We start from the raw sequence: 121,896 nt of genomic DNA on the forward strand, positions 1-121,896 counted from the left end.
AAGAATACCAAGCTCTGCACCCACCCACCCCTGCTGCCCCCTGCCCGCAAATACAGACACGGCACGGGGGAGGTCCTTCGATAAACGCAGAACAAACGCCTGGGGCTGGAGGGCCTGTGGGGAAAACTGCGGCAGAGAAACGTTTCCCTCTGAGAAGCATCCTTGTTGTGACCTCACAGAGCAGCTAGGAAAAGCCTCTCCTGCGGGTGAATGCTCAGCTCGCCCCAGTCCAACCTCCACACTCTCTCTCCCTCTTGTCTCCTAGTTTGCTGAGCACCGCCTCCCCTGCTTTCCCTCCTCAGGCAAAAAAGCTGGAGTCTCGGGAGCTGGGACCCAGACCAGACCGGAGAGAGCTGGGGAGAGCTGCCAACTCCAGTGAGGTGAGAGCAGGGAGGTGGTGATGGTCCTGGGAGGATGCAGGGAGGTAGGAAAGGATGGGGGGAAGGGGAGAAATGGGGGCAAGTGGTGACGGGGCACAGGCGAGGGCAGGTACAAGGACAGGAGGTCTGGGAAGGGGGTGGAGGACGGAGTGAGAATGAGGCATTTCAGGGCTTGGTGATGGGCCAAAGGGAATGGGTAGGGGGGGAGTGGTGATGCCTCTGTGGTTCTTAAACTTGGGTCACTCATGCATTGTGGGGTTTGGTGGGGTATATTATGTATCAGACACCCTCTTCCTTCCTTCCTTTGGCTTTCTCCCTTGTTTTACTTAAATAAAACTTAAGTAAAACAGCTCTCTTGTTTTACTTAAATAAGTGTGCTCCACAAAAACTTCAAAAAATTCGGAAATGTTCGTTTTAACTTTCTATTATATATTTAAGACAAAAAGTCGTAGGGATGAAACTTCAGTTAACAATAGGGTATTCTGCACTTTATAATATGTTAAAAGTCAGACAGAGAAAGACAAATACTGTATGATCTCACTTTTTTTGTTGTTTTTGGCTGTGTTGGGTCTTCGTTTCTGCACACGGGCTTTCTCTAGTTGCGGCGAGCGGGGGCTACTCTTCGTCGCAGTGCGCAGACTTCTCATTGTGGTGGCTTCTCTTGTTGCAGAGCACGGGTTCTAGGCATGCGGGCTTTAGTAGTCGTGGCATGTGGGCTCAGTAGTTGTGGTTCACGGGCCCTAGCGCACAGGCTCAGTAGTTGTAGTGCACAGGCTTAGTTGCTCTGCAGCATGTGGGATCTTCGCAGACCAGGACTCGAACCCAGCTCCCCTGCATTGGCAGGCATATTCTCAACCACTACACCACCAGGGAAGTTCCTGTATGATGTCACTTTTATGTGGCATCTTAAAAAAACAAAACAAACCCATAGAAAAAGAGATCGGATTGGTGGTTACCAAAGGCCGGGGTTGGTGGGGGCATGGAGGAATTGGATGAAGATGGTCAAAAGGTACAAACCTTCAGTTAGTTACAAGATAAATAAATACTGGGGATGTAAAGTAGAGTGTGGTGACAATCATTACCAATACCACCGTATTATATGTTTGAAAGTTGCTGAAAGAATAAATCCTAAAAGTTCTCATCACAGAGAAAAAATTTTTTTGCAATTATATGAGGTGATGCATGTTCACTAAACTTATTGTAATAATTTCACAATATATACCTATGTCAAGCCCCGCTGTACACCTTAATCTGTGTGTGTGTGTGTGTGTGTGTGTGTGTGTGTGTAACAGTAGTATTACATTTGTATAAAGTTCAAAAACAAGCTAAGCTAATTTACAAGGTTCAAAATCAGTTTAACCCTGAAGGGAATAGTAATAGTGATTGCAAGGGAAATTCTGTGGTGTGGTTAATGTTCTACTTCTTTTTCCTTTTTTCTTTGTAAAATTTTATTGGAGTATAGTTGATTTACAATGTTGTGTTAGTTTCAGGTTGTATACCTTAATCTTTCTTTTTTAAACTTAGTTTTAATTTTTTTTTTCTAACGGTATGCGGGCCTCTCACTATTGAGGCCTCTCCCGTTGCGGAGCACAGGCTCCGGACGCGCAGGCTCAGCGGCCATGGCTCACGGGCCCAGCCACTCCGCGGCATGTGGGATCATCCCGGACCGGGGCACGAACCCGTGTCCCCTGCATCGGCAGGCGGACTCTCAACCACTGCGCCACCAGGGAAGCCCTATGTTTAATTTTTTATCAAAGTAATCACTCAGAAAAATCATACATAGTTTTACAAGTCAAATATACTGCAAGGTTTATAACAAAAGCAGCCCTCCTCTGCCTACTCCATCCCATCTGAGTCCCATACCTGAAAAGTGTTCCTTTTAGCTGTTCCTCTTCCCCTTCCCCTTGTATTCTGCTTCTTTTTTAAAATTTATTTATTTTTAATTTTTGAATTTTATTTTATTTATTTTTTTATACAGCAGGTCCTTATTAGTCATCAGTTTTATACACATCACTGTATATATGTCAATCCCAATTGCCCAATTCATCACACCACCACCCCCATCCCCCCTTGGTGTCCATACATTTGTTCCCTCCATCTGTGGCTCAATTTCTGCCCTGGAAGCTGGTTCATCTGTACCATTTTTCTAGGTTCCACATATATGTGTTAATATACGATATTTGTTTTTCTCTTTCTGACTTACTTCACTCTGTATGACAGTCTCTAGATCCATCCACATCTCAACAAATGACCTAATTTTGTTCCTTTTTATGGCTGAGTAATATTCCATTGTATATATGTACCAGATCTTCTTTATCCATTTGTCTGTTGATGGGCATTTAGGTTACTTCCATGTCCTGGCTATTGTAAATAGTGCTGCAGTGAACATTGGGGTGCATGTGTCTTTTTGAATTATGGTTTTCTCTGGGAATATGCCCATTAGTGGGATTGCTGGATCATATGGTAATTCTATTTTTAGTTTTTTAAGGAACCTCCATACTGTTCTCCATAGGGGCTGTATCAATTTACATTCCCACCAAGGTTCCCCAAGGGTTCCCTCTTCTCCACACCCTCTCCAGCATTTGTTGTTTGTAGATTTTCTGATGATGCTCATTCTAACTGGTGTGAGGTGATACCTCATAGTAGTTTTGATTTGCATTTCTCTAATAATTATTGATGCTGAGCAGCTTTTCATGTGCTTCTTGGCCATCTGTATGTCTCCTTTGGAGAAATGTCTATTTAGGTCTTCTGCCCATTTTTGGATAGGGTTGTTTGTTTTTTAAATATTGAGCTGCATGAGCTGTTTGTATATTTTCGAGATTAATCCTTTGTCTGTTGATTCATTTGCAAATATTTTCTCCTATTCTGAGGGTTGTCTTTTTGTCTTGTTTATGGTTTCCTTTACTGTGCAAAAGCTTTGAAGTTTCATTAGGTCCCATTTGTTTATTTTTGTTTTTATTTCCATTACTCTAGGAGGTGGATCAAAAAAGATCTTGCTGTGATTTATTTCAGAGAGTGTTCTTCCTATGTTTTCCTCTAAGAGTTTTATAGTGTCCGGTCTTACATTTAGGTCTCTAATCCATTTTGAGTTTATTTTTATGTATGGTGTTAAGAAGTGTTCTAATTTCATTCTTTTACATGTAGCTGTCTAGCTTTCACAGCACCACTTGCTGAAGAGACTGTCTTTTCTCCATTGTATATCCTTGCCTCCTTTGTCATAGATTAGTTGACCATAGATGCATGGGTTTATCTCGGGGCTTTCTATCTTGTTCCATTGATCTATGTTTCTGTTTTTGTGCCAGTACCATATTGTCTTGATTACTGTAGCTTTGTAGTATAGTCTGAAGTCAGGGAGTCTGAGTCCTCCAACTCCTTTTTTTTTCCCTCAAGACTTCTCTGGCTATTCAGGGTCTTTTGTGTCTCTATACAAATTTTAAGATTTTTTGTTCTAGTTCTGTAAAAAATGCCATTGGTAAGTTGATAGGGATTGCATTGAATCTGTAGATTGCTTTGGGTAGTATAGTCATTTTCACAGTATTGATTCTTCCAATCCAAGAACATGGTATATCTCTCCATCTGTTGGTATCATCTTTAATTTCTTCATCAGTGTCTTATAGTTTTCTGCATATAGGTCTTTTGTCTCCCTAGGTAGGTTTATTCCTAGGTATTTTATTCTTTTTGTTGCAGTGGTAAATGGGAGTGTTTCCTTAATTTCTCTTCCAGGTTTTTCATCCTTAGTGTATAGGAATGCAAGAGATTTCTGTGCATTAATTTTGTATCCTGCAACTTTACCAAATTCACTGATTAGGTCTAGTAGTTTGCTGGTGGCATCTTTAGGATTCTCTATGTATAGTATCATGTCATCTGCAAACAGTGACAGTTACACCTTAATCTAATACAGTGTTGCATGTCAATTATTTCTCAGTAAAACTGGAAGGAAAAAATACATTAAGGGGATAGATCTTATGTGACAAAATAAACAAAAAACTAAAAAAAAAAAACCACGGAAATTTTTGAAGGTGGTGGATGTGTCTATTGCTTTGATGGCATCACAGGTGAAAGCATATGTCCAAACTTACAAAGAGGTACACTTTAAATGTCTGTCATTTTTTGCTTATCAATTATACCTCTGTAAAGCTACAGAATAAGTAAACAAACTCACTACCCTTTCTCTGCAGTACTCTGCAGCCCTAAGCGCCCATCCCTCCAACCCTCAGATGGCTCTGTCTGTCCTACTTGTCCTTCCTGGCATCCTGCTTAGCCTGGCGGAGACTCCAGCCTCTGCTCCTGTCCACCGGGTGAGACCTCCCTGTGCTCCTGCACACCTGTAGCATCCCCTGTCACTGCCCTCCTAGGAAGAGAGTTCTAATTTTCCTGGCTGAGCTGGGGCCAGGGAACAAGTTGTGAAAATATGAGAAGAGGGACTTCCCTGGCAGTCCAGTGGTTAAGATTCTGCGCTTCCAATGCAGGGGGATAGGTTTGATCCCTGGTTGGGGAACTAAGATCCCATATGCCACGGGGCACGACCAAAAAAATAAATAGAAAAAAGAAGAAAGATGAGGAGTTGATTTCACCTCCTCGGTCCCAGGAGGGTAGAGCAGAACACGGGTGGAATACAGGGGGTGAGGGCTCAGCTTATCCAAAGCAAAAACTTCCTAATGATTAGTGTTTGCCCAGAGATGCCCAAAGATGCCTTCCAAGGTAAAGCTTCCCATCATTGTAAATTTTCAAGGCTGTAACAAGCAGGATAATCCCCTGGAGGGCGTGTTAACGTACAAGGCACCGAGTGCCATCCCCAGAGTTTGTGGTTGACTGAGTCTGCATTTCTAACCAGTTCCCAGGCAATGCTGGTGCTGGTGGTCCTGAGACCACATTTTGAGAGCCCCTGATTCAGAGCCTGGGCCGTGGAGACGGGGCTAAGTTGGAAGTCCCGTTCTGTCACTTTCTAGCTGTATGACCTCTGGCACGTTGCCTATTATCTCTCTCTGTTGATGATCCTCTGCGGGGAGCAGGGGTGGCAGGCTCTTAGAATGACCTTCAGCAGGTAGTCAGTGTGGCAGCCGCATGTTGGGGTACCAGCTATGCTCCATGGTGGCTGGGGGTAAGCCACTTCAGTTTCTTTGAGTTTCTCTCTTTCTATATAATGAGAGGATAATGATCCCCATCTGATGGGATGTTCAGGGGATTTTGACATGCGCTAATGGGTGTGGGGTGCTTTCTTGGCCCCAGGACCAGTGCTAAACCCTGAACATGCACTGGCCAGTTCTATCCGGCAAATTCTAATGTAGACTTTATCGTGTTACTTCCCTTTGACAGAATGGAAAACCGAGGCTTATCAGCAAGACAGGAATTGACAAGTGTACATCATGATCTAGACAGACAAAAGTGCAAGGTGAATGGATGTGTTTCCTAGGCCATAATCCTTTGGAGTATAGGTACATAATAATTACTCAATAAATGTACGTTATTCCTATTATGCTAAAAAAAAGAAAAAAAAGGAAAAAGAAAACCAAGGCTTAAATATTCAGGACACATAACTGTTAAGACTCTCATATCTGCCTGGGTCTGAATTGTAGCTCTGCTATGAAACGTGTTCATTCAGGCTATTAGCCCAACCTTTCTGAGCCTCAGTTTCTTCTTCTGTTAAACAAGGCTACTAATAATTGTTACCTGCCAGGGTTGTTGGGAGGATTAGGTGAGTAAATATGTCAAGGACTAGACCCAGAGCCGGCTTCATGGGCAAGCAGCCTGCAGAGCCACACAGGACCCCATGCCAGGAGGGGTCCCACATGATGATGCCCTGCTGTCATCTTGAAATCCTTAATCGTGTTCATCGAGGGGCCTCATATTTTCATTTTGCGCTGGGCCCCCTAGATTTGGTAGCCAGTCCTTGGAACCGACGCTGGCATGTAGTAAAACCCACAGTAAATGTTAGCCATTATAATTATCAAAGGAACTCAGCACCTTACCTGCAGTCATCCAGTGATGCAGCCTGGATTTGATCCTGGATGTGTGTGTGTGTGTGTGTGTGTGTGTGTGTGTGAGAGAGAGAGAGAGAGAGAGAGAGAGAGAGAGATTTGTGACAATACACTACACACGTCAAGGACTTACAGCAGTCGTTTTTAAAGCTTTCTTTTCATTCCCAGTTGCTGGTCTTAGGAAGTCTTCAATTTCCACATTGGTGAAATGTGGATTAAGAGAACCCACTTCACAGACTAGTGGTTAAGCGGCGTGCTGACCCACGTCTCCCCAGACCTGTGGGATGCTGGCTGCCCTTTCTGTCTCTGAGTCTTCTCTCTCCATCTCTCTCCAGGGGCAAGGAGGCTGGACCCTCAACAGCGCTGGCTGTCTCCCGGGTTCCAGTGACTGAGCCTGCTCTGAGCGCTCCATCCCTGGCTCGTGCCTGTGAGCAGTGCATTGGCAACCCTGTAACAACCCTAAACTCACATTCCCTCAAGGCCATGGGCTTTATTTCCTGACCTGTCTTGAGGGTTAGTCTAGCGGAGTGATGGGCTGCATGGATCCTGGAGCCAGAGCGCTGGCTTCAAGTCCCGGCTCTGCCCCTGGCTTGGTGTGCCGCCTTCATCTCTCAACGCCAGAGTTTCCTCATCTGTGACAATGGGTATAACGATGTCCCCCTGCTGCATGGAGATGCTGTGAGGATTAGATAAACTACAGCAATTCCTGGGAGGATCCTCCACCCTCTCTCCCCATTCCCCCAAGCACATCATCATTGGATACTTGCTGTGTACTTGGGATGTGCTGATTCATGACAGTTAAATCAGTCACATGCCAACATTCCAGTGACACAACAGTGTGGCAGAGCAGAGAGGATGTGACGTCTGGATCCAGATGCAGTTGGGCTCAAACCCCAGTTCTGCCACTTAGTGGTGGGATAACGTTGAGCAAGCGTCTACTTGTCAAAGCCACAGTCCGCTCCCTGGCAAGTAGGGATGGTGAGCACGTAGCCTGTTCCCCCGGATTCGGTGGAGGTGCCCCATCCGATGAGCCGTGCTCTGGGTCTGCTGGATTCTGTGTTCTCCCTGCCTTTAACGACCACCTGGTCGTGCCGCCCCCAATCCCCGGCCAGGACTGATGGAGGCCGGAAGGAGAAGATAGCCCTCGGGATCCTAGACCTGTGGAAGGCCACTGGTGAGCGAATGGGTAGTTAGACTGCCCTGCCTTCCATCCCCAGCACTCTACTCCACCTGCCTGTTGCTGGCTTTGGAAACGGTTTTTTTTTTTTTTCAACAGTAAAATAAATTTACTGCTGATAACTTTATAGAATTTACTCGCTGTTTTTTTTTTAAACATCTTTATTGGAGTATAATTGCTTTACAATGGTGTGTTAGTTTCTGCTTTATAACAAAGTGAATCAGCTACACATATACATATATCCCCATATCTCCTCCCTCTTGCGTCTCCTTCGCTCCCACCCTCCCTATCCCACCCCTCTAGGTGAAAAATATGGAACGCTTCACGAATTTGCGTGTCATCCTTGCGCAGGGGCCATGCTAACCTTCTCTGTGTCGTTCCAATTTTAGTATATGTGCTGCCGAAGAGAGCACATACTCCCTGTTTTTGATGTTACAAACTTTAGGGTCTTTGAGATATGCAGGATCCTTGTATTTAACTGGTGTAAACCCCATTATTTGAGCTCTCTCTCTCTCTCTCTTTTTTCGTTTGGCTGCGTTGGGTCTTTGTTGCTGCGCGCGGACTTTCTCTAGTTGGCGAGCGGGGGCTGCTCTTTGTTGCGGTGTGCGGGCTTCTCTTTGCGGTGGCTTCTGTTGTTGCGGAGCACGGGCTCTAGGTGCACGGGCTTCAGTAGTTGTGGCGCAAGGGCTTAGTTGCTCCGCGGCATGTGGGATCTTCCCATACCAGGACTCGAACCCCTGTCTCCTGCATTGGCAGGCGGATTCTTACCCACTGCACCACCAAGGAAGTCCCAAGCGTATGTTTTTTAAAATAAAGTTTTTGCTTTGTGTTCTTCTTTCAACAATGCATGTCTTGGGCTTCGCTGGTGGCGCAGTGGTTGAGAATCTGCCTGCCAATGCAGGGGACACGGGTTCGAGCCCTGGTCTGGGAAAATCCCACATGCCGCACAGCGACTGGGCCCGTGAGCCACAACTACTGAGCCTGCGCGTCTGGAGCCTGTGCTCTGCAACAAGAGAGGCCGCGATAGTGAGAGGCCCGCGCACCGTGATGAAGAGTGGCCCCCGCTCGCCACAACTAGAGAAAGCCTTCGCACAGAAATGAAGACCCAACACAGCCAAAAATAAATAAATAAATAAATAAAACCCCCCAAAGACAAAAAAACAATGCATGTTTCATTGGTTTTCGGTACTTCATTATGAAACTGAAACTGCTGCTGATTGCCTTTCTGTTAGGAGTGATTTCGTTGTAAAATAGGATGCTCCTGGCACAGCAGCCAGGTAAAATAGAGGAAAACCAGTGAAATTTAAATTTCAAATAAACACATTTTTGTCAAGAGTGTTCTGTGTGTTTCCTCTTCTAAGTCTTTTTTGCATTGAGTAGATGACAGCTGTGGTTTTGTCTACCTGGCCTTTATTATGTTGAGATATGTTCCCTCTATACTTGTTGAGATAAAGTCCTCCTATTTGGATAGGGTGTCATTCTTTTTCCCCATTGGTGCACACCCTCTAGCTTTCTAAATGCCTACTCAGAAATAGCTTCTTCTCCTTGGATGGATCTAGAGACTGTCATACGGAATGAAGTAAGTCAGAAAGTGAAAAACAAATATCGTATATTAACGCATATATGTGGAACCTAGAAAAATGGTATAGAGGAACCAGTTTGCAGGGCAGAAATAGAGACACAGATGTAGAGAACAAACGTATGGACACCAAGGGGGCAAAGTGGCAGGGGGAGGGGTGCTGGTGGGATGAATTGGGAGATTGGGATTGACATATATACACTAATATGTATAAAATAGATAACAAATAAGAACCTGCTGTATAAAAAAATAAATAAAATAGGGCTTCCCCAGTGGCGCAGTGGTTAAGAATCCGCCTGCCAATGCAGGGGACATGCGTTCGAGCCCTGGTCCGGGAAGATCACACATTCCGTGGAGCAACTAAGCCCGTGGGCCACAACTACTGGGCCTGTGCTCTAGAGCCCGCGAGCCACAACTACTGAAGTCCACGTGCCACAACTACTGAAGCCCGCGCACCTAGAGCCCGTGCTCTGCAACAAGAGAAGCCACCGCGATGAGAAGCCTGTGCACGGCAACAAAGAGTAGCCTCCGCTCGCCACAACTAGAGAAAACCCGCGCGCAGCAACAAAGATCCAACATAGCCAAAAATAAATAAATAAATAATAACTTTAAAAAATAAATAAATAAAATAAAATTTAAAAATTCAAAACATAAAAAAAAGAAATAGGTTCTTCACACACTTCAGCTCATCGGCTGCTTTTAAACAAGTCTTTTACGACTTATTTCATGAGAAAAGAAAAAAGACTAGGTAACCCAATTTGGTTACAACCATCAGATCTCAATTCTCTAACTCCCTCAAACTCTCCAGGCAGTGAGAGTAAATTCACTAGATCAGGAAAACCAATCTGTTTCCCCCCAAAATGCAAACCATAAAGTCTAACATAAATAAAATATGATAAAGATAATCTACAAAAAACCAACATGGTGTCCTCTTTAACAAATCATGATTTCTCCTGGTGGAGTTTCCATGGAAAATTGAATCTACCCAGATTATCTAAAATGGTTCCATCCAAGACCTTTATCCAATCACTGGGATGATGAGGTTATAGGAAGCGACCCCTGGAATTTCCCCTGGCTCTTATATAAATAGACACATTTCAGCTCCAGACACACTTTGAGAGCCAGTCCCGGACTTGAGGAGGCTGAAGGCAAGAGGGCTCCAAGAGGTAAATGACATGTGGGAATGTCTAAAGAGAATGCTTAGAAATCAGGAGAGATGGAGGTGGGTTTCAGAAAGGTTTGGTTTTCTATTCATCTTGCATTCGCTCGGAGACCTTGGGAAAGCAGCAGTTCTCCCTCAAACCCCACACTAACTATGGTTGATTGTTGAACTCTTCTGTGAGATGAGAAGAACGTTTCCATAGTCCGTGGTGTGGTGTGCTGTGGTTCATTTTTTCAACTAGGGTTTCTGAACCATGGCGCTATGGATATTTTGACCAGACATTTTTTTGTTTTCTTATAAAGGTGGATGTCAGAATTATAATAGAATGGATTATTGTCTGTGGTATGAAATATTGAACCAGTGGGGTGGTGATGTCCAGTATTTGGATGTGGGATGTATGGGAGAGGGAAGGGTGGAATAAAATGAAACTCATCTTGTTCATTCTTTTCCTTTTCTTTTCTTTTTTTTTTTTATCCCAGCGTTCTGAACAGTGACTCTATTGCTGAGAAGAAGCAGAGGAAATCCCTTTCCACAGAGTTCAATTGGCACCAGCTCTACAAGTGTTTCCTCAGACTCCTATTGGAAAATTTCTCCATCAACATGGCTGAGGACCAGATATTTTTCTGGAGTCGAGGAAAACTCCCCTACGGCCCTGGATCAGAGTCACCAGTGTCTGTGCCACACCAAGATACACTTGTGGAAAAGCCAGACTGTGACCAGGAAACGTGGCATGTTCACTTCAGAACGTTTATCAGCTCAGAGGAATCCGACCCCGTCCAGGATCTGAGGAGACTCCGTGAGCTCTGCCATCTGTGGTTGAGGCCAGATCTTCACACCAAGGAGCAGATGATGGACAAGCTTGTGCTGGAGCAGTTTATGATCTGCATGCCGCTGGAGTGTCAGGTCTTAGTCAAGGAAACGGGGGTGCAGAGTTGCAAAGCCTTGGAGGACATGCTAAGAAATAAGCAGAAACCCAAGAAGTGTGTGAGTAGGAACCTTGGGATTGGTATGGGAAAGGGAGAGATGGGATGGGACCTGCAAGCTGGAGGTTGAACAAGATAGGATCTGAGTGGTTGACTCTAAATCACTGATATTCAAATGGGTGAGAGGTTTCTTTGGGCATCGTTGAGAGTTATTTTTGGCTGTCCCAACTTGAGGGATGTAGATCTTTTAAACAAAAAAAAGTGCGCTTGTACGGTACGATGCCATTGGATGCCTTGAGAGCTGCTTTCCAGGTCCTATAGGAGACTGATCTCGATTGAGTTTTTTCCCTCACAGACCATAGTCCGCATACAAGGACAGGAATTTCTTGTGCGAAGCTCAGAAGCTGAGATGGTTGAATCCGAGGCCAGTGACATGAACGATGAGAGAGACCAATGCAGGGAGCCCCGATCCCCTGTGAGTGAGATACCTCCAGAGAACGGCCAGCAGAAAAAACGAGAGCTGCATATTCCGACAGGAGCCAAGGGCCTGTCAAGGAGGCAGGTGAGTGTGTGATGCCCTGGTCTCTGGAGAGAGTCTGGGAGAACTTAGAAGAGGTTCAGGTGGACATTGCTGCTAGAGTAATTGGGAGTTTTGGCAAAGGACAGGAATGGACCCATTGGCTTCAGGGATTTTCATGGATGCCTTCAGTTCCTAGACATTTTCCAGCTGGTGTGAGAATGAAGACTCATCCGTCTTTGTCCCTTTGCCATGAATACGTGTAGTTTTAAGAGTGGGGAGAAAGGAATCCTGCCTCAGTGGAATGGTGCTAGGTCAGTTTGCCGCGGGTAAATGCACTGACAGCTGATTTCCACATGGTTGCTTTCCTCAGAGGCACTTCATAGTTCACAAGATGGTCAACCCTTGGAGTTGAAGGAGTGGTTCCCAATTCGACTCATTTTTCCTCCTAGAGGACACTGGAGAATGTCTGGAGACAGCTGATTTGTCCAAATGGGGTTGGGTGGGGGGGAGGGGATGCTCCTGATTTCTAGTGAGTAGAGACTAGGGATGCTGCTCATCATCTTACCATGTACTGCGTAACCACCATCAGAAGGACGAACTCAAACCAAGTAGGAAAAAGTGATGGACTTGGGAGAATGTACCCAGGGTCCTTTGCTTCCAGAGTCAGGGGCAGGGAGTATTGAGATGACACAGAGAGATGTATGCATTGAGAATTCAGAGTGCCAACTGTGGTATCAAGACTTGATTGCACGATGTGGCCAGTAGAGATCAAGGACAGACTTAGGTATCAGGAGATGATTATCAATTGGGGTGATGGGGGTGGCCCAGAAGAAGTCAGGGCATATCCCCCAAACTGATATTAGGAAAGTTGGAGTCTTAGATCATGATATGACAGGGATGGGGAAAGAGGAAACAGCTTTCCATGGACTAAGGTAGATGGGTTATTGACTCTGCTTGGTTGCTCCTTGTCAGGACCAGAAAGATCTCCTGCCAGAGACCTTTCCTGAAACAGGTGAAATGGAGGGTCTGACATCCAAGGAGAACTTGGAGAAAGACCTGATGGAACACACGGAAGAGACAAGAACCCATCAATCTCAAGAGCCGGAACATCTGAAAGGTCCTGGTGAGTCTGGAAACTTGGAATTCAGAGGAGTTAGTGACTCCCTTCCTATGGTGGCTTGGGGCTGGGTACCCAGCATTACCATCCCTTGGGTGGGTGGGCGGGGGGAGTTGGTTCTCCAAACCAACCTTCTCCATCATCCCCTTTCCAGAGTGTGTCATAATCTAGACTCTTAGGTAGTTTAGTTGATGGGAAGTTCTCTGCCACATCAGCTCTGGGTTTCAATGAGGTTGGCACCATGGAAAATGCTCCTTGTTAAATGCTGTGTGCTGAATCTCTTTTTTCAGAACATTCTGAGAGGGCAGAGGGTGGGAAGAATCCCCAAGAAGGAATTCATATTTCAAATGTGGATGCTGAACGTTTTCCTCTTGTGTTCCAGAGGGAGAAGTTTCTACAAAGAGCGGATACAGAAAAGGTTCTCTGAGAGGTCTAAGAAGTTTCAAAAGCAAACAGGCCAACAGTCCCAGTTTCCAGGAAGTACATCAAGAAGAAACCACATCTTTGGACAAAGGAGAATTCTCAGGACAACTTGGGTCCCTTTTCATTGGTTCACCTAGCACGGTGGGACCCAAAATTCTTCTTGAGGGAAAAGAAGCCCAGGCATGGGCACCCTATGAATGTAGGGAATGCAAGAAGAGATTTCCTTATCCATCTCAGCTTACCCTTCACCAGAGGACACACACAGGAGAGAGACCTTTTCGATGCAACACGTGTGACAAAGGGTTCATACAGTCTTCGGACCTGCGAGCTCATGAGCGGATCCACACAGGCAAGAAGCCATACTGCTGTGATCTCTGCCCCAAGAAGTTCACCCACGACTCCACGCTGCGTGCTCACAAAAGGACCCACACCAAGGAGAAGCCTTTCCGATGTGAGCACTGTGACAAAGCCTTCAGCCACAGAGGGAACCTCAATGTTCACCGACGCACCCACTCTGGGCTCAAACCCTACGTGTGTCCCGAGTGTCACAGTGCCTTCTGTCAGCTGGGGACTTTCAGACGCCACCAGAAAACACATTCCAAATGACTCGCCCCAGTCCCTGCCCTCAGATGCCAGTCCCTTCTGATCCAAGAAGGAAATTCAGGACAATTTGTTACTTATGTAATATCAAGAAAGGATGACATTTGAAGAATTTAGGATTATACTGGAACCTAATGGGGTTCCATTCACGTGAATTAGGAGGATCCTTGAGTGCTAACTTATAGTTCCCTTTGGATTTTGTTTTCTACTTTAGTGTAGGCTATGCTTTTCTGATAAGCTTTTGCTCTGTGTTCTTCTTCCAATGAAGTCATGTTTCATTGGTTTTCAGTACTTCATCATGAAACTGAGGCTGCTGTCGATTGTCTTCCTGTTAGGCATGATTTCATTGTAAAATAGGAAGCTCCGTGTAGGGTGGCCAGATTAAATACAGGATAACCAACCAATGACATTTAAATTTCAAATAAACAAACACTTTTCTGTCAAAGAGTGTTCTGTGTATTTCCTCCTCCAAGACTTCTACGTGGAGTAGATAATAGCTGTGTTCTTGTCTATGTGGCCTTTATTATGTTGAAATATGTCGCCTCTGTACTTGTTCAGATATCGCTTCCTTAGGTGATTACAAAACGGAAGGCTTCCTAAATTGATAGACATCATTCTTTTTCCCTACTGGTGTTCAACCTCTGGTTTTCTAAATGCCTACTCAGAAATAGGTTCTTATAGTTGAGCTCATCAGCTGATATTAGGAAAAAAAAAGTCTTTAAAAATTTTTTTAAACTTTTGATTAATTTTATTTATTTATTTTGGCTGCATTGGGCCTTTGTTTCTGCATGTGGGCTTCCTCTCATTGCGTCGAGCGGGGGCTACTCTTCATTGCAGTGCGAGGGCTTCTCATTGCAGTGGCTTCTCTTGTTGCGGAGCACAGTCTCTAGGCACGCCGGCTTCAGTAGTTGTGGCTTGCTGGCTCTAGAGCGCAGGCTCCGTCATTGTGGCTCATGGGCTTAGTTGCTCCGCAGCATGTGGGATCTCCCTGGATTAGGGACCAAATCCTTGTCCCCTGCCTTGGCAGGAGGATTCTTAACCACTGTGCCATAAGGGAAGTCCTAGAAAAAAGTCTTTTAAGCCTTATTTACATGAGAAAAAATAGGTAACCCACCAACTATCAGATCTCTATTCTCTTTCTCCCTAGAACACTTTACACAAATGAGAAAATAATTCACTAAACCAGGAATACCAATCCACTTCCCACCCACCGACCCCCCCCCAAAAAAAGCAATCCAGGGCTTCCCTGGTGGCGCAGTGGTTGAGAGTCCGCCTGCCGATGCAGGGGACACGGGTTCGTGCCCCGGTCCGGGAAGATCCCACATGCCGCGGAGCGGCTGGGCCCGTGAGCCATGGCCGCTGAGCCTGCGCGTCGGGAGCCTGTGCTCCACAACGGGAGAGGCCACAACAGTGAGAGGCCCGCGTACCGCAAAAAAAAAAAAAAAAAAAAAGTAATCCATAAAAGTCTAGAATAAATAAAGTACAATAAAGAAGTCTCCCACAAAACAAATATGGAAGCTTCTTGAATAAATCATGGTTTCTCCTGGTGAAGTTTCCATGGAAAATTGAATCCACCTGGATTATGCAAAATGGTTCGTTCCACAACATTAACCCAATCACTCTGCTTACTGGGTAACAGTCAGGGACCCCTGGAATTTCCCCCAGCTCCATATAAATAGAGACATTTCATCTCCTGGCACAGTTTGAGAGCAAGTCTGTGACTTGAGGACACTGAAGTCAAGAGGGCTCTGTGGGGTAAGTCCCAAGTGGGAATGTCTAAAGAGAATACTTAGAAATCAGGACAGATAGAAGTGGGTTTCAGAAAGGTTTGGCTTTCTATTCAACTTTCTATTCTCCGAGGTAACTCGGAGACCTTGGGAAAACAACTGACCTCCCTGGATCCTCATATTAACTATGGTTGACTTTTGAACTCTTCTGTGAGATGAGAAGAACTTGTCACCCAAGTGAACCCAAAAACACTAATTCGGAAATATACATGCACCCCAAAGTTCATAGCAACATTATTTACAATAGCCAAGACATGGATGCAACCCATGTCCATCAAGAGACAAATGGATAAAGAGGGTGTGGTATGTATATACAATGGAATATTAGCCATAAAAAGAATGAAATAATGCCATTTGTGGCAACATGGATGGACCTAGAGGTTGTCATACTGAGTGAAGTAAGTCAGACAGAGAAAGACAAATGTCATATGATGTCACTTATATGTGGAATCTAAAAAATACAACAAACTAGTATAACAAAAAGGAAGCAGACTCACAGATATAGAGAACAAACTGGTGGCTACCAGTCGGGAGAGGGCAGGGATGGGCAATATATGGGTGGGGGAGTAGGAGGTACAAACTTTTGGGTGTAAATTAGGCTGCAAGGATGTAGTGTACAACACTGGGAATATAGCATATATATAATATATATATATATATTATATATTATATATATTTTTATTTTTTTTAAAGATAGGGAATATTTAGCCATTGTCATTAATTTAATGTAACAATAAATGACAATTAACTCTTCTTAGCAAGTTTGGAACATTTCCCTGATGTCGATAATTGTAAATCGTTGGGTCAAGACACATACACATTCATACAACATTTAGTATATGTTACCAGATACAATACCTGCCGGGAAACTAACACTTCACAATCCAGCCAGCAGAGAGCAGGGTGATCATTTTCCTACATTCTTGCCAAACTGGATGTTGTACTTTTCGCCTCCAGTGGCACAAATAGAAGGCCATCATTTTGAAGTGTACCTCTTTGCTGGTTAGAATCTCAATATTGTTGCCTATGGTTGCTTTTTTTTTAATTGAAGTATAGTTTATTTACAATGTTGTGTTAATTTCTGCTGGACAGCACAGTGATTCAGTCATACATTCTTTTTCATAACCTTTTCATTATGGTTTGTCACAGGATGTTGAATATAGTTCCCTGTGCTATATTGTAAGACCTTGTTGTTTACCCATCCTATCGATAATAGTTTGCATCTGCTAATCCCAAACTCTCAATCCATCCCTACCCCACCTCCTTCCCCCTTGGCAAACCATAAGTCTGATCTCTATGTCCGTGAGTCTGTTTCCATTTCATAGATGTGTTCATTTGTGTCTTATTTTAGATTCCACATATAAGTGATATCATATGGTATTTGTCTTTCTCTTTCTGTCTTATTTCACTCAGTATGACAATCTCTAGGTCCATCCATGTAGTGGCAAATGGCATTATTTTATTCTTTTTAATGGCTGAGTAGTATTCCATTGTATATATGTACCACATCTTCTTTATCCATTCATCTGTCGATGGACATTTAGGTTGTTTCCATGTGTTGGCTATTGTGAATAGTGCTGAATATAACCAATATTTTTTAATAACTGTAAATGGAGTGTAACCTTTAAAAATTGTATTAAAAATAATTTAAAGTGTCCAAAAAATTAAAATAAAATAAAATACAATAACCAGGACTTCCCTGGTGGCCCAGTGGTTAAGACACCATGCTCCCAATGCAGGGGACACAGGTTTGGTTCCTGGTCGGGGAGCTAATATCCCACATGCTGCATGGCATGGCCAATAATAATAATAATAATAAAATAAAATAACCAATGGAATCTAAAAAGTTAAAAAAGGGACAATATAACAAAAGAGTCTCACAGAATCAGAACAAACTAGTGATACCAGTGGGGAGAAAGAAGAGGGAGGGGCAAGATAGGTGAAGGGATTAATTGGTACAAACTAGTAGGTATAAACTAAGTTACAAGGATGTAATATACAGCACAGGGAGTACAGTTAATATTTTATAATAAAGTATGTAGTATATTCTATAAAAATATCGAATTACTACTTTGTACATCTGAAACTAATGTAATATTGTAAGTCAACTATACTTCAATAAAAAATAAAATGAAAAAATAAAGTAAAATAACCAGTTCTTCAAATAAGGAAATGTTTTGCTAACTGATGTTTCAAGGAATGAGTATCTGTTTTAAAAAAAATAAATCTTTCTGCTGTTAGTGTGGGAATTAATTTGATCCTTCATTTGGTAATTCACATGACCTGCCATTTTTTTCTTTTACTAGAATGGTATATTTAAATTTTATTGTGGGACTTCCCTGGTGGTGCAGTGGTTAAGAATCCGCCTGCCAATGCAGGGGACATAGGTTCAAGCCCTGGTCTGGGAAGATCCCTCATGCCTCGGAGCCGCTAAGCCCATGTGCCACAGCTACTGAGCCCGCATGCCATAACTACTGAAGCCCGTGCACCTAGAGCCCGTGCTCTGCAACAACAGAAGCCACTGCAAAGAGAAACCCGCACACCGCAACGAAGAGTAGACCCCGCTCTCCAACTAGATAAAGTCCGTGAGCAGCAAAGAAGACCCAACACAGCCCCCGAAAAAAAAAATAAAGAAATTTATAAAGAAATATTATATTATATTGAAATATATTATTATTTTTATTATATTATTTATTATTTTATATTTATTATTATTTATTTTAATTTTATTACTATTTACAATATATAAATATATTATAAATAATAAAATGAAATATTTTATAATCTATTATTGTTATTTAAAATATATTATTATATATTAATATTTATAATAAATATATAACATATTATATATATAACATGTAACATATTATTATATATTATTATATATATTAATAATATATTATTATATAGTTTATATATATTATATATATATTATTATATAGTTTATATATATTATATATATTATACATATTAGTATTATATATTATATATATTTATTATATTATTATTATTTATAATATTTATTATTATTTATAATATATAAATATATTATAAATAATAAAATGAAATATTTTATTATACAGATCATTATTATTGACCCCAAAGTATTATATAGAGATCAAATTGTGCTTACTATATGATAATCTTCCAATTAGATTATAACCTGTTTTATTTATTATGCTATTTTATGAGACTAAATTATGATTTTACATATTTTTATAATTTGTATTGAGGTATAGTTGATTAATATTACATTAGTTTCAAGTGTATGACATAATGATTCCAAATTTTTATAGAGCTTACTCCATTTAAAGTTATAAAATAATGTCTATACTCCCTCTGCTGTACAATATATCCTTGTAGCTTATTTATTTTACACATGGTCATTTGTAACTCTTAATCCCTTACCCCTATTTACCCTTCTCCCCAGTGGTAACCACTCGTTTCTTTTTTATATCTGTGAGTCTGTTTCCGTTTTGTTACATACATTCATTTGTTTTATTTTTTAGATTCCACATATGAGTGATAACACACAGTATTTGTCTTTCTCTGTCTGACTTATTTCACTATCATACCCTCCAGATCCATCCATGTTGTTGCACATGGCAAAATTTCATACTTTTTATGGTTGAATAATATTCTCTCTCTCTCTCTCTCTCTCTCTCTCTCTCTCTCTATATATATATATATATATATATCACATCTTCTTTATCCGTTCATCTGTTGATGGGCACTTAAGTTGCTTTCATGACTTGGCGATTCTAAATAGCGCTGCTATGAACACTGAGGTGCCTGTATCTTTTTTTTTTTTTTAGGTACCTGTATCTTTTTGAATTAGTGTTTTCATTGTCTATGTATATAGACCCAGGAGTGGGATTGCTGGATCATATGGTAGTTCTATTTTTAGCTTTTAAAGGAATTTCCATACTGTTTTCCACAGTGGCTGCACCAATTTACAATCCCACCAACAGTGTAGGAGGGTTTCCTTTTCACCAACATTTGTCATTTGTAGACTTTTTATTTTTTAATAAATAAATTTATTTATCTATTTGACTGCGTTGGGTCTTCGTTGCTGCGCGTGGGCCCTCTCCAGTTGCCCCAGAGCGAGGGTTACTCCTCGTTGTGGTGCGCGGGCTTCTCATTGCAGTGGCTTCTCTTGTTGCGGAGCACGGGCTCTAGGCACACGGGCTTCAGTAGTTGTGGCATGCGGGCTTAGTTGCTCCGCGGCATGTGTGATTTTCCTGCACCAGGGATCGAACCCGTGTCCCCTTCATTGGCAGGTGGATTCTTAACCACTGCGCCACCAGGCAAGTCCCTGTTTTTGCTTTAAAGTGATGGTTATTACAATGGGGTTTCCAGATGGCAGTGGGATTGGTTAAAAGGGGACTATCTTATACCATTTTGTGGAAGATGACTTAAGTTCCTCTTATGGTTATCAGAGGCATTTAAAAGAAATAATTTAAATTTTGCTTATGTTCCTGAAAGAAGCTAATTTAGTTTAACTTCCATGACTCACATGGGTTCCTCACTCAGGGAATTTTCAAGTCCCGTCTCCATTTTGTATTTAATTTTATTTGTATTAGTTTTTTTGTATGTGATAGTTTCATTAAAATTTAAAATGGAAAAAGAAGAGGGAAAAAGTGTTGGGCAGGTAAAACAGGACTTGTGCACTAGATGAGGTCTGCAATGAGGAGGTGACATGGTCAGATCTGGGTGTTAGATCCTTGCGGCCCCGGTGGGAGCTGGTTTGAGGGAGAGGAGAGTTCAGTAGAAGGCTGGGGCAACGGTAGTCAGGAGGAGAGGTGAGGCTGGCACCTTGGGGATGGAGAGGAGAGGTGAGGGAACCCGGCAGCAGTGGACCACATTTCAATCTGGGAGCCAGGTGGATTGTGGGTGTGGGGTTCAGAGGAACATCTGTGCGGACAGAGATTCGGGAAGGGCAGGATGTCCACACAGGGAAGGCAGGTCTTCACATCGTCGGTTGTGTCCACTCGGTTCTCCCCAGTGAAGTTTCACCCAACTACTACCACCCTGAAGAAGCCTCCGAAGAAAGAACACCAGATGGAACGCGTTGAGATGCGCCTACATGATGGTCACCTTCTTGTTCGTGTCCTACAATAAAGAAGGCTGGGTAGGAAGAGCCAGGTACCTAATGAGGGAGGGGGAGGGGGAATGGATGGAGGGAGGGGGAGAGAGGGGAGCTTGAAGGAAGGGAAGGAGGAGCCGGGTACCCAAGGCCCAGGCAGGATGTTGGTGATGATAGTGAAGATGAGGAGGACCTTGCAGCACTTGTAGAGGGAGAAGTGCTAACGGATTTGGTGTGAGGGATGGGGAAGACTGAGGGGCCGAGGAGATGAGTCCCAGACTTGGCATGGGCCCTTGGTTAGATGAGTGGTTCTCAGATGGGGGTGACTTTGCCACTCAGGGGACACTCAGCAGCATCTGGAGACCTTTTGGGTTGTCACTGCTGGAGGAGGGGTTGCTACTGGCACTTAGTGGATAGAGGTCAGGGATGCCTCTCCACATCCTATGTGGCATAGGACAGTGCCCACAGCAAAGACTGACCCAGGTCAAAATGTCAGTGGTGATGAGGTTGAGAAACCCCAGGTTAGAGGATCCTGTCACTTATGGGGACGGAGTGAACTGGCTGGAAGATGAAGCAGTAAGAGGGGAGACCTCAGGATGTCGCCACCAGAGGGAAGGAGAAGGAGTCGGGCAGGAAAGAAGGAAGGAGGACTGGGGAGAAAGGGAGGGAAGGTGGTAGACTTGCCTCACCCCTGCCATCTCTTTCTCTGTTTCTGGTTCACCCCTTCTTCAGCCTCCCAAGTGTTACTGCCATTACTGTAACCCAGAAGTGGACACCAAGTATGTTCTCGCAGGGAAGGGGGTTTTGTCCACTGCTGGGGTGGGAGGGCTTGGTCCCAATTGCCTGGTGTTTGAGTAGGGAACCCCAGGGGGGTTTCAAAACTCCAACTGTAGGATCACAGAATTGAATGAAAAGTTTCAAGTTCATCTCCCTAATCTCAAGCCACCGCTCACAAATGATAAGGATATGGAGAACTGAAAGAATTCATTTATGAATTCCCTCAAGAAATGTTATGTGGTATTTTTTTTAAAGTTGTGGCAGGATACACATAATATAAAAAATTTAAAATACATTTATTTATTTATTTTTGCCTGCATTGGGTGTTTGTTGCTGCGCACGGGCTTTCTCTAGTTGTGGTGAGCAGGGGCTACTCTTTGTTGCGGTGCGAGGGCTTCTCACTGGGGTGGCTTCTCTTGTTGAGGAGCATGTGCTCTAGGCACGTGGGCTTCAGCAGTTGTGGCACATGGGCTCAGTAGTTCTGGCACATGGCCTTAGTTGCTCCGCGGCCTGGGGGATCTTCCCAGACCAGGGCTCGAACCCGTGTCCCCTGCATTGGCAGGCCGATTCTTAACCACTGCGCCACTAGGGAAGTCCCTATAAAACTTACCAAAAAAAAAAGAATGTATTTAAAATATTAAGCCTAACTCTTTCATAGTCTATGAATAACTCCAGTATCTAAAGTCGTTGCTGATATGATTTTTCTGGCAGTTGTTCTTGTTTTCTCTTGCTCATGGTTTAGGTGCCTTGTTTATTTGCCATGTCAAATAAAATTCAAAGAATTTTTTGAAAAAAATAAAAAATAAAACTTACCATTAGTGACGTTTAGGACATTCACAATGTTGTGCAACCCTCACCACTATCTAGCTCCAAAAATTTTTCATCATCCCCAGAGGAAACTCTGTACCCATAAGCAGTCTCTCCTTCCAGCCCCTGGCAACCACTAATCAACTCTCTCTCTCTCTCTCTCTCTCTCTCTCTCTCTCTCTCTCTGGATTTAGCTATTCTGGACATTTAATATGAGTGGAATCATATACTGTGTGGCCTTTTGTGTCTGGCTTCATTCACGTAACATAATGTTTTCAAAGTCCATCCAAGTTGTAGCATGTAACAACACTTCATTCTTTTCCATGGTTGAATAGTATTCCTTTGCATGGATATGCCACATTTTGTTTATCCATTCTTCAGTTGAAGGACATTTGAGTTGTTTCCACCTTTTGACTATTGTTACTAGTGTTGCTATGAACATCTGTGTACAAATTTTTGTTTGAACACCTGTTTCCAGTTCTTTGGGGTACACACACCTAGGAGTAGAAAGTCTGTGTCGTATGATAATTCTATGCTGCACTTATTGAGAAATGCAGTCAATACATTTTTATTGAGTAACTGCTCTATGATGGATTCTGGATTCATTAAAATGGTTAAACGGTGAATTTTATGTCATGTAGATTTTACCTCAGTTTTTTAAAACTATAAAAAGGGGTGGAGGCTGGAGTCACCCTCAGGCTGTAGGTTTCAGACCAATGCAGCAGACAGGGAGCCCCTCTGGGAGCAAGAAGACGCTTGATCTCTCCCTGGGACTCCAGTGCCCAGATCAAGCCTTATATATTCACACCCTGCACCAACTCTACATGACCCCAGGGTGACAGGCTGGGGGTGCAGCAGGGCTGCAGCAGGGGAGCTCCCTGTGCTCTTGGAGCATGCCCTCTAGTGGGAGTGCAGGGGATAAACGAGCAATCATCTGAGTTTCCTAGAAGGTGCTGTGACAGAGAGGAACTGGAGGGGGAAGATTTGTCCCACTGGGTGGTCAGAAGAACCCCTCTCTGAGGAGAAGACATTTGCACTGAGTGATGGGGAGGAGCCAGCCGGCTGAGATCTAGGGAAGCATGTTCCAGGTAGTGGGTCAGCTCGGGGAGTTGGAGGGGCAGGGTGAGCAGAGCCCAGTGAGCAAGGAAAGTGGTCTAGGATATAAATTGATGCACAGATACATTTCCCTCCTTTCTTGCCTTCCTTAGAAACGATCCCTGCTGTGATTCCTAGTGGCCCTGCTCCATCTCGGCTCAACCTTCATGAGTCCTCCATCTCCCAGGTAGTCAGTCTCAACTCCCTGTTCCCTGGACTGCCGATTTGGAGGGTAATGAGTTGGGTCCTTTGAGGAATAGTGCCTATCTGCCCTGAGGCATGGCAGGAAGGTGTCTCTGAGAAGATGGGCCCAGAGTGTAGCTGAGTGAGCATCTGCAGGGGCCTCCCCCACAACTTCTCTTCAGCCTTTATCAACTCTTTCCCGCTGTTTCTGTAATAAAGTGTACACTTGTTGAAATTGCTGAGTGCCTGGTTCTTCCACTGAGACTTTGCATGTGGGGTGGCAGGTGTGTGAAGAGTCCTATCTATCACGTAATTCTGGCAGCAACCCTATAAGGAGGTTCTATTATGCTGCCTGCTTTGTAAGTGGAGAATACAGAAGACTTGAGTCCAGATCCCAGCTCCACCCCTTACTGGATTGCCATTCTGGGGAAATTATTGTTCCTCAGTGCCGTGTTTTACTATCTATAAAGTGGGGATATTAAGAGTGTATAAGACTTCTAATCATCACAATCAGGACCAGTCGTTTGGTTCATCAAAAAGTTGGTTAAAAGGGGCAATGAAAAATACTTTAAAATCTGTAATTGTCCACATATTTGCCAATGCTTTGATATAGGACCAGAGGTTGGTTTTGCTTTGTTTTTAGTTTGGGTATATGGACCTACAACTTCCAGTTTGTCCTTAAGTGGGGAGCAAAAACTCTTATACAGCAATTTGGGCATAGGGGGAGGCCAGGGATGCTGCTCTACACGCTAGAGTGCACAGGACGGCCCCCAGACCCAAATGTCAATAACGCTGAGGCTGAAAAACATGGGTTCACTTTCTGCGTCTCCCCGCTCAAAACGTCCATCCCCTTCTTTGTTCCCTGCTGTCTCCATGGCAACGGGCACTTATCGGGCATTTAATAACGACCCGCTGGATGAATAAATGAAGGCCCAGGGTGGGCAGGGGGAGGCGGGCGTGCTCCTGAGACTCACTAGTGGCCCATTTGTCATGGAGACAGGCCTGAAATGGAAAGTCTGGGTTTCCAACCAAATTGGGAGCAAAAAAATAATAAACAAAAACGAGCGAGTGAATCCAGCGAAGTCTCTTAGCACTTACTAGAAAGCAGGTACGATCATTTACCAGTGATTATTTCGATAATAAAGCTTCCCCGACCCCAAGCGGACAGCTCACAAGCGGCCCCGCCCTCACCGGGCTCCTCCCAGGACCCGCCCCATCACCGCCCTCCCCAGGCGCACGAGCTCAACGCCTCATCACAGGGCCCGGCGCGTGACGTCACCGCGCAAGGGGCGGGGAGCGAGCGTGCGGTGTTACCATGGTTACCGCGATAGGCTCAGAAACTTCCACAAGTGATGGTCGAGCCCCCCACAGCTGACCCCGAGGCCAGCGAACGGGCCAGGCCACCTAGCAGGAAGGACCTGGCAAGCAGGGCCAGGGATAGAAAACGGGAACGCTGGGTCAGGGACATTTCTCATTCCCATCGGCGGCCCGATTGCTCGGCGGCCACTTCCGGATCCGGGTGCTATTTTTCCCCAGAAAATAACAGTTTGAGAACCATTTACAAGCGTTCTCTATCCACGAAGTCATCCTTGAATACAGCCATTGCTATCACAGTCTCCTTTTTACGAACAAGTGTGCCTCCCGTTTCTCTGCCCCTTTGAGACTACAATATCCAGAAGTCTCCGGGACTCTCTTCCCCAGGCCCTCAGTCCGAAGGTTGCCTTGGAGACAGCGAGACGCCGAAAGCCAGAAAAATGAGGCGGGGCCAGGTTGGAAGAGGGATCCTGATTGGCGGAGCGACCACGTCACCAGCTTTGAAGGACAGGTCAGGGGTGCGCGTGCGTACTGCGTTGGCCCCACGCGCATTCTCGGTTAGTGGAGGTCGGGGGTCCGCAAACCTCCGGCTGCTGGGTGGGGTCGTAGGTCGCGTTGGGGCATGGCCATATTTGCGCACGCGAGGCGCTCCGGGCTGCTTTCCCGGGGCCAGAACTGCGGGCTCCGTAGAAGTGCCCCGGGGAGGTGAGTGAGATCCCCGGATACCCTACCCGGGTTTCCCACTGGGATTCCCAGTCTCCGTGGTAACAGCCACTCCTAGCTCGCATGTGACGTCATAGCTCCCCCTGGGAGGAGAAGGAGCAAATTTGAAGGGGGTGCGTGTTCTGAGCCTCGCCCGCTCCCTCCTCTGGGCTGATATAAGGCATCCTGGTTAGGAGTTTGCACCACACCCACAGCTCTTAAGAATGTTTTCTAACAAGAGTTCAGTAGTCATTGATGATTGTTTTAGAATTATTTTTTAATGATGATAAATGCAAAATGGCTGGCACAAAATCGCTTTCGAAAAATGATAGACATTACAGGTTTAATAGAATTCGTATCAGCTCATGCCAGCTATCACGTATCAAATACTCATCGTGTGCCAAAGCGTTATAAAACGCTTCTATTACTCAACCTTCACTGCAATCCCATGAATGTAGTTCCTCTCAAAAATCCGCAATTCACCAAGAAGAAAGTCAAGCCTGAAGCAGGCTGCCTCACTTGAACAGGGACACAGAGCAAGTAACTAGACCCAGCACACCTCCTTAATGTCAAAAGATCTGCCCTTAGCCACGCGTTTTGCCATCTCTGATATAGCGATTTCATAGCAATATCCAAGGGTGGTTTATAATAAGAAACATATATTTGGTCTTTGTTCCCATTCTTTAGGGCATAGAGCTCCTAAAACCCTTGGAATTTCATAAGTAATGAGAGTTGATAAAGGTGCTTTTGATACGTTAGTGAGATGGCTTTTGGCAAGCACGTAGGGACTCTGGACTGGTTGCCAGGGGCGCCAGCCTAGCGACTGGCGATTGTCAGCGGTCAGGGATTTAATCAAGCATGGCGAGGTAATGAAGCCTTTATAAAAGCCCAGGAGGGTGGGGTTCTGAGAGCTTCCAGGTGGGTGGACACATGGAGATTTGGGAGAGCGGAGCACCGCAGAGGGCATGGAAGCCCCAAGCCCTTTCTTCACACCTTGCCCTATACATCTGGTCCATCTGGCTATTCCTGAGTTACATTATTTTATCATAAACTGGTCATGTGGTGGGAGTTCCCTGGTGGTCAAGTGGTCAGGACTCCACGCTTCCACTGCAGGGGGCCCAGGTTCAATCCCTGGTCGGGGAACTAAGATCCTGTATGCCATGTGGTGCGTCCAAAAATAAATAAATAAAATAAGATAAAATAAAAAATTGGTCATCTGGTAAGTAAGATGTTTCTCTGAGTTCTGTGAGCCACTCTCACCAGTTAATTGAGCCCAAGGAGGGGGTCGTTGTAGCCTCAAATCCATAGCCAGTGGGTCAGAAGCACAGGTGACAACCTGGATATGTGTTTGGTGTCTGACATGGAGGGGACAGGGCAGTCTTGTGGGACTGAGCCCTTAACCTGTGGGATCTGAAGCTGTCTCTGGGTAGATATTGTTAGAATTGAGTTGAATTGTTGGACGCCCAGCTGGTGTCAGAGAATTGCTTGGTGTTGTGTAAAAAAAACACGCGTTGTAATTGGTGTCAGAATTGGAACATGTAACCCTTTTCTGGATTCCTCGGTCCTCTGTGCCCCTAGGAAAGGCCCCCCCCTTTCTTTTTTTTTTTTTTTTTTTTGTGGTACGCGGTCCTCTCACTGTTGTGGCATCTCTCGTTGCGGACCACAGGCTCCGGACGCGCAGGCTCAGCGGCCATGGCTCACAGGCTCAGCGGCCATGGCTCACGAGACCAGCCGCTCTGCGACATGTGGGATCTTCCCGAACCGGGGCACGAACCCGTGTCCTCTGCATCGGCAGGCGGACTCTCAACCACTGCGCCACCAGTGAAGCCCCCCCCCCCACCTTTCTTTTTGACTCTGAGCAAGACCAGGACAGCCCACGCACCTCCGAGTGATCCTCCGAGCCTTGGGGGAGTCTGGTGGTGATACAGGGCCTGCCTCACCTGCCTTCCCAATGCCTTTCCACGCCTGCATCATGGTGCCCACCCCACAGGGCAGGGGAAGTCTCAGATGCATCTACCTCATGTAGATGAGAGCCAGTCTGAGTACGAGCTCATTACTATTTCATGAAAATTAAAATCTAAAAAGTCCTCAGGCTGGGAATTCCCCGGCAGTCCAGTGGTTAGGACTCAGCGCTTTCAATGCCGAGGGCGAGGGTTCCATCCCTGGTCGGGGATCTAAGATCCTGCAAGCCGTGTAGCACGGCCAAAAAAAAAAAAAGTACTCAGGCTAATGGTTCTCAAATTGCGGGTCCCCTGACTAGCAACACTTGCACTTTCTGGGAGATTGTTAGAAACGCAAATTCCTTGGGGCCCACTCCAGACCAGAAACACAGGGAGTGTGGCCAGCACGCCGTGTTTTAACTGGCCTTCAGCTGGTTCTGATGTGCGATGTGCTCGAGTTTGAAAATGATGTGGAGAAGGGATAAACTTAGGGGGATTAGGAAACCCGGCTGATACGGTCATCCTGTGTTGGGGGTGGTGGGAGGAGGGAAACACTCCAAGACTTTTCTTTGTGGCTTCTTGTTATCGAATCACTCCTGCTGCTTGCCGCCTGCCCAATCAATACTCACAAATGTCGGTGGAATGGAAAGCTGCCTTTTATCAGGATGCCAGCAGTCTGGGGAGATGGTGGACTCAGCGTCTCCCCAAAACCACCTCTAAAGATTCTGCTCTGTCATGAAAACTTTTAAAGGGAAACAGGGAGGTCATCTCGGTTAATCACTGAGATGGGGGGTCAGAGTCATCACCATCCTCCACTGTGTGCAGGCTGTGTGCAGTCTTGTTGACTTCTTGTGATTTTTCTCTAGATGCTATCTTGTTCACACAGTTTGTTTGAAGGATTACTGAAGGGGAAGCTAGGGAAGAGATCTGGTCTGGTCATCAGTTAATTACTTATTCTTCATTTCTACATCTTTTTTTTTTTTTTTTTTTTTTTGCGGTACGCGGGCCTCTCACTGTTGTGGCCTCTCCCGTTGTGAAGCACAGGCTCCGGACGCGCAGGCTCAGCGGCCATGGCTCACGGGCCCAGCCGCTCCGCAGCATGTGGGATCTTCCCGGACCGGGGCACGAACCCGTGTCCCCTGCATCGGCAGGCAGACTCCCAACCACTGTGCCACCAGGGAAGCCCCTCTACATCTTTGATCTACGGAAAAACCAACAGGTTAGGCAAGGTATTGTGTGATCAAAAGATTTGAAAGGTGTGTTAGGGCCGGAGATAAGTAGAGCATGGGGGCACCTGGTTTAAGATTAGTGACAAGACAAAGGGATGCCTTCTGAAGAGAGCTCTTTCCTGCAAAGAGCTTTTTCCCGCCCAAAGCTGCTTATATTCTGACCACTTGAAGGGTCAGTTAAGGAGCGCTAGGCTCCTTACAGACACTTGAGAAAGTTAAGATTCTTACTCAGTACTTTAAGGGTCATAGAAACCTGATAACCGCTAAATTATGGCAAGGTCTGGTCCTTCGTAGTTGCAAAGCTTCACAGCAACCTATAGCATTTACTTAATCTCTTGCCCCTTGGAATCACCATGGCGGGGCCCCATCGCAGACACTGGGCTTCACTTGGCTCCAGGTGGTGCTGGGATGGTTTTTTTTTAAAGAAATTGTAATTATGTCATAGGATGGACGCATTAGCTAATGCTATGGTGGTAATCATTGCGATATATAAATATATCAAATCAACACATTTTATATCTTAAACTTACACAGTGTTATATGTCTGTTATAGCTCAATGAAGCTGGGGCCAAAAAAAAAAAAAAAAAACTCCCCAGGAGGCGCAGCCCAGGTTGAGAGCCTGGCATTTTAGTCCAGAAGCACGTCCGCATTCGTTCCTGCCGCTCAAGAGTGCCTGCCCTGCCACGAGGCTGTCAGCTGCACCTTGCAGACACCTTTGGGATGGGGTGGTGTTGGCAGGGGTCGGGAAGACAAATGAATAGGTAACCATAAGAATGTGAAAAGTGCTATGAGGAGGAAAAGTACAGGCTCCCAGGGGATCATGAGCAAGTAAGTACTTCCTTCACCCGAGCTGGGGGAGGGGAGGCGGGGCAGGGGGTACCCCAGGGACAATTTCTGGGAAGAAGCTCAGGGAAATGTAAAGGAGGAGAGATGAGGTGAAGGCGGGTGAGGAGGGTACACCACTTATGCCACGTCCCATGGCCCAGAACACCGGCTGCAAGGGAGGCCAAGAAGTGTAGCCTTGATCAGGCTGCCCTCGGACCAGCTGAAAGTCAGGGTTCCACCCCGGAGCTGGAAAGACCCTGACTACGAAGCAGAAGTTCTGCCAACAACGTGACACACCATCTCATGGAATCCTTGCTGCAACGCCTGTCTTATAAATGGAGACACTGAGTCACAGCCTCTGTCTCTGAGCCTCCGCTGCCACGTAGGAAGCATGACTCCCTCTGTGTACGCGTGAGGATTGATTTAAGAAACACGTGAGGCTGCTGGTACATAGTAGGGCCTCTGGTAGGTGTGAGATGCTCTTCTGAGAGACCCTGGCCCGTGGGAATGACTCGCGCGCCACCTGGTGGTTGAACAGCACGCAGCCGTGGTGCCACCTGGTGGCCGCATCCCGCAATTGCTCCACGGAACTAGGGGTGCTGCTTCTACCGGGGATCTCAATCTCGGCTCCCTCGGGGGAGCCAGGCGAATGGGGCAAGTGAGGGAAGCTGTCTGGCTGTGAGACGCAGGGAGCGATGGGAATTGTTGCATGCTGCGAAGCCATCCCAAATCTCCAGCAAAGCGTCGCCACGTGGAATGCAGACCTAGAATTAATTCTCTTAAATTGTGATACCCCCCCCAAGAAATTCCAATGCATGTGGAGAGCATCTCCATTTTCAGAAATGGGAACTAATCAAAATTTTTTTGCTAACACTATATTGGCCAAACACACGTGGAGGCTGGCTATAGCCCGTGGCTCACCACTTTGTGATGTCTTATAATATGGTCTTATGGTATTTTCAAAATAAATCTTCCCTCACCTTCTTTTTGGGGGACTGTGATGGTTAATTTTATGTGCCAACCTGACTGGCTCACAGGGTTCCCAGATGTTTATTTCTGGGTGTGTCTGTGAGGATGTTTCTGGAAGAGTTAGTGTCTGAATCGGTAGACTGAGTGAAGCAGATGGTCCTCCCCAATGGGTAGGGGTCACTCTCTCTGCCTGACTATTGAGCTGGGACATTGGTCTTCTCTTGCCCTTGGACTGGAACCACTGGCATTCCTGGTTCTCCCCGATTGTGGGACTTCTCTGCCAATCGTGAACCAATTATTATAAGACAATTTTTCATAATAAATATACAGTATATATCTGTATCGATATATCTCCTATTGGTTCTGTTTCTCTGGAGAACCTTGACTAATACAGTGACTTTTTATTAAGTGTCTCTTACGTGCTTATGCTTTACCTGCATTATTCTCATGTCATTGTCCCTGAAACTTAAAGGGTAGTTTCTTATTATTTCAATTTTAAAATCATTAATAATAGTACTGGCTAACTTTTGTCAAGTTCTAGTCTCCTGCTAGATATTTTGCTAAATGCAGTATGCAAATGACTTCCGTGGGTTTCTACACCAAGCCTTTGAAGTGGATTCTGCTGTCATCTTCATTTTGCATATGAGGAGACAGGCACAGAGAAGCTGAGTGCCCTCCCCAAGGTCACACAGCTTTTTTTTCTAATTTTTTGAAGTAAAGTTGATTTATAATGTGTTAATTTCTGCTGTATATCAGAGTGACTCAGTTATATACATATATATATATATTCTTTTTCAAATTCTTTTCCATTATGGTTTATCACAGGATATTGAATATAGTTTCCTGTGCTATATAGTAGGACCTTGTTGTTTATCCATACTATATAAACTAGTTGGCCTCTGCTAATCCCAAATTCCCAATGCCTCCCCCTCCACCTCCCTCCCCTTGGCAACCACCAGTCTGTTCTCTCCAAGTCTGTTTCTTTTTCGTAGGTATGTTGATTTGTGTTGTATTTTAGATTCCGCATGTAAGTGATATCATGTGATATTTGTCTTTCTCTGTCTGACTTACTTCACTTAGTATGACCATCTCCAGGTCCATCCATGTTGCTGCAAATGGCATTATTTCATTCCTCTTTATGGCTGAGTAATAGTCCATTGTATATATGTACAACATCTTCTTTATCCATTCATCTGTCGATGGACATTTAGGTTGCTTCCATGTCTTGGCTATTGTAAATAGAGCTGCAATTGAACACTGGGATGCAAGTATCCATTCGGATTATGGTTTTCTCTGGATATATGCCCAGAACTGGGATTGCTGGATCATATGGTAGTTCTATTTTTACTTTTGTGAGGAACTTCCATACTGTTTTCCGTAGTGGCTGCACCAATTTACATTCCCATCAACAGTGTAAGAGGGTTCCCTTTTCTCCACACCCTCTCCAGCATTTGTTATTTGTAGACTTTTTGATGATGGCCATTCTGACTGGTGTGAGGTGGTAGCTCATTGTAGTTTTGATTTGCATTTCTCTAATAATTAGTGATGTTGAGCATCTTTTCATGTGCCTGTTGGCCATCTGTATGTCTTCTTTGGAGAAATGTCTATTTAGGTCTCTGCCCATTTTTTTATTGAGTTGTTTGGGGTTTTTTTTGTTATTGAGTTGTATGAGCTGTTTGTATATTTTGGAGTTTAAACCCTTGTCAGTCTCATCGTTTGCAAATATTTTCTCCCAGGTGGTAGGTTGTCTTGGTTACACAGCTTTGGATGGTCTTTTGTTGCCTGGTTCACTGTCAGCCATAGTTACCACACTTCACTCATTGATCCTGTGTGTCTAACACCTCCAAACATTTGAGTTTTCCACCTCATATATAGGCTTTAAAAATTGACATGCCGGGGGCTTCCCTGGTGGCACAGTGGTTGAGAGTACGCCTGCCGATGCAGGGGCCGCGGGTTTGTGTCCCAGTGCGGGAAGATCCCACATGACATGGCGTGGCTGGGCCTGTGAGCCATAGCCGCTGAGCCTGCGCGTCCGGAGCCTGTGCTCCGCAGTGGGAAGGGCCACAACAGTGAGAGGCCCGCGTACCGCCAAAAAAAAAAAAAAAATTGACACGCGGTCATACAATATTTTTGAATTTGAGGCCTGAGGGGGACCATGAATAAGACTAGACCAATCCCCTAATTTGCCAGATAAAGAAACTGAATCCCATAATAGTTATTCAGGCAAAATCACATAGCTGGTTGTTTCAAAAAAAAGATGTAAAATACTGGAAGAAAATATAAAAAGTATGTATGGAATCTAGATGAGCTTGAAAAAGTATATCCATACACCTGGATATCGGTGGCAAGTACCGGGAAGGAGGGTGCATCAAGGCAAACCCAGCCTGGGGGGCAACAGATGTGGGGTCGACTTGGCAGGGTGAGGAGGCAGACAGGGCTGAATGTGGGTGTGTTGGGGGCCTCCAAGCCCACCCCCGGGTTGGATGATTCCCTAGGAAGCCTCACAGGTCTCAGCGTAGAGTTGTACTCCTAGCTATGGTTCATTGCAGCTAAGGATACATGACAAAATCAGCAGAGGTAAAGGCACATGGGGTGGGATCTGCAGAAAACCAGGCCCAAGCTTTCAAGTCCTGTCCTTGTCAGTCACACTGATCACACTTATATATATATATATATATATATATATATATATATATATATTAATTTATTTGGCTGGACCGGGTCTTCTTTTTTTTTTTAACATCTTTATTGGAGTATAATTGTTTTACAGTGTTGTGTTACTTTCTGCTGTATGACAAAGTGAATCAGCTATATGTATACATATATCCCCATATCCCCTCCCTCTTGTGTCTCCTTCCCACCCTCCCTATCCCGCCCCTGGGCTATGTGGCTGCTTCCCGCTAGCCATCTATTTTACCTTTGGTAGTGTATATATGTCCATGCCACCCTCTCACTTTGTCCCACCTTACCCTTCCCCCTCCCCGTGTCCTCAAGTCCATTCTCTACGTCTGCGTCTTTATTCCTCGGACCGGGTCTTAGTTGCGGCATGTAGGATCTTCTTTGTGGCATGCATGTGGGATCTAGTTCTCTGACCAGGATCGAACCCGGGCCCCCTGTATTGGGAGCTCGGAGTCTTAGCCACTGGACCACCCAGGAAGTCCCTACGCTGATCACAGTGAATTCCTCCAGTGATGTGACAACACCTGTGATGAAATCCAATTCATATTTTATGTCAAGACAAGAAAATTTAAATGTAAGAATTTTCTCTGCCTGTTTGGGCCTCCTCCCTCCCCTTCAATGTGTATTGTGCACCTGCCTTAACCAGACCTCCTCAGGAGATAAACTTCTTTCTTAATCTTGTGAGGGGCGACAATGACCCATGACCCACTGTTACCCAAAAACTGGATACCCCTCTTGGTGGGCATCGAACCAAAAGACACGACCAAGCCAAAGATTGGGATTAAGAAGGATGTATTACGGGCTTCCCAGGTGGCGCAGTGGTTGAGAGTCCGCCTGCCGATGCAGGGGACACGGGTTCTTGCCCCGGTCTGGGAGGATCCCACATGCCGCGGAGCGGCTGGGCCCGTGAGCCATGGCCGCTGAGCCTGTGCGTCTGGAGCCTGTGCTCCACAACGGGAGAGGCCACAACAGTGAGAGGCCCGTGTACAGCAAAAAAAAAAAAGAAAGATGTTGTACATATATACAGTGGAATATTACTCAGCCAAAAAAAGAATGAAATCATACCATTTGCAGCAACATGGATGGAACTAGAGATGATCATACTAAGTGAAGTTAAGTCAGACAAAGACAGACGTTATATGATATCACTTATATGTGGGATCTTAAAAAATGACACTAATGAAATGAACTTACTTAGAAAACAGAAATAGACTCACAGACATAGAAAACCAACTTATGGTTACCAAAGGGGTAGGGGTGGGGAGATAAATTAGGAGTTTGGGATTAACAGTTACCCACTACTATATATAAAATAAGTAAACAACAAGTATAGCACAGGGAACGATACTCAATATTTTGTAATAACCTATAAGGGAAAAGAAGCTGAAAAATTAGATATACATGTATGTATAACTGAATCACTTTGCTATACACTTGAAACTAACACAGCATTGTAAATTAACTATACTTCAATTAAAAAAATAAATTTAAAAAAATGTGATTCAGTGAAGTGAGCATATTAGAAAAGCTTGTTCCAAGCTATGGTGGCACACACCAGACAATCTCCCTGCTGCTGCTCCAGAGAATACTCGGTCCTTAATTAAATAAACCCTGGCTGCACCCCCAACCCCTAGGTACCCAACATTGATATGACCATATGGGAGGTGTCTCAACTGTAAATCAGCATCTGTATTTCAGAAGAAATGTAGGATTGGAACACATGTTTGAAATCCCACTGGGTCTTTCTAATCGTGAAATCATTTAGGGCATGTCTTTCCCACTTAATAGATCCACAGACCTCTGAGGCATAATCTCAGGACCCCTAAAGGAGGACCCTAACATTGAGTGACCCTGTGCTGTAAATATGCATCTTCACTCATCTTAGATTATAGTTTAAAACGTGACACCGAAGGTATTATCAAAACTGTGTGAAACTGAACTTATTTACAAAACAGAAATACGCTCTCAGACATAGAAAACAAACTTGTGGTTACCAAAGGGGAAAGGGGAGGATGAAATAGGAATTTGGTATTAACAGATACACACGCCTGTATGTAAAACAGATAAACAATAAGGCCCTACTGTATAGCACAGGGAACTATACTCAATATCTTGTAATAACCTATAATGGAAAAGAATCTGAAAACGTGTATATATATATATATATATATATATATACATATATATGAATCACTTTGCTGTGCAACCAAAAATGAATAAATACATAAAAGGAAGAAGAAAACATGTATGAAACTCCCTCAAACAATCGTATGTGATGTGATAGTGGAAGTATGATCAAAATATTCTAACGTCACAGTGTTTTTCATAATATTAATATTGTACTATGTTTCTATTTGTTTGCTTGTTTATTGTCAGGTATATTTATTTTACTGTGATCACCATGATTATGAAGACCAGGTTTATTTTGTAACTTTTTATTTTTTTTTTTACCATTTTACACCAACCTACCAGAATGCTTAAAACAATATAGAGATTTAAGAAAATATTGGATGGTGGGCATGTAAATTGACGCAACCAGTATGGAAAACAGCATGGAGGTTTATCAAAAAATTAAAAATAGAACTACCATTAGATCCAGCAATTCCACTTCTGGGTATTTATCTAAAGAAAACGAAAACACTAATTTGAAAAGATAGATGCACCTCCATGTTCAATGCAGCCTTATTTATGATTACCAAGATGTGGAAGCAACATAAGTATCCACTGATGGATGAATGGATAAAGAAGATGTGAGATATATATATATATGTATATATACATACATACACACAGTTGACCTTTGAACAACATGAGTTTGAACTGTGAGTTTCATTTATACAAAGATTTTTTTCAATAAATATAGTACTGTATTTTCATTTTGTTGCTTTTTATTTTTTAATAAATTTATTTATTTTATTTATTTATTTTTGGCTGCGTTGGGTCTTCGTTGCTGTGCACAGACTTTCTCTAGTTGTGGTGGGCGGAGGCTACTCTTCATTGCGGTACGCGGGCTTCTCATTGTGGTGGGTTCTCTTGTTGCTGAGCATGGGCTCTAGGAGCATGGGCTTCAGTAGTTGTGACATGCAGGCTCAGTAGTTGTGGCTCGTGGGCTCTAGAGTGCAGGCTCAGTAGTTGTGGTGCACAGGCTTAGTTGCTCCGCGGCACGTGTTATCTTCCCGGACCAGGGATCGAACCTGTGTCCCCTGCGCTGACAGGCAGATTCTCAACCACTGCACTACCAGGGAAGCCCCATTTTATTGCTTTTTAAATTAACTAAGTGTGGGGAAATGTTTCTGTTCGATTAGAGAGCACAGTATGTGGAATCAAAAGAATTAGGGTTTGAGTCCTGATTCTATCCAAACTGTTTCCACTTCCTGCCCTTGGGTGAGTATCAGTTCCTTTGCTTTTGAAGCAGAGATAGCAGTACTTGGGTTTTCCACCGTGTAGGGGGTAGTACCCCCAACCCCTATGTTGTTCAAGGGTCAACTGCACAGTGGAATATTACTCAGCCATGAAAAAGAATGAAATCAAGCCATTTGTGACAACATGGATAGACCTTGAGGACATTCATGCTTAGTGAAATAAGTCAGATAGAGAAAGATAAATACCACTTGATCTCATTTATATGTGGAATCCAAAATTAAAAAAAAAAAAGCTCATAGATACAGAGAACAGATTGGTAGTTGCCAGAGGTGGAGGGTGGGTGGTGGGCAAAATGGGTAAAGGAGGTCAAAAGGTACAACCTTCTAGTTATAAAATAAATAAATTATGGGGATGTGATGTACAGCCTGGTGACACTAGTTAATAATGCTGCGCTGCATATTGGAAAGTTGCTGAAAGAGTAAATCTTAAGCATTCTCATCACCAGAGAAAAATAATTCTGTAACTATGTCTGGTGACCAGTGTTAACTAGACTTATTGTGGTCATCATCTGGAATCATTATGCTTTACCCCTGAAACGAACATCATGTTGTATGTCAATTATACCTAAGTAAAATAAAATAATAAAGAAAGAAAATATTGAATGAATGAAAGAATACATGAAACAGGAAAGCAAACAAACAAAAAATAGTCCAAGACCACACTCTGTAAAATGATTATGACTTTACGCCAGAAAATTCTGGTTTGAACCTCAGTTCTCCAGATTTTGTCTATGAACAAATAGTGCAATGTCGTTGAAGCTCCATTTTTGTGTGCTTAAACCAGCAGGATTTATTCATCTGTGCTAAGGGCTGGGAGGAATGTGATGATTAAGATGACCTCAAGCCACATCTGAAAGGAATGTGTAGATCATTTGAAAAAAGACCAATAACAGACAAAATTTGTTAGTTTCCGTAGCGACCACATTTTTTACTGACAGCCTAGCTTAGATCAGAGCCTAAAGCATACTCAATGAATTATATCTATTTTAAGAAATATAATAAGTAGATTAAGAATCTGCTTATTGTTGTTTATCTATTTTATATATAGTAGTTTGTCTTTGCTAATCCCATACCCCTAATTTATCCCTCCCCGCCTTCCTCTTTGGTAACCGTTTGTTTTCTATGTCTGTGAGTCTGTTTCTGTTCTGTAAATAAGAACAGAAGAGAAACATTTGTGTGTTTGTGTCATATTTTAGATTTGACATTTGATTTTAAACATTTGTGTCAATTGTGTCATATTTTAGATTCCACATATAAGTGTTACCCAGCTCAGATTATGACCGCAGTGGAGTAAAGCAATGATCCGAATTGGAAATGACCTGATATAACACTTGATCCAGCATGTCCTAGCCCAGGTTTACTAACATAAAACTAGTTCCTTTGTTTTTAAAAAGTTTGTTTTGAGAACCCTGAAAGTTTGTTTCCTCTTGAGGTTTCACCATCTACAGCAGCATGAGTTTATTCATGCCATCATTTTGAATATTATAAACGAACCCTTATATACAGTTGGCCATTCACATCTGTCTGATTAGTACCTGGGAAATACTGATATCGTAGAAATTCCTAGGAAAAGATAGTGAGGCCTGGAACATGAAATTCCAGGAATAGCAGTGAATAGGGCAGAATCCCAATAAAAGTCAGACTTCTTCAAAATGTAATAACATCATCTGCCTCTCAAAACTTTAAAGACCATCATTCCATGTATCATAAGGTTCTTAAGGGCAGAAACAATCCATATATTATACACTGCTCCTTCTATAGAATCTAACTAAATGTCTGGCACATTGTGGGTTCTAAATATATTTTGTTAAATAAATGAATTAAAGACTAAATTGTAGCCAGACACTTTAATGGGCGTTGGCATTTTCTCCATTTGTGAAAAGCGTGGAGCAAGGGAAATGGATACATTTATTCTCATTTTCTCTTTTTTTACAATTTAAGTGTATTTATGTAATGAGAAATCCCAGAGATGTTATTACTTCCGGTTATCATTTCTGGAAAATGGTAAAGGTGATCAGAGAGCCAGAATCATTTTAAGAATATTCGGAACGGTTCCTTCAAGGAAATGGTGAGTTTGACGCAAAATGTGGACTCCAGGTGGAATGGGGAAGTTTCTGCGTCTCATCCCCAGGTCTTACTGTCCCATGATTTAAACAACCACATTGTAATCGAAACCTAGATGTCGCTAAATCTGTAGTCCCTCCTGTTAACAACAGAAATCTTAGCCAATGTGCTTTGTGTTCTCCCCAATTTTTTCTAAATATAATAAACATATAAAAAGATAATTCACCACACTCAAAATAAGAGAAGTATGAATTCAAACTACAATGATATACAGTTTCTCATCTGTCACAGTGGAAAGTGTATGCCTTTCCTCTCCTTGCTGTAACAAATTACCACAAATTTAATGCTTTAAAACAACAGAAAATTGGGAATTCCCTGGTGGTCCAGTGGTTAGGACTTTCACTGCTGAGGGCCCGGGTTCAATCCCTGGTCAGGGAACTAGAATCCCACAAGCCACCTGACGTGGCCTAAACTAAACTAAATAAATAAAACAAAAAAGTATCTTACATTCTGGAGTTCAGAAATCCAAAATATGCCGTATGGGCTAAAATTAATGGCGGGTGTGGTTACATTCTGTTCTTGAGGCTCAAGGAGAGAATTCACTTCTCGCCTTTTCCAGCTTTTAGAGGCTGCCCACATTTCTTGGCACGTGGACCACATCCTTCCACACTCTGCTGTCATCACATCTCCTTCTCTGGTTCTGACACTCTTTCCGCTCTCACATAAGGACCTGTGATTACGTTGTTTCTACCTGGATAATCCAAGATAATCTCTCCCTTTGAAGATCCTGAATTTAATTGCATCTTCAAAGTCCATTTTGTCATGAAAAGTAACGTATGCAGAGACTTGGGGATCAGGCTGTGGACACTTTTGTGTGGCTATCACTCTGCTCTAGCACAGCTAGCATTCAAAACATTTGACTCACGCTGTGGCGGTGAGACTCTGGGTAGACCAACACGCTCATATGTTGCTGGTGGCATGGATAACAGTACTAACCCACGTAGGGTCATCTTGCAAATTCTAACATTCTAGCATTTACACATTCATGTTTAACTCCCCTTTCTCCAGTGGAAAAAAATACACTAGCAAAAATACAAAAAAAAAAGTTGCGGTGGGGAGAAGCAGAAGATGGATTTACTAGACTGTTCAAATTATCCTTATTTGTAATAGCAAAAAATAAAGTTGCCACCAAATATATAATGAAATGCTACTCAACTTAAAAAAATGGAATGTTGCCATTCTATTACAGAGTGACCTCTAGAATCCACTGCTAACTATTTTAAAAATTGAGATGTGGAGAAAAGTTTGTAGCGTAGGCTACCAATGAACAACGACAGAGGACAAGTACAGGAAAGGGCATGAGGAGAGAAGAGTTTGGTAAAATTTGGAGAGTTGGGTGCAATAAGAAAGAAGCAACTAAATGAGGTGGATGGACCTAGAGTCTGTCATACAGAGTGAAGTAAGTCAGAAAGAGAAAAACAAATACCGTATGCTAACACATATATATGGAAACTAAAAAAAAAAAAAGGTTCTGAAGAACCTAGGGGCAGGACAGGAATAAAGACTCAGACATAGAGAATGGACTTGAGGACACAGGGAGAGGGAAGGGTAAGCTGGGATGAAGTGAGAGAGTGGCATGGACATATATACACTACCAAATGTAAAATAGATAGCTAGTGGGAAGCAGCCACATAGCACAGGGAGATCAGCTCGGTGCTTTGTGACCACCTAGAGGGGTGGGATAGGGAGGGTGGGAGGGAGGCTCAAGACGGAAGGGTTATGGAGATGTATGTATACATATAGCTGATTCAATTTGTTGTACATCAGAAACTAATGCAACATTGTAAAGCAATTATACTCCAGTAAAGATATATATAAAAGAAGCAACTAATATCTGCCTGGTCACCATCAGAGACAACCTTAAATATTGTATTAAAGAGCTTGGTTTTTTTTTTTTTTTTTGGCTGCTCTACATAGCTTGTGGGATCTTAGTTCCCCGACCAGGGATCGACCCCGCGCTCACAGCAGTGAAAGTGTGGAGACCTAACCACTGGACCGCCAGGGAATTCCCAAGAGCTTGGAATTTAACTTATGTAATATTTTGATTAAAAAAATATTATTTCTGAGGAAAACTCTAAAATTTTGGATCTGGATTTCCATCAAAGATATTTTTAAAGGGCTTTAATGCCAAAAAATTTTAAACACCTGTTTCGGTTGTGTCAGCTTGTCCAATGCTCTGGAATCCTATTTGATTCCCTTGTAGAGCCACAGAGGAAACATATTTTTAACTACTACAATTTTTCCTGTCACAAACATGCTCCTCCTGGCCATAATCTTGGACGTTCCTGGATGAAATGCCCTCCTTTAAGAGGTCCCAGTGGGGACTTCCCTGGTGGTCCAGTGGGTAGGACTCTGTGCTTCCACTGCAGTGGGTATGGGTTCGATCCTTCATCGGGGAACTTAGATCCCACAAGCTGCACGGCCAAAAAAAAAACAAAAAACAAACAAACAAAAAAACAGTTCCCAGTGTCTGTGTGCAGACAGTGAATGTTCAACATTTTACTAGCTGTTTTTTCAGCAGAAGGAGGACCTAACTTCTAGGAGCCTCAATTTCCCTATTGAATTTGGGAGTGTAATAATTGAGACTGTGCTGAAACCTGCTCCACACTTGTAAGAAAAAATTAGGTGTCTTTATTGCAAGGTAGGGAAAAATCTTGCCTTTTGTTTTTTTAACTTCTTGGAGTTTATCATCTAATTATGTCAAACACAACTATCTCTCCTATTTAATTATACCAAACCCTTAGTTGCAAACAACCTTAAACATAAAAAACAGATCAAGCAATTATAATTAAACATTTATTTATTTATTTATTTGGCTGCACCGGGTCTTAGTTGTGGCATGCGGGTTCTTTTTATTTGCGGCATTGGAAATCTTAGTTGCGGCATGTGGGATCTAGCTCCCTGACCAGGGATGGAACCCGGGTCCCCTCCATTGGGAGCATGGAGTCTTAGCCACTGGACCACCAGGGAAGTCCAAGCAATTATAATTAAACAGGATAAATAATTCAAGCACGTCTCAGTGAATCCAGCATAAGAATTCAACGAGCTATATTCCTGTAGGAATAGCTGGAACCATGGGATTAAACAGAAGATCTTATATCTCTGCACCTTTCTCCTTGAAATTTTCATCTTCTGAACAAAAAAAAGCGATACACACACACACACACACACACACACACATGATGAAATACTACTCAGCCATAAAAAAGAATGAAATAATGCCATTTGCAGCAACATGGGTGGACCTAGAGATGATCATACTAAGTAAAGTAAGCCAGACAGAGAAAGACAAATACCATATGATATCACTTATATGTAGAATCTAAAATATGATACAAATGAACTTATTTACAAAACAAAAATAGACTCACAGACATAGAAAGCAAACTTATGGTTACCAAAGGGGAAAGTTGGGGGGATAAATTAGGAGCTTGGGAGTAGCAGATACAACTACTATGTATAAAATAAATAAACAACAAGGTCCTACTGTATAGCACAGGGAATTATATTTAATATTTTGTAAAAAACCACAATGGAAAAGAATATGAGAAATTTTTTTTCTTTTTTTTTTTGTCTCAACATAGGTTTCTGCTAGTTTGGTTCGCATGATATGAAAGAGAGCTGACCATTTCTGAATTGGGGAACTTATATAGTATTGTGCAGTTATACAAGGAGAGACAGAAAGTTTGCTCTTTTTTTTTTCCTCTGGAAAGTTTACTCTTGATATGAAGACCAAATATCTCAGGGGAAGAGACACAGGTTTGCATGTGTCTAATGCCTTATTCAACAATGTCTAAGTGACAGGATCATTTGACCTACAACTCCTCAAATGCACATTGTGAAAGGAAAAAAAATTTTTTTTCCACACTATGTGCTGTTCCAAAGGTTTGGGATGGGTGAAGGACATACAAAAGACATGTGTTTCTGGTATAGGGGAAAGAAACTGTATTCATAGCAGAAAGAACAAAGACATGGACTCCAAATTAGGAGTTTAAAATTAGCTCTTTCATTTGCTAACTGAATTCTTTTTACAGTTCAAAAATCTCATCACAGGTAGATGTGACACATTTTTTTAAACTTTTTATTTTATGTTGGAGTACAGTTGATTAACAATGTTGTGATAGCTTCAGGTGTACAGGAAAGTGATTCAGTTATACATATACATGTATCTATTCTTTTTCAAATTCTTTTTCCATTTAGGTTGTTGCATAATATTGAGCAGCGTTCTCTGTGCTATACTGGGTCCTTGTTGGTTACCCATTATTAAATAGATGCCCATCTTTTTTTTTCTTTTTTTTTTTTTGCGGTATGGGGGCCTTTTACTGTTGTGGTCTCTCCCGTTACAGAGCACAGGCTCCGGACGCACAGGCTCAGCAGCCATAGCTCACGGGCCCAGCCGCTCTACGGCATGTGGGATTTTCCCGGACCGGGGCACGAACTCGTATATCCCGCATTAGCAGGCGGACTCTCAACCACTGCGCCACCAGGGAAGTCCTAGATGCCCATGTTAAATACTGCATTGTATATGGCACCACCTGGTGGCCATCCAGGCAGTAAAGGCAGAAATTCTATTTCTCACGTCAACGAAAAGGAAAGGACAAGGATTCCTCCCGCTTTGCTCACTTGCTCATCAGACACATAGGGTGTGCATCAAGCGGGCAGCATTCCCGAGGCGGTGGGGTCCACGAGAGTGAACCAGGTACTTCTCTCTCCGCTTCTCTTTCAGTGCTGTATGGATCGTGGTTTGACCATGTTCACAACTGGCTGCAGATGAAAGGAAAAGAGAATTTCCTGGTGATATCGTATGAGGAGCTGCAACAGGTAACCATTCTCTCTAGCTCCATCTCATGGCTGTCTATCTTCCATCCATTCGTTCAATTTAATTTAATTAATTAATTTTTTAACATCTTTATTGGAGTATAATTGCTTTACAATAGTGTGTTAGTTTCTGCTGTATAACAAAGTGAATCAGCTATTCATATACATATATCCCCATATCTCCTCCCTCTTGCGTCTCCCTCCCACCCTCCCTATTCCACCCCTCTAGGTGGACACAAAGCACCGAGCTGATCTCCCTGTGCTATGCGGCTGCTTCCCACTAGCTATCTATTTTACATTTGGTAGTGTATATAAGTCCATGCCACTCTCTCATCCATTCTTTAATATTTCTATTCTACCCTTTCAATCGGATCTAATCCCTGGGAGGAAATCAAGAGGGGTCATTTCTTCTTTGACCTCCTTAGGTTGTACACATTCTTTCTTCAATTTTCTCATTTATTTCTTTTTACAACATTTAATGCAGGCACTGACAAAGAGTTTAGTAACATACTGAGGGCTATCAGCGATTTCATGGCAAAAATCTGAAGCAATCTGGGAACCCAGGGGCAGTGTCCGGTGGGTATGGAAGGCAGATGGGGCTTGGCAGGGTCAGGATAGAGGCAAAAGTATTTACATATTCCCAGACCGACTGATAGGAATTGAATATGTCAGTATTCATAGGAAGCATTGGCTGACCTCCAGAGAAAGTGGCCGACGTAAATTTTTTTTTAATTAATTTCATTTTGGCTGCATTGGCTCTTCGTTGCTGCGTGTGGGCTTTCTCTCGTTGCGGTGAGCAGGGGCTACTCTGCATTGTGGTGCATGTGCGTCTCGTTGCAGTGGCTTCTCCTGTTGTAGAGCATGGGCTCTAGGCACGCAGGCTTCAGTAGCTGTGGCACATGGGCGCAGTAGTCGTGGCTCGCGGGCTCTAGAGCGCAGGCTCAGTAGCTGTGGCTCACAGGCTTAGTTGCTCCGCGGCATGTGGGATCTTCCCGGACCAGGGCTTGAACCTGTGTCCCCTGCATTGGCAGGCGGATTCTTAACCACTGCACCACCAGGGAAGCCCGTGGCCAACGTAACTTTAAATAGACTGTCTCAGGACTTCCCTGAGCCACAACTACTGAAGCCCATGAGCCTAGAGCCCGTTCTCCACAGTAAAGAGAGGCTACTGCAATGAGAAGCCTGCGCGCAGCAACGAAGACCCAATGCAGCCAAAAATAAATAAATAAATAAGTAAATAAATAAATAAATAAAAATAAAGTAAAAAATAAATAGACTGTCTCTTATAAACACTCCTCTGTCCCACACTTGGACTGCACATTTCCAGACGAGCATGACGAGCTCATCCTCTTCCTGCTTTCGCTTATTTTCTGTCTCCGCCTGGTCATCACTCTCTGCTGTCTCTGTTTGCTCTCTTTTTCCCCGATTGTCATTTTCTTTCCACTCTCTGTGGTTCTCATCCTAGGACATACAAGCTAGTGTAGAGACGCTCAGCCACTTCTTGGGCAAGAAGCTAAGCCCAGAAGAACTGAATGCAGTCCTCAAGAATGCATCCTTCAAGACCGTGAGAGATAATACAATAGCAATTATTCCCGATCACCTGATATCTTTATGGATCAAAGCAAAGGTTTCATGAGAAAAGGTAAGAGAGCATTTTTTAAAACTGAAGTATATTTGATTTACAATATTATATTAGTTGCAGGTGATTAGTTGCAGGTGCAGCATAGTGAGTCAGTATTTTTATAGATTATACTGCATTTAACATTATTACAAAACAATGGCTACATTCCCTGTTCTGTACAATATATCCTTGTTGCTTATTTATTTTATACATAGTAGTTTGTACCTCTTAATCCCCTACTCTTATCTTGCCCCTCCCCCCTTTCCTCTCTCCACTGGTAACCACTAGTTTGTTCTCTATATCTGTGAGTCTGTTTCTGTTTTGTTACATCCATTCATTTGTATTATTTTTTAGATTCCACACATAAGTGATAAAATACAGTGTTTGTCTTTCTCTGTCTGACTTATTTCACTGAGCATAATACCTCCAAGTCCATCCATGTTGTTGCAAGTGGCAGAATTTCATTCTTTTTTTATGCCTGAGCATTTCTAATTTTAGGACCTGGAAGAAATGGACAGAGAATTCCTCTGCTTCTGTGGATAAACTAAGATATGGGGCGAGGAAAATATCTGAGTCTATAAAATCACAAAAGTGGCACCTGACTTGGAGAGTTTAAGGAATGATTTGGGATATTTATAAGGTCCTAAAGAAAACTTGTGAAGATGAAGCCCTGCCTATGAATAATGTATTTCCCTGTCCCCACTCATGTCCTCGGTGTTGGTTGTTGTGTAGAGCACCCTCACATTTTCTTGTTAGAGTTCCCGCTCACAACACTGGTGTGGTCCCTCGCCCCATGGAGTGACCCTCCCTTTACAAGTATTGACAATGGGAATATCTATTCCACCAAAAGGAGCTGGCAAATAGAAACCCTGGGGAAAGAAAAATGAGGGGAAAGACATGTGACTTAGCTCCAGGCCAAGCCTTCTGTTGAGACCCTATACTAGAGACCAAAGATGTTCACTACACAGAAGGAATGAGGGTGTTGATGGCAGGTAGTGGGTAGTTTCCATTTTCAACCTGCAGTGTACAAGAGTGGGGCTGGGGAGACCTCAAGGAAAAGATGACATGTGACTGTTTGCTTGGTTACCCAAGGGAAGAGCATTCGAGGTAGAAAAAACTGCAAGGTACAAAACACTGGGTAGTGCTGTTTGCGGTGATATTCAAGGGTGGAGAGTTAAAAATAAAAGGAAAGGGACTTCCCTGGCAGTCCAGTGGGTAAGACTTCGCCTTCCAATGCAGGGGGTGCAGGTTCGATCCCTGGCTGGAGATCTAAGATCCCACATGCCTCGTGGCCAAAAAACCAAAACGTAAAACAGAAGTAATATTGTAATAGACTCAATAAAGACTTTTAAAAAATGGTCCACATCTAAAAATAAAAAATAAAATAAAAAGAAAGAGAAGGCATGATTTGGGGGTAGCAATCAATCACAAGTACACCATGTCTACCTACACGACCCAGGGTAAGAGCAGCGTGGGAGAAAAGAACCTCCACTGTCCTAAAGAAATGTGTGGCTGGTTAAATGAGGTATACATGTAATATCCTAACACAGTGCCTGGCATATGAGAAATTACTTCATGTAGGTTAGGTGTTATTACTGTTGTGGTTGCCTTTTGTGATTATTCAAACCTCACAATATAAACAGATTGCAAACTGGAGACTCAAATATACTACCAAAAACCAGTGGCCGTCGGACTCTGGACAAGAAACTTTTAACCACTCGGTTATATTGCCTTGCAATTTCCAGTTCAGTGTTCGTGACAGATTGGCAGTGGTGACAGACACAGAAGACGCTCAAGTGAAGTCTTGAGACCTTATTTATAAACCTGATCTGGACTTATTTTTTTGTATATTTGACAGGAATCATTGGGGACTGGAAAAGTCACTTTACAGTGGCCCAGAGTGAAGCCTTTGATAAAATATACCAGGAGAAGATGGCTGGGCTCGCTCAAGACCTATTCCCATGGGAATAATGGCCTTATATTCCTGGATCAGATATAGATGCTGAGTTTCCTGATGTTCTTGTGTTCGAGCACGCTCATAGGAAGCAAATTGTAATCCTACAATTCAATATGTGGTTCATTGAAAATAACCATGTTCTAAGAATACTATTTCATAATAGGTGGAAGTCATATAATATTTAAATGTCAGTGCCATAAATGAAGTTTTAATGGAACACACATACATGCACACACACACACACAAAAGAATCATGTTCCTTATTAACTGTAAGCCATGCCAGCTTCAAAAAGTTATATAATATTTCAAACACACAGAATAAGAAAGAAAACAATATTTTAAACCTCATATGAATTCTAACCTGTTAAAAAATAAAAGTGAATACTTTCCCATATTGGTGAGTATATGAAAGTCCACCACAGAACATTACATATATTAATATACTTACCTCTTCTTCTGTAGCCATTCCCCAATCATATCTTCCCTCTGTATCTTTGGCATCTCATAATTAGTAACTACTCAGAGTTTAGCGTGTATGTTTCTGTAGGGGATACCTTGTTCAGATCACCACACCGACGCACTTATGCTCCAGCCGCTGTGAGGGAGCCTGCTGAGGGCTTGCAGGTGCCCTCTTATCTGCAACATTGCTTTGAGCAAAACGAGAGACATCTTTCCTGGAAGATTAGGCTTTCCGAAAAACAAACGGCACCCAGCAAATGACTTGCAGAGATAAATATTAAAGACTAACACCTTGTGCTAGGAAAGGAGCAGATTCGTGGTGTGCTTTGTTGTCAAGCTCTCTGGGGGACGAGAACAAACCACATCTGTGTTTGGCTTCTTCCCCAAGACCCACCACTCACCCCTGCCGGGTTGTGCTGGCCTCACTCCTTTTCAGAGCACACTCATTCATTGAATCATTTATACAAAAGCACCCATTTCAAGCTGTTTCTAAGAAACCCAACTCAAGAAACTTAACCCCAGAAGCCATCCTAGGAATAAAACTGTGAAGATGGGATTCTGGAATTGATCACTTACCAGCCAGACACCAATGAGGACCCCAATACTAGCAGTGGGGAACATACAGACAGACCCTGGCATATTATCCCAGGGCAAATCCTAAGGGCTTTTTGTTTGTTTGTGTTTTTTGGTGCACCACGCGGCATGCAGGATCTTACTTCCCTGACCAGGGATCGAACACGTGACCCCTGAAGTGGAAGCGCGGAGTCCTAACCACTGGACCGCCAGGGAAGTCCCCTGCTAAGGTTTTCACTACTGTGTTGGGATACAGGTGGAAAGGGCTGATCTGTCATGTGCAGAATCTCTGGAATGTGATTGTTACAGGGGGAACAGTAACTCTTAGGACTGTGGAATTAGGTGCCTTTTGAAAAGTGCCACTAACGCAAAAAGCAGTGGAGACAGTGACCTCAGATGGATTCATCAGGGTTGTAAATGTCACCAAAAACCCGGCCTCTGTTCACTGCTGCCGAATAGAAACACAGAGACAGAACCTGGAGGAGTAGAAAAGAGTAGCTTTATTACTTTGCCAGGCAAAGGGGGCCACAGCAGGCTAAGGCCCTCAAAACTGTGCCTTGATTCCTGGGCAATAGGAAGGGGTCTTATAATTTCAGGGTGGAAAACAGAGCTGTAGATAAGGGTCGGGGCTGATGTGGTCTTCATTCTTCTTTCTTCTGGAGACATTGGGATTATTAGGGCTGGCGTCAGGTGGTTCCGGAACAGGTTCTGGTGGTCCTCAAGGTTATCGTTCCATGATGTTCTTTCTGGAATGAAGAATGCCCACAAAGGAAAGGAGTGCTAGGGAGTGTTGTCTTGGAGGAGTAAACATCAGGTGCACAGTACAACTTTAGCTAGAGGGCAGTCACTATCAGAGTGCAGCTAAGCAAGAAAGGGAAGGGAAGAATTAAAAACGTTTACAGGGGCTTCCCTGGCTGGACATCGAGCCCTGGTCCGGGAAGATCCCACACACCGTGGAGCAACTAAGCCCGTGTGCCACAACTACTGAATCCTGCGTGCCTAGAGCCTGTGCTCCGCAGCAAGATAAGCCACCGCAGTGAGAAGCCCGAGCGCCACAACCACTGAGCCTGCACTCTAGAGCCCACGAGCCACAACTACTGAGCCCGCGTGCCACAACTACTGAAACCTGCGCCCCTAGAGCCCACGCTCTACAATGAGGAGCCACCGCAATGAGAAGCCCGCACACCACAACGAAGAGCAGCCCCCCCCACCCCGTTCCTACTCGCCGCCACTAGAGAAAGCCCGCGCGTAGCAACAAAGACCCAACACAGCCTGAAATAAATAAATAAATTTATTTAAAAAAAAAAAAAAGTCTACAGGAGACCAGTTGGATGGGTGGCAAGAATAAGGGCTGAATAAGGGCTGACATAATGGGGGTGCCTCAACTAGCTTCTGCTACAGCATAAAGGGCAGTGTGGGAGTGATGTCAGCAGGATGGTGAAATAGGAGGCCCTGTCCCCGGATGATAGTAATGTGAGGGCTCTGGAAGCCAGGAAGGCAATTCCAGTCCCCCCATGGACCACGGAATCCAAGTTCAGCCACGTTGGACAGGATGAGAACAGCCTCACCCTGCCCGCATCACCCCTTCCAAAGCTGCCACATCTCAGTGCTGAGCCGCCTACCCCCAGCCCTTCTCACCCAGTGGGGAAAGAGAAAGCAAAGTGAGGGGCTGGCTTCTCCAGCCTTTGAGACCCGCTGCCCGACAGACCTGCTTCTGTCTCCTCAAACACGGAATGTGAGGAAACCCACGTGGCTGTGGCCTGGGGAGAGCTAAGATCAAAGAAATGGGGTAAGGATGGTAGCAACCCGCTCGAGGGTCTCAAGGACCACCTGGGCACCCCCACGGATGGCACAGACCTCATGGACTGGCTTGACCCTGCAGAACCGAGAGAGACACCCGGTCCTGAGGCTGGTCCGTCAGGAGAAGGGAAAGGGGTGAAGCTGGTACCCATCGCCCCAGCACTTTGGGGCAGTGCCCTGGGGAAAGGCTGCTAGTGCTACACACCTGACACAGCCCTGTTGAGGCAGGAGATAGACGGGCCCCAGGCTGAGCAGCTGGACTCTGTCTCCTGTGGACAGATAGTCCAAGATGAAGAGAAGGAGCTGAGCCCTGGTCAGGTAAGACACCGCATATTTCTCATTCTCGAGGTCAAGGAGACCTTCCCGACTACACATGCGCAGAAAGGCTCCTTGGAGGTCAAAAAGCGGGTGATGTCAGCCTACCCATAGGCCTCTTCGCAAGAACCCACCTCGGCTGAGAGATGCACGCGCAGGCAGGGGAGGACCCTGAGGTAAACCAAGTACGGACTCAGAACCAGGCAAAGCAAGATGACTGGCCAGAGGAAACCCGGAAGAAATGCCCCATATAAGTGATTCAAACTACCACAAGGGCGCGACTCTCTCTGGGAGTCCACCCGTGTGTGCCTATTCATATGTACTCTTTTTCCTCCTAATAAACACTTTACTTGTTTCACTACTTTCCGTTTCTTTGTGGAAATTCATTTTCTCCAAAGCCATATGGGCCAGGGCCTCGTCACTGGCCACTGGTCTAGTGACTAGGATTCAGTGCTCTCTCTGGCATGGCCTGACTTCAGCCTGTGGCCAGGATCCGAAATCCTGCTTGGAGCTGCTGCAGGCTGAGGCCACCCGAGATCACTGTGGCATAGAGGGAAGACACACAATCCTAAACATCCCCTCCAGGAGGGACCCCCAGAATCTCCAGCCAGGCTGTCTGCTGGAGGTCCTTCCCTCCTGAAGCCAGTCCATAAAGACTGGAAGAGGTGACTGCTTCCCAAAGTGCAGACATCAACGCAAGGCTACAAAGATCACGAGGAATCAGGGAAACAGGACATCATCGAATGAAGGAAATAAGCCCTAGTGACCGATCCCAGAGAAATGGAGATCTACCAACAGCCTGCTGGAGAATTCAAAGTCATCGTCTTAAAGAAGCTCTGTGAGTTACAGGAGAACAGAGATAGGCAACAAAACGGAATCAGGAAAACAGATTATTTTTCCTTTACAATTTTGTTTATTGAAGATTAAATTTCTATTCAACTTTAAGGTCCGCAACTATAAAGTTTAACTTGAAAAAACAGATTAGTTTTGACATTTAAAATTAGTACAAAAATGATCTGTTAACAACCATAGGTGAACAATATAGAAACAATTGCATCTCAAAAGCATGTTAGGAAAACAGCAGATTTTTTAAAATGAAAAGTTTGGATTTACGTCAGCAAGAAGGGAACAATCTATCATCAACTGGGATAAATCACCATAGACAGGAAATAAATCTAGGCAAGGACAAGTAAAGAATGAGAAATAACAATGTTTCTAAACCTTCCCTCCCCATTCAACTCTTTCCCAAGTCATTCTTCAGTTCCAAGGCCAAGGTGAGCTAATAATGGAAGCTCAGTTTGGATCATGTCTCTGGTTGTACTCTGTTTGTGGGACAGATTAAAACTTGATTCAAAGTGAGCATATCAGAAAACATTGTTCAAAGTGGCATGTTTGTATATTAGATAATTTCCTTGGTGTTGCTCCAGAGAACACTTTGTCTTCCTTAGCTAAGTAATAAATCTCTGTTGACCCCTAGTGTAAAGTGCCCAACATTGAGTTGCCCACGTGAAAAGCAGCTCAGTTACAAATCATCGCTTACAATTCAGAGGAAATATGGGTTTGGTGTTTACATTTGAAACCCAATGGGGACTCCTCTAATCATGACATCTATGTAGGGCATGTCTTTCCCAATCAACTGCTCCACAGTCCTGTGATGCAAAATTTCAGGAGCTCCAAAGGAAGATTCTAACTTTGAATATCGCTAGAGATATAAATGTGAATCTGTACTCTTCTTATGGTTTAAATCATGTGATACAAAACACATTATCTAAATTGCACGAAACTCTCTCAACCCACCTTTTGTGATGTAATGGATGAATGATCAGAATATTCTTATATCACAGTGTATTATATTTTATGAATGTTGTACTCTATTTCTATTTGCTTGTTTACTGTAAGGGTCATTTATTTGACTGTGACCTCCATGACTCTGGAGACTGTTGGGGGGAGGGGAGGGAAATTTCTCCCCTCCCCCTCTTGAGTTCTTGTGGCTGGACTAATAATACAATTGACTCAAGACAGAGTAACAGGAGAAAAAGAAACTAACTTTAATTCAAAGAAATGAGACTTAAGAAGTGGCCAAAGCAGGCAGCTTTTATACTTTTTAGACAAAGAAACAATAAATTTGTGAGGAAATGACAGGACAAAGAATTTTAGGTTTTGGGTGCTCAGTTAGTGAAGAATCTAAACAGAATTAGGTTTAGCTGGTAAATTAAAGAAGTAGTAAGGTTTGCTTATACAGGTCTCTTGGCCCTAAATGCCATCTCTGGTGATAAGGATGTCTCGCGACCTTCTGGTACAGGAAAAGCGCCTTTCACACAGGAGATTTCCTGCTTTCAGGGAAACAGAGGTGGGTCAAAGCATCCCTCTTTCACCAGCTCTTTCTTATGTAACTTGCCTTCAAAATAATCAATATGCCATTGTGAATGAAAAATGCTGCTTGCCATATCAGTCTGCCAAATAAACCATAATTCTCAATTTTAGGTTTTTTCAGTTGACAATATACGTTTGACCAGGGACAGCAATCAGTTAAGTGCTAACTGCTAGTAGTAGTGGTGGTGGTAGAAATAGTAAAAGTCCTAATAATAGTACAGTTAGCTGCTATTTTGATTATCACTACCTAGTCACAGAATTGGGAAACCAAAACTAGTTCTTCACACATTCATTCTTGATACCTACTCCCAGAAACTCACACACTCACAGGGTCATACACACAACCACAAGCCCTGGGTTCCCTCTGCACATACCCTGATATTCTGATTTATAATAAGAAATACGTTCATCACCAGTTCCTGGCACAGAGCTCCCCAAACTCTTGGAATTTCCTTTGTGAGGAGCCGGAACAAGGTGTCTTTTGTTATGTTAATGAATGACTAGTAGGGGGTTGGTTGCCACGGGAACCAACCCAATTACTCAGCAGTTAGAACGTTCAGTTCCACCCCTAGACCTCCAGGGAGGAAAGAGGGCCTAGAGACTGAGTTCAATCACTAACGGCCAATGATTTAAGCAATCATGCCTAAGTAATGAAGCCTCCACAAAAACTCAAAAGGACGCAGTTCAGAGAGCTTCCGGGTTGGTGGAACACGTGGACACACTGGAAGAGCGGTAAGCATGGAAGCTCCGTGCCCCTTCCCACACATATCTTGCCCTATGTATCTCTTCCATCTTTCCACTCCCGAGTTATATCCTTTTATAAAAATTGGTGGGTGATCTAGTAAGTAAAGTAAGTGAACATTTCTCAGTTCTGTGAGTTGCTCTAGCAAACTAATCAAACCCAAGGAGGCGGGGGGCAGTCATTGGAACCTCCGATCTATAGAGGGTCAGTCAGAGCACTCGATACCTGGACTTGTGACTGGCACCTGTGGGGGGTGGGGGCATCTTGGGGACCCAGCCTTTAATTAACCTATGGGAATCTGCCTCTATCACCAGCTAGACAGTGTCAGAGTTGAGTTGAATTGTTAGGACTCCCAGCTGCTTTCAGAAAATTGCTTGATGGTGGGGGGAAAAAAATCCACACACCGGAATTGAAATCAGAATTATACATACACACACACCTCTAAAAACGCAAAGCTGGATCACTACACACACACACTGGTTTCCCATACGCTCATACACAACCACAAAAAGTGGGCCACACGCATACTTGTACAAACGCACACTTCCAGAAATGGTAGCTTCTACACACATTCACTATCTGCGGGTCCACAGACAACTACACAACCACAAAAAATGGGATCTACAGAGTCGGTATTTTAAGCTTTGTGGGCCAATTTCTGTGGCAACTGCTCAGCTCTGCATTGCGCAAAAACAGCCATACATGACACATCGAGGTGCACGAGCACACACATTCAAAGTGAATTTACACACACACGTACACAACCACAAAAACTGGGTTTCTCACACACGCAAAACACAAGGGTACACAACCACAAAAATCCTGTCACACGCGTTCACAAAGGTTCATCCTCACACATACACACAATAACACAACCTGGGCCTCACACACATAAATGCACAATGACCACCCGGGACCCGCAAGCCCAGACCTCAGGGGCGGGCTCACACCTCCCGTCTTCTCTCACAGACTCGCGGTCACCTCACGCACCGCCACAGGAGGTCGCTCGCGTCCCCGCCCGGCCGACGCGCAGCCGCGTCACTACACGAAGCGGAAACGAGTCGCAGGGGCTCCTGGGAGATGTAGTCTGGGGCCTGGAAAGGCGCCGCGCAAAGGACTCTGGGGCTGTTCGTTCAGAGAAGGCGCAAGCGATATCCCACCCCTGGTCTGGAGCAACATCCCTTCGCTCCTCTCCTGGGTCCATTCGTGTCCGGGCCGGACAGATCGGAGCCAGTGCGGGCCTGGATCCCTCAACCTCACGATCCGGGAGTGGCCGTCCTGAACGGCGCCACGTCCCGGAGGCTTCTGGGAAGTGCAGCCTGAGCTCGCAGTGCGCATGCGCGAGCGCGTGCGTTACGGTCCGTGGGTGAGCCTGGCTCCCCAAACCCCTCTGAGCTCCAGGGGCAAAGGGGAGGGTGTTGGGGCTAGAAGCCCCCGGACGGGAACGTGTAGGTGTGGATGCTGGGGAGGCTGGGTTTGGTTGAAGGGATCAAGGAAGGGTCTCAGCACCCGAAAACATCTACGTGATTTTATAAGGACAGCAACAAGTGGGGCCCTGGGAAGCGCTAGGCGGCCCTTGCGCGTGCGCGCGGCGCAGCGTGTTCCGAGGGCTGGTGTAGGGGCGGGGCCTCGGGCGGGCACGCGAGCGGCGATGACCCCAAGAGCGGCTCTGAGTGCGCGAGCGCGCCTGCGTATGCCTGCCTGTAAGTGGGTTGGGGCCTCAGGTCTGTGCCTGTGGAAAGGTCCCGGGAGAGGTGAGTAAGCGCCTGCGCACCGCGTGGCTTTATTTAGGGGCGGGGCCTCGCGCTCTCGTGGACGCCTAGGGGCGGGGCCGCGGCTCGCCGACGTGTCTCGCGCGTGAGGGGGCGGGTCCAGCCAGTGCCGACCGAGGGCCGCGGAGGAGAGTACGCAGGCGCGGGGAGCGCGGGGAGCGCGGGGAGCGCGCCTTGCCTGCGCAGCTGCCGGGGTGGGCGTCGCCGGGACGCGACCCTGGAGGACAGGTTGAGTGTGGCTGTGGGTGTGTGCCCACGGCTGCCTGGAATTTTCCGCCCGTGACCGCCTGTGGGGTTTTGTCTGGTTGTGTGGTGACGGAGTGTGAGGTGAGGGACTGTGTTTGAAGCGTGTGGTGGCGTCGCTGTGTTGTGAGAGGAGAGCGGGTTGTGGCGTTTCTGCGTGTGTCTGTGATGGAGCCAGCCGTGTGGTGACGGGGGCGTGCCTCAGGACCATGTTCGTATTTCACCGCAAGGTCTGTGGTGTTTATGTGAGGAAGAGGTGACTGCGCCTGTGGGAGGGGGGCCAGGAGTGGGTATGTAAGTGTGGCTGTGAGAATTTGTGTTGTTGAAGCGCGTTCGTGTGTGTGTGTGTGTGTGAGACCGACTGATGTAGGTGGCCGTTTATCGCCGTCTGGAGTGGCTGCGTGATTTGACCGGGTGACTGAATGACTGCGCTTCAGTGGCTTTGCGGTTGTGAGTGTGTGGCAGTGTGCGACTGCGCTGTCGAGGTGTATCTCTCCCTGTAAGCGTGGAAGGAGGATCCTTGTGGGGAGGACTCTGAGCGGCTTTACGGGCGTGCAGGCTCCTGGCAAGGAAGTATGTGTGCTGTTGTGGGAGGCTTTCTTTCTCGGTAAAACAGGATAACAACACCCGCGTCAGTTTTGGGAAAATTATATAAATGGCGTAACGTAGTGAAATACTCCGTGCCGAGCTTGGCACTCACCAGGCCCTGTGTAGGTGCTGGGTGTTTGTTGGAGTGCTGGTGGTCGTTTTTCGTTGTCCCCTTGCAGAGGTAGAAGCGCGGTGGTGAACGCTGGAGAAATTTGCATCTCTGAACTTGAGATTGAGCAATGCTTCTCAGAGCTGGGGATCTGACCTCTTCTAGCTGAGAAGCGGTGCCCCAGTAGCCCAGCTGCTCCTTGTTGTCTGTTATTGCATTAGTGCATTTGAAGGGAGGGCAGTGTCTGTCCTGGTCTCTGGGACCTGAGGCTGCGTATGGTTGTGTGTCTGCTTCCTAACCAGTGTAGCTTGGGGGACTCTGGGACTTCTGGTTCCATCACTCAGTAGTTGTGTGACTTTGGGAGAGGTCACTTAAATTTCTGACCCTCAGTTTCACCTGCAAAATGGGGATAATAATAGTACCAATCTTAGGCCTGTGGTGAGCGTTAAGTAGAACAGTGCCTGACACAAGTAAGCAACGAATAAATGCTAATTGCTTTATTATTAACCTAATAACCCCAAGGATTCCACACCCAGAGAATCAAACCCACAGGAAGAAAAGCAAGAAGTGGAGCCTCAGAGAAAAAGTTGCAGGTTAAGAGATAAAGTAATCCTAAAGGCTAAATTGAGCTTAGGTTCAGAATTTTCTAGTCGGGGTCCTAGGAGGGCACGAACAGAGGGTCTTCCTTTATGGAGATATCCCTAGGGAGCCTGTGGTGTCAAGACGCAAGCACTCAGAGTTAATTTCTTTCATTCTGAGAAGCCCACTGGTCAAGACCCAGTGGCAGGGACTGAGGAGGAGTATCTCCTGATAACACAGCGATCTAGAGACATCTCCGTGTCTAGAGCAGGGTTTCTCAGGCTTGGCACTTTGTTTTTTTTAAAATAAATTATTTATTTATTTATTTATTTATCTTTGGCTGCGTTGGGTCTTCGTTGCTGTGCGTGGACTTTCTCTAGTTGCGGCGAGCTGGGGCTTCTGTTTGTTGTGGTAAGCGGGCTTTTCATTGCAGTGGCTTCTCGTTGCGGAGCACGGGCTCTAAGCGCACGGGCTTTCAGTAGTTGTGGCTCATGGGCTTCAGTAGTTGTGGCGCGCGGGCTCTAGAGCGCAGGCTCAGTAGTTGTGGCGCACAGGCTTAGTTGCTCCGCGGCGTGTGGGACCTTCCCGGATCAGGGCTCGAACCCGTGTCCCCTGCATTGGCAGGCAGATTCTTAACCACTGCGCCACCAGGGAAGCCCCAGCCTTGGCACTTTGGATGCTTTGGGGCAGATAATTGAGAGATGGGGGAGAGCTGTCCTATATATTTTCGGATGTTTAGAATTATTCCTGTTTTCTACTCCCCAGATGCCAGTAGCATACCCCTGCTGCCCCAATTTTAACAAGCAGAAGTGTCTCCAGACACAGCCTGGTATCCCCTGGAGAACAAAATCACCCCAGTTGAGAACCACTGGTGTACAGGACCATGATGAGGGCACACCATGAACATTTTCAGGGCGTGAGGGTGGGGAGGAGAGCAAGGGGGCTGGATGAGAGAGGTGATAAAGGGATAATGTTTCTGAGATGAGAAGAAAGGGTGTCCAAAGCCTGCAACATGGGTAGGCTCTGAGAGGCACTCATTCATTGAGCAGTCAGATGCCTGCCATGGGCCAAGCACCTTGCTAGTCAGGATGGACCAGGTTTCTACTCATTGGAGCTTGCATTTAGTAGAGAGATGAAATTAAATTTATAACAGGTGGCAGTAATTATTTTGAAAAGGAAAGCAGGGTGAAGGGATTACAGGGTGACTGTGGGTGCTGTTTTCAGTGTCGACACCCAGGCTTCCCATGGGCATCTCAGTCAACTCCAAAGCCAAGAATGGCCACCATCAGTGACTCCTTGGAATCCTTTGATCAGGGAATCTAAGGATTTGGCTTTTCTCCTCCCCAGTGCTGAGGTCTGGACTCTTAACAGGGAGAGGTCAGATCTCCAGCCCGCGACTGAGGCTTGGAGACTGGAGCAGTAGTTCTAAACTATGGCCTTGCATAGAATTTAGAAATCTTAAAAGATAAAAATAAGACATGCCTGGACTCCATCCCCAGAGATTCTGACTTAATGGTTCTGGCAAGGGGCCCAGCCATCAGTATTTATTAAAAAGCTCCCAAGAGATTCCTGTGTACAAACAGGGTTGAGAGCTACAGCTGTGAGAGTTTGTGGGCTTCTCTGGGGCTTCTCAGAATGAAAGAAATTAATTCTGAGTGCTTTCAGTATCTTATCAAAGGCAGTCCCTACAGCTGCACTTCCCTGCAATAGGGACATTCCTAGCCCCATCCTACAAGTGAGGAAATCAAATCTGTACCTGTGCCAGCAGAGCAAGGGCAGGTCTGGCATTCAGATGCAAAGCTTATGTTTTCTGCTATAGCTGGGCTTGGGTCTTTGGAGAAAGTACCTTTCTATATCCCCGGCCTCTGGGGCTGGCAAGTTCAGGATAGAGGTGATCTTAAAATACTAGATAGGTGGTATAGCAAAAACAAACTCTGGCTGAACGGAAGCAATGTGTGGGTGCATTAATGGCTGGCTTTCAGTTATGTCAGGTCCCACCCCAATTCAACACCCAGCACAGGCCCCCAGGATCACAGGGGTGCTGTGCCCCAAGGGGAGGCATGGCCACTGTCCAGTAACTCTTTATTTTAATTTATTTATTATTATTATTTTTTGGCTGCATTGGGTCTTCGTTGCTGCACGCGGGCTTTCTCTAGCTGCGGCGATCGGGGGCCACTCTTCCTTGTGGTGCACGGGCCCCTCATCGCTGTGGCCTCTCCTGTTGTGGAGTACCGGGCTCCAGGTGTGAGGACCTCAGCAGCTGTAGCAGCGGGCTCTAGAGCGCAGGCTCAGCAGTTGTGGCACACGGGCCCAGTTGCTCCACGGCATGTGGGATCCTCCCGGACCAGGGCACAAACCCGTGTCCCCTGCACTGGCAGGCGGATTCCTAACCATTGTGCCACCAGGGAAGTCCCTCCAGTAACTCTTTAAGCTTGTTCTCATCCAGGTTCTAGCCATCCCTACCTTAGGAGCAGGAATTTAGCCTTGTGCTAAATTGCAAAGCCCCTTCCCACCCTAAGGTATGGGACTCTGGAAGAGAGGCCAGGTTTACAGCGCTGCCCTGACGTGGTGTGGGATCCAGCCTCTTTATTTGTGGTGGTGATGGTGTTTTGAAAAGGTAATTATATATATGATACAGAACGCCAAAGCGTAGATAGATGGGGAAAAGTGAGTTTTGAGTTTCCAAGCCTAGTGACCCAGTTCCCTTCTTCAGGGACAATCGCTGCTACCAACTTCTTTATTTCCCTTCCAGAACTTGTCTGTACCTTTTCAAACTCATGTATTCGTATCCTGTATTTTGTTTTTTCTAAGCATTTTCTCTATATCTTTATTCTCCTCATTACACCATATCTTGGAGATCATTTCACACAGTACATATAGAGCAGATTTCTCAACCTCAGCACAGTTGACACTTTGGACCAGATTGTCCTTTGCTCTGGGTGCTGTCCTGTGCATTATAGGATGTTTAGAAGTATCCCTGGCCTCGACCCATTAGATCCCAGGAACACCTCCCACCCCCAAGTTGGGACAACCATAGATGTCCCAGGCGTTGCAAGTGTCCCCTGGGGGCAAAATTGCCCCCAGTAAAGAACCTCTGAGGTAGTGCTGCCTTGTTCCTTTTAAGAACTACACGGTGTCCCATATGTGCGTGTAACATTCACTGATTTTCTTATTGATGGGCAGTTGTTTCCAATCTCTTGATAGGAGTAGTAATTGTAATAGGGAAGAACCTTTGTATTCTTTTTTTTTTGTTTTTTTTGGCTGCACTGTGAGGCATGTGGCATCTTAGTTCCCCCGACCAGGGGTCGAACCTGTGCCCCTTGCAGTGGAAGTGCAGAGTCCTAACCACTGGACTGCCAGGGAAGTCCCAGAACCTTTGTGTTCTATTACAAGTTAATCACTAAAGGGAGGTTGCTTATAAGCTTGAACTACACATAATGGGTTTCTCTGGGAAACCCTGCCTCCCAGGTAATGAGCATTAAGCTAAAATACCTTTGTTTAGCCCATAGGAAACATCCTGACCAAACCCACCTGTGAATGACTGCAGGAAGGAAGAAATTAACACATCCCCTCAGAAATGTTTGACTTTTTCCCCTCCCTTTTAGTATAAAAAAATCTTGAATTCTAACTCAGGAAAGATGATTCTTTGGGACGTGAGTCATCATCATCTCCGTCTGCTGGCTTTCCGAATAAAGTCACTGTTCCTTGCCCCAACAACTCGTCTCTCGATTTACTGGCCTGTCGTAGGGTGAGCACTGTGAGATTGGCCTCAGTAACATAATGATAATAAAGAAACTAACATTTGTTTAGCACTGGCACTGCTCTAAGTGTGTTACATGTTTTCATTCATTTAATTTTCACCACAGCCCTGTGGAGTCATCATTGTTATTTGCCTCATTTGACTGTTGAGGAAGCTCAGGCCCAAAGAGGACAGGGAGCATGTCTGAGGTCACACAGGTAGTGGGTGGCAGAGTTGGAAGCTGAACCCAGACAGCCTGGCTCCAGATGGATGCCCTTCACTGTAGGACTGTACTGCCTCTTCCTACAAACCCTGTCATTTTACACACATACGAGAACGTCTGAAGACAAATACCAGAAATGAGGTTACTGGGTTAAAGGGTATGTGCACCTTCAGCCTTAAAGATATTGTTGGGCTTCCCTGGTGGCGCCATGGTTGAGAGTCCGCCTGCCGATGCAGGGGACGCGGGTTCGTGCTCTGGTCCGGGAAGATCCCACATGCCGCGGAGCAGCTGGGCCCGTGAGCCATGGCCGCTGAGCCTGCGCATCCGGAGCCTGTGCTCCGCAACGGGAGAGGCCACAACAGTGAGAGGCCCGCGTACCGCAAAAAAAAAAAAAAGATACTGTTAATTTCTCTCCAACCAGCACTGTGTGAGAATTCTTACTTCGGCCCTCTTAGTGTCAGGCTTCCTTGATGATGCGTGGTGTATACTGAATTAAAAAGGAAAAGAAAGGCAAGAAATAACCGTGTGGCTGTTGCTGAAGATATCTCATGTAAACTTTTAACAGCTAAGGGTGAAGCAGGTTTTGTTTACCCCATTGCACAGGTGAGCAAACAGGCTTTGTGTGGTTCTCCCACAGCCAATAATTGGCAGAAGCGAGCTTTGAATCCAGAATTATCTAATATCAAACTGCTGTTCTTTCCTCCCCAGCAGTGCTGAGTCCCTTGGAGAAAATTATTTTGTGGACAAGAATCGTGCTCCTTCAACTTGGGGTGTGTGTCAAGGGCAAACAGCCATGAGAAACCACAGGATGGATGCGTTGCCACTTCCTGGAGCAATCCATTTTACTTGAGGAATCAGAAGAGAAGAATCTGGTAAATGATTTAAAACATGATTTTATATTAACACACAGACTCAGATTTATCATGATGTAGGATGCAGAAAGTTATATGGATGTTTCAGAACAAAACAGAAGATTTCAAGGGTTTTATGTTATGGGGCAGCTGCATTGGGGTATTCTCAGGCCACAGAGCTAGCCATTAACCCTCCTCTACTGTGCAGGGACATTAGTCAGAAGTTCTCAGACGCCACGTGTCAGTGAAGTGCTGGAGCTGGCTTGCCCTGCCTCACATGAACCCATTTTGCACACCTCTCCCCAGTTCCATATTCAGTGACATCAGTTTGATATATTACAGTGGGCCCTGGTGGGAGTATGTACACCGTGGAAATTGGCAGACACTGCAAATTACCCAGCACATCACTGTCCCAAGTTTGAATACAGAGAGAATTCAGGCATCCAGGATTCTTTGTCACCATTTTCTACACAAGGGAAGCCTTGCTCAGCACAGTCAGAATTGAAGGCCAGGCCACTCGGTTTGTCACTGAGCCACAACTCATCAACCTTAGTGTGCTCTGCTCCAAAGCTCCCCAAGTGCTGTGGCACTCTGATATAACAGAGGTACATATCTCGTAACTGCGGTGCCACATTGACACCTCCCGAACCCTGCCAGAGAAGACAGTGCGAGTATTTGCCATGTAGACCCTTATCCTGCTCCAAGAGGACAGACTGTGCTGCATGTGGATGGGGCTTAAATCCAGGCTTCATCACTTAAAGCTCTGAGACGTTGGGCAGGTCTTCTTCCCTCTTTCATCCTCAGAATGGAAACTGGAACCCATGTGGTCAGTTTGCTCTAAAGGTGAAATCATATAATGCATATAAATATCCAGTACAGCTCTCAGTCTCATACTTACTACTTTTATTGATTTTTAAATTTTTATTGGGGTATAGTTGATTTACAATGTTGTGATAGTTTCAGGTGTACAGCAAAGTGAATCAGTTATACATATACATAGATCCACTCTTTTTCAGATTCTTTTCCCATATAGGTCATTACAGAGTATTGAGTAGAGTTCCCTGTGCTGTACAGTAGGTCCTTATTATCTCATACTTATTATTAACTGGAGGACATTGTTGTCACCAGGGGTTGAGCACATTTAACATGCACACACCTGAGGGCTTCCCCAGAGCATGTGAACAGAAGGACAGTAGACTGTTCAGAACAGAAGACTCACAGCCCACAGCACTGGCCACATGCCACACTAATAACAACAATAATGATAAATACAGCTACCATGATAATTGTCTTGTCTGCTCCTCACAGCAGCAGCCCTTCACCTTCCTTTTGCAGACATAAAGGATCAAGGTAAAGACCCAGTAAGGTTCAGTGTCTTGCCCAAGGTCACACAGATACACACAGGAATGTTGGTCAACTCACAGCGTGCAGTGGAGAACAGGAGGAGAAGGCAAAGGCAGATGTAGTAACAATAGAATTAGTTTCCCACGTAATGAAGTGGCACCTACTGCATGTTCAAGAGGCCCCTACCCCAGCTCAGTGGGCCAGGGAGGGCTCTTTGAAGAAGTGATGGTAAAGAAAGTATTTACTACTGGGCCATTTAGTCACTTACGTAGCGAATAGTTAGCCAGCCCCTTCCACGTGCCAGCTCCTGGTCCAGGGCACATGGGGCTTATGCTCAAGTGGTTGGGACAGACTGTAAGCACCAGAAGCAAATCACATAGTGTGTTAGCGAGGAGAACTGTGGAGAAAAGAGAAGTCAGAACTGGGAAAGGGAGAGGTGGGGGGTGATGGATAGGCGGGTCAGGGGTAGGTTGCAGTAATAAATACAATGGTTAGGGTGAGCCTCACAGATAAGGTGAGGTTAGAACAAAGATTGAAGGGAGTGAGGAACTGAGACAGGGGAAAGAGCATTGCAGGCGGGGTCCTGAGGCAGGACTGTGGCAGCTCGTTCAGGGATTGGCAAGGAGGCCAGTGTGAGGAAGGGGAGAATTGTAAGACCTGAATTCATAGCTCATGGGAGGGAAAATAAGGCCAGATACTACATGTAGGCTCTTACCTAATCCTCACAACTCCAGAAGTAGTTCTGTGTTGTCCCCGTTTAACAGGGGAGGAAACTGGCACAGAGAGGCTAAGTAATTTGCCCAAGGTAACACAGCTAATAAAAATAGTCATCAAGCCCAGGTGGTCCAACTTCAGAGTGAGGTGTTTAACACACGCCAGGCCACCCAGCCGCTCCCTGTAACCCAGGTGAAGACAGGGCAGGGCTCCAAGCTCCTTCTGGACCTGTGAGTCTGAGTTAGGCAGGGCTGGTGTCCCATGGCTCCTTTCTGCCCTGTTGGAGTGACCTCATAGGCTAACCTCAGTGATCTCCAACCAGCCCCTTTCATCTGGCCTTAGCGCAACCCTGAGATTCCTCTGAATCATGCATTTTTTTTTAGCACCAGGTCATTGACAAAAGAGAAGAAAAGCCTACTTATAGGGCACATGAATGGGAAGGAGCAAATGGAAGGGTCACTGTATTTGTTTCCCATTGCTTTGGTGACAAATTACCACCAACTTAGTGGCTTCCAACACACCTTCATTCTCCTACGGTTCTGAAGGTCAGATGTCTGAAATGGTTTAGGCAGGGCCATGTTCATTCTGGAGACTCTGGGGAGAATGTGTGACCTTGCCCTTTACAGCTTCTAGATGCCACCTGCATTCCCTTCCTGCATCTTCAAAACTGGTGGCACAGTGTATCCAGACCTTTTTCTCTCTGACTCTGCTTCCATCATCTTCTCTGTCTCTGACCTCCTGCCTCCCTCTCGTAAGGGCCTTATGACCACATTGAGCCCACCTGGATGATCCAGGATCATCTCCCCACCTCAGCATCCTTCATTTCGTCATATCTGCGAAGTCCCCATTTTGGCCTTTTTTAGACCCTGCCCTTTTCCAAAGACAAGAGGGCTTGGAATGACTGCTGTTAGAACTGTTCTCTGTGCTGTGGTTTCAACATAAAATGGTTGCACTCCACCCCACTTTCAGCATGCCAGGAAGCATTTTGGACTGGTTATTAAGTCAGTCAATAATTTTTATTGAGCACCGCTTTGCACAGGGCGTGGTCTCACACATGGGAGGAGAGAGTGAACAAAACAGTTAAGGTGTCTGCTCTCATAGAGCCCAAGTCACATGGGGGAGATGGTACCTGCATAAACGAGCCCTTTTCAGGAAGCCGGGGGTACTGCACAGAAAATGGAGCAGTAGAATGGCATAGACTGTATGCTATGAAGCAGTGCTGTCCTGTAGAAACATAATGCAAGGCAGAATTTTAAATTTTCCAGAAGCCATATTGAAAAAAGTAAACAAATTAATTATTAAAGTTAATTTTAATAATACATTTTGTTTAACTCAATACAGTATATCTGAAATATTACCGTTTTAATTCGTAATCAATATAAACAATTACCAGTGAGATTTTTTTACATTCTTTTTTTCTTTTTTAACTGAGTCTTTAAAGTCAGGTGTGTCTTCTACGTGTATAGTGCACCTCAATCCAGACACTTAATTGATCTGTATTTAAATTTCATAAAATTTACCATTGGAAAAGTAGATTCACACACCCAAGTTGTTCCAAACATACTTAAAAGTTTACAGTAACTGAATTAAGGATCAATTCTTAATTTTAGATTAGTAATAAATTTTAATTCAGTGATTTTAGTATTTATCATTTATTATGGTTTTAATAATAAACAAATTGAAATAAAATTAAACATTTTCTTATTTCCAGAACTCCACGTCTCACGTGGCTGCTGGCATGTGTTGGGCAGCACAGGTATAGAGTGACTCAGGGTGATAGAGGGCCTCCTGTGGAGGTGATGCTTGACGTCTCACCTCTTCCTCTCCCACTAATGCACACCATTGAGATTACCCTTCTAGATTTCTGCATACCTATCTAATGAGTCCCTTCTCCAGCTGTTGCTTCCCCCTCGCCCCTCCCCCACCACACACACCCAGTTTATTTGCCACATAGCCACCGAGAAAAATTTTGTTAAATGTTAGGTCAGCCACATCATTCCTCTGCTCAGCCACCAACCCCCCATGATGCCTTATTGCGCTTGGGATGAATTCCAAACTGCTCCTCACCCCTTCATGATCTGGCCCCTCCTGCCCTCACACACCTCCTAGTCCACCACTCCCCGTCTTGCTCATTCTGCGTCAGCTCACCCGCCTTCGCACTTCCCTTCACATGCAAGCATGTGCCTGCCGCAGGGCCCTTGCACCTGTTGTACGTCTACCCAGAATGCCCTTCTCCCAGTGCCCAGGTGGCTCACACTGCAGTCACACTTCGGCTCAATGTTGCCTCCTCTGAGAGGCCTTTCCCTGCCACCCCGTCACTCCATCCCCTGCTCGGGTCCTTTTTTTCCTGCATAGCAGTGATCTCAGCTAACACTGTGTTCTATTTTTTTTTTTTTTTTTAACACTGTGTTCTATCTGGACCTGTCTTCCCTGCTGGAATGTAAGGTACTTGGGAGCCAGTACCTCTCTGCTCTAACTCTGCTCTCTCCCCAGCACTGGGGACAGTGCCTGGCACCTGATGAGCACTCCACAATTCCTTGTCAGATGGAAGAACAGGTGTCTGCCTGTCTCATTTGCCTCCTGATCTGGAGCCTCCTGTGATCTTAAGAACAGATAGTGTTGGCCGTGGTCCCTCCCTGATCCTGAGAAGGGGCAGGAATGCTTCAGAAGATGTTGTGACCTCCCACAATGTGCATGTCTGTGCACGTGTGTGTGACCAGGGTGTGGGGCCAGGGGATTCTTATCCTAGAGACCCTGGGACCACCCAGAAGGCCCAGTCGACTCATGACTTCTCTTCTCTCCCAGCCCCACCTTCTCAGCACTCTGCCCCTCTCCAAATTGAAACCCTCAAGGGGGAGGAAAGGATGCCTGCTGCACGTGGGAAATCCAAGTCCAAGGTAAGTAGTGGTTCCTCGTCCTTTGGGAAAGTTCCATTGTGTAAGAAACCATTTGCTTTCCTTCCATGGGAACATCCTATCCCACAGAGACCCAGCCAAGACATAGTCCCTGGCTTCCTTCCATCACCACCACCGGGTGTGGGAGCATGAGAAGGGCCACTCAGCGTCCCCCCTCTCCTTTTTTCTCAGTGTGCACGTGACCATTCACCTATTCATTCAGCATCTCCAGGGTCTCTGCCTGTGCTGGGAGGAATACTCTCCCCAGAGAGAAGACCAGAGCCACCATGATTTCTCGAGGTGGACATGAGTACCCAGGTGGGACCTGCTGGGGCAGAGGAGGATTGGATGCTGTACTCCAGAGTTAATCTCTTGATGTTGCTTTGTTTTTACATGTACACCCCATTTTTACAAGGAGGACATCTCTCTAAGAGACTCCTCATAACCTTGTATTCAGGTTGAGTTAGTTGGAGCCAGGCCAGTGAGTCAGCCTCCTGAAATGAGCATGTTTCAAGACTAGATGATGAAGTGATTTTCTACAATAAGCCTCTTCAGTGTAGTTTCTCATAATAGACACTTTTGCCCTCTAAGTTATGTGTATTCATTCCCTATTGCCACAAACTTGGCCATTCAAAACAGCACACATTTATTATCACACAGTTTGTGGGCTGGAGTTCAGATACAGCTTGGCTTAGCTGGATCCTCTGCTTTGGGTCTCACAAGGGTGAAATCAAGGTGTCAGCAGCTGTGGTCTCATCTGAAGCTCAGGGTCCTCTTCTGAACTCATTGGTTATTGGCAAAATTAGATCCCCCTCCTGCATTTCATGTGGCTCCCTTCATCCCATCTTCAAACCAGCAGCAACAGGTCACATCCCATTCATCCTTCACATCTCCTAGACTTCCCTTTCTGCTCTCCTGTTCCACCAGCTAGAGAAAATTCTTTGCTCTTCGGGGCTCCTGTGATGACATTGGGTCCACCTGGATAATCCAGGCTACTCTCCCTATTTTAAGGTCAACTGATTAGTAACCTTGATTACATCTGCAAATAAACTTTTGCCACGTATAACGCAGACACATGTGGTTAGGGACATGAATCAGCAGCCAGACTGCCCAAATTGAACCCCAGCTCCTTCATTTACAAGCTATTAGATCGTCAGTAAGTCACCTCATGTCTCTGGGCCTCAGTCACTGGCTAACATGAGCCAGTACATGCAGAGTACTTAGAAAAATGCCTTGTCTTTGTCAATGCCCCATAAATCCAAGTTGATATGCTTTTTATGCAACAAAATCTTTATCATGTTGCATTGTGTTTTAGTACACCTGCCCCTTTTGATCTCAGAACCGCAAATGTTTCCTTAATAGAATCCTGGCACCATGTATCTCCCGTGTTTGGAAGTCCAACGTTTTCTCAGCCATGTGGAAGCACAAGCCCACAGTGAAAGGACGTGTGATTTTCCATTTCAGGCACCAGTCACATTTGGGGATTTGGCCATCTACTTCTCCCAGGAGGAGTGGGAATGGCTGAGCCCCATTCAGAAGGATCTGTATGAAGATGTCATGTTGGAAAACTACCAGAACTTGGTTTCTCTCGGTAAGGCTCTCCTGCCCCCATAATCCACAGCTGGCTCATCGTGGGACATGAATCAATCAGTCTAGTCAAGAAAACAGAAGCCACTCCAGTTTTTTTGTTGTTGTTTTAATGGCTTTATTTAGGTATAATTTACATATTATACAATTCACCCATTTGCAGTATGCAATTCAGTGATCTTTTTAATGTATTTACAGAATTGTGCATCCATTACCCTAGTCAATTTTAGAACATTTTCATTATCCCCAAAAGAAAGCCTATACCCATCATCAATCACTTTTTATTTCCCCCTGCCCACTAATCCCGCCAGATTAGGCAAACACTAATCCACTTTCTGTCTCTATGAATTTGCCTGTTCTTGGCATTCCATAAACATGAAATCAAATATGTTGTCCTTTGTGTCTGGTGTCGTTCACTTAAGGTAATATTTTTGATGTTCATCTACATGGTAGTGTGTATCAATACCTCATTCCTTTTTATGGCGAAATAATATTCCACATTTTGTTTATCCATTCACCAGTTGGTGGGCATTTGGCTTGTTTCCACTGTGTGGCTGTTACGAATATGCTGCTGTGAATGTTCACATACAAATTTTCGTGTGGATGCATATTTTCATTTCTCTTGGGTATATACCTAGGAGTGGTATATGCTGGTCATATGGTAACTATATATGTAATCTTTTGAGGACACCTGGCTTGTTTTTAAGAGAAAAAATTTAAAGTATTGACTTAACAGGTACTATTGAAAGGTGAATATTAGACACAGATGGTAACTGCAGGACACAGCCACCATCCTAGGGCTGGGAGGACAGAGGAAAGAGTTGAGAGTTTTTAGGACTCTGAGGAAGGGACTCAGACTTCTGAAGGAGAGGGGTGCACTGCCTGGTTTATCCTCCTGAGGGGGCAAGATGAGGCTAGTTCTGGAAGTGCAGGGAAAAAAAGAAAAGCATAGATTGAAACCAGCAGTACCCCTATTGGTAGATGCTGACACGGAGCACCTGGCATAGAAGTGTGGATTACAGCAGATCAGAGAACGGTGGGCTTGGGAGCAGAAAGGCAATAGCTGAATAACCAGCCTCAGGAGTTTCTGGTCCAACTTTTCATGAAAATAGTTGGCTTTGTAGAGTTAGAAATGAATAACTCTGCTGGCTATGACTGAACTTTCACCCTTCTTATTCTCCACCTATCCTTTACATCCTCCATGCTCCTCTTGCACTAATAAACCCCATTTTTGTTGACACAAAGCTTGGCTCTGACAGCTGTGGTGCCCACATCATGCTCAGTTCCAGTGTTTTCCTGTGTGCAGGACTTTCCTTTCGGAGGCCAAATGTGATCACCTTATTGGAAAAAGGGAAAGCACCCTGGATGGTGGAGCCAGTGAAAAGACGCCGGGGCTTGGGTGAGTGACAGAGAACCAAGGCTTAGAAGCTGGCATTCTGTGTAAAGGTGCCCTCCATCATGAGAGGGCAACATCTTTAAGATAATAGTTGAGAGCCACTTTCTCCACCTCAGAGGCCCCAGGCTTGTGCAGAAAACGCAAGCCTCTTCAGTATGAGCCCCAAGAGGGAGAATAACCAACATTTAACAAGCTCCTTATTAGGTACTCTTTTAAGTACAGGTTCCTCCCAACAACCCTATAAGGTAGGTACTATTATTATTCCTATTTTATAGATGAGGAAGCTGAGGGCCAGAGAGGTTCGGTGACTTGCCCAAGGTCACCCAGCTAGGAAGTGGCAGCAGAGTTGGAGTTTGAACCCCAGCTTCCGGTCCCAGAAGCTCAGCTTTCAACAGCCTCATCCCCACCTATCCAGTCCCCTGCCTCGGCTTTCATATTTCCCTTCAGAGAAAGTGTGTCCTGATTTCTCTAATGATAGCATTTCAAATGATCAAACTTGCATCATTTTCTTCAATCCTTAAAAAAAAAACTAAAAATCTTTTCCATAACTGTTTATTTTGACTGCTTTTCAAGAACTCATTCCCTTTTCTCATAGATTTCTCTTTGGTTGGTCAAGTTATGGGTTTTTAAAATTTTTTTGTGTTTTTTTGTTTGTTTTTATAGATTTATGAGTTTATTATTTGTGGTAAAAAGCACATAACATTAAATTTACCATCTTAACCATTTTTAAATGTACTGTTAAGTATATTCACATTGTTGACCAAGAGTTATCTAGAACTTTAATTTGCAATACTGAAACTCTGTATCCACTAAATACTAGTTCTTCCCACCCCTCCATTGAGCCCTTAGTATGATTTTGACTACTATGGGTACTTCATATTAATGGAATCATGCAGTATTTGACTTTTTGTGACTGGCTTTTTTCTGCTTAGCATAATGTCATCAAGGTTTCATCCATGTTGTAGTATGTGACAGGATTTTCTTCTTTTTTAAGGCTATATAATACTCCATTGTATGTATATACCACATATTCTTTATCCATTCATCTGTCAATAGTCATTTGGGTTGCTTCCCCTCTTAGCTATTGTGAATCATGCTGCAATGAACATGGGAGTACAGATATCTCTTCGAGATCCTGATTTTAATTCCTTTGGGTATGTACCCAGAGGTAGGATTGGTGGATCATATGGTAGTTATGTTTTTAATTTTCTGAGTAACCTCCATACCATTTTCCACAGTGGCTGCACGATTTTTCATTTCCACCAACAGTACACAAGGATTCCAACTTCTGCTCATGCTCACTAGCACTTGTTATTATTTTTTAAAAATGTTTATTTATTTGGCTGCGCCGGGTCTTAGTTGTGGCACCTGGGATCTTCGTTGCCACTTGTGGGATCTTCGTTGCAGCACGCTGGTCTTACTGTGGCATGTGGGTTCTTTTTAGTTGCGGCATGTGGGTTCTTTAGTTGCGGCATGCAGACTCTTCTAGTGCGGCATGCAGGCTCTTGGTTAAGGCATGTGGGATCTAGTTCCCTGACCAGGGATTGAATTGGGCCCCCCTGCATTGGGAGCATGGTGTCTTAACCACTGGACTACCAGGGAAGTCCTCTGGTTTTTTTGATAGTGGCCATCCTTATGGTGTGAGGTGATATTGTGGGTTCAATTTGCATTTCCCTGATGATTAGTGATGTTGAGGATCTTTTTATGTGTTTATTGGCCATTTGTCTGTCTTGGAGAAATGTCTGTTCAAGTCCTTTGCCCATTTTTTAACAGAGTTATTTGTCCTTTGTTTTTAAATTGTAGGAGTTCTTTATATATTTTGCATGTTAATCCCTTATCAGATATATGATTTACAATACCCATAGGTTGCCTTTTCCCTGTCGTTTTATTTGACATGCAAAAGTTAAGTTTGAAGTAGTCTCATCTGTTTTTTCATTTTGTAGCATGTGCTTTTGATGCCATATCTAAGAAATCAGTGCCAAATCCAATCAGTGCCAAATCCAGTGCCAAAAAAAATCAGTGCCAAATCCAATCAGTGCCAAATCCTGAAGCTTTTCCCCTATGTTTTCTTCTAGAAGTTTAATAGTTTTAGGTTTTACACTTAGGTCTTTAATTTTTTTTTTTTTTTTTTTTTTTTTTTTTTTTTTTTTGCTGTACGCGGGCCTCTCACCGCTGCGGCCTCTCCCGCTGCGGAGCACAGGCTCCGGACGCGCAGGCCCAGCGGCCATGGCTCACGGGCCCAGCCGCTCCACGGCATGTGGGATCCTCCCAGACCGGGGCACGAACCCGTGTACCCTGCATCGGCAGGCGGACTCCCAACCACTGCGCCACCAGGGAAGCCCCTTTAATTTATTTTGAGTTAATTTTTGTATATGGTGTATGGTAGGGGTCCAAGTTCATTCTTTTGCATGTAGATACCCAGTTTTCCCAACACCGTTCGTGGAAGAAACTGTTCTTTCCCCATTGTATAGTCTTGGCACCCTTGTTGAAAATCATTTGACCAGATTTGCAAGAGTTTGTTTCTGGGCTCTCTATTCTCTTCCTTTGGTCTACATATCTATCTTTTTTTTTTTTTTTTTTTTGCTGTACGCGGGCCTCTCACTGTTGTGGCCTCTCCCGCTGCGGAGCACAGGCTCCGGACGCACAGGCTCAGCGGCCATGGCTCACGGGCCCAGCCGCTCCGCGGCATGTGGGATCCTCCCGGACCGGGGCACGAACCCGCGTCCCCTGCATCGGCAGGCGGACTCCCAACCACTGCGCCACCAGGGAAGCCCTACATATCTATCTTTATGCTACTACCACACCATCTTAATTATCAGGAAGTCTGAGCCTTCCTACTTCATTCCTCTCTTGCAAGATTGTTTTGTCTGTTCAGGGTCCCTTGAGATTCCATATGAATTTTAGGACTTTTTTCTATTTCTTGAAAAAGATGTTATTGAGATTTTGATAGGGATTGCATTGAATCTGTAGATAACTTTGAGTGGTATGGACAGTTTTACAATATTAAGTCTTCCAGTCCACAAGCACAGGATGTCTTTCCATTTATTTATATCTTTTGATTTCTTTTAGCAATGTTTGTAGCTTTCAGTGTACAAGTCTTTCATCTCTTTAGTTAAACTTGTTCCTAAATATTTTATCCTTTTTGATGCTATAATAAATAGGATTGTTTTCTCAGTTTCCTTTACGGAGTGGTCATGGTTAGTGTATAGAAATACAACTGATTTTCGGGTGTTGATTTTGTATCCTGCCACTTTACTGAATTCATTGATTGGTTCAAACAGTGAGGTAGTTCCTTCTATTCCTATTTTTTTGAGTGTTTTTATCATGTTAAGTTTTGTCAAAAGCTTTTTCTGCATCAGTTGAGATGATCGTGTGGTTTTTATCCTTTAATTTGTTAATGTGATAGACTACATTTATTTTCCCGTATTAAACTATCCTGGCATTCCAGGTATAAATCCCACTGGCTCATGTGTATGATCCTTTTAATATGTTGTTGAATCTGGTTTGCTAGTATTTTGTTTAGGATTTTTGCATCAGTATTTATCCAGGGATATTGGTCTGTAGTTTTACTTTGTTGTGATGTCTCTGGTTTTGGCATTAAGGTAATGATGGCCTTATACAATGAGTAAGTATTCTCTCTGCTTCTGTCTTCTGAAAGAGATTATGGAGAATTGGAATGATTTCTTCCTTAAATGTTTGGTAGGATTCACTAGTGAACACATAATGGGCCTCGTACTTTGTTTTTGAAGTTTATTAATTACTGTTTCAGTTTTTTAAATAGATATATGCCTATTCACATCATCTTTTTCTTGTGTGAGTTTTGGCAAATTATGTCTTTTAAGGAATTGATCAGTTTCATCTAGATTATCAGATTTGTGGGCATAGAATTGTTCAGTTTTCTTTTATTATATTTTTAATTTCCATGAAATATGTAGTGAAGTCCCCTCTTTGATTTCTGATATTAATTTGTGTCTTCTCTCTCTCAGTCTATCTAGAGACTTACCAATTTTACTGATTTTCAAAGAACCATCTTTTTATTTCATTGTATTTCTCTATTGATTTCCTGTTTTCATTTTCAATGATTTGCTCTAATTTTTTTTTCTGCTTACTTTGGATTTAATTTGCTCTTTTTCTAGTTTCCTAAGGGGGAAACTTAAATTTTTGACTTTAGGTTTTTGTTCTTTTCTATTATATGCATCCAGTGCTATAAATTTCCCTCTAAGCACTACTTTCAGTGCATCGCACACATTTTGATAAGTTGTGTTTCCATTTTCATTTAGTTCAAAGTATTTTAAAATTTCTCTTGAGATTTCTTCTTTGACCCATGTGTTATTTAGAAGTGTGCTGTATAATCTCCACGTATTTGGGGATTTTCGAGTCATCTTTTTGTTAGTGATATCCAGTTTAATTCCATTGTGGTTTGAAAGCAGACACTATGATTTCTATTCTTTTAAACTTGTTAAGGTGTGTTTTATGGCCCAGAATATGGTCTGTCTTGGTGCATGGTCCATGTGAGCTTGAGAATAATGTTAATTCTGCTGTTGGATGAAATACTCTATAGGTGTCAATTATATCCAGTTGAATGATGGTGTGGTTGAGTTCCATTATGTCCTTACTGATTTTCTGCCTGCTGGATATGTCCATTTATGAGAGGAGGGTGTTGAAGTCTCCAACTGTGATAGTGGATTCATCTATTTCTCCTTGTGGTTCTATCAGTTTTTGTCTCATGTAGTTTGATGCTCTGTTGTTAGGTACATACATGTTAAGAACTGTTATGTCTTCCTGAAGAATTGACCCCTTTATCATTATGTAATATCCCTCTTTATCCATGATAACTTTCCATGTTTTTAAGCCTGCTCTATCTAGAATTAATATAGCTACTTCTGTTGTCTTTTGATAAGTGTCAGCATGGTCTACTTTTCTCCATTCATTTACTCTTAATCCATATGTGTCTTCATATCTAAAGTGGGTTTCTTATAGACAGCATACAGGTGGGTCATGTTTTTTATGCACCCTGAAAAATCTCTTTTAATTGATACATTTAGACCATTGACATTTAAAGTGATTATTGATGTAGTTGAATTTATATCTACCATTTTGTTACTGTTTTCTATTTGTTACTTTTATTTTTTGTTCCTGTTTTCGTCTTCCACTCTTTTCTGCCTTTTGTGATTTTAAATGAACATTTCATATGCTTCCATTTTCTATCCGTAGCATACTTTCTTTTTTATACTTTTTTTTTTTTTTACTTTTTAAACTCTTTTTAGTGGTTGCCCTAGAGCTTACAGTACACATTTACAGTTAATCCATGTCCACTTTTAAATAACACTGTTACCACTTTGTGGATAGCATGAGTACCTTATAATAAAATAATGCTAACTCCTTCCTCCCATCCCCTCTATCATTGCTATCATTTACTTCACTTATATATATATAAGTATACATTAGCATACACACACATAAGATAAATATATAAGCATATGTAATCAAATACATTGTTGCTATTATTATTTTGAATAAACTGTTATCTGTTAGACTAATCAAAAATAATAAAAGGCCTTCATTTATTCCTTCTTCAGTGCTCTTCCTTTCTCTATGTAGATCCGAGTTTCTGACCTACATTATTTTCCTTCTCTCCAAAGGACCTCTTTAACACTTCTTGCAAGGCACGTGTACTGGCAACAAGTTCTCACAATACTTGTTTATTTGAGAAAGTCTTTCTCTTTCACTTTTGCAGGAAGTTTTCACAAGGTACAGAATATTAGATTGGTGGGTTTTTTTTCTCAGTAATTTAAATATTTCATGCCACTCTCTTCTTGCTTGCATGGTTTCTGAGAAGTAGAATGTAAATCTAATCTTTGTTCCTCTATAGGTGGGCTCTTTTTTCCCCTCTGGCTTCTTTCAGGATTTTTTCTTTGATACTCTGCAGTTTAAAAATGATATGCCTAAAAAAAAAAAAATTATATGCCTAGGTATAGGTTTCCTAACATTTATCCTGTTTCGTGTTCTTTGAGCAGCTTAGATATGTAATTTAGTGTCTGACATTAATCTGGGGAAGTTTTCAGTCATTATTCTTTTTTCTCTTTCTTCTCCTCTGGTATTTCTATTACAGATATGTTATTTCTTTTGTAATTGTTCCAGTCTTTGGATATTTTGTTCTGTTGTTTCAGTCTTTGTTCTCTTTGCTTTCCAGGTTTTGAGGATTTTATTGATAAATTCTTTAACTTGCAGAATCTTTCCTCAGCTGTGTTAAATCTACCAAAAAGCCCATCAAAGTCATTCTTCATTTCTGCTACAGTGGTTTTGATCTCTTAACATTTCATTTTGTTTCTTCCTTAGGATTTCCATCTTTCTGCTTACATTGCCCATCTCTTCTAATATGCTGTATACTTTATCCACTAGAGCCCTTAGCATATTAAACATACTTGTTTAAAATTTCTGACCTGATAAGTCAAACATCCCTGCCATATTTGAATCTGGTTTTGATGCTTGCTTTGTCTCTTCAAGTTGTGTTTTTTGCCTTTTGGTATATCTTCTAATTTTTTCTTGATAGCTAGCCATGATATACCATTTAAAAGGAACTGCTCTAAATAGGCCTTTAGTGATGTGATGGTGAGGTGGGGGAGGGAAGAAGTCTTTAGTCCTATGATTAGGTTTTCAGTCTTTTAGTGAGACTTCTCTGGATTGTGAACATCACAAGTGATTCTGTTTTTCCCTCCCACGTTAGGTGGGACAAGCTGGCTACAGCCAGGTGGAGTTGGATATTTTCCTTCCCCAGGTCAATTAAGCTCTGATAATACCTCAGCCTGATAGGCTCTGGTTGCCTACCTAGTGTCCCCTGAGGGCAGGCCTGGTTAAGAGGAACAGACTGATCTGGCATATTTCAAAATGATTCCTTTTCCCCACCCCCTGGAGGCAGCCCAAGATAATTTTTCTCCTATATTTAACGTGAGAATCTGATCAAACTCGTAAAGGTAAATCTTGCCATATTGTGTGGGCTGCTTTGACTAGGTCCCCCTGGAGTTTTTAACTCTCAGAGTTGTTGGCACTGAGCCTCCAACAATTCATTAATTATAGTTTAGGTTTTCCTGCCCCAGCACAGGTTCCCATGGTGGTTATGCTTGTGAGCCTCTGCTCCAGTAAGCTTCAGTTTGTCTCTCCAGTCTTGGAGGAAGTGGTTCGCCCCATGCCCTCCCCTCTATAATGGATCTAAGAAGAGTTGTAGAGCAAAATGGTGACTTCCAAACTTTTACATGAGGAGCCAGAAACCAGAAGTCCAGTTTGGTTTTTTTTAATATTCGATTTTAAGAATACATTTTAAAAATTTACAACTTTATTGAGCCACATACTGTAAAATTCATCCATATTAAGTGTATAATTCAGTAGTTTTTGCTAAATTTACCAAGTTGTGCCACCATCTCCATAAACCAGTTTTAGAACAGTTTTGTCACCTCAGTAAGATCCCTCATGACCATTTACAGATAATCCCCATTCCCACCTTCAGCCACAGGCAACCAGTAATTTACCTTCTGTCTGTATTTTACCTTCTGCCTTTTCTGGACATTTCCTATAATAAAACTACATTCATCTGCTGAACAATGTATGGAGTTTAATGTGGTATATGGTATACATTTATTCTCTAAATAAAACCTTTATTTATTCATTTCCAATTGCGCTTCCCTGAATTTCAGTTATGAAGTGTTTCTATAAAGCCCTTACTGTGTTAAAACCATAATGAGACACTAAAAAGTTATTCTGATTATCATCGTTATTATGATAATGATTGCAAATAGCTTTATTTTTCTAGCACAGGAAAACAAATTGAATTTCTTGATGTCTTTCAGACTTAGGATCTAAATGTGAGACCAAGAAGTTATCTCCATATCAGTGCAACAAATCTGGGCAAAGCATCTATCAGAAAGCAGTTTCTACACCACAAAAAGTTCCCACAGGAAAGAGAAGCTGCAAGAAAAATTCAGTCCTAATAAAACCCAAGAAAGTGCATTCAAAGAAGAAATCTCTAAAATGTAACGACTGTGGGAAATTCTTTAGTCAAAGCTTATCTCTTAAACTTCATCAGAACTCTCATACTAGAGAGAAGCCTTATGAATGCAGTAATTGTAGAAAAGCTTTCAGACAGATCTCATCCCTTATTCTTCATCAGAAAATTCACAATGGAAGGAAAATCTATGAATGTGATAAATGTGGGGAAAGCTTCATTCAAAGAACAACCCTTATTTTACATGGGAGAAGTCACGATGAAAAGGAAATCTTTGACTGTGGGAAGGCCTTGAGTCAATGCCAATCTCTCAGTATACATCAGAAAATCCACCTTGTCCAAAATGTCTACCAGTGCAGAAAATGTGAGAAAGCCTTCATTCGAATGTCGTCTTTTTTACTTCATAAGAAAATTCACAATGGAAAGAAAATACATAAATGCAATGAATGTGGGAGAGGCTTCAGTAAGAAATCAGTCCTTGTTATACATAAAAGAATTCATACTGGAGAGAAAACCCATGAAAGTGAGAAGGCCTTAAGTCAGAGTTTACAGCAGCAAAGTCACCATGTAGAGAATCCTTATAAATGCAGAAAATGTGGGAAATTCTTTAATAGGATTTCATCCATTATGCTTCATCAAAGAATTCACGCTTCAAAGAAACCCTACAAATGTGATAAATGTGAGAAGATCTTCATGCGGCTTTCAACCTTTACTCTACATGTAAGAATTCATAATAGAGAGAAACTATACAGATGTAATAAATGTGACAAGGTCTGCAACCGGCATTCATCCCTTATTCAACATCAGAAAGTTCATACAAAGAAAAAGAAACTGTTTGAATGTAAGGAATGCGGGAAGATGTTTTCTGGAATTGCCAACCTTAAAATACATCAAAACATTCATTCTGAAGAGAAACCTTTCAAATGCAATAAATGTAGTAAAGTTTTTGGCCGCCAATCATTTCTTATTGAACATCAGAGAATCCATACTGGAGAAAAACCCTATCAATGTGAGGAATGTGGGAAAGCCTTCAGTCACCGAATATCTCTTACTCGACATAAGAGAATTCATACTGAAGATAGACCCTATGAATGTGATCAGTGTGGGAAGGCCTTCAGTCAGAGTGCACACCTCGCCCAACATGAAAGAATTCACACTGGAGAGAAACCATATACATGCAAAACGTGTGGGAAGGCCTTTAGCCAGCGTACATCCCTTATTCTACATGAAAGAAGTCATACTGGAGAGAAACCCTATGAATGTAACGAATGTGGGAAGGCATTTAGCAGTGGCTCAGATCTTATTCGGCATCAGAGAAGTCATTCTTCAGAGAAACCCTATGAGTGCAGTAAATGTGGGAAGGCATATAGTCGGAGCTCATCCTTGATTCGACATCAGAATACACATTCTGAGGAAAAGGCTTAAGATTGTTTTAAATATGTAAAAGCTAAGAGGGAGGCTAGCAAAGTAGCAGAGACACAGGCATGGGAAGATGCATTTGTCTATAACATAAATTGTGTAAAAATGGGACAGTTTGATGGTGTGTCCCACTTTGAAACCCAAAGAGCAAAAGTCATTGGTGATTTTGACCTGAGTATTTGAAATCAACTGAGGCAGTGACTTTATCATAGGTCTTTGTTTCAAAATAGCAAGCTCAGATGATTGGATCAGTCATTTTTAATGAAGAGCATTCTTCATTTGATAAAAATAACTGGTACTTCATTTCCAATGTAATTTTAAAGCTATTTCATTGGTTATGTACAACAAAGTGAATTGTAAATCCATTTTTCTGGATGGAGCTGTGAGCCTGATTTAAGGTCACATGAAGAAAGAGTTTGAGTTTGTCCCTTAGAACTAGAAGTATCACACAGAAGGGATTTCTTCACAAACCAGGGTGCCATTTTCAGCTGGCAGAAACTTCTGGTTGAGAATAAAGAAGATTGAGTAAAGATAGCACTCATAATTGTGTGAAGCAATAGAGTCATTACCATACTGTCTCTATGGATATGAAGACATATGATCTTAATGGTGTGAAAAATCTAACAAGCCTGGGATAAGCTAATGAGGAAAAAAAAACAGGATGTATTGAAGAATGAGGAACTTCAGAACAAGGAGAAATCATTTGTTATTGTTTTGTTTGAAAATGAATTTATATTTATATGAATAAACATTGGTATTTTCATGTGAAAACACTGGTGTACAAGTGATTGGTGGAGAATGGGATGTCATGGACTGAATGTGTCCTCCCAAAATTCGTTTGTTAAAACCCTAACCCCAATGTGATTGTATTTGGAATTGAGGCCTTTGGGAGATAATAAGGGTTAGATGAGGTCATGAGGGTGGGGCCCTCATAAGAAGATTAATGTTTTTAAAGAAGAGACACCAGAGACCTCTGCCATGTGAGGACACAGCAAGAAGGTGGCTATCTGCAAGCCGAGAAACTAGGCCTCACCAGTATCCAACCTTGTGGCATCCTGATCTCAGACTTTCAGCCTCCCAAACTGTGAGAAATAAATTTTGTTTACATCACCCAGTCTATGGTATTTTGTTATGGCAACCTAAACTAATACATGGGAAAAACCCTGCATTTATGTGCCAGGCTCTTTCATGTCAGCTGTTCACCATATATGTAATAGTTTTCAGTGCTTCTTTCCAGTTTGTGCAAAATGTGTAAGAAATAAAATCAGAATTCTTTTTTGGAATTAGGTTATATACAGTTGGACTCTTCTGTGTGCGTTTTTCTATTGCAAAAGCTACTTTTGAAAGCACCTATATCTAAGACAACTTTGTGAAATGTTTGACCACATGGATTAGGTCCCTCTAACTTTGACCACAGCTGAGAAGACGACAACTGGATTTGTGAACGGAGCATGCATGTAGGATAATAGAACAATTTTCCATTTAAACTTGTCATATCAGTCTGCAAGATCAGCGTAAAAAATCAACACTTCAAGCAAATGGATGAGCAAACAGCATAGAGAAGGCTCATGGAGGGGCATGTCTTTTCTCCCTACCCTATACACACACCCCTCTACCTTGTTAAGTCCTCTGTCAGTCTGCCATAGAGGTTGGTTCCAAAATAATGGTCACAAACCTAATATGTACTAATAAGACACTGTTCTTGTCTGCAGGCATTTACAGTTTAGGGAATACAGGATATTTAAATATGGAAGCATGTAAGGTACACAGGTAATATAGAGGATGATGAACTCCATGGTGATGGATCACTTGGAGACAGAGATAGTATTAAAGGGAGAATAGATACTTACTAGGCACACAAAAGTTGGGAGGCTATTGAAGGCAAGAGAAAGTACAGAGGTACAAACTAAAGGCAGAGGGTTGTGGAGTATTAGGGGAGTTACAAGTTCCAGCATTTAGTACAGTGACTGGCACATAGGAAGTAGTAAGTACTCAATAATATTGAATGAATGAATGAAAACATCTTAGTTTAGCTGGCCTGTCTCTAAGGCATAATCCAAAGAGAACACTGAAATTTGAAGGTCACACAGACATTGAGATTAACCCATGGAAAACATGCCCTCACTCTAAGGAATCACTAGTGAATTTTGAAGGCTGTGATGAACTTAGGGTAACCACAGCAAGGAGCAACCTTAAACCTAGTCCAATTTTTATAACTATATTAATGAAAACCTACATGCAAGGAATAACAGAATAAATGACATGACCGTTTCTAGGGCTTAAATCTGTTTACCTGTTTCTACTGTTCTACATGAGATACCTGGGTTTGGGCCAAAAAATAAAAATTTACAAGACATACAAAAATGCAAGAAAAGTCACCACCCACCAAAAGACAAAGCAGTCAAGAACTAGACCCAGACTACCTCACACAGAATTTTAAATAATATGTTAAAGGCTCTAATGAAAAAAGTGTACAACGGGCAAATTAGATGGGTCATTTGATCAGAGATGGAACTATGAGAATCAAATGGAAATACTGAAATGAACACAGTAAAGAGATGGGAACAATACCTTCAACAGGCTCAAAGGTATACTTGACATAGCCAAGGAAAGAATAAGTCAACTTGAAGGTAAGTCAATAAGAATAGCCAAACTGAAACACAGAGGAGGGCAGGGGTCACAGAACAAATTGTCCAAGAGCTGTGGGAAAAGATCTATTGGTCCAACACATGCAGAATTGGATTCCTGGAAGGAATAGAGAAATTGGGTGGGAAGAAATATTTGAATAAACAATAATGACACCAGAACAAAAATCTATAAAGCTTCAAAGAATACAAGGAAAGATTTTTTTTTAAAAGACGTTACATAGGAACAAAAGGGGGAAAAAACTGTCTATGAAATTTTTCATGAAAATGTCTTTCAGAATTGATAGAGAAATGAAGACTTTCTCAGAGGAGGAAAAAACAGAAAATACATTGCCAGAAGACCCTACTCTAACTTCATTTAACAGTTCTTTAAACAGAAGGAGATGCACAAAGAGATCTGGAAATGGAATAAATGAAGGTAAGATAGTTTTTTTTTAAAACTTATCTACCTAAAAGCTGTCTAAAACAGTATGCTATAGCATATATCAGTGTAAATAGATGACAGAAGCACAAAGGATGTGAGGGAGAAATTAAGAACTATATTGCATAATATCTTTACTTGTTAATGTTACATTATTGAAGACATATTCTGGTTAGTTAAAGACATATTGTAACCTTACAATAACCTCTAAAACATTTTAAAGAGATGTAAGCAGTTAATAGAATAAAATGGAATAATTAAAAATCCTCAGTTAACCCAATAGAAGGCAGAAAGAGAACAAAAACCAAAGAATAGGCAGAACAATTAGAAAATAGTTAAGAGGATGGATGGGTTTTAATCCAAATATATAAAAAATTGCATCAAATATAAATGGTCAAAACACACCAGTTAAAAGACAGATTATAAGATTGAATGAAAGCAGGACACAGCTATATGCTGTCTAGCAGAAAGTCACTTTAAAGGTATAGGTAAAAGTTAAGTAGTGGGGAAAGAGAGATCATGCAAGCATTGGTAAAAAGGAAGCTGAATTCACTTTTAATATCAGATGAAGTAGACTTCAGAGTAAGGAATATAATCAGGGAAAAAGACAAACACTACGTAACAATAAATTTTCTAGGTAAACATAACAATCCTAAACGTATATGCATCAAACTACAGAGGTGCAAATTTCACAAAGGAAAAAAGAAAGTGTAAATAGTCTACAATTATCATTAGAAACTTCACCACTTCTCTCTCAGTCATTGATAGAACAAGTAGAAAATCTGTAAGAATATAAAACTGAAAAACATGATCAACCAAATTAATGAGTTGACCTTTATAAAACATTCCACTCCACAAGAGTAGAATACGCTTTCTTTCCAAGTCTTCCAAATGTTCTTTCCACATGGAACATTTCACCAAGAGAGACCGTAAAACAAATCTTAATAAATTTTAAAAATTTAGTTACATATATTCCCTGTTCATACAGAACTAAACTAGCAATAACAGCATGGTATCTGAAAATATTTGGAAGGTTTAAATTACAAATTCCACTTTTTTTAATAGATACAGAATTAAATTTACTATTGAATAAGTGGACCTACGCAGTTCAGACCCAAGTGATTTGGGGTCAAGTGTAATGAGTACAGAGGAATCACAGAAGTAACTGAAAATGCTGGGATTTAAATCATGATGGGAAAGACCCATTATGTGATACTTTCTGTGCCGTTTTCTGATATGTCACACACTCCTGGAAATACATAAGAATTCAGAAATTGGCTAATAAGCATCAAATAATTTAATCTTCAAACGTGTGGGTTTTTCTTCAGCAGTTTCTTCTTTCTCAGATACATATGCAGAAATTCAGGCAATTCAGGCAGATGTAACAGGTTAGAAATGAGAAAGCCCCCAATTTCCCACCTGATTTTAAAGTCAAGAACTTGACATGTAATTTAACTTCTTAAAGTGCAGACCCCTCCACTGCTCTGGCTGCATCTCGGACCACCCCCCTTGGGCCCCGCCACCTCGAGGAGCAAACCCACCTTTTCCTCCACTGCTGGCACCACATGACACAGAACCTACATCCTGTGGGCATCTGCTCGATGACCTCGTGCCGAGTTCGCCTCAGTCATTTCTTACTGCCCCAGTATGTTTGATTCCCAGTACTCCTGCCACATTGCCGAAAAATGGAATGAACTTTGAGTCATTTAGAAGAGAACAAGCAGCTATTTGGAAAAAGCCAAGGTAGACTGTACACGCAATCCTATTTTTTTAATTGACCAATCCTATATTTCCTCAAATTCGTTTGCAAGATACAAGTTTTTCAGTTTATGTTCCATGGTCATTAATTCTGCTTTTGACACTTCTTGACTATGAATTTGAAGTTAATGATCTTTTTGTTGACAGACAAAAGCTCATCTACCTTGCCTGCTTCATTATTTAAGATCCCAAAAGGTGAGTTTCACTTTGTGTTTATTTCATGAAGCTTATAAAATTTGCTGTGGGAAACTGGGTGTTAATTGTGGCAGATACATCAAGAAATCAAACATTCCTTTATAAAAAGCACTTGACAAAGGATAAACCAGGAATAAGTTGAAGAATTATCTATTTCTTCTTGAGTAAGGTTGGCAGTTTGGTTCTTTCAAGAAAATTTTTCCATTTTATCTAAGTGGTTAAATTTATTTACATAAAATTCCCAATATTCCCTTATCTGTTTAATAACTGTAGTGATGTCATCTCTGCCATTCCGGATATTGGTAACTTGTATGTTATCTCTTTTTTTTTCATATTGTCTGAGTGAAGATTTATTGGTTTTATTGACCTGCTTTTGTCTTTTCTGTTTCCTACTGATTTCTTTATTTCCATTTTTATGGTAACTGGGTTTCATTGCTCTTCATTTTCTAATTTGTTAAGGTGGAAATTGAAGTCATTGATTTGAGAGTTTTATTTTCCAACTTAGTAATATTATGTTTCCTTCTAAGTAATGTGTTAGCTGCATTCCACATATTTTGATATGCTGTGTTACAAGTTTCATTCAATTAAAAATACTTTCTGTTTTGCCTTTTGATTTCTCTTTTAACCCATGGGTTACTAAAAATTGTGCTATTTAGATCCAAATATTTGGGGGATTTTCCAATTATCTTTCTATTATTGATTTCTAACTTAATCCATTCTAGTTAGAAAATATTTTGTATGAATTGAATCCTTTTAAATTTATTGAGATGTGTTTTAAGGCCCGGAATATTGTCTATCTTGGTAAATGTTCTGGGTGCATTTAAAAAGAATGCATATTCTACTGTTCTTGAGTGGAGTGTTTTTTAAATGTCAACTAGATCAAGTTGGCTGACGGTGTTGTTCAAGTCTTCAGTGCCCTTACTGATTTTCAGTCAACTTGTTCTTTGGGAGATGCATGTCAAAATCTATTATAATTGTGGATTTGTCTATTTCTTTCTTTAAATTGAAGTATAGTTGATTTACAGTGTTGTGTTAGTTTCAGATGTACAGTGGAGTGATTTACTTATATATATATGTTTTTCAGATTCTTTTTCATTATAGGTTATTACAAGATATTGAATATAGTTCCCTGTGCTATACAGTAGGTCATTGTTGTTTATCTATTTTATATATAATAGTGTGTATCTCTTAATCCCAAGCTCCTAATTTATTCCCTCCCCCCACCTTTCCCCTTTTGTAACCATAGTTTGTTTTCTTTATCTATGAGTCTATTGCTGTTTTGTAAATAAGTTCATTTGTATCAGTATCATTTGTTTTAGATTCCACATATAAGCAATACCATTTGATATCTGTCTTTCTCTGTCTGACTTACTTCACTTAATATGATAATCTCTGGGTCCTCCATGTTGCTGCAAATGGCATTATTTTATTCTTTTTTTTATGGCTGAGTAGTATTCCATTGTACATATATACCACATCTTTTTTATCCATTCATCTTTTGATGGACATTTAGGTTGTTTCCATGTCTTAGCTATTGTAAATAGTGCTGCAGTGAACATTGTTGTGCGTGTATCATTTCAAATTATAATTTTCTCTGGATATATGCCCAGGAGTTGGATTGCAGGATCATATGGTAACTCTATGTCTAGTGTTTTAAGAAACCTCCTTACTGTTCTCCATAGTGGCTGTACCAATTTACATTCCCACCAACAGTGTAGGAGGGTTCCCTTTTTCCCACACCCTCTCCAGCATTTATTATTTGTGGACTTTTTGATGATGGCCATTCTGACTGGTGTGAGGTGATACCTCATTGTAGTTTTGATTTGCATTTCTCTACTGATTAGCAATGTGAAGCATCTTTTCATGTGCCTGTTGGCTATCTGTATATCTTTTTTGGAGAAATGTCTGTTTAGGTCTTCTGTCCATTTTTTAAATTTTTTTAAATTGGGTTATTTGTTTTTTGATTCTGAGCTGTATGAGCTATTTGTATATTTTGGAAATTAATCCCTTGTGGTTGCCTCATTTGCAAATATTTTCTCCCATTCCCTAGGTTGTCTTTTGTTCTGTTCATGGTTTCTTTTGTGTTCAGAAACTTTTAAGCTTAATTAGGTCCAGTTTGTTTATTTTTGCTTTTATTTCTGTTACTTTAGGAGAAGGATCCAAAAAAATATTGCTACAATTTATGTCAAAGAGTGTTCTGCTTATGTTTTCCTCTAGGAGCTTTATAGTATCCAGTCTTGTGTTTAGGTATTTAACCCATTTTGAGTTGATTTTTGTATACGGTGTTATAGAATGTTCTAATTTCATTCTTTTACATGTAGCTGTCCAGTTTTCCCAGCACTTATTATTGAAGGTACTGTCATTTCTCCTATATATATATATTTTTTTTAATTTAATTTATTTTTTGGGTCTTTGTTGCTGTGCATGGGCTTTCTCTAGTCGTGACGAGCGGGGCCTACTCTTTGTTGTAGTATGCAGGCTTCTCACAGTGGTGGCTTGTCTTGTTGTGGAACAGGGCTCTAGGCATGTGGGCTCAGTAGTTGTGGCTCGTGGGCTCTAGAGCATAGGCTCAGTAGTTGTGGCGCATGGGCTTAGTTGCTCCATGGTGTGTGGGATCTTCCCAGACCAGGGCTTGAACCCATGTCCCCTGCATTGGCAGGCGGATTCTTAACCACTGCACCACCAGGGAAGCCCTCCGTTTTATATTCTTGCCTCCTTTGTCGTAGGTTAATTGACCATAAGGATGTGGGTTTATTTCTGGGCTTTCTGTCCTGTTCCATTGATCTGTCTGATTTTGTGCCAGTACTGTACTGTTTTGATTACTGTCGCTTTGTATTATAGTCTGAAGTCAGGGAGCGTGATTCCTCCAGCTCCATTCTTTCTTAAGATTGCTTTTGCTACTAGGAGTCTTTTGTGTTTCCATACAAATTAAAAGTTTTTTTGTTCTAGTTCTGTGAAAAATGCCATTGGTAATTTGATAGGAATTGCAATGAATCTGTAGATTGCCTTCAGTAGTATGGACATTTTAACAATATTGATTCTTCCAATCCAAGAACACTGTGTATCTTTCCATCTGTTTGTATTGTCTTCAGTTTCTTTCATCAGTCTTATACAGGTCTTTTGCCCTCTTGGATAGGTTTATTCCTCAGAATTTTATTCTTTTTAATGCAGTGGCAAATGGAATTGTTTCCTTAATTTTTCTTTCTGATATTTTGTAGTTAGTGTATAGAAATTCAACAGATTTCTATATATTTATTTTATATCCTGCAAATTTACTGAATTTATTGATTAACTCTAGTATTCTGGTAATGTCTTTATGATTTTCTATGTATAGTATCATGTCATCTGCAAACAGTGACAGTTGTACTTCTTCTTTTCCAATTTGGATTTCTTTTCTTGTTTTTCTTCTCGGCTTGCTGTGGCTAGGACTTCCAAAAGTATGTTGAATAAAAGTGGTGAGAGTGAGCATCCTTGTCTTGTTCCTAGAGGGAATGCATTCAGCTTTTCACCATTGATTATGATGTTAGCTTTATCATATATGGTTTTCATTGTGTTGAGGTATGTTCCCTCTATGCCCACTTTCTGGAGAGTTTTTATAAATGGATGTTGAATATTGTCAAAAGCTTTTTCTGCATCTATGGTAATGATCATATGGTTTTCATTTTCCAGTTTTTTAATGTTGTGTATCATCACATTGACTGATTTGTAGATATTGAAAAATTCTTGCCTTCCTGGGATAAATCCCACTTGATATTGGTTGTGTGATCCTTTTTACCTATTATTTGGTTTGCTAGTATTTTGTTGAGGATTTTTGCATCTATGTTCACCAGTGATATTGACCTGTAATTCTTTTTTTTGTGATACCTTTGTCTGAGTTTTTTGTTTTTTTGTTTTTGGCCACGCCACACAGCTTGTGGGGTCTTAGCTCCCTGACCACGGATTGATCCTGGGCCCCCTGCAGTGGCAGCATGGAGTCCTAACTACTGGACCACCAGGGAATCTCTGTCAGATTTTGCTGTCAGGGTGATGGTGGTTGCACAGAATGAGTTTGGAAGTGTTCCTTCCTCTGCAGTTTTCTGGAATCATTTCAGAAGGATAGTTGTTAACTTCTCTAAATGTTTGGTAGAATTCACCTGTGAAGCCATCTTGTCCTGGACTTTTGTTTGTTGGGAGTTTTTAAATTACTGATTCAATTTCAGTACTGGCAATTGGTCTGTTCATATTTTCTGTTTCTTCCTGTCTCAGTCTTGGGTGATTGTACCTTTGTAAGAATTTGTCCATTTCTTCTAGGTTGTCCATTTTATTGGCCTATAATTGCTCCGAGTAGTCTCTTATGATCCTTTTTATTTCTGTGTTTTCGGTTGTAACTTCTTTTTCATTTCTGATTTTATTATTATTTTTTCAAATTTATTTGTTTTGTGGTATGGGGGCCTCTCACTGTTGTGGCCTCTCCCGTTGTGGAGCACAGGCTCTGGATGCGCAGGCTCAGCGGCCATGGCTCACGGGCCCAGCCACTCCGCGGCATGTGGAATCTTCCCGGACCGGGGCACGAACCCGTGTCCCCTGCATCTGCAGGCGGACTCTCAACCACTTGCGCCACCAGGAAAGCCCTCTGATTTTATTGAAATGGGCCCTCTCCCTTTTTTTTTTGATGAACCTGGCTAAAGGTTTATCAATTTTATTTATCTCTTCAAAGAACCAGCTTTTAGTTCCATTGATCTTTTCTATTTTTTTAGTCTCTATTTCATTTTTTTCTGCTCTGAATCTTTATGATTTTTTTCCTTCTACTAACTTTAGGTTTTGTTTGTTCTTCTTTCTCTAGTTCCTTTATGTGTAAGGTTAGGTTGTTTATTTGAGCTCTTCCTTGTTTTCTGAGTCAAGATTGTATCACTGTAGATTTCCCTCTTAGAACTGCTTTTGTGGTGTCCCATAGGTTTTGGATTGTCATGTTTTCATTTCTAGATATTTTTTGATTTTCTCTTTGATTTCTTCAGTGATCCCATTTGTTGTTTAGTAGCATTTTATTCAGCCTACACGTGTCTGTTTTTTGCAGTTTTTCTCGGAGTTGACTTTTAGCCTTATAGCATTGTGGTCAGAAAAGATGATATGATTTCAATTTTCTTAAATTTACTGAGGCTTGTTTTGCCACCTAGCACGTGATCTATCCTGGAGAATGTTCCATGTGCACTTGAAAAGAATGTGTATTCTGCTGCTTTTGGATAGTATGCTCTATAGCAGGGGCCCCCAACCAGTCCGTGGCCTGTTAGGAACCAGGCCACATGGCAGGAGGTGAGCGGCAGGCAAGCGAGCGAAGCTTCATCTGTATTTACAGCCACTCCCCATCGCTCGCATTACCACCTGAGCTCCACCTCCTGTCAGCATTATGGTGACTTGTATAATTATTTCATTATATTCTTACAATATAATAATAATAGAAGTAAAGTGCACAACAAATGAAATGTGCTTGAATCATCCCAAAACCATCCGCCCTGCCAACCCCAGTCTGTGGAAAAATTGTCTTCCACGAAACCAGTCACTGGTGCCAAAAAGGTTGGGGACTGCTGCTCTATAGGTGTCAGTTAAGTCCATTTGCTCTACTGTGTTACTTAAGTGTGTGTTTTTTATATCCATTGATGTAAGTGGAGTGTTAAAAGTCCCCTACTATTATTGTATTACTGTGGATTTCTCCTTTTATATCTGTTAATATTTGCCTTATATATTGAGGTGCTCCTATGTTGGGTACATATGTATTTACAATTGTTATATCTTCTTGGATTGATCCCTTGATCATTATGTAGTGTCCTTTGTTTCTTGTAACAGTCTTTACTTTAAAGATTTAGATTTGTCTATTTCTTTTTGTAGTTCTATCAGTTTTTTCCCCCTGCTTCAGGTAATTTCTTCACGTGCATGTTCTGATGAGTATTCAGGTAAAATTCAGCTAAAAATTCTGCAGATGTCTAGGGTTTTTTCCTCTTAGAGCTTTCAGGCACTTCATCCTGTGAACTCCAGTCACCTCAGTCTCCGTGACTTTTAGCTTCATTTCCTCAACTTTGGGAGGCAACAGCCTGGAAACTTTCCATGCAGTTATCTGGGGAAATCATAGTACTCATCTCATTTGTTTCCCATTTTTCAGGGGTCTCTGTTTCATTGCCTGTTATCCAATGTCTTGAATGCCAAGGTTTCATGTTTTGTCCAGTGTTTTATTGTTTCAGATGGGAGGATAAACAATTCTCTATAATTCCATCTTCACCAGCAGATCTCAAATAAGCATTTAATTAGCGTAGGCCTCACTGTGGAGCTAGGATTTATTTTTAAAAACAGGGTTGCAATTAAGTCTTTCACATGCTTTTGAAATTTTTTACCAATATTTTTGGAGAATTAAATTGCTGGATCAAAAGAGAGGCATATTTTGATAGTTACTGCCAACTTGCCTTTCCTGTTCAAACTAGTATTTATCTAGAATGAAGGTTACCTAGAGAAATGTTATGTACCTTTGTCCAGTGCTGCCTACATCTTGCCCATCTTGAGATATATTAGTAAAGTTTTTCAGAATTTCTTCTGCCTACTTTTTCTCCATTATGCCACTTTACCAGAGGGCAGACTGTGCCAAAGATATTGGCATGTTCTTTTAATGTGGCTCTGTTAATTCTGTATTCTACTTTTCATAGTGTGTGATATAAGGTGGTGTATTGGGGTTTTTTTTCCTCACTCTGTTCAATTTTAGTAAGAGGAATTTGTAAATCTGAGTCTACTATCATTCCATAGGGTCTCTGAAAGACTAGACTACATTTTTGAATGAGTAGAGCTCTTCCTGATCTGGCTGTTTATCAAAGGCCTGTATTCTAGACTAGTAGGAAATTTGTTTTAGCCTAGTGATTCTCATGTATTACCATGTATTCAGATCACCTGGGCATCTTGTAAGATACAGATTCTGAATTACTAGCTCCGGGTTAAGGTCCAAGGCTCTGGAATCCTAAGAAATTACGAGGTGAGGCTGATGCTGCTAGTCCAGGCCCCACATGTTGAGTAGCAAGGATTTAACGTTTACCTTGCAGTCCTGCACATCATTCGCAGCTTCCCTCTCCTCTGTCAGATGATAAATCACCTCTTCAAAACCCATGTATTTCCTCCTTGAACACTCCAGCTCCTCACCCCTGCCACTCTTTTGCAATTGTAAACAGAATTTCCGGAGACTTCTAAAGCCAGACTTTTCAGAGTAATACTGTGGCTTCAGTTGAGGTGCCTTTTCTTTTGCCCTTCCAGATATGCCACTACTTTGGAGGTATTTTGTGCTCATCAATGCATCATCAGTTTCCTCTCCCAGGATTCTCACCACATTTAGCAGCATTTCCTTGTGGATTTTGAGACTCAGAATTATAGACGTTTCTTTACTTCATCGAAGATGGAGTTTCCTTCTGTTTCTTATTCTTCTTGTTGCTTTCACTTGGTTTCAGAAAGGAGAAATGGATAGAGATATCTTGGTCCCACCACTTTAAATTCAAAGTTAGTATTTTTAAAAGCTCCTCATACATACATTTGAATTTGCCTCCTTATGGGAATGTACCAGTCTGCTACTCTTCCATAGAGACCATGAAAAGGGGCGGGGGTGGGGGAGAAATGGAGTTTTTCTAAACTGGAAGGCAATCCCCTTTGTAGAGCAGATCTGCTATCCTTTATGTAAACAGCTTCACTTTTTGTTGGCTGTCTCTGACATCTGTGCAGAAAGCCTTCTTTGGAGGTCTTTAAAGGGAACTCCCCTGATGTCTCCTGGCATAAATGGTGCAGGTGAGGCTCAACCACTTGTCACCCAAGCCCTAGTCTCTTGCTGTTGGAGTTACCTTGTCCAATGTGCAGCCATCTCAGGAGTCTGGCAAGATAGCTTAAATACTAGCAACTGTGTACTGAGTCCAGTTGACCCCTGGAAATTTAACTTACCCTTGCTACAGGGGCTGAGGCAGCTCCCTATAATTACACACAGTATTTCTGCAGCAAAAGATAGGTATATCTACACACTTAGTGAGTCAGTGTTGCCCTCATATGTCAGTTCAGGTCTGTTGTTTTCTTTACGGGAACTGATTCTCAACTGCCCTCCACCCTACCCCCATCCCATGGGAATTTTGTTAATTGGCCATCCAGTGATCCAATTCCCCTGGTATGTGAACTTGACCCAGCTTGGCCAGAGTACCCCCTACCCTGGATCTGATGATTGGTCCAGAGTGGGCACATAGCATAAACTGGAACAAATTATATTTTCCTCCCAGGGATTGACATGGAGGCTCAGATCACCTTGCTTTTGAGATTAAAAGCTCTAAGGATTTTTTAAGTGTAATATCATCAGATGCCATTTTCTTCCTGCCAAGAGACAGAACCTGCCAGAGAATGAAACAACTGAACACAGAGCTGTGAGCTATTAATCTCTGATGAGTCTGAACACTTACATGCAGCCTACCTGAGACTGTAACATACATGCTCTACATCTTTGAGTTGTAGGAACTAATAAATACCTTTCTCCTAAGCTGACTTGAATTGGGTTTCTGTCATAATCCTGATTACAGTTGTAATTTTATTTGTAAATTTATCAACTTTATACAGTCTTTCTTATGAAAGGTAAGGATTTAATTCATCCCACTGAGTTATATTAGCTCCTCTGATGTATTTTAACTTGAAATACAGCTAACCTACATTTCTTATTCTATCGCCTTTAGACATCTCCTGAATCCCCTCTATATACAGTGAGCATATTTCCCCTTATCCTTGCTTCAAGCTCTTATTTCCTTGTCAACCTCCCACCATCCAGTCTATATAAGCTATATTTTGCCTTTACATTATTAGGTAGATATTAGATATGTAGATATATATACACATAGAGACTTCAGTGATTTGTCTATTTTAAAGTTGGAAATAAAATAGCATTAGATCGTTATCACCACGTAAATATTATTGTCTGAAGAGTCAGAGCCAAGCAATGTGTGACGATTACATTTTCTGCTCTACAAGTCCAATGTTATGATCCCAGTACCCACTTAAAGGAATCTATTCCTTGTATCAATCATATGGACTTCTTTTTTCATATTCCAGTTATTTTCCAAAGTCATGTCACATTTTATGGGGGCTTGCTTTATATTAGGACCATAATATCTGGTATGGCTTCTCCTTTTTTTTTTTCCAGAGCCAGTAATTGTTTTTCTTTCCTTCTGACGAACTTTTGTCTTCACCATATTACTAAAATCCTCAAACTTTGTATTAATTCTATTTAATGTAACCCACCCCTTTCATTCTTAAGTTCCTCTTCACTGACTCCCTGGATATCTAGCCTACCAGTAATTTGGTCTGATTCTTGCAGGGTGATCATCCTATTCATCCTCAGCACCACTTTACTGGGTTAGATCCACTGTTTAAAGCCTTTCCTGTTTTTTACCTTTTCCATCCAAATTTTGCTGAAGCTAATCATTCCATACCCTATTAAAAGACAGTGGGAGTAAACTGAAGTAAACTGGTAATACAAAATATCAGTACTTGGCCTCATGCTTCATTACTGTTTGGGTATAAAGTTCTAGATTCAAAGCAGTTTTAACTCACAAGTTGGAAAGTGCTGTTCTGTATTCTACAATCTAATATTGCTCATCAGAGGGAAGGCTAATGCTATCTTGATCATTATTCTTTATCAGGAGAAATTTCCATATTTTGAAAGCTTTTAGGATGGCCTCATCTTTAGTATTATGAAATTTCACAAGCGTATTTCTGGGTGTCTTTTTTTTCTATTGTAATTGTGCTTTTTGCCACTTCAGCCTGCCCAACATTGAGTGAGCTATTCCTAGCTGAGTGTTCATAATTTTCTTCAGTTTAGAAAGATTCTTAATCATTTATTTGATACATTCCTATTATATTTTCTCTTAATTTTTTTTCTGGAACTCAGTTAGATGTTAGACCTTCTGAACTTCCAGGTCCCTTTTGTTTCTCATTTAACTTTTCAATTTATGAACTTGAAGACTTTTCACAATTTTCTTTCAAACCTTCTATTACAGCAATAATGTTTTTTCATCCTTAGGAGTTCTGTCTTATTCCTGTTTTTGGTAGCTTCCCATATTTGCTTTAAAAGTGCAACATCTATTCAAATCTCAGACTAACACAAATTTTTATTTTCTTCTCATTATATAACTTTCCCTACTCTGGTTTAGTCTCTCTCTTGGTCCTTATTATGCTGGTACTTTTCTTCATCTGTGATGATCCTTAGCTGTCTGTTCACACTTAATAATGATATGGTTTGATTATCTTAGGTAGATAGCAGGAGGTTCTTTGGTTATTCTCATTGTAGACCTGTTTCCCTGAATGAAAAGGTTTACTGGGCTCTCTGCCTGCATGGGAAAGGCTGGTGAGTTGATGGGAAATTCTCCAAATTCCAAAAAAGGTTTCAACTTAGGCTGCCAACTCTCACTCTAGCTGCTCTAGTTCTCCATGAGTTTGTTGAATTTTTTCATAGTTTAAATTTTTAAAATTTTAACATTCTTATTTAAAACTTCACACATTACAGATAATGGTAAACCTACCCTCTTGACCAGAATGTCCAATTCTAGTTCCCTCCCCCAAAGAAACACTTATCAGTTGGATGTGTCTGTTCAGGACTTTTTCTAAGTATTTGCATACTTATATAAATGTATTAGAAATATATTTTAAATATATAATATTCTATTATTATGAAAATTTTCCATTTTCAATCAGTGTCTTTTAGTCAAATCCATACCAATATTACAAGTCCATTTTTTTAAACTGGTGCTAGTATTTCTAGTCATGCCTCTATTGATGGAAATTTAGACTGTTCCCAGTTTCATGTACTGTGCTGCCCTCCAAAGGGGTTATAGTGAGCATTTTTAAAACTTCAGTGCCTCCAAATTAGCACTGATGAGAGTATTTATTTCTCTACACAACTACCAAGTTTTTTTTTATTATTGTAGATTACTTAAATTTGCATCTCTCAATACTAGCAAGGTTAAGCAGGGACTCATATTTATGGTCCATCTGTATTTCTTCTGACTTGCACATTCTTGTCCTTTGTTCATTTTTATTCTTGCTTGGTTGTCCTTTACCTATTTATAGGTACTCTTACATCTCTCCCTTTGTATTATATTACAATTTTTTTTCCCATTCTGTTTCTTATCTTTGTCTTTTTAAAAGCATTCTAACTTTTGATTTAATCAACTTCATTATGGCTTTCATTTTTGTCTAATTTAGGAAGATATGTCCAACAGCAAAGTCATAAGCATATGGTACTATATTTTCTTCTAATACTTTACTATTTACTTTAACATTTAGGATTTTATTCAACTGGAACTAATTTTTGTGAATGGTGTGAAGGAAGGATCCATTTCAATTTACTTATAGAAGAGAGGGTGGAGTGGGAAGGCTGTTGGCAGGGGTACTAACATAACTTTCACATAAAAAATCATTAACTGTCTTGTCATCGTGTCTCCTTATTACCCAGCCTCTACACAAGCCAACTCAAAGCATGAACTTTTCTAGGGACCCTTTGGACAGACTGACTCCCTTTACTGAAATCCCTGTCATGCCAACATTTCAGGTAACAGCTTCTTCTGCAACATTTCATGAATAACCACTCTTTTCCATTTTGTCTTTTATAAAATTTGATTCTTTCATCCACTGATGACTTCTCTTTTTTGATACCTTTTAAATTGTTTTATCTTTTAATAGGATATGGAGGAAAGATAAACTTGTGTTTAACTGCAAAAGAAAACCTTGATTCCCAATGAAAATTTTGATGCTGACAAGTTACCTTTCAGAAATACTGTACAAATTCATACACCCTTACATCAGTACATAGAAGTACCTCCTCTCCTATGCTTTTGCAATGCAAATTTTATCAATCTGATATTGAAAGATGGTAGTTCATTTGTTTAACTTGTGTTCTGATCCTTGTGAGATTCTGTACTTACCACTTTCATCAGTCACCTGTTGGCTCTTTATACCCTTTTGCCCATGAGGGGAGGAGGTGTCATTTTTCTAAATGACTTGTAGAAGCACTTTTATGTTAAGTATACGAACTTCATAAGTTAAACATTTTAATGATTTTTTCCAACTCTAATGTTTAAAAACCTTTCGTTTGTACTATCTTTGACTATATAAAAGCTTTAATTAAAGTTCTTATATAGTCAAACCTAGAATCTTTGTGTGTGTGGCTTCTGGATCTCATGTCGTATTTAGGAAGACCATTCTTCATGTTTATAAAGCATGTTATGGTGTCCTCTAATGACTCTGTTTTGCATCTGGATAAAAGAATGAGGTGATTGTTTTGTACAGAAATAATTTTTTTGAGCCGAATCTCATTTACCAATACTGTTAAGCCACTGACATGAAATATCACCTTTATTATATATTTCCTTTATGTGTGTATGTTGTGAATGTGTATGTGTGTATGTTGGCAAACAATGTTTCAAGCCTTAAAAAGAAAGCCTTATTTTGTCAGGTACAAAGAATCTATAGATTAATTTGAGGCCTACTAACAAATCTATAGATTAATTTGGGGCCTATTAACATCTGTAGAGTACTGAGTCTTCCCCTACAGAAGGATAAAATGTCTATTCTTTTAATCCTCCATTAAACTTTAGTTATTTTCTTTGTACTTATGTTAACAAGAGAACTGGTTACTGCATTGATTGCATGCTCAAAGCCTTCAGGAGTCAGGAAGTAATATAAAGTGTAAAACAAGTCAGATGTAAGGGAACAGGTAGTGGTTTGAACTGTGGAGAACTGGAAAACACATGTCCATCTAAAGGTATTCATATTCATTTGAAACTTGATGCATATCAAATCAAACATGTTGATGAGTTTTGACCTATAGTTTTGGTTTCTCTTCCCTCTAGTTTTGGAATTACAGCTTAGAAGCTTAACAACTTTTCTATTTAAATGACATGTGTTTAATACAATTCATCTACCTGAAATTAAGAGAGGTGAGTTAGACTTAAATTTTACTTTCTATTCTTCTTTGGTTATTGATCTTTTAAGGTTTTCTGTCTTTTAAAAACTATATTGCCTTTGTTTAAATGCAAATGATGAATACATCTCAGTAAATTTTACTTATTACAAGTGATTTTTAACACCTGGCTTCTTAAAACTGTTGACTATAGAATGAAGTTAGTTTTTCTTATCAACAAAATCATATCTCTGTGTATTCATGTTGAAACAGAAGCCCCCATCTTACTCTGTCATCATGGACTCCAACATTAACTCTCCTGTGCTGGATACCCCTATCACCCACCTTTAGAACAATGACTGCTGTTCCTAATCAAAAACCTTTACAGTCTTTTGGGTTGCTTTATTATTTCGCGGGTAATCATTGCTGAGATGATATTCTTTTTTCATAGTACCTTTTTATTTTACATTAGTGTTTATTGAGTGATTACTTTATGCTAGGCACTCTGCTGAGCAGTTCACATGCATTATCTCATTTAATCCTTACATTAACTTGAGGTAGTACCATTATTATTTTCCATAATATAAATAAAAAGACTGAAGCTTACAAGGGACAAAAGGTTTCTCCAAAACTAGGGGGCCAGAAAATGGAAGAGTAAGAATTGGAACCCAGATCTATTTGATGCTGCACTGTAAATTCTTAATGTTGATAATTAGCCAAAGAATGAGGTGGGTAACATGAGATGGGACTCTGAAATGTAGACTGGAACAAAGTATTGGGGGTTGGAGGTCTTTTAGGCTATTTTGAGGAATGTGTGCCTTGACCTAAGACCTATGGGATGCCAATGAAGGGTTTTAATGATGGAGAAGTGATATGATTAAACTTTTTAAACACAAGTTTGACTGTAATATGCACTACTAGCAGGAAATGGTAAACACAGGGAGATCAATTAGAGAGTTATTTCCATAGTCCATGTCAGATAGATTATTGTGTACTGGACAAAGATGACAGAATGGAAATTAATTAGAGTCAGATTCAAGGCATATTTAGGAGATAGAACCTACAGGTCTTGGCAACTGACTGGACACGGAGGGTGAGGGGGAGGAAAGAGTCAAGAATGACTCCATGGTATGAATTCTCTCATGATGAGCAAGGTGTGCTCGCTGCCTGAAAGATTTCCTGCAATCCTTACATTCATAGGGTCTTTCCCCAGTATGAATTCTTTGATGTAGAGTAAGAGATCCACTGTAGCTAAAGGCTTTCCCACAAATGTTACATTCGTAAGGTTTCTCTCCAGTGTGAATTCGCTGATGTTGAGCAAGGCCTGCATTCTGGCTAAATGTTTTCCTGCATTCCTTACACATGTAAGGTTTCTCTCCGGTATGACTTCTCTGATGTTGTGCAAGTGACGAGCTGTTGCTAAAGGCCTTCCCACATTCGATACATTCATAGGGCTTCTCTCCAGTATGAACCCTCTGATGTTGATCAAGGTATGCAATCTGGCTGAAAGCTTTCCTACATACTTTACACTCATAAGGTTTCTCTCCAGTATGAACTCTCTGATGTTGAGCCAGGTGTGCATACTGGCTGAAGGTTTTCCTACATTCCTTACATTCATAGGGTCTCTCTCCAGTATGAATTCTCTGATGTACAATTAGGTATCCTCGATGGCTGAAGGCTTTCCCACACACGTTACATATATAAGGCTTCTCTCCTGTGTGAATTCTCTGATGCTGAGCAAGAAATGAGCCATTACTAAAGGCCTTTCCACATTCAATACATTCAAAAGGTCTTTCCCCAGTATGAACCCTCTGATGTTGAGTCAGGTGTGCAATCTGGCTGAAGGCTTTTTTACATTCTTTACACTGATAAGGTTTCTCTCCAGTATGAACTCTCTGATGTTGAGCAAGATGGGCATTCTGGCTAAAGGCTTTCCTACATTCTTTACATTCATAGGGTTTCTCTCCAGTATGTATTCTCTTATGTTGAGCTAAGTTCGCACTCTGGCTGAAGGTTTTCCCACATTCAACACATGCATAGGGTTTCTCTCCAGTGTGAATTCTCTGATGAAGAGTAAGAGATGAGCTCTGGTTGAAAACCTTCTCACATTCATTACATTTCAAAAGTTTCTTTTCTACATAGACTTTCTTACGTTTCATTTCAACAGATTTTTTCCGGTAGCTTCTCTTTCGTGGCTCATGCTTATGTATTCTTTCTTTGGTGGGAAAACTCTGCCTTATATCAAAGATTGCATCCTGATGGAAAGTTTGCCAAGATTTAGTATATTCATTACTTTGATCTTTAGTCAGGATTTCTTTATGAGTGATGATCAATTGACTAGACTGTATCTCCTGACTTCCCAAGTGGTTCTTAAACCAGTCCTCATTTTTAGAGTCTTCTCTCAAATTGGAGCAGTCAAGGTTATAACTAAGATGGCTTCTTCCCATTGTCCTTACTTTGGATGATTCCTCATAAATAACTTGCTTTGATGAAAATTCATTGTTTTTAAATGCATACTCCCAATCTAAAAGATACCAAGAAAACAAATGTCTTTTGTATTTATGCATTAGAAAAGAAGAAGTTCTAAAGCACAAATTGATGAATGAACTACATAAGAAGTTCAAGGATTTAACAGCTGTTAAATGCAGTCTAATAATGAGATTATAGAGAATGAGAATGAAGGAAAATTTATTAAGAAAATAAATCATGCATAACTAAAGGTAACTATCAGAAAATCATAATAATCTTTTTATATATATATTAATATAACAGTCTGCAAACACCCTTCCTCTCTTGCTGCTAGTTATCCTGCATTCAAGCTAAGTTCATTACCTTTAAAAAACCAATTTCATGTCAGTGTGGCTAAAAAAACTCCCAGTACCATTAATTGCCATAGGCTGTACATAAAACTCTATGGTTAAACTTTTGCAGCCTGGAAGTGGTCTTCCTGAGTATCATTTTCTGTGTGATATGTTCCAACCAAATGTAAGTTTTCAATTGATACTCAAGCTAAGATGCCTTCATATAGAAGTAATTTTGTATCAAATTTCTTGGTTTTATTAACCTGCCATTGGCCTTAATTGCCTTACCCTTTTCATTCCCAAATCAAATCACCTATTATTCTGTTCAAGACTTTCCAATGGTTTCTCACCTTATTTATAGTAAAACCAAAATTCCTATCATGATTTACAAAACCAATGTAGCACATGAACATAAATATAAAGCCTATATAAAATTATGGCAAATAAAATCCAGGAACATATGAAAGCATAATCATAACCAAGTGGAGTTTGTCCCACGAATGCAAGGTTGGTTTAATATATGAAAATCAATGTAATTCACCACATTAACAGATTAAAAAAAAGAAAATCATATCATTTCAATAGATATAAAAGTATTTTACTAAATTCAACACCTGTAGGGCTTCCCTGGTGGCACAGTGGTTGAGAGTCCACCTGCTGATGCAGGGGACACGGGTTCGTGCCCCAGTCTGGGAAGACCCCACATGCCATGGAGCAGCTGGGCCCGTGAGCCATGGCCACTGAGCCTGCACGTCTGGAGCCTGTGCTCCGCAACAGGAGGGGCCACAACAGTGAGAGGCCCATGTACCGCAAAAAAAATTCAACACCTGTTTATTATAAAAATTCTCGGCAAACCAGGAACAGAAAGGAAATTCCTCAAGCTGATAAAGGGCATCTATGAAAAATCTGTAACATCAACAGTGAAAGAGTGAATACATTTCCCCTTACAACAATGCAAGTATATATGCTCTTACCAATTCTATTCAACATTTTACAGGAGGTCCTAGCTATTACAATTAATCAAGAAAAAGACATAAAGATCAGAAAGGAAGAAATAAAACTGTATTTGCAGAAAAAATGTTCATGCAGAAAATCCTCAGGAACTTACAAAACAACTACTAGAACAACTGCTAAATCAATCCAGCAAGGTCAAAAGATGTAAAGTTAATATAAAAGTCTAACAACATTGTAAATGAACTATACTTCAATAAAAAAATTTTAAAAATCAATTTACATTTTTACATACTAGCAGCAAACAATTGGAAAATGGTCTTTTTAATATAAAAGCACCAAAAAAACATAAGACTCAGGGAAAAAAATTTTAGATATAAGTATATTTTTTGTATATAGCTATATAAATATAATACTTATAAATATAAGACCACTACACTGGATAGGACAAAACACTGCTAAGAGAAATTAAGACTGTAAAAAATGGCTAAATAAACCATACTCAGGAATTGAAAAAAAATGATATTAGGATGTCATTTCTCTCCAAACTGATACATAGATTCAACACAATCCCAAACAAAACCCCAGGAGGATTTCTGGGTAGAAATTCTCAACTTCATCCTAGAATTTATATGGAAATGCAAATGATATATTAAAGTAGTCAAAGTGATTTTACAAATTGAACTGATATCAAAATTTACTATAAACCTACAGTAATCAAGACAGTGTGGTACTGGTGAAAGGACAGAGTTTAGAACTTAATGCATGCATATACGGTCAAATGATTTTCAGTGAAGGTACCAACAAGATAATATAATGGGGAAGGGAAAGTCTTTAAAAGAAAGGGTACTGGAGAAACTATATATACAAATAGGGAAAAAAGAAAAAAGAACTTCAACCTTTACCTCACACAAGGCACAAAAATTGGCTCAATGGAACATATACCAAAATATAAAGCCAAAATGATAAAATTCCTAGGTGAAAACACAGAAGAAAATGTCTGTGACCTGCGGGTAGCAAGACTTTCTTAGATATGACACAAAAGGGACAAACCAAGGCAATAATTTGGACTTAACAAATATTGAAAACTTTGGATGTTCAAAAGACAGTAGTAGGAAAATAAAAATACAAGTCACAATTGGTACGTATATCTCAATACACATAAATGACAAAGAATTTGTATCAGGACTATACAGGCATACCTCAGAGGTATCATGGGTTCAGTTCGAGGCCATCCCAATAAAATGAATGTTGCAATTAAGCGAGTCACACGAATTTTTTGGTTTCCCAGTGCATGTAAGAGTTATGTTTACACTATACTGTAGTCTATTAAGTGTGCAATAGCATTAAGTCTAAAAAAAAATCAGTTTACATACCTTAATTAAAAAGCACTTTATTGCTAAAAAGTACTAACCATCATCTGACAACGCAGGGTCACCACAAACCTTCAATTTGTAAAAAGTGCAATATCTGCGAAGTACAATAAAGTGAAGCACAATAAAATGAAGTATACCAGTATTAAGAACTTTTACAATAATAACAAAACAACCTAATAAAACATGGGCAAAAGATTTGAACAAATACTTCATAATAGATATATGAATGGCCAATAAGCACATGAAAAGATCCTCAACATCATTAGTCATCAGATAAATACATACTAAAACTACGAGATACCATAACACAATCATTAGAATGGATAAAACTAAAAATAGCTCACCAAAAAGGGAACCCTCCTACATTGTTGATGGGAATGTAAACTGATGCAGCCTCTATGGAAAACAGTATGGAGGTTCCTCAAAACACTAGACTTGCCATATGATCCAGAAATCCCACTCCTGGGCATATATCCAGACATAACTATAATTCAAAAAGATACATGCAGCACTATGTACAATAGCCAAGACATGGAAACAACCTAAATGTCCATCAACAGGTGAATGGATAAAGGAGATACGGTACATATGTGTGTGTATACATACACACACACACACATATATACATACATACATACACATAATGGAATATTACTCAGCTATAAAAAAGAATGAAATAATGCCATCTGCAGCACATGGATGGACCTAGAGATCATCATACTAAGCCAGGTAAGTCAGAAAGAGAAAGACATACCATATGGTATCACTTATATGTGGAATCTAAAATACAATACAAATGAATATATTTGCAAAACAGAAACAGACTCATCTAGAGAACAGACTTGTGTTTGCCAAGGGGGAGGAGGGGTGGGGGAGAGAAGGATTGGGATTTGGGGATTAGCAGATGCAAAGTATTATATCAATATATAGGATGAATAGATAACAAGGTCCTATTGTGTAGCACAGGAAACTATATTCAGTATCCTGTGATAAACCATAATGGAAAAGAATATATATATGTAACTGAATCACTTTGCTGCACAGCAAAAATTAACAGAACATTGTAAATCAACTATACTTCAATAAAATTATTTTAAAAAAGAAAAAACCTCACCAAGATATGGTGAGGTTGTAGAGCAACTGGAACTCTTCTACAGTGCTGGTGGGAATGAAGATGATACAATCTCTTTAGAAAACTATCTGGCAGTTTCTTAAAAATTTAAACATATTCCTGTCATATGACTCAGTTTTTCCACTTTCAGATATTTACCTAAGAGAAATGAAAACGTATGTCCACACAGTCCTGTATGTGACCACTTCATATAGCCCGAAACTGCAAACAACCCAAAAGTGCATCAACAGGTGAATGGAAAAAGTGTGGAACATCTATACAATAGACTGCTACTCAGAAACAAAAGGAGTAAATTATTTATATATGAAACAATATGATTTTCAAAATAATTTTGATGACAAAATAAGCCACACATAACAGTATGATTCCATTTAGTTTAAATGCAAAGTAATCTAAAATGACAAATATCAGATTAGTGTTTGGAGCCAGGAGTGAAGAAGAATGAACTGCATAGAGGTACAAGCTATATTCTGGGGTGACGGAAACGTTTTATGTCTTGATTGTGGTGATGGTTTCATGGACATATACAACTGGCAGAACTCATCACATTGTGTAATTTATATGAATGCAATTTACTGTATGTAAATAATTAGTTATTAAGAAAAATATTATAGGGACTTCCCTGGTGGTCCAGTGGTAAAGAATCCACCTTCTTAGTTCCTGGTTGGGGAACTAAGATCCCACATGCCGTGTGGCTACTGAGCCTGCATGCCACAACTAGAGAGCCTGTGTGCCACAACTACAGAGCCCATGCACTCTGGAGCCTGCATGCCACAACTACTGAGCCCACATGCCACAACTAGAGAGAAACCCAAGCACCACAATGAAGAGCCTGTGCGCAATAATGAAAGATCACACGTGCCACAACTAAGACCCAATGCAGCCAAAAATAAGAAAGAACAAATTATAGATGGAATGAAGAAAGATTAAGTAAAGAGAGACTTTAGTAACATAATAAAAAAAGAAACTCATGTAATAAGCTCTTTACACTGAAAATAGAGACTATACCTTGGAACCTATGGAACCGTTAAAGAAAACTAATGCTATATTAGGACATATAAAATCCTCAAATCGTTAGAGAGTAGAATTAGTACTAATTACTATCCTGATCAAATATGATAAAACAATTTGATCAAGATACAATAAAACAAGAAAACTTTTAAACAACTCTTGTGTAAAAAGGAATTTTTAAAAAAATAGGTTGTCTAGGAAATGGAAATAAGAAAAACAACTACATATCAGAATCTATGGAAGTCACCTAAAGCTATATTCAGAAGAAAATTAAAACTCCTAATAATGTCATTAGTGAATGAGAAAATGAAATTAATAGTTTAAGTTTTTTTCAGCAAAATGGAAAACAAAATAAACCTAAGGAAATTAGATGGAAAGAATTAGTAAAGAGAAAAACAGAAAATAGAGAATTAGAAAAGAGAAGAATGATGACACTATATTTTATATTTAACAGATACATCCAAAAGCTGGATTTTAAAAATAAATAAAAATTAACAAAATTGACTAATGAGTAGCAAACAATTTTTTTTAAATAACAGCTATGTAAAATAAATTAAAATTGGAAATTACCAGATATAAAAGAAAAACAATTATAAGCGATTATTATGCTCAGGTTCATAGAAATAAATCTGTAACCTAAATGAAAAGGGTAACTAACTAGAAAAATTTAAATTTATATAATTTAGCCCAAGGAAGAAACTATAGGGAGGTTATTTACCAGAGAGGACATTGAGAAAGTTGTCAAAGGTCCAAGTACCAGGACTTTTCTCTCAAACTTGAAGACTATGACCTCATTCCTTCACACTAACATCTCTAAATCAGACTTTTTCTTCTTAGCCTCCATCTCCCTCCAATCATACATTGCATATCTTCCCTTGGCAATCTCCCCATCTCTTAAAAATAAGTCTCTTACTGTCCCAAGCCAAATTCATCTTTTCCTCTACCAACCTGTTCTTTCTTCTGACTTGTTTCTATTAAATGCTATCACTTTCCAGTTACCCAGACTTGAAAATACAACTGGAAATGCTTTATCTTTTCTTTGATGGTTTATAAACCTCTGAATAATCCTAAAAATTGAGCAGAATGATTTTATGAAAGTAGAAATTCAGTGAATCAAGTGAATAAGTAAATGAATCAATCCTTCAATCTGAAAGGAATGAGTGACCAAAGAGGAAAAAATATGCATTGCTCTGTCTGGATTTTTAAACATAGAATGGAGCAATGTGTGTAAAACTAAAAAGCAAGGACAAGGAGATAACTGTGACATCTGCATCCAGAGAATAAGAAAATGTTATCAGAGAAGACAGTTATGTGTGAGAGAAAATATACACACATAATGTGTGAGGAGAGTTAGGTTGGGGAACTCACGCTAGACACACCACAGTGTTTCTTTCCAGGCCTTGAGCCTTTTCAGGCTACCCAGGAAACATCAATTATGAGCTGGAACTTTCCAGAATAGCTGAGCTTTTCCTTGTAATGGCCTCTGCCTGCCTAGTTCTCTCTCACTCACCAGGGCATGCTCCTCTTGTCCCCTCCTTCTTCACCATCCAGGGCTCTTTTCCTTGCTCCAATAATGAGATCACATCTGGCTTAGAAACTGAAACTCCTGCTTACAAGAAATAAAAGGGGAATTAGCCAGGCCCATAGATCAGATCAAGTTGCTTGGTCATCAGGAAGGTGAGGCCATTATAGAAGGGAGCTGAGGAAGAGATGAAGTATTCTGAAGAATGGGGAAGATGAAGTTGTATGGACAGTCTAATGAAGCTGCCAATTCTACAAAACTATATTTATCTGGGGGAGCACAAAAATCAGAAACTTAGCGAACTATATCAGAGGTTTCCCAAATATTACATTGGAAAGCAGCCCTACGTGCAGATTCTGAATTACAGGGAGACCTCCTTACCCAGTGATACCAGGCTCCTATAGTTCTGCAACATCACTTTCCTGTACAAATTCCTCTGAGCAGGGTTCAGCCATTCCCACTCCTCTTGAGAGAAATCTACAGCCACATCCCCAAATGTCACCAAATCCTGAAATGACATAAACATATTCTTGCTCAACTAGTGTTCTTACCCTCGCATGAGCATAGTTTAAAAAATTAAATTGTCTATACTTCTGGAGAGAAATACTATAGGTAGTGAAATTTTCTGTCAGTATCTTGAGTTCTGAGCAACACATGTCAAGTAATTGCTAGACAACTTCTCTGTGCTTAGTGTTGCTATTCTGTCATGGAAAGTATACAATTTCAGAGTCTCTACTGATGGAGAAAAGATACACACAGAAATTGGCAATAACAGAACACTGTAAACAATCAAGTGTAAAATGTTATTCATACTAAATGCTAGAGCATTTCTCAATATGGAAAATAAGGATAGACTGGGGCAGTGAAAAAGGCTTCAAAGAGGAGGCAGAAACATGAGTTATGCCTTACAGGACATACATGGTCTAAACCAGCATTTTCCCAAATTCTATAATGGAATGGTCAATGTTCCAGCTATATCAATAAGGTATATATTAAAATATATTTGATGCTTATAACTGGTTTTCTAAAATTAAATACAGATATAATAAAAACAGTAAAGTTTTATGGTGATTTTGCAAAAATATAACAAACAATATATGTCATTACGGAGAACAATCAGGGACAACAAAAGATTACATAACAGCTCTGACAACATCACTAAGTTTCAAAGACAGCTGGCAACTTATCATGCTACCTAAAAGACAAAATAATAGTAATTTTAAGTACTACTGATTAAGTTAAAGAATGAACATTTCAAATGTGATAATGAAGTGCCATCAAAAAATACCTACAACTCTCACTAGAGGAACATACCCAATTGTGCACATCTAATGAGCAAGAGTTTTTTAAATGTTAAAACATAGCTCTTTAAATACCACTGTATGTTACATTAAGGATCTTGATAGCATGGAAGATGACCTAGTCTGCTCCCTAGAAATTGAAAATGGGCATTCTTCCTAATGTGATAAATCCGCTTCAGACTTATCAAGGCTTGCTGACTGATTTGGTATATGCTTCACAGGTTTGGCATGTCATGGAGCAAAATCTACTCGTAAGCTGAGCTGATATGTAGATGACCTAAACAGCTGAACTGACTTGTCAAATATTGAAATCCTTCCACACTGGTTGGTAAACAGCAGAGGAACCACTCCCAGTTAAAAGACCAAGAGCATTCCCCTGAAAGAACAAACAGTGAAACAGACCTCTTCATTCTAATAGACACTGATTTCAAAAAGGAGATAATGAAAATACTGGAGGAGTAAGAAAAGCTATTGACAGAAATGCAGAGTACTGTGAAAGGGAACTAGAAACTATACAGAGGAACCACAAAAAATCAGAAAACTCATCTGCAGAGATGAAAGCTAAGGGCAATGAATAGCAGAATGAATGATGCAGAAGAATGAATAAGTGACCTGGAACATAGAATAATGGAAATTACCCAACAAGGACAGCAGACAGAAAGCCAAATAAAAAAAATGAAAGCAATATAAGAGACCTATGGGATAATATAAACCATGCCAATCTACACATAATGGGGATTCCAGAAGGAGAAGAAAAAGGGGATCAAAAATGTATTTGAAAAAATTATGTCTGAAAAATTCCCAATGGGGCTTCCCTGGTGGTGCAGTTGTTGAGAGTCTGCCTACCGATGCAGGGGACACAGGTTCATGCCCTGGTCCGGGAATATCCCACATGCTGCAGAGTGGCTAGGCCTGTGAGCCATGGCCGCTGAGCCTGCGCGTCCAGAACCTGTGCTCCGCAATGGGAGAGGCCACAATAGTGAGAGGCCCGAGTACAAAAAAAAAAAAAAAAAAAAAAAAAAAATTCCCAAACCTAAAGAAGGAAACACATATCCAGGTACAGGAAGCACAGAGGGTCCCAAGTAAGATAAACCAAAACAGACCTACACCAAGACATATTACAATAAAAAGAGCAAAAGTTAAAGAGAGAATTCTAAAGGCAGCAAGAGGAAAACAAAGAGTTCATTACAAGGAAACCCCCATAAGGCTACCAGGTGATTTCTCTACAGAAATGCTGCAGGCCAGAAGGGAGTGGCAAGATATATTCAAAGTCCTGAAAGGGAAAAATATACAACCTAGGATACTCTACCTAGCAAGATTATCATTTAAAATAGAAAGAGAGATAAAGAATTTCTCAGACTCACAAAAACTAAAATACTAAATCTATCCTAAAGGAAACATTGAAAGGTCTTCTCTAAATAGAAAAGAAGAATCTATAGGAAAGAAAAAAACATCACAATTGGAAAGTAAATTACTTAAATTTACATTAAATTTAAAGCCAGGACACAGACAAAAAAAAAAATCCAAAAATTTGTGTGAAAATGATGGTAACCACAACGAACAGCAAAAGGATGAACAAGATGTAAAACAGGACATCAAAATCATAAAATGTGGGGGAGGAGAGTAAAAAAGTGTGGATTCTTTTTCTTTCCTAGAATGAATGTGTTTCAGCCTATATAACTACCAGTCTAAGGCAAGTAGATATAGGAAGGGGTTAACATTCTTGAAAAATAGGGTACCCACAAATCAAAAACATACAGTAGATTCACAAAAACCAAAAAGAAGAGAACATAAGTATAATACCAAAGAAAATCATGAAACCACAAAAGGAAAAATAAGGGACAAAGAAGAAACATAAAATCAACAGGAAAACAAGGTTTTCAATAATACATATCTATCAGTAAATACATAAATAAATATCAGTAATTACCGTAACTGTCAATGGACTAAATCCTCCAATCAAAAGACACAGAGTGGCAGATTGGAAAAAAAAAAAAACAAAGAGCCTACAATATGCTGCCTACAAGAGACCCACTTTAGGGCAAAGGATACATAGAGATTGAAAGTGAGGGGATGGAAAAAGATATTTCATGCAAAAGGAAATGACAAGAAAGTGGGGTTGCAATACTCATATCAGATAAAATAGACTTTAAGACAAAAGCCATAAAGATAAAGAAGAATACTATATAATGAAAAAAGGATCAATACAAGAGGATTTTACGTCAACATATATGCACCTAATATAGGAACACCCATGTACGTAAAACAAATACTAACAGAAATATAGGGAGAGGGACTTCCCTGATGGTGCAGTGGTTAAGAATCCACCTGCCAATGCAGGGGACATGGGTTTGAGCCCTGTTCCAGGAAGATCCCACATGCCATGGAGCAACTAAGCCCATGCACCACAACTACTGAGCCTGCACTCTAGAACTTGAGAGCCACGACTACTGAGCCCATGCACCACAATTACGGAAGTCTGTCTGCCAAGAGCCCATGCTCCGCAACAAAGAGTAACCCCTGTTCCTACTCGCCACAACTAGAGAAAGCCCATGTGCGGCAACGAAGACACAAAGCAGCTAATAAATAATAAATAAATAAATAAATTTATAAAAAAGAAAAAGAAATAAAGGCAGAAATTGAGAAGACTACAATAATAATAGGATATTTTAACACCCCATTCACATCAATGGACAGATCTTCCAGATAGAGAATCAATAAGACAAGAGATACTAAATGATACAACAGAACAGTTAGACTTAATTGATATTTTCAGTACATTACATCCAAAAATACCAGAATACACATTCTTTTCAAGTGCACATGGAACATTCTCTAGAACTGACCACATACTAGGGCATAAAACAAGCCTCAACAAACTTAAGAGTATAGAAATTATCTCAAGCATCTTTCCTGACCACAACAGCATGGAACTAGAAATTAACCACAGAAAAATAAATGAGAAAAAAAGGATTACATGGAGACTAAACAACATGGTACTACAAATCCAATGGGTCAGTGAGGAAATCAAAGAGATTTAAAAATACCTTGAGACAAATGACAATGAAAACACAACCATACAAAATCTATGGAATGCAACAAAAGCAGTTCTTAGAAGTTCATAGCAATACAGGCTTTCCTCAAAAAACAAGAAAAATCTCAAACAACCTAACCTACCACAAAGAACTAGAAAAAGAAGAACAAACAAAACCTAAAGTCAGCAGAAAGAATGAAACAATAAAGATCAGAGAGGAAATAAATAAAAGACATTTAAAAAATAGAAAAAATCAATAAAACTAAGAGCTGGTTCTCTGAAAGGATAAACAACATTGACAAACCTCTCAACCAAGCTCTTCAAGGAGGAAGAGAGAACTTATTTCATTAAACAAAATAAGAAATGAAAAAGGAAACATAACAACTGACACCACAGAAATACAAAAAACCATAAGGGAATACTACAAACAATTATAAAAGAAAAGCCAAAACCCACATGGTCTTCTGAATAGATGTAGAAAAGGCATTTGACAAATTCAACATCCATTCATGATAAAAACTCTTATCAAAACGGGTATAGAGGGAAAATACCTCAAGATAATAAAAGCTCTTTATGACAAATCCACAGCCAATATAATACTCAACAGTGAAAAGCTGAAAGCATTCCTGCTAAAATCTGGAACAAGACAAGGATGCCCACTCTCACCTCTTCTATTCAACACTATTGGAAGTCCTAGCTGCAGCAATCAGATAAGAAAAAGAGATAAAAGATACCCAGATTAGGGCTCCCCTGGTGGCACAGTGGTTAAGAATCCGCCTGCCAATGCAGGGGACATGGGTTCGAGCTCTGGTCGGGGAAGATCCCACATGCTGCAAAGCAGGTGAGCTTGTGCACCACAACTACTGAGCCTGCACTCTAGAGCCCGCCAGCCACGACTACTGAGCCTGCGTGCTACAAACACTGAAGCCTGTGCACCTAGAGCCTGTGCTCCACAAGAGAAGCCCCCACAATGAGAAGCCCGCGCACAACAACAAAGCCCCCGCTCGCCACAACTAGAGAAAGCCAGCGCACAGCAACAAAGATGCAGTGCAGCCAAAAATAAAAATAAATAAATTTTTTAAAAAAAGATATCCAGATTGGTAGGGAAGAGGTAAAATTGTCATTATATGCAAATGATATGATACTACATATAGAAAACCCTAAACAGTCCACACATAAACTACTAGAACAGATAAGCGAATTCGGCAAGGTGGCAAGATACATTAATGTACAGAAATCGGTTGCATTTCTTTATACCAACAATGAAATATGAGAAAGGGAATGTAAAAAAAAATCTTTTAAAATTGCAACTCAAAACATAAATTACTTTGGAATAAACCTCACCAAGCAGATGAAACTTATACACTGAGAACTATAAAACACTGATGAAGGAAACTGAGATGATTCAAAGAAATGGAAAGATATCTCATGCTTTTGGATTGGAAGAATTAATGTTGTTAAAATGGTCATACTACCCAAAGCAATCTACAGATTTAATGTGATCCCTATCAAATTACCCATGACATTTTTCACAGAACTAGAAAAAATAATCCTAAAATTCATGCGGAACCATAAAAGACCCAGAATTGCCAAAGCAATCCTGAAGAAAAAGAACAAAGTAGAAGGCATAACTCTCCCAGAGTTCAGACAATATTAGAAAGCTAGAGTAATCAAAACAGTGTGGTACTGGCAGTAAAACAGACATATGGATGAATGGAATGGAAGAGAGCCCAGAAATAAACCCACACACCTATGGTCAATTAATCTTTGTCAGAGGAGGCAAGAATATACAATGGGAAAAAGACATTCTCTTCAACAAGTGGTGTTGGGAAATCTGGACAGCTGCATGTAAATCAATGAAGTTAGAACACACCCTCCCATCACACACAAAAATAAACTCAAAATGGCTTAAAGACTTAAACATAAGACATGACACCATAAAACTCTTAGAAGATAACACAGGCAAAACAATCTGTGACATAAATTGTACCAATGTTTTCTTAGGTCAGTGTCCCATGGCAATAGAAATAAAAACAAAAATAAACAAATGGGATCTAATCAAACCTACAGGCTTTTACACAACAAAGGAAACCATAAACAAAACGGAAAGACAACCTACAGGATGGGAGAAAATATTTGCAAATGATGCGAGCAACAAGGGCTTGATTTCCAAATTATACACACAGCTCATACAACCCAAAAAAACAAATAACCCAACAGAAGAATGGGCAGAAGACCTAGACATTTCTCCAAAGAAGAAATACAGATGGCTAGTAGGCACATGAAAAGATGCTTAACATCGCTAATTATTAGAGAAATGCAAATCAAAACTACAATGAGGTACCACCTCACACCAGTCAGAATAGCCATCATTAAAATATCTACAAAACAAATGCTGGAGAGGGTGTGGAGAAAAGGGAAACTTCCTACACTGTTGGTGGGAATGTAAGTTGGTGCAGCCACTATGGAGAACAGTATGGAGGTTCCTCAGAAAACTAAAAATAGAATTACCATATGATCCAGCAGTCCCACTACTGGGCATATATCTAGACAAAACTATTATTCAAAAAGATACATGCACCCCTATGTTCACAGCAGCAGTATTCACAATAGCCAAGACATGGAAACAACCTAAATATCCATCAACAGATGAATGGATAAAGATGTGGTACATATATACACTGAAATACTACTCAGCCATAAAAAAGAATGAAATAATGTCATTTGCAGCAACATGTATGCAAGCAGAGATTATCATACTAAGTAACTCAGAAAGAAAAAGACAGATACCATATGATATCACTTATATGTGAAATCTAAAATATGACACAAATGAACCTACCTATGAAACAGAAACAGAATCACAGACATAGAGAACAGACTGAGGGTTGCCAAGGGGGAGGAAGTTGGGGGAGGGATGAAGTGGGAGGTTGGGGTTAGCAGATCTAAGCTTTTATATATAGAATGGATAAACAACAAAGTCTTACTGTATAGCACAGAGAACTATATTCAATATCCTGTGATAAACCATAATGGAAAAGAAGATAAAGAATGTATATATGTATAACTCATCACTCTGCTGTACAGCAGTAATTAACACAACATTGTAAATCAATGTCAATAAAAAATGTCAATTTTTATGTCAATAAAAAGTAATAAATAAAATTTATAAAATATGGTGATGGCTTAAGAGAACAAAAACAAAAATGTCTGGTATTTCTACCCTCAGTGAATTTTTCTCCCTTTCTAAGGTAAAAAACTGGAAGTCCTCAACCCTCAGCACCTACCTACCATGGCACCTGACCTAGAAACAATCAAAATTTAGTTAGTATATATTTGTTCAAATGTTTCCTTATACAGACATGTCTATGATTATCTATACATATTCATTTTCTTATAACATCACTTGTTAGATAATATTACATGATGTAAATATGTGATATCTTATTTACTATCCCCTTGCTTATTTTCAGTTATATGAATCTTAATTTCTCACTATGATGCTATAAATGTCTCTATTATTTTCTCAAAATATATTCCTAAAAGTTTTTCTCTCCATTGAGACTAGGATCTCCCAAACTTACTTAACATCAGAAAAGAGTTTACACTATTTTGACCCAGTCAGAATAGGACCTAATGAAAAAATAATTCAGGCTGGGAGTAAAGTGTTGACCGGTAGTCAAAGAAATATCAATAAAGGTTCTTCACATAGAAAGAAAATGGAAGGAAATGGAAATAAAAGGAAAATGGAAGCATCAAAACACAGGAAGAAACTAAGAGCCCCCAAACTATAAACTCAATAAGGTAAGTCCCCCAAAATATTATATCTACTAATAATAGGGGACTTACCTTATTCAGAAAGTGGCAAGAATACTAATTATTTAGAAGGAAAATTACAGAAAGAAGAAAGAAGATCATTACATAAGAAGCAATGGTACATATCCTAGAGTGGCCACTAAAAGAATAATAAAAGTAATGTATAATTAAGATAACTAGGAAAAAAACTGATTTATCCAAAAGAAGGCAAAAAAGGAGAAATAAAGGAAGAAAGAACAGATGGGATAAGTAGAAAATAAATAGCAGCATGGTATACTTAAACACAAATATATTAATAATACATTAAATGAAAATGTACTAAACGCTTATTTAAAAAGACCAAGATTATCAGACTGGATTTTTAAAAACCAGCCAACCTTTTTTGGGGGGAGGCACAAGGGATCATGAGAGGCATAGGGAATTGGGAGGCACACTGGGCCGAGTGCCTGGCTGTGAGCGCAGGGGAGAGAAAAAGAAAGAAAGACTATATACTGTTTATAAGAGGCATACTTTAAATATAATCTTTAGAGCACCACAAGGCACTGTGATTCAGGAGGTCTGGGGTGGCATCCCAGAAAGAGCATTTGGGCTGATGGGCTTTGTCTGTTCTACACATCATATCCTCTGCCTTCTCCTTCTTCCATTACCAATTCAGTGGCAGGAAAAAAGAGGTTGCCTGCTGGCTCTTGCTGCCCTGGTCTCACAAATTCATTCCTTTGTTGATTCATATATTAATTTGGCAAATATTTACTAATGACTACTACCTATTTTGTTCTAAGAGTTGGGAATACAAAGGTGAACAGAATACAGCCCCTCCCTTTGTGGAGTTAATATTCTAACAGAGGAGAAAGACACTAAACATAAGGTCATACACATATATACACTAACATGTATAAAACAGATAACTAGTGAGAACCTGCTGTATAGCACAGGGACCTCTACTCAGTGCTCTGTGGCTACCTAAATGGGAAGGAAATCCAAAAAAGAGGGGATATATGTATACGTATAGCTGATTCACTTTGCTGTATAGGAGAAACTAACACAACATTGTAAAGCAACTATACCCCAATTAAAAAAAACAAAAAAACCCCATATGGTCATACAGTGTCATGTACTATTAAATACTATGACAAAAAACAAGGTAAGGTAACTGAAAGTTACAGGAGTGTTTGTGTAAGATAAAGTAAGATAAAGTAATGTAGGGCTTCCCTGGTGGCGCAGTGGTTAAGAATCCGCCTGCCAATGCAGGGGACACGGGTTCAAGCCCTGGTTCAGGAAGATCCCACATGCCATGGAGCAACTCAGCCTGTGTGCCACAACTACTCAGCCTGCGCTCTAGAGCCCACAAGCCACAACTACTTAGCCTGCACGCCACAACTACTGAAGCCCACGCACCTAGAGCCCGTGCTCCCAACAAGAGAAGCCACCACAATGAAAAGCCCGTGCACCGCAACGAAGAGTAGCCCCCGCTCGCCACAACTAGAGAAAGCCCGCACGCAGCAATGAAGACCCAACACAGCCAAAAATAAATAAATAAAAATAAATTTATTTTTAAAAAAAGTAATGTAAAACTTAACAAAGAGGTGATTTTTGAACAAAAATCTGTCAATACATAAAGTGGGAGAGCCAGCCATGTCATCATCTAGGGAAGAATTACAGAAGAGGGAGGAGCAAACGCAAAGGTTTAGAAATAGAAGGTAGCTTGGAACATTTGAGGAACAGCAAGTTGACCAGTGTGACTGGAACAGAGAGCAGTAAAGACTTGTGGAAAATGAGGTCTGAGGTAGCCAGGAGCTGGATCATGTAGGACCTTATAGGCCCAGGTAAGGAAACTGGACTTCATTCCAAGTAAAATGGGAAGCGAACAAAGTTTCTGGGCAAAGGAGTGAAATAATGTGTTCCATCACACTGAGCACACTGCTCCCTAGAGTCCTTCATTATTTTCTACCACCCTCTTTAAATCTCTCACCATCATGTGTGTTACTGACCCTCAATATATAGTACAACTTCCTACATCTGACAGTCACTAACTAGTGATGTGTATACATCACTTTCCTTCCTTGGCTTTTTCCTCATTTGTAAAACAAGTGTCTTAGACAAGATCACCCGTAATTTTCTTCCTGGCTTTATCATTTTATGAACCTACATCTTTGCTGTCTAATACACTAGCTACTAGCCACATGTGGTTATTTAAATCTAAATCAATTAACATTTAAAAATTCAGTTCTTCAGTCACACTAGTACATACAAGTGCTCCACAGCCACATGTGGCTAGTTGCTACTGTATTGGGCAGTGCAAACATAGAGCACTTTTATCATCAATCATCACAGTGCTTCTCTAGGTGATTTCTGCTTCTGAGTCATCTTCTCAAGATGTAAGAAAATAAAAAGATATAGTATTTTGTATGGTTTTATTTTTTATGTTTAACCTACAAAATGTATTTAACCTCAAAGTATGAGGAAGAAAATTTTTTTCTAAATGAATACTCCAGCTCTTCTCCACGGATTTAAAATAACATCATTACGTTATTATGTAATAAACAAACTAATAGACATTGAATTCCATGAAGACAGTATTTTTTTCACCACAGTATTGCCAGCAGTTAATATACAGTAAGTCTTTAATAACTATATGTTCAGTGAATGAATATTTTCTATTCTTATTTATATTTGCATTTGTTTCTGGATATTATATGCTGATTTTTTCATTTATTTCTTCTGGCTCTCATTCTATACTATTTTTGTTATTTACTATTTATGATTTGTTATTACAGATGTATTTAGCCATTCTTTTATGTAGATTCAATACTCCCTACTATTCTCCTTTTTCAAAAAATTCCCTGCTATTTTTCCATATTAACTCCTCTAATCTTTACTGCATGATCTAGAATATTTTAGCTGTAACCAGCTACTAAGTCAGGATATCCCTAGAACAGGACCTCATTACCCCCATGGAATCCTACTCTTCAGTGCCTACAGAATGCCTGAAAAACACTCCTGCCCTAGCTGACCCACACTTTAATACTCAAGACAAAACAAATCCCACTCCTCAAAATCACCTTGAGCAAGCAACCCTGTCATGTGTCAATACTACAACTAAGACTTCCCCAAGTAGTCCCTGTCTACTTTTCAAACCCAGGTCTGTGGAAAAGCTCTAAACTGTTGGTCACATCTGAACACCCACCTTGACCTCAGTGAATCACTTCACTTCCCTACAGGGAAGACTTTCAGATTCCACCAAGGAGTGTATTTTTGCCTCTTGAGACCTCCCAACAGAACACTTAACCCGCAGGAAGTGTTAAACTGTTTCTTGAATGAAGATGAAAATTCTGGCTGAGAAAAAAAAAAGGAGGCTCAGTGGGTTTTGGGGGACCTCCTTTTACTAGACTGGAGCACATGAGGACCAGGTCACTGAATGAATGGAATTTTAGAATGGGAAATTTCAGAAGAAAAGCAAAATGTTCATATAAAATCTGAAAAACAAGGCATTTCAGAGAAGAGAGTAGAAAAGCTTCCTTACCTCAGGCATGGCTTTAAGAATTTAGGACAGCCCTTCTGTCCTCCTCCTTCTGGCTTCTCTTTGGGAGAAGGGCAGTGTCCAGAGAAAACAGAGCTGGAGAGGGAGAAAGAAAACATGAAATGCTGGGCCTGCCCTCAGCTCCCAGCATCACCAGCCTAGATACTCTCCTTTCCTTCTCTGTGCACTTCTCCCCAACCACAGAAGTAGATACGAGGTGTCACTGCATTGGTCATTCCTATCTAAATTTATAATTCTTTCACCTATGTGCTTTATTTTTTGAAGTATAGTTGATTTATAGTGTTATATTAGTTTCAGGTGTTCAACATAGTGATTCAATATTTTTATAGATTATACTCCACTTAAATCTCCCACATGCTTTAGATCTCAACATGCAACATAAACTTTCTGTGCTTAAGATACCTCGTTTATATTTATAAGAAGTAACAGTATTTATCCTTCAGAATGGCACTGCCAAATAAGGATAATTTCCCCCTTCACACATGAAGGCTATTCATCAGTGAAATCATCCAACGCCTCATGGTAATTAAGTAATTGAGCCCAACTGGAATCCAGGTCTGACTCGTTCGTCTTTCCACCAGATGATGACGTTGAAATGAAATGTGTCCCCACCCTTTCTACAAAGATGAGAGATAAAACTACAAAGTGAATGCCTCAGAGAAAGCATCTTTACACAGAGTAGGCATCAGAGGGATCATGTGGTCTGGAAGACACTGGACCAAAAAGAACATATTGCTTCTGGTCCTGGCTTATAATAAAATGCACCTGAAAACCAATCTCTCAACTTTTCTAAGAAATTTCCTCAGACGGGGCTGCGGGGAGGGATATGCAGAAACAGTCACTGCAACCCCTTAATCATTAATTATTTTCCACTAAACTTCACTGCCTTGGAGAGTAAAGAAATTATCTCAGAAGCAGCATAACTTAGTGGTAAGAACAACTAGGTTTGTGGATCAGAATGCTCAAACATCCGATCCACCACTCAACTGGCTCTGCAGCCTCTATTCCAAACCTCAATTTCCTCATCAACAGAGTAGTACCTACTCTCTATCAACGGTTGGGAGGGTCATAAGATGATCCACTTCAAGCATTTAGCGCAGTACCTGGTCATCCTTTGTGTGCAATAAATATCATTCAATCATTTATTTTCATAAGTAGCACACAGTAGGTCTCCCCGTCCTTTTTTCTCTTCGATTCCTCACTAGGAGAGGGACGGAAAGACCTTCTGTGCCAGAGAGGACTAAGGTCCAGCAGCTCAGTCTTTTGCTCTCCAGGCCCGAGGCTTTCTCCTCCTCTCCAGCTCTCTTCCCCTCTCCCACTCTCCTCTCCGTAAACCCCATCTCTTCCCCTTCATCTCAATCTCGGTCTTCCCGCTACAAGTCTCCCAAATCCTGGAGCACACTGGCCTCCCAAAGCATCCACACAGCCTCCCAGCCACCACACAAACCCTCATGCTGGCAGCTCCCCTGGCAGACTGTGGACATGCTCCCGAGCTGTAGCTTGCCCACCCCTCGCAGTGAGTCACACAGTCACTGACATGATGACACATGGTGCCATATACTGTCACACTCCTAGGGTCACACAATCTCAAGCAGTCTCACGTGAACACAGCTGCACGTTCACTGTTACAGAAACTGTCACACACATTCTCAAATTCTGTTCACACACCGTCTCACAGAGCCCCATACACAAGGTCACACACACAGTGACACTGTAACACACGGTCCCATACACGGTCACACTGTTCACACACAGTGACACGGTTTCCCTGTCACATTCTCAGACACTGTCACACATTCTCCCTCGGTCCCGCACAGCCTCACACACTGTCACACGGCTTCACTCTGTTCAAACACGGTCACACACACCGGACCCAGGCTCCCACCGTCACAGGCCCCCTCACACGCCCGCTCCCGCCCGACAGGCCTGCCCAGGCGCGCGCACCCACCCCGGGCTCCTCACCGCCTTCTCCCCGAGAGTCGGCACTTCGTTCCGCACCGTTCGCGGAGGCTGGGAGCTGAGCGCTCTGCGGCCGGGGCGTGGACTCGATCTCGGGCCCGACGGGCGGACTCACAAAGGGGCCAAAGCGCTCGGGCAGGCTGTCGGCGCCAGCCGCAGTGGCTGCTGGGAAATGGAGTCCGGGGCCAGGCGCGGTGCGGCGCGGAGCATCCTGGGACTGCTCGCCGCGGGGGGCCGGGCAGACAGCTGCTTCCTGCCTCGTCCTTTCGCGTCGTCTCTGCCACACTCCTTAAACACCCCGACCTTGCGACCCAGAACTCGCACTCGCCCCGCCCTCTCAGGCCGTCCGACCCACCGCCCCCGCCACCGAATCCAGCCCGGACCTGGATTGGCCGGCTCGAACTGCGCAGGTGCAGCTTGCTCGCGTCGCGGAGGCGTCCAGGCTCGGTGCACGCGTCGGCCGCGAATAGCGGACGCGGCTGTGTTGCGCATGCGCGGTGGTCGGGCCCGCGCCCGGGCGCAGCAGGTGGGGCTCCAGGCCCGGTGCTGGAAAAACGCAGCTGGTTGAGGCTGGGTGTGAGGGCTGGGGCCCGCTGGAGGGGGAGACCCCGGGAGGATGCGGGCGTAGTTAAGAGATCATGTGCTCGGGATTTCTTTCTTTGCTCTCTGTTTCTTCTGTCCTCCCTATCCTTTCATTCGCCACTTATTGAGCGCCTACTGTGTGCCAAGCACTGTTGTAGATGCTGGGGACGCAACTGTGAACTGCAAAAATCCCCACCCGTGGAGCTGACATTTTATTATGGGAGAAATTTAATAGGAAAAAAAAAGGCACTAATATATACTGGGAATTGATACGCGTTATAAAGAAAAGCAAAACAGAGTATAAACATCATTCTTTCAATTCTTAATTCTTCGTTACACCCTCTGGTTTCTATTCAATCTATGTCTGAAAATACTTCATAAACTTCTATCTCTAGTCCTAACCCACATTCATTCCTCACCTCTTTAGAAATTTTGTTATAAGATGCAGAGCTTCAATGTAACTTGTCTCACCAAAGTAACCAATGACAAAAAGCAAATAAGCTGGTAATTTTTATATTGAGGGAATGTAAAAATGCAAATGTTATATTCACAAAGTTATTGAAACACTGTATATAGTAATAAAATGTTGAATATAAACAATATGGCTAAAAATAGAGAAGTAAATAAATAACTACATCTGTTTGAAACTATACAACATAAAAATAATCGTGTGATGATGAAGCAACCTGTAGAAATATTTCTTAAGTTTTGTTCTGAGGAGGAACAGAGCTGGTACAATTACACTAAGATTGCAAAATTGGAAAACTGTTCCTATGTATAAAAAAGTAAAAGGAGGGGCTTCCCTGGTGGCGCAGTGGTTGAGAGTCCGCATGCTGATGCAGGGGACACGGGTTCGTGCCCTGGTCCGGGAAGATCCCGCATGCCGCGAAGCGGCTGGGTCCGTGAGCCATGGCCGCTGAGCCTGCGCGTCCAGAGTCTGTGCTCTGCAACGGGAGAGGCCACAGCAGTGAGAGGCCCGCGTACCGCAAAAAAAAAAAAAAAAAAAAAAATTCAGTTCTGACAAGGACTTGTATCCAGAATATGTAAAGAATACTTAACAAGTAACTAATAAAAATACAATTAACACAATTTAAAAATGGGCAAAGGATTTGAATAGACATTTCTCCAAAGAAGATAAACAAAAGGTCCAAAAGCACATAAAAATATGATCAGCATCATCAGTCCTTGGGGAAATGCAAATCAAAACCAAAATGACTTACCACTTCACACCTATTAAGATGGCTAGGATCAAAAAGTCAGATAACAAGTGCTGGTGAGGATGTGGAGAAACTGAACCCCTCATACATTGTTAATGGGAATTTAAAATGAAGCAGCTGCCTTGGAAAAACATTCCAGAAGTTCCTTAAAAAGATAAAGATATAGAGTTACTATATGAACCAGCAATTTCAGTCCTAGGTGTATACCTAAGAAAAATGAAAACATACATGCATGCAAAAACTAGTACACAAATTGTTCATAGCAGCACTATTCATAATAGCCAGAGTGGAAACAACACAAATGCCCATATTATTCAGCCATCGAAAGTAATAAAAGTAATGAAGTACTGATACACACACTACATGGATGAACCTTGAACATCACACTATGTGAAAGAAGCCAGTCACAAAAGACTACATATTGTACGAGTCTATTTATCTGAAATATCCAGAATAGGCAAATTTCAGAAAGTAATTAGTGGTTGCTTTGGAATGATGGAGGAGATGAAGAATGAGCACTAATAGATAGAGGGTTTCATTTTTGTGGTGATGAAAATGTTTTAAATTTAATTGTGATAGTTACATAACCCTGTGAATATACTGAAATACCATTGAATTGTATGCTTTGAATAGGTGAACTTCATGGTATGTGAATTATATTTTCAATAAAATTGTTAAAATAAGTTCAGCATACAGTGAGGGTTTACTTCTGGTTTCTCTATTCTGTTCCATTGACCTATGTGTGTATTGATTACTGTAGCAATACAGTTAAGCACTGATATTGGGTTGAGTTCT

The 121,896-nt window shown here is 41.5% G+C and overlaps 4 protein-coding genes and 1 non-coding gene across 17 annotated transcripts; 3 read left to right on the plus strand and 2 right to left on the minus strand.

The window, feature by feature from the left end:
- Window positions 1–7,841: 7,841 nt before the first annotated feature.
- Window positions 7,842–7,948, minus strand: LOC117309309 (U6 spliceosomal RNA). Its single transcript, XR_004523596.1, has one exon. It is a non-coding gene; the product is annotated as a U6 spliceosomal RNA (small nuclear RNA).
- A 2,715-nt stretch (window positions 7,949–10,663) lies between these two features.
- On the plus strand, window positions 10,664–13,865 carry LOC101328199 (zinc finger and SCAN domain-containing protein 5B). The gene is made up of 4 exons (XM_019928853.3): window positions 10,664–11,260; window positions 11,555–11,761; window positions 12,692–12,842; window positions 13,219–13,865. Exons 1-4 carry the CDS (start codon window positions 10,877–10,879, stop codon window positions 13,863–13,865), a joined length of 1,389 nt encoding a protein of 462 aa, XP_019784412.2. The 5' UTR covers window positions 10,664–10,876.
- Window positions 13,866–26,471: 12,606 nt separating this feature from the next.
- Window positions 26,472–47,855, plus strand: LOC101328492 (sulfotransferase 2A1-like). Its single transcript, XM_073795674.1, is given in 5 exon segments — window positions 26,472–26,479; window positions 43,437–43,623; window positions 45,086–45,197; window positions 45,200–45,262; window positions 47,100–47,855. Coding segments are annotated over 5 exon segments (483 nt in total). The 3' UTR covers window positions 47,213–47,855.
- Window positions 47,856–55,244: 7,389 nt separating this feature from the next.
- On the plus strand, window positions 55,245–110,773 carry ZNF667 (zinc finger protein 667). 2 transcript variants are annotated; one of them, XM_073796277.1, is made up of 12 exons: window positions 55,245–61,316; window positions 61,422–61,585; window positions 66,428–66,519; window positions 67,879–68,107; window positions 69,410–69,502; window positions 77,344–81,980; window positions 83,449–83,726; window positions 83,889–83,936; window positions 95,416–95,511; window positions 96,812–96,898; window positions 99,432–99,581; window positions 103,252–110,773. In XM_073796277.1, exons 3-6 carry the CDS (start codon window positions 66,487–66,489, stop codon window positions 78,921–78,923), a joined length of 1,935 nt encoding a protein of 644 aa, XP_073652378.1. In that variant the 5' UTR covers window positions 55,245–61,316; window positions 61,422–61,585; window positions 66,428–66,486; the 3' UTR covers window positions 78,924–81,980; window positions 83,449–83,726; window positions 83,889–83,936; window positions 95,416–95,511; window positions 96,812–96,898; window positions 99,432–99,581; window positions 103,252–110,773. The 2 variants fall into 2 exon arrangements, with proteins under 2 accessions (XP_073652378.1, XP_073652379.1); XM_073796278.1 differs by lacking the exon at window positions 83,449–83,726 and adding an exon at window positions 65,334–65,378 and having other exon boundaries at window positions 55,248–61,316; window positions 67,981–68,107.
- ZNF583 (zinc finger protein 583) lies at window positions 97,409–120,328 on the minus strand. Of its 12 annotated transcripts, XM_073796281.1 has the most exons (7): window positions 106,036–106,079; window positions 105,643–105,738; window positions 103,260–103,322; window positions 102,334–102,473; window positions 101,990–102,083; window positions 100,277–100,568; window positions 97,409–99,385 (listed from the first exon to the last, which is right to left on the minus strand). In XM_073796281.1, exons 6-7 carry the CDS (start codon window positions 100,464–100,466, stop codon window positions 97,908–97,910), a joined length of 1,668 nt encoding a protein of 555 aa, XP_073652382.1. In that variant the 5' UTR covers window positions 100,467–100,568; window positions 101,990–102,083; window positions 102,334–102,473; window positions 103,260–103,322; window positions 105,643–105,738; window positions 106,036–106,079; the 3' UTR covers window positions 97,409–97,907. The 12 variants fall into 12 exon arrangements, with proteins under 12 accessions (XP_073652382.1, XP_073652385.1, XP_073652384.1 ...); XM_073796284.1 differs by lacking the exon at window positions 100,277–100,568 and having other exon boundaries at window positions 102,028–102,083; XM_073796283.1 differs by lacking the exon at window positions 100,277–100,568.
- Window positions 120,329–121,896: the final 1,568 nt, after the last annotated feature.

Source organism: Tursiops truncatus, chromosome 19, assembly GCF_011762595.2.
Source record: "Tursiops truncatus isolate mTurTru1 chromosome 19, mTurTru1.mat.Y, whole genome shotgun sequence".
NCBI lineage: Eukaryota > Metazoa > Chordata > Mammalia > Artiodactyla > Delphinidae > Tursiops > Tursiops truncatus.

What these genes read in the sequence shown, in the direction of transcription:
- ZNF583 (XM_033845961.2), bottom strand. An exon ending in TAGGAGCCTGGTATCACTGG is followed by an intron (nt 105,742 to 106,035) that starts GTAAGGAGGTCT and finishes ATTTCTTGTAAG; the next exon opens with CAGGAGTTTCAGTTTCTAAG. An exon ending in GACAAGAGGAGCATGCCCTG is followed by an intron (nt 99,386 to 105,642) that starts GTGAGTGAGAGA and finishes GGTATCTTTTAG; the next exon opens with ATTGGGAGTATGCATTTAAA.
- LOC101328199 (XM_019928853.3), top strand. Translation starts at nt 10,877, where the DNA reads ATGGCTGAGGACCAGATATTTTTCTGGAGTCGAGGAAAACTCCCCTAC. An exon ending in AGGGCCTGTCAAGGAGGCAG is followed by an intron (nt 11,762 to 12,691) that starts GTGAGTGTGTGA and finishes GCTCCTTGTCAG; the next exon opens with GACCAGAAAGATCTCCTGCC. An exon ending in GGAACATCTGAAAGGTCCTG is followed by an intron (nt 12,843 to 13,218) that starts GTGAGTCTGGAA and finishes CTTGTGTTCCAG; the next exon opens with AGGGAGAAGTTTCTACAAAG.
- ZNF667 (XM_073796277.1), top strand. Translation starts at nt 66,487, where the DNA reads ATGCCTGCTGCACGTGGGAAATCCAAGTCCAAG. An exon ending in GTGGGAAATCCAAGTCCAAG is followed by an intron (nt 66,520 to 67,878) that starts GTAAGTAGTGGT and finishes TTTCCTTAATAG; the next exon opens with AATCCTGGCACCATGTATCT. An exon ending in GAAAAGACGCCGGGGCTTGG is followed by an intron (nt 69,503 to 77,343) that starts GTGAGTGACAGA and finishes GATGTCTTTCAG; the next exon opens with ACTTAGGATCTAAATGTGAG.